The sequence below is a fragment of the Anabrus simplex genome, chromosome 2 (genome assembly GCF_040414725.1).
Source record: "Anabrus simplex isolate iqAnaSimp1 chromosome 2, ASM4041472v1, whole genome shotgun sequence".
Classification (NCBI taxonomy): Eukaryota; Metazoa; Arthropoda; class Insecta; order Orthoptera; family Tettigoniidae; genus Anabrus; species Anabrus simplex.
The window spans coordinates 406,781,913-406,926,091 of NC_090266.1; the positions used below are offsets into that span (position 1 = coordinate 406,781,913).

The following is a 144,179-nucleotide window of genomic DNA, read 5'->3' on the forward strand; positions in this document are numbered from 1 at the left end:
CCGTATATGAAGATATTTTTTCTTACGTTGTCTTGTAAACTCTTCTCGACTGCTCTCTTCGTTTCTCTCAGGTCCCACTCCAGGCTTCTTACCTTCTGCTTCAATAGGTCTAATTCATCTTTATTACACCCTTCCTCATCCAAAAACTTCTTTACATCTTCTTTGACACTCAATTTTAGGCCCATAAATTCCCTGGATAACTCTCGGAACATTTCTTTTATTTGCTCCGTCTGACAAGCCTCTCTTATCATCTCTCTAATCGCCTCGTACTCTTCCGATCCAATGGAACCTACTGGACTTGGGCCGGGATTAATCTCTACTCCTCCTATTATCAGCAACACCATCACCACCGCCGCCACCAGTAACGTAGCCACCATCTTCCTTTTTTCACCCTTTAACTCCATTCTTGTTTCCATTCTGCTTCCCTTTTTACAGTTCCATCTGCCGATCGCTATCCTATATTGTGTCAACGTGATACCCATTGCTCCGCGCTCCACTCAGCACATCCGCTCAGCTCACTGTCTCACAGACGACTGGACTTAATTAAAGGGATCGGTTAAAGACTTTGACGGCTCATTTATTACAAGTGAAGGTCTCTGGAGGAGCCCACTTAATAGTCGCTAAAATACACGGAGGAAACTCAAGGGAGGTCATCATTTAAAGGCTCAGTGTATCCTACCACAGAGTGGAGCAGGGATAAGAACTGTACGAGATTGGACCGGATAGCTGGGAAGAAGTAACCACGGAACGGCAGATTCCAGAATATCCTGTGAGGTCAGCACCAACGGATTCACAAAGACAGTAGCACATAGAAGTAACAGAACTGCATCTCTTGGGTACTAGTGAAGGGAACCAGTGAACCAGCGTGTGTTAACTTGTGAAAGTGAAATTAAGCTTCAAGAAAGAAGACGTCGTGGAAGACTTCCTCCTCTCGGAAGATAAGTGTTATCTAGTAATAACAGAACTAACTAGGGAACCAAAGACTCATTAGCTAGACAAGAGATTGTGTAGAGTAGGAAGTTCCCTAAACTCAGGATCAATTCAACATTCAAGAGCTGTAAATAATTGTATATTCTTGTACAGTGCACATTTTTGGGTAATTTAATATAGTGATTTCTTTGGCAATAAGCCACCTTAACTTGGTGTTCTTTTTATAGAGTTAAGTGCATCCTAGAACACTTTCCAGTTCCCAGCTTGCCATATCCTTAGGATATGACAAGTGGACTTAAAAATTATGGTGTCAGCTTGGTGGGGTAATGCACTAATTCAATTGTGCTAATTATTAATTTAAAGGAAAATTCTGTAACTACAAAAGTGATTGCCAATAGGTTACAAAATACTATGCTGAAAATTGATTCCTGTATTAACTGTTTCAGAGGTCCTACAAATTGTTCGAGTAACAAGTTCCATAGCTGAAAGGGAGAGGAAGAACATTGTACTCGCACTGAGAGGCAGCTGGTGTATACATAAGGAAAGGAAAGCCCAGTTCCAGAAGTCAACAATCAACAAGTAGGGTGAGTTGAAGCCACATTTTGTAAAATGGAAGGGTCCGTTAGATCAGCCAGTCCGGCTCCTAGCTAAATTAGTGATCATGATGAAATAGTGCATGTTGAGCAATATATGTCAGTGACTGAAGCCTTACGTATAATAAACAGAGAATTTGATGCTTCACAACCACATCGATTAGGGAATTTTGTGAAACAGTAAAAACAGCATTAGAGGTTCTAAGGCCAGATAAACGAGATTTGTTCTATAAATTAATTTTAACAAAAATTACCAAAGTGGCCCGACGTAAACTGTTGTACGGTTAGACGTACGAACGTGGCCAGAAATAAAAGCAGCGTTAGAAGAGTAATATTGTGAACGTAGAACGGTAGATTTTATGCAAGTCAACTATTCGCGGCCAGACAGCAGCCCGGGGAATCCATATCATAATGGGCGCATAGAGTAGACCAGATCGGGACAAATCTCGGTTACACTGCGATAAAAGAGGAGTCCCCAACCGTAGGAGAAAATCAAGCCAGGTTCATTAGGCGATTAATCAAAGCCAGTTTTGTACAAGGGCTGCGGGATGAGAGAATTCAGAATCTAATAAAAAGTAGGGATGCCCAGACCGTGGAACAGGCTATCGATATAGCTAGGGAAGAAGAGACCACTATAGTCTCTCAGAAAGCTAAATAGCAGATAATAGGGTTGAAAGGCTCCACAAGCGGGTATAAGCCACCCTCAGGAAATAGAAACCCAACTACTGTTAATGCAAGGTCCTCAGGGAATAGGTCTTATAACAAAGCTAATCTGAGAGTGGTATGCTTTAATTGTAATCGTGAGGGTCACATAGCCCGGGAATGTGAAGCTACCAAACCGAAGGAAAAGAGCCCGCAAGTTTGTAAACACTCTAAGAAGCCGGGTCATGCGTCGGAAAAATGTAGGTCTAGGCGTGCAGAAAGTACGAGCAGCGCGCATGAAATAAAAGTGTGCAGAATAGTTAGATGCTATAATTGTAATAAAATGGGGCACGTGCAGTCCGAATGCTGGGAAGAGTTCCGCCAGCTGGACGCGCGTGAATGTTTTATATGTGGGCGAAAAGGACATAGACAGCGTACCTGTTGGTTTCGTGACAAAGGTGAAGGGCCTCCTACGAAGCAACGTACGCAGATCCGATCGCAAGGTAAATGGAAGCCACCGGCTCAAGTGGGAAATGGCTCCCAGTGGAGAGAAAGAAATCAGTCTTCTAGGATTTTAAACGGGTTCGGGACCGTGACTCAGGGCAAGATCACGGGGCCCGCAAAATGTCCAGCCCACGAAATGTAAGGGAAGTAAGTAGAAACAATAGAAGGCCTGATCGAACACAGCACTGTCAGGGACAGAGGCGTGTAGAACATGATCGTTTGGGTTCGATCCTGGTCTATGCCAAGGAAAGGAAAAGGCCCTTTCAATTTTTGATCGATACTGGAGCAGATGTAAGCCTACTGAAGGAGCATACCATACCGAAAAGAGAAATTTATCATAGGAAGCCAGAATTGGAACTGACCGAGATCACAGGGCGAAGTTCGCGTACAAGAGGGTGCGCTACCATGCAGATAGGGCAATATTACCCCGAATTCCACATTGTGAGAGATGATTTCAGATTATCTGTTGATGGGTTAATAGGTAGAGACCTACTAAAGGGTAGTATTATAAATTTCAAAGATGGGTATGTTGAAATGTTCGAACAGAAATATCCTATGGAACTAAGCGTCCAGGAAGTCTGTCAAATTCGTGTAGTAAGTGAAAACTAACTGAATGAAACCGAAGGCACTGTAGAAATCAGACTGAGAGACTCCAAAAGTCTACTACAATGCCTATTAGACACCGGAAGTCCAATTTCTCTTTTAAAGGATCAGTTCGTGCCACCTAAAACAGAAGTGCGAAGAGTAGGCACAAAAGTAAGGGACATAAGTGCCCGAGAATTCAGAACCAAGGGCACAGTTGACCTTCTGATAGGGGAAAACCTACATGAATTTCATGTGGCTCACAAAGGAGTACCACTCCAGTATGATGGAATTATAGGGCGGAATGTACTCCATAACAGTATATTAAATTATAAAAAGGGCTGTGCTGAAATAAATGGAGTGCAATACTATATAACTAAGAGAACCCCTCAGGGTCAAGTTATCAGCCTCCAACCGAGGACAGAAACAATAGTATCGGTAAATACTGATAAGGCGCTGGCAGAAGGAATAATAGATAAGGACGAAATACTGCCAGGGGTGTATCTCGCTAGTTGTGTGACACGAGCACCCATTCGCCAAGCGATAGTAAATATCTTTAATAATAATAATAATAATAATAATAATAATAATAATAATAATAATAATGTTATTTGTTTTACGTCCCACTAACTACTCTTTTACGGTTTTCGGAGACGCCGAGGTGCCGGAATTTAGTCCCGCAGGAGTTCTTTTACGTGCCAGTAAATCCACCGACACGAGGCTGACGTATTTGAGCACCTTCAAATACCACCGGACTGAGCCAGGATCGAACCTGCCAAGTTGGGGTCAGAAGGCCAGCGCCTTAACCGTCTGAGACACTCAGCCCGGCATCTTAAGTACTCGAGCCACCGAAGTAACATTTGATAGCCCACTCATAAAAATCCACAAAATACAGTGGAATGACGTCTCTAGTCAAGCAGAAGTGCGCACGGTACAACAAGTATCACAGCAAACTCAGCAACCTGAAAATAAGTCTCGTGAACAAAGGCTCATGGAGCAATTAAGGGTAGACCACTTAACTCCTAGAGATAGAGAAAAGCTATATGCGATTTGTGCAGAATATAATGACATATTTCATCTCGAAGGAGATAAATTAACGTACACGACTTACAGCATAGAATAGATATAAAAGAGAACCAACCCCCTATAAATGTGAGGCCTTATAGAATTCCCGAAGCATTAAAGGACGAAGTACAGAGGCAAGTGGATAAAATGCTAGAGGATGGAATAATCACCCCTAGCACCAGTGCTTGGAATGCCCCTTTTTTAATTATTCCGAAGAAAATGGACGCCTCAGGGAAGCAGAAGTATCGAATTTGCTTAGACTACAGGGGTATCAATAGTGTAACGATAGGGTCAGCCTACCCCATCCCCTTCATAACTGAACTATTAGACGCACTAGGAAAGGCACGCTATTTTTCCACCATGGATCTGACGTCGCCCACTTAACAGTCGCTAAAATACACGGAGGAAACTCAAGGGAGGGCATCATTTAAAGGCTCAGAGTATCCTACCACAGAGTGGAGTAGGGATAAGAACTGTATCAGATTGGACCGGATAGTTGGGAAGAAGTAACCACGGAACGGCAGATTCCAGTGTATCCTGTGAGGTCAGCACCAACGGATTCACAAAGACAGTAGCACATAGAAGTAACAGAACTGCATCTCGTGGGTACTAGTGAAGGGAACCAGTGAACCAGCGTGTGTTAACTTGTGAAAGTGAAATTAAGCTTCAAGAAAGAAGACGTCGTGGAAGACTTCCTCCTCTCGGAAGATAAGCATTATCTAGTAATAACGGAACAAAGTAGGGAACCAAAGACTCATTAGCTAGACAAGAGATTGTGTAGAGTAGGACGTTCCCTAAACTCAAGATCAATTCAACATTCAAGAGCTGTAAATAATTGTATATTCTTGTACAGTGCACATTTTTGGGTGATTGAATATAGTGATTTCTTTGGCATTAAGCCACCTTAGTTTGGTGTTCTTTTTATAGAGTTAAGTGCATCTTAGAACCCTTTCCAGTCCCCAGCTTGCCATATCCTTAGGATATGATAAAATAACGCTCCCCTGCTCACAGTATCGAAGGCCTTCTCAAAATCCACTGCTGCTGTATACACTTTCCCTCCTTTCCTATTAAAATACTTATCTATTACTGTCTTCACTATCATTATATTACCCATGGTTCACTTCCCTTTCCTTAAACCAATTTGGTATAATGAGAGAATTTCATACACCTCTGCCCAGTCTCTTAGCCTACTTCCTAGAATTCCAGTATCTACCATGCGTAACCAGTCTAACAATGTTATGACCCCATAATTACTGGGATTGTTTTTGTCTCCTTTATTTTTGTAAATGGGAAACATTATTCCTTTTTGAGATTCCTTCGGAAATTTACCCAACTGAAAAACCTTATTGATAGACTTCGTCAAACATTCCCATTTGCTTATTTTTCACCATCTCTTTCCAGAAAACATGGTATCCCAATTACCCCCTCCCCACAGCTTTCGCTGATTTGGCTTTCCCTAGCACTGCTACTATCTCGTATTCCATAATCTATGTTAGCTTTGATTATAAATATCTACCTCCCTCCACAAATCCCCCCTTCCCCTAATTCCCCTCCCATTAGCAGTCCTTTAAAATATTCCACCCATCTGCTATGCTTTATTCTTGAATTTTGTCCCCCTCTTCTCTCTGCACTCTATTTATCGCTTCCGTCTGTTCCTTTTGCCATCTTTTCTTCCTAGCTCCTAATGTGTTTTCTTAGCTTGTAAAAACTCTTCTATTTTATCCTCTCGCCCTAGTTTCCTCTATATTTTTAGGACTCTTTCCATTTCGTTTCTCCTCACTTCGCATCCTTTATTTTACCGTCACTCCCCGTGTCCCTTTCCACTTCTTTTTCCTCACATGCTATAGTTTTGATAAGTTTTCTATTAGTTCTATAGCCAAGTACCAATTGTTCCCCACTATAGCGACATCGATACCTCTCATAAGGATTCGAAATTCCTCTCTCTTATCCAAAAAGTATTCACCTTCTCCTTGAGCTCTTCACAAATATCGTACAAATCTCTCATTCTCCCCCAGCACCTGTCTCCTCCTCATTCTCATCCCTATATACAATAATATATGCCGGGGAGTGGGAAGATTTTGCCCAGTCCACTACTCCGGATTGGATCATTTCCTCCAGTGTGTCTTCCGAACAGATCGCCAGAACAATTACACTCCTTCCTTGCTCAGTGATGTATGTTAACGTACCCATCTCACCACCTCTCCACCACCCATTTAAAATATACAAGTTTTCTGCCGCACATAACTCCAGCAATTTAATCCCATATGAATTCTGTTCTTTATCTTCACTTCTTATACCTCTCATTACTTGCATCCCCTCTTTATTGTACACTGACATTGAACCTCCGATCCTAGCAATCCAGTCTTCCACCAGAATGAAACTGTCTTCCACATACTTCTCCTTTAACGCATTTATTTCCATCATTAAATCTTCAAAGAAATCTCTTAATATACCATGACCTTTTCGGATGGTTATACTAGAAAGCCATATGTATACATTTGTTTCCTCCCCCCTTCTTCTGAGTCTAAACTACATCACATCCTCCATCGCATTCGGTATACCATAGGCAGCGCGTGACTTCCGTAACTGGGGGGGGGTTCATCAGAAGGAAGAATTTTTCCCCCTCCCGTCGTGGGCCGTAACCTACTAAATTAAGATAACGGAAGTTTTAAAAATGTGATCGAATACGAGAAAAGCTGACAATACATGCCGAAATTTATCACTTGCAAAATAAGAAATGTTTCATCGTCAACTTACCCTATACAGAGCTCATACAAAAAACCATCCTGCACTCCTTGAAGGACGCAAACTTATCTATAACGGCTTCGTTGAAGTACACGCAGTCTCGAACCAAGTCCATTTCAATTGACAACATAGCAAGAGCACAAGTCTATCCTCGGTCAGTGTGCTGCGCAAAACGTCTTAATTCTCTTCAGGGTTGAAAAGCACCTTTCTGCTTCTGATGTCGTCATGGGAATGGCATTAACTATAAAAGTTTCATGCTTTCGCCAAAGGTACTCTGCAACTTATATTCTAAAAGAAACCACAACAAAGTCATAGCCCAAGAGACAGTCCGAAAATCATTTCTCATGTAAGATATTTCAAGTTCGGTACTCAGTTTCGGTCTGTTGAGAAATGGGTAGGCTTCACACGCTTTGTGCAAAAGTGAGTGGGGAAACTGCTTCCCGAAGTTGCCGAAATTCTCTGCTTGAAACAGGTTTGTGAAGTTAAACCATTCGTCTCACAAATTTCGTTTGCCGTAACTCGTTTCGAGGTACGCAGCGGCCCTCGTGATGCCTTCACTGGCGTGGGAAGTGTGTCATGTTCATCAGCGACGGGGTCAATTTTATTTTCCCTAACCATTTTTATAGCAGCCTCAAAACCTGGAAGTGCGCCTTTGACTTCCAACGGATCAGAATTTCGCTGTTGCAGCTGACTTTATAAGATGTTCACACGAGGCATTATCTCATGAAAAACGACCAACCAGAATTGAAATAACGGGTGCTCCAATTTTAAACGCAAATCTCTTGCTTGCGACATGGTGTTAGACTGTCGAGAAGTAGTTTCCAGTTGATCCAGACATTAGATGAAGGCATCTCTGTTCTCGTAAACTACTTCAGGTGTCCTTGATTTAAAATTCCACCTTGTGTTTGAAGCATGAGGTACTCTTCTACCAACAACTTCGTTCAATACACCTGATCGCTGTGGGGAGTTATGAAAGAAGCTGAGGATTTTACTTAAATCTGCAAAAAATACGCGGACCATCCGTATTCTGGCTTGTCGCTTATGCCATAACTAAGTTCGAAGAATGAGCAAAACGGTGAAAATAATATGGAAGCTTAAAATCTTCCCTGATGAGAGCTCGCACTCCTGAATGGCGACAAATCATTACATTTGCCCCATCGTAACTTGTGAAATTAACTTATCTGGGTTATCCACAACTTCGCTCAAAGAAGATCTTAAACACTCTGCTATTGTCTTAGCATCATGACTAACGGGTGAGAGGAAACCCCAAAATCTTTCAATTGGCTTACCGTTGGGAGGAACGTAGCGCAGTACTACAATAACTAATTGTGCTGTAGTTGATATATCGGTGGCCTCGTCTGTGATTACTGAAATGAAGTGCACTGTAGTGCTTTCCTTCTTTAATTTCTCACGACAGATTTCAAACATGCACAGAAGCAAATCACTCTGAAGTTCTTTCGAGGTGCCTTTGAAAACAGTAGCTTTGGACATATGGTCCCTTAATACAACGTCAATTTTGGAACTAAAATTAACGAGGCCTCGAAATATGCCAGGATTCCACGATTCACTTGTTTCGTCATGCCCGCGCATTGCCAACTCAAACGCGCCACAGAACTTTACACAGTCGATAATTTTTGACAGCATATAACGATTTTTCCGTACTTGATTGTTGTCTCTTTCCACAGACTGCCTCCCAGAAGATCGAATTCTAACCCGGCAAGCATGTGAGATTTAGAACTGACGTGTTTCTTTATTTTTTGGGCAAATGGTCTAATTGTATTACTCCTACTTTGGTCCAAGTCCCTTTGATTAAATCACTCACGAAACAAGGAAAACCGAGCTCGATAGCTGCAGTCGCTTAAGTGCGGCCAGTATCCAGTAATCGGGAGATAGTGGGTTCGAGTCCCACTCTCGGCAGCCTTGAAGATTGTTTTCCGTGGTTTCCCGTTTTCACACCAGGCAAATGCCGGGGCTGTAACATAATTAAGGCCACGGCCGCTTCCTTCCAACTCCTAGGCCTTTCCTATTCCATCGTCACCTTAAGCCCTATCTGTGTCAGTGCGACGTAAAGCAAATAGCAAAAAAAAAAAAAAAAAAGAAGGAAAACAAAACAACCTGTTAGAATTTCCGCATCCACAGATCCACTCGGTTCTTTTGTACATATCCATTATGAATTTACGCACGATTTATTTACTTTTAGTCTGCCTCGTTATATCAAGATCAGGCATTGGGCGCCCAGCATTCTTAATCTCAAGTCTGCGCTCAAGAGAAAGAAGAAAAGTTTGTCTTATTAAGTATCAGGATACTGTTCAGACTCATTTTGTACCTCCTCACCTTTCTCGGGCACAAATATTGTGGACGTAACTACAATTCGTAAAAATTCTGAACGGCACAACAGTGCAGGAAAACACACACACACTTGCACAGCGTACAATAATATTACGTATTACGATAATTACTTCAAACTTTCGTAAACACTAGTATCAAACTTAAAAAACACGAGGAAACTTTAGAGATTTGGTATGTTAGTAACTTCATTTTAAGAACTCGTGTGGGCTGGGCATTTGGCGTTTTCATTGGTATTACCATCCCGCTACACTTTACCTCAAAGATTTTTAAGTTAAGTTTCTCTCCAAAGAGTAACTATTCCAAAGAAGGCAAGCGAATACATGTTTAGTAAGTACTGATATATTTGGGGCATGATATCAATCGGAATTTCGCAGTTTAATGTGACTTTTGGTAGTAATAATGTTTTTCAACGCTAGAACTATGTGCACTATTCTCTGTTGCCCAGTTAAATTCCTGTATGGGCAACAGATGGCAGGCACATACTAGTTTTCTAACCCCAACCACACGACTTGCGAGAGATTAGAGCGAGTGGCATATTGCGCATGCGTAAGCACAGATGTCCGTTCTTGCAATATCCTGGTCTCGTCTTCGTGCTGGCCAACGACCCCTGCGCCTCACTGCTTCCTTCGCCTAGGTACGGACGGAGAGATGGTCTTACATGGAGGTGCATTTCAGATGAGTTTCCACCCACACACTTCGCGCAGCTCACATGAATTTAAAGTCGGTATACTACGGATAGATGGGCTTAACTTCGAGTACGAAAAGGGAGTTGTGAAAATTATCCCTTTAACCGCCAACATCCGATTGATCGGCCGTTCGAGGTTGTCTAAAAACGCCAACGTCCGATTGATCGGACGTCCCGGAAAACAATATCTTCCAAGTTATTTATTCGTTTTAATAATGTATAATACACGTTTCGGACTAGTATTGGATTATATACGACTATATACAAGTTTAGTTGAAGAACTTGCTGCCGAGTGGCTCGGTGACCAAGCGGAAATTCAGCTCCTGCGCGCGGGCAACGAACCCTTACTCTTTTACCCCCCCCCCCGCCCCCCCCCCAAAAAAAAGAACGCAACTATTCCGTATGCAGAAAATTAGTACTAATCGAGGAGGTAAATGGAAAAAGACCAGATACATTTGTAAACAGTGTAAGAAGGGTGCACACCCTTTGTGTCTCCTAAGCACATTTGCTAGAACACGTCATAAACACGTGTAAATATTAGTAAATAGTTTCTTGTATCATAATTTTAAGACAAAAAGTGAATTTTTGAGTGTTAAGTTTGTGTGAAATAGACATTAGTGCCGGTAATCATTTTTTACTTAAAACGAATCAGGAACTGCAGCATTTGCATATAATGTAAGATTAGAAAAATTCACGTTAATGTAATAATAACATTTTAACTGTAATATTGTACATAAAGCTCTATTTTTTATATGTAGCATAGGAAACACCACGTCTATAGAATAATGCCGTTTTTGATACTAAAGATGTTTTTCTTAACTTTTTGATCATGAAATACTTGTTTTTTCAAAGAAAGAAAATATTTATTTGAATCATCACTTCATAAAATAAACATTTATAAAATAAAGGTGCATTAAATTACATCAATAAAATGCCCGAAGCATTCGCTTCAAAACAAAAAATGCCCATCATGTTTACATAAATTGAACAGAAGTCATTACGAATAATTTACTGCAAGGTAAAAAGTGCTCATTAGGCTTGGGTGGTATAGGACATGGACACCGCGTATGAGGCTGGCGGTTAAAGGGGTAAGTAGTTGAGTACACATCGATATAAACTGGAGGTTCATTGCTCCGTTGCGCTATACCACAAACCGCCACTGCGGGATACCTTCAATTAGCTCGTTTACCTCTCCACGTATTAACTGTGGAAACACCCCTGCATTCCTGCCCTTTTATCCCCGTTCTAATTTCACTTTGTCTTTTATCTCAAATCCATGTCTCTAATAAAGATACAATATCATAATTGTTAACTACCTCTTATACTTTACCATGACCTAATTTGATTAAAACCCCTTCAATATTCACAAAACCCACCTTCCATGCTAATTATCTGCCCCCGCCCCCTTGGCTCCTCTCTCATCTTATTCTTATTGCCTTCTGAAGGGTTAGTTGTCTTGCTCTTAATCAACCTTAGCCCCTTTGTATCCTCCTCCTTCCCAATAATTTGAACACTCTTTTCACCCCCACATCTCCGGTGACTTGTTTTTCTTAGACCACACCTCTTTTAGACTCGCACTACTTCACTGATCCAAATAAACTCGTCTTCTTAGTTCCATTTCCTCCCCTCTTCTTGCGCGCGTCACGCTCTTGTTCCCCTCCTCACTTGCCACCACGTATTCTACGCACTCTCGTAACTTAGAACTTCCACTCCATGACGTTGGTCTACACTGGACTTCACTCACTTCCGTTATCTCATCCTGTGCAATGTCATCACTTTCTTCTCTTGCCATGGCCCTCTTCTCCTGCCACCCTGCCAGCTGGACCACACACTGTTGATGTTGACGCAAACCCTCCATTTCCCTCAGCCTGAGCATGTCCCATGCACGCGACTAACTGTCGTCTTCAACTACCAGTTTCCGTTCACGTACGTACGCTTTGACCCCCTGATGACTTACCTTCGCAAGATGCCTACTTAAAGTTCATTGTTTATTCATGTCTTCTATGCTCACATCTCTTAACTACACTTTCTTACCTTTCAAGTTACTCGTGTTCCTTAATAAAATGTCTGCTATAATAGTAGATATTAGTCTTTCAGTAGGCCTTCTTCCTCTCCCTTTTCCCACCCTATAAACATCAATGTCCACTCCGCTGAAATTTAACTTCATCTTATTTTGCACTAGGTCAACCACTTTATAGACCAGTAACACTTCACCTTCTTTCTCTCCTTCCTCCACACCATAAATGAAGATACTTTTCTTCCTTAGTTCTTGGTCCCCGCTCGCTCCACCCCTCTTCGACTTGCTTACTTCCTCCTCCAGATTCTTCACTTTGGACCTCAACTTTGTGATAGTACATATATCACACCCCCGAATTATATGTAGAAGTTAGAGATATTATTGTCAATATTCGATTTATTATTATTATTATTATTATTATTATTAGTATTTCATTTATATATTTTGCCATTTATATTGGTAAGCTGGAAGATATCCACATATGTAGGTATGAGTAATTTGTTTTGCACGAGTGGGAAAACATTGCTTTAATAACTCTGGTAATTTGAATGAGTCATCTGGCTACCCCAGTGTTTGTTGATGTACTTGTGTCAGGAAATTCCATTAGTCATGTATATATCCCAGCCTGATGAGATGAGCTTGTTGTACCAGGGAAGTTTGGTGATTCATGTAAAACTCCCCAGAGTTTGTTATTGTCTTGGGAGGAAGAAGTAGTTCAGGGCTTGGTCTTGACAAGAGGTTCACTCATGATTGGTGGGCAAGCACCAATCAAGACGTCTCATCTGAGAGGAGGGGGATGTTGATGTCTATAAAGGTTGATCATACGGCGGCAACCAGGACATTATGTAAGACATTGTAAGGGTGATTGTAGAGGTGATTGTAAAGGAACGAGAAGGAAGATAACTACAACTACAACTGAGGCACTGTACGGGAAGGAAGTGGTGCTGATACACGGTACTGGAGTGACACGGCTGCAATGGACTGGACTTCAAACGTTCGTGGAGCGTAGTCTTGTTATGTTCGTGGAAAGTGACTGATTGTGGAGAGTGCTTGCGCATTAAGTATTGTAGCACTTGTGGTGGCCTAGCATTATATGTTGGTGAAAGCTATCTCAGACTTTCCATAAATTTATGTTGAGGATCGACAGACGTGTGTATATATCTTTACAACAAGTGTTAAAATATGTGAACACAGTAGTACAAGGTACAGTATCTGTGTGATGTGATAACTGCCGATTATGAGAATCGGTAAGTCGAATTGATATAGAGACAGTGAAGGGTATTTATCTTCATACATGTACATTGTTCATCCGACTATTTACAAATGGTAACTTAGTTCTCGCTTTCGTTTTCCCACGATTTTCATTATTGTTGTTGTAAATATGGAGTCTTCGAGCAATATTTTATATGTGTATTATATGTATAATGTTGTATGTTGATGAGGTGCTCATGCACGGAATTTGTTCAGAATATAGTTAGCTATTTTAGAATCAGTGTTATTGATGAACCTAGGTGCAGTTCCTACCTAATTAGTCGTTTTCAGGAGGTTAGGTAAGGCCTGCAGCAGATGTACCAGTACGCAGCATTATGTACACGCCCTGGGATATAAAGTTTATCATGCTCTTATCTAGATTCGAGGGATCCATTCTGGTGAACTCTGGCGCCCATACTACGGACATTTCGGTTAATTATGCTTATTAATTTTATTAAGTTTTTGAGTAATTTTATTTATATATTTTTATTCATGATTTTATTTATTATTATCATCGAAAAAAGTTACAACTTTTCCCACTCGTCTGAACTGCTCCCTACCCTGTCATTTATTTCCCTCATCTCTTCCTTAACATACTGTTTCAGGTCCTGTATTTCTTTGGACTGTTCACGAATAGCGTCCCTTATATCCTTCGCCTGACATGCCTCCTTCACTACCTTTTTAATTACTTCCAATTCTTCCCATCGTATAGCAACCCGCTGGTCCAAGTCCCAGGTTCAACTCCAATCCACCTATTATTAACTGTACCGCCACAACTGTTGCCACCAGTAGGTCTCAAAGCATCTCCATTTTCTCTCCATTTATCTTCTTTCCCCTCCTTATACTTTTCACTCTAGAATTCCAACGTCCTATCGCCGCTCGAAAGTGCTGGAGTGTGTTCCCCATGCTTCAGCACAACTTCTCTCCTTGCTGACTTGAACAAGACTGTCATGTCGCAATCCAAATTGGCTACGTAACATCTGGTGAAAACGGCCCTTTTCAGGACCAAACAAAAATTTACTGGGAAAAAGTAGGTATGTGATCATATCATATCATATCATATCATATCATATCATATCATATCATATCATATCATATCATATCCACTGTAAACGAAGAAAAGTCTACCAGCCTGTGAAATGAATCTGTTTCATAACAGCTTGGCTCTTCAACAGCAGAGATGCGTAATTTATCCACCTTAGCAACTGAGAGCTGTGGCGGATGACTGGCATATATGGAATCTGTTTCTAGTCTTAATAGACACTTCCTGTCCCACCATAAGGTAGCGTCAATGAAACTTCAAAGTTTTTCAACATGTCGAACACTAATTAACACTTAACACTATAACAAACCTGTAAAATCACAAGTTTGGTTCTACAACAAGATTCTCAGTTTCTATCAAATCATTTTAAACGGTGCACATACATGTACAGCATTGTTTACGTAGGATAAACTTGTCAAGCATTGTGATTTGGTAGTTATGAACAAGTGTGTGGTACTAATAATGTTATTTGTTCTTACGCCCTACTAACTACTTTGACGGTTTTCTGAGACGCCGAAGTGCCGGATTTTAGTCCCGCAGGAGTTCTTTTACATGCCAGTAAATCTACCGATATGAGACTGACGTATTTGAGCACCTTCAAATAACACCGGACTGAGCCACGATCGAAACCGCCAAGTTGGGATTAGAAGGTCAGCGCCTCAACCATCTCAGCCACTCAGCCCGACAGTGTGTGGTAGTAAGGCAGAACCCGATATGTCAATGAACTTTGTTTTTCAGGAGATGCTTTTAAACATTTGAGAGATGGCTGAAATTCAGATTGTATTTCAATGTCCTGTAAATTGAAGTAGCATGCATTTTTAATGTAATAAGAAACGTGCAAGTTTTATCCTTATTTATTCACCAAGTTCAGGGAACAAATCACTTTGTTGCCTCAATATCATTATAAGATCCCTCCGGTACTCTGCCGCTCGTTTGCAGATTTATGTAAAATTTGTGATACTCCCTGTGAATGGGAGGAAGACTTAGATCTTTCTACTTCAGAGGATTAATGGGCAAAGGACCGTTGTAGTATTTCGTCAGCACGGGGACCGGACGTTTTCACCGCAAGTTAGGTACTTGGAAGTTTCCACCTAATCAATAGTTTTATAGTTACAATTGTATGTATTTACATTAAAATAATTTATATCGCAGTACTAGTTTTGATCTCATAAGAGATCAGCTGCTGAGGATTTCATGAACATAGATTTAAAAACATCAAATACGTCGATTTTAAAACGTTACCTACATTTACGTACAGTCTTAACTACTAATAATAAAATGTGACAGCAACAGATTAAAAACAGTGTATTTCATGTCAAGAGTTTCATACTTCTAGTTCACTCGCACAGTCTTATATTCTAGTGATTAAGTTGCACTAAATATTCTTCCACTTTAAGTTTACGTGCGTAGTCTTATATTGTAATGTTAATACTTAAAAACTTCATCTATATGGCTTTTTATTCATGCCGGTAAGATGGGCATACATTAGTCAAATATTTACATCAGAATCTACAGTAAAATATATGTGGTTAACATTGGTGAATGAACAATGTTGTCGTGGTGTTTAAGTAAAATGTGTTAAAATTTACTCAATTTCAAAACAGATGCTTATTGGTATAAAATCGAGTCTGGCGTCTTGTTGTTATATTATCTCTTATCGACTATTGTTATGTGACTGGATTAGCTGTTAACATCCCTCGATAGATGTGCTTTAATTGTGAGCTGTTGATGACGGGCTGCGTGCTCAGTACACAGCATGCCTTCAACAGAATCACAAGCAACCAACCCGGGAAACAAGAGAACATCCCATACTACCACACAGTTCTTGTTCCATTAACCGCCCCCTTCACACACAGAACTGCTAGAGCAAACCCAGATCATCTCTCAGCCGCTAAAATCTTGAAGGAAACTGCGAAACAATTTCCAAGAACACTTAACGTTTGTCACTGTTATGTGCAATCTTTGCTATCCCAAACGTGCATGGATGAAATGCATACCCTATTTTCTTCGCGCCAGTTTCTTTCAATACTCATGTCAGAAACGTGGTTACAACTTTTATTATAATTTGGGTCCACCTTATTCAATACATAAAAAATGTTGCGTAGATTTAATTACACCATATATTTCAATCAGTACTAGTTTCGACGCCCCTCTGCGTCATCGTCAGCTGATAGAAGTTTGTAGAAAAATTGACAATCATAAGTTTATCAACGTCAAATTGATCACAATTGAAAACCATATTAACAACATGAAACTGTGTTAAAAATATACTGTCTCTAATTTCATATTTTCTACAAGTCCAAGACTTGCGAGTCTTATGCCATAAACTGATAAAAACATATGCAAACCGGTTTGCTCACTTATGATATAAAGTGGATTTAAAAGTACAACAAATTAAAATAGAATAGTCTTGAAACACTATGTGCTTAATTTATCACACTTCTTAAAACTTGACGTAGTATCGTAGTAGAAATAATTCAATAAAAACGACAGTGTCCTTTTAATGGAGCAATCCTAATGAGGTGGAAACGAGCAATAAGTCCTTTGAGATGTTATCAAGAACAACGTTCCCAGTTCAATGCGGACCTGTAATAATAAGAATGTAATAAACTATCACTTCACCGAAGTCCGACTCGTTGGCTGAACGGTTAGCGTACTGGCCTTCGGTTCAGAGGGTCCCGGGTTCGATTCCTTTTAACCTTAATTGGTTGATTCCAATGGCTGGGTGTATGTGTTGTCTTCATCATTTCATCCTCATCACGACGCGCAGGTCGCCTACAGGAGTCAAATAGAAAGACCTGCACCTGGCGAGCCGAACCCGTCCTGGGATATCCCGGCACTAAAAGCCATACGACATTTCATTTCACTTCACCGAAGAGGCAAGATATAAAATTGCATCTTATAACGTAATTGCTTTAACGTGACTCAACTCACAAAAGATCGCTGTCCATGCGAAGCGCAAGGAAGCACAGCAAGCAGTGTTGTGATAAAAATCAAGTGTCCAAGGTTGGTTGGGATTGAAGAGGGGAAGAAGGGGAAAGTGTGAGGAGCAACTGAGGAACGGCAATTTGCTGGAGCTCTGGAGGGCGTGTTCGTAAGAAGCAACTAGCAAAGCTATTACGCATAACATGGAACACCGAATTATTGACCGGGATATGCACTTTTTAAAACGCAATAAGAAAATCAAATAGAATATTAGATTTTTCAGAAATCTCATTTAAATTAAGGTTTGGATTAAAATACTGTTCCAGGTGTATATAGCAACACTCCGTAACATCCAGCAAACTTCCTTTTCCTAAGTTCTCCAAGACCTCAATATCCTGTTCTATAGATGTGAATTTATGCTTTAGATCGTGCATACGCTGGCCTACCGCGGAAAACCTGTTATTTTATGGCATTAGTATGTTCTGTAATCTAATTTTAAAGTTTCGTCCTGTTTGACCGAGATATGTGCACACACGGTCGTTACATTTAAATCTATACACACCCGATTTGGAATATGGGTTCGATCTATTGACTGAGGCTGAATTATGCAATACAACTGTATTATTATTATTATTATTATTATTATTATTATTATTATTATCTGTACGAAGCGAAACCCTGACATTATGCTTCTTGAAAATATTAGTCAACTTATATATATATCCTTATTATAAGTAAATATTGCGAACTCCTTTGGTTAGGTTTGTCTTTGAGCAAAGTTGTTTGTAAACGGTACCTAAATTTGTTGATACGTTCAATAAAGCATTCACTAAAACCAACAGCCTTAGCCATTACAACTACGTTATAAGACGCAATTTTATATCTTGCCTCTTCGGTGAAGTGATAGTTTACTACCTTCTTATTATTACAGGTCCGCATTGAACTGGGAACGTTATTTTTTATAACATCTCAAAGGACTTATTGCTTGTTTCCACCTCATTAGGATGGCTCCATTAAAAGGCCACTGCAGTTTTATTGAATTATTTCTACTACGATACTACGTCAAGTTTTAAGAAGTGCGATAAATTAAGCACATAGTGTTTCAACGCTATTCTAGTTTATATCATAAGTGGGCAAACCGGTTTGCATATGTTTTTATCAGTTTATGGCATAAGACTCGCATATCTTGGACTTGTAGAAAATATGAAATTAGAGACAGTATATTTTAACTCAGTTTCATGTTGTTAATATGCCTTTAAATTGTGATCAATTTGACGTTGATAAACTTGATGTTGATGCTTGTTGTTTTAAGGGGCCTAACATCGAAGGTCATCGGCCCCGACGTTGATAAACTTATATTATTGTCAATGTTTCTACAAACTTCTATCAGCTGATGATGACGCAGACGGGCGTCGAAACTAGTACTGATTGGAATATATGTTGTAATTAAATCTACGCAATAGTTTTTATGTATTGAATAAGATGCACCCAAATTATAATAAAAGTTGTAATCTTGGTTCAATACGGAAAAACAATTAAGTTTATTAATTTAACAGAAACGTGGTTGAGCAGCAAATGTCCCAACTCAGCTGTTCATGGACGCGCACGTCCTTCTACGAAATGACTGCGAGGGTAAAGGCGGTGTGGGGGGGGGGGGGGTGATCCGCTTATGTTGCCAGAGAACTCAACCCTCAAGTAATTAGCCATTCACCTCCACAGTATGAACTTAAGACGGAGTTTTTGTTTGTAGAGATAACACTGTTTAGAGCGAAATACTTGCTAGGAGTGGTTTACAAGCCTCCGGAAGAAGGGTGTTTGACCGACGTTGAGACTGAAAAACCAAACCTTCTGCGAGACTATGAACACGTTATAATAAGAAACTTCAACACAAATTTGTTAGACCGTACTGCAGCTTCTACTCGACAGTTTCGTAATAATTTCGAACCATGTAACATGACAATTTTACACGTTGGACCAACCCACCGCACTAATTGCAGTCACACTCTTCTTGATCTAATAACAAACAATTCAGAGAAAATTCTGCAACATGGACAAACATCAGCCCCGGGAAATGACTATTTGGACATGACATTCTACCTGTCCAACCAATTACAAAGCCCGAAACCATGGACGACAATATTATCACTCACGGGCCTCAGACGAATTGACGCAGACAAATTAGAAAATGCTCTTTCCCTTTCGTGGATAGAGATAGATCGCGCCAATAATGCAGAGGAAATGGTTTCAACATTTAATGCCCTAGTAACGCAACTCTACGATCGGCACGCCCCAGTGTGTACGGAAAAGGGTTCCAGAGGTCCTAAACTGCGGATAATGACTCCACACTGGGATGAATACTTCAGTCACGTCACACCGCAAAAAGTGATTGACTCAATAAAACTCATCAAGACCAAGGCTAGGGGTGTAGATAATACAGGCCACGAAATGCTCCTGAAAATCCTCCATCACATCATTTATCCATTGGTGAATACTTTTAATTATTCACTGCAACAGGGGACTTACCCTGAAATATGGAATATGACCATAGTTCGTCTGCTTCCGAAAATAAAACTGGCAAATGACGTCAGTGAATATCGGCCGATTAGCATCTTATGTATGTTGTCAAAAACTTTCGAATTCAAAGTTCACAAGCAGATTTCCAACTATCTCACTCAACACAATCTCCTCAATACCCACCAATCCGCCTCTAGACCAAGACACAGCACTTGCAGTGCATAAACACATGTGACTGATGACATAAGGCAAGCTACGGACAACAAACAATTGACAGTTCTAGCATTATTGGACTTTAGTAAAGCTTTGGACACTGCTGACAGACACATATCCAAATTAAATTGTTTAAATGTCTCCGCGAGTGCACTCCAAAGGACCAGTTCCTATCTCACCGGCCGCCGGCAGTGTGTACTTAATATCAACAATGAATATTCAAATTGGCGTAATGTTGATGTGGGAATACAACAAGGACCTGTACTGGGCCCCCCTACTTTTTCTTTGTATATAAATGGCACAGTTTCTGGATTAAAACAATGTAAATACCACTTATACGCAGATGACTTACAGATATATATACACACAGTAAACCCGAAAACCTACTCAGAAACACTTCACCTGAATGCAGACTCGATGACGATAGATATATGGGCCAAAAATCACGGATTAAAATTAAACCCAACAAAATCCCAGGCAATAATTATTGGGTACCCTAAATTACTTTGCAAACTCAATCGGACACGTTACCACAGCTGTCCATAAGTGGTACTCCCATACAGTATAGCCCAACCGTAAGAAATCTAGGTGTTATATTTGACGAACATTTGTCCTGGTCTGCCCAAAGTATATAGGTGTGTAGAAAAAAATACGGAACACTACACTGTCGCAATAAATTCAAATTCACTGTTCTTTTAAACTAAAGAAAATTCTTGTTGAATCACTCACATCACCTCGTTTTGATTATTGCGATATAGTTTGATGGTGATGCTGCTGCTTGTTGTTTTCAGGGGCCTAACATCGAAGGTCATCGGCCCCTAATGGAACGAGATGGACATGATACATGATATTTAAAATTTTAAAAGGTATCCACTGACAAGAGTTAAAAAAATGGTGATGAGAAAATGAGTATGAGATTAAAACAGCAGTGGATCTGATTTGCAATGCCTTATTTTCTAATAAAATAAGAGAAAATACAGAGAGAAAAGGAATAAGGCATTGCCTGGTAGTGCAGATATATATACATAATTTACATTAGACGTTAAAATAACACATTAAAATACGCAACACAAACTAAAATGAAGTCAATGGGATAAAAGCGCAATTGACACAAATACACGAGGACAAAGGACATCATTATACACGATAAAACAGACCACTATCCCTCATAAAGCGGATGACGAGGTCTGCTGACTGCTCATCATCTCGCAAGATAAGGGAGATGGTACCCGGGAGGTTAAGACTACGGCGAAGATCGACCAGGTCCATACACTCCGTAAGGATGTGCACCACGGTAAGATGGTCGCCGCAGGTACACACCGGAGGGGGTTCTCCTTTCAAAAGATGCGAGTGAGTCACGATACCGTGGCCGATCCGAAGACGACATAATACCACGGCTTCCCTCCGCGAAGCCCGAAGTTAAGTCCTCCATACCCTCGTTGTTCCTTTTATCGCTCTCAGCTTATTGGGAAGTGGAATGGCCTGCCACTCCATCTCCCAATGGGACATAACCAGATGTCTCAGCTGAGAGCGAATATCACTTGCTGGAACCTTGAAAGGCAGGGGCAGTGTAACTGCCTCCTTGGCAGCCTGATCTGCTAACTCGTTTCCCTCTATGCCCATGTGGCTTGGGAGCCACAGAAACGTGATTCTGGTGCCGGCATCCGAACACCCGACCAGCAGGTCGTGGATCCGCTGCACCAGAGGGTGCTGAGGGAAACAGGTATCAATAGACTGGAGAGAACTCAAGGAGTCAGTACACACAAGAAAGTGTCGGCGCTCATTGTACAGTGCGTACCGCAGAGCTCCACAGATAGCATAAGGCTCTGCTGTGTACACACTACAGGTTTCCGGGAGAGCATAAAGAAACCTATCATTGTCGACAAAGAACGCACAGCCCACCTTCGTATCTGTCCTTGAACCATCCGTGTAGACGACTGAACCTGGATAGCGGCCAACAACGGACAGGAAGAGCCTCCGATAAATCGAAGGGTCCGTGTTTTCCTTCGGGCCAGTGTGCAGATCCAGGATTATTTCAGGTCGTCGAACGACCCACGGAGGTACCCCACTTGGTTGTCTGATAAGGCAAGGAACCGAAGGTACGTCAAACAATCTGTAACTGCTATCCAAGCGTATTACAACCGGCCGCGTTTCTCGAGGACAAGCAGCGTACAGCAAACGGTTGACAGTGTTGCACACGCAAGGATAGCCTGGATGAAGTGACATCTGTCGCAAATTAGCAGCATAGGTAAGAAGCATTTGCTGGCGCCTCAGATGTAAAGGCAGCACACCAGACTCAGCGAGCAGGCTAGCTATGGGGCTTGTTCGAAAGGCTCCCGTCGCCAACCGAACCCCGCTGTGGTGTATGCTGTTCAGCTTGGAAAGGACACTTGGTCTTGCTGAGCCATATGTTGCACTGCAGTAGTCAAACTGGGATAAAATATGTGCCCTATAGAATCGTAGGAGCACCGGGCGATCCGCTCCCCAATTAGTGCTGCTAAGAAACTTCAAGAGATTAAGCCTCTTGGTGCATTGCACTTTTAGCTGCCGCACGTGTGGCTCCCACGATAATTTACTGTCGAAAAGGAGTCCAAGAAATCGGTGTCAACAACTGGAAGAACGACATTTTCTAAATAAGGGTCAGGATGGGGTTGAAGAGTACGATGACGACAAAAGTGGACAACACAGGTCTTTGCGGCAGAAAGCCGAAAGCCATGTTCTAAGGTCCACTGCTCCACCCTCCTAATAGCTTGCTGTAACTGTCGCTCTGCGACTGCCATACTGCACGAGCTATAGTGCAGAGCAAAATCGTCCACATATAGCGACGGTATTACTGTTGGACCAGCAGCAGCGACAATACCGTTTATGGCAATCGCGAACAGAGTGACACTAAGGACCGATCCCTGTGGGACTCCATTTTCCTGAATGTGGTATTGCGAATATGTTCTCCCTACTCGGACACGGAATAGACGGAGGGACAAAAATTCGCAATAAATACCGGCAAGTTACCTCGGAATCTCAATTGATGCAGGACTGAAAGGATACCATATCGCCATGTGGTGCCGTAAGCCTTCTCTAAGTCGAAGAAAACAGCAACCAAGTGCCGTTTGCAGAGAAACACACCCTGGATAGAGCTTTCCAGGCGTACCAAGTGGTCAGTGGTGGATCGAGCGGCTCGAAAACCACATTGGTACTCGGAAAAGAGTCCTTGTCTCTCCAGACACCACACGAGTCGGCGATTTAACATCCTCTCAAATAGCTTACACAGGCAGTTTGTAAGACAAATTGGTCTGTAACTTCCTGCATACTTAGGATATTTGTCAGGCTTGAGGACAGGAATGACTATGCCCTCTCACCACTGAGACGGAAAATCACCCTTTATCCAGATTCGTTTGAACACACGAAGGAGATATAGTAGACTATCATCACTAAGGTGTTTCAACATCTGGTTACGGATGTTGTCCGGTCCAGGAGACGTGTCCTTGCAAAGCGCTAAGGTGCTGCGGAGTTCCCACTCCGTAAAGGGCACGTTGTAGTCCTCTGAAGCTTGGGTGGCAAAACTAAGGTGATGACGTTCTGCCTCCCGCTTCAGAACGAGGAATTCAGGATGGTAATTCCCGGAGCCAGACACATCCGCGAAATGACTAGCTAGATGGTTAGCAATCGCGAGAGGGTCATTGGCGATACAGCCTGCAATGGAAATTCCCGGTACAGGAGATGATCCTTGGATACCCGAAATCCGTCGAAGCTTAGTCGACACTTGAGATGATGGAGTATGTGACGTCATATACGACACACGTCTCTCCCATGAAGCCTTCTTACTTTGTCGAATAAGAACTCGCGCCTTGGCGCGGAGTTTCTTAAATGATACCAAGTTGGCCACAGTAGGCTGTCTACGGTAACGCTTATGAGCGCGACGGCGTTCTTTGATGGCTGCTGCTATTTCATCGTGCCACCAAGGAACGAGGTTTCGGCGAGGAGTCCCCGAGCAGAACGGAATGGACTCAGCAGCCACAAGAATAACTTGGGTGACGTAAGTTATTTCCTCGCCGACGGTCCGCCTGATATCATCATTAAAGACGGCTAGTGATGTGTACTTTGGCCAATCAGCATGTTTCAGAATCCAACGTTCGGCTGCAGACTTACGTCTATGCGAGAATATGTGCCGTATCGTACACTAAAGTGAGTTGGTTCCCCTGTTTTCAAAATACATAAATCCAGCTCTGTTACTAATGTTTCTAGCTCTCTTCCCCGGGGGCAAGGCGTCTCAGAGCCCCATATGGGGTGATGGGCTTTCAAATCGGCCAATAAGAGGAAGGGAGATGGAAGCTGATCTATAAGATCAGCGACATCATTTATGTTAAGATGCTGGCCTGGTGGAAAATAAACATTACACACTGTTGCTATGACAGGCAGCGGAACACGAACAGCCACAGCCTAAAGCGGGGTTCTTAATGGAACCTCTTCGCTGTAGGTATCAGAACGTACAAAAATGCCAACGCCGCCGGAAGCCCGGTGAGCATAGTATCGTTCTGTCGAGTATAGTCTGAAATTTCTCAAGACCGTATGATGACCAGGTCTGAAGTTGGTCTCCTGAATACAGACTATACTCGCTGCGTACTCACTAATGAGCTGACGTAACTCAGCAAGATGCCTGTCATAACCGTTACAATTCCACTGTAACAGTGCCATAGTGTGGACTATAAAAAGAGTGTTAGGTTATGAGCGACAAAATGCTCACAAGCCTAAACACTATCAACATCTACATCCGTAGATGTAGAGGACAGCGCGACATCCATCCCGTCATCAACAGACGGTGGGGATGCCGCCCAGAACTTCGACGCCTTTCGGGGCCGAGCAGGTCCCCTACGAGGAGAGCGCGTAGGTTTGGGAGCAGCAGTACCTCCTGGCGCAGACTCATACCCCCCTAGAGCGCTCTTCTTCGCCGCCTTCTTCTTTTCTGGTTTAGACGGGCTGAGAGATGGTTTCCCAGCCCTGGTCGACGATGCCACCTCCGCCGGCTGGGGCACGGCTTTCGCCGACCTCTTAGGGAGGGGAGACTCAGCCTTCCCCTCTTGCTGTGCGGGCTGGGAATCCCAGTCGGCACAGACTTCTGGTTGGTTGAAGGTGGAGTGGTCCCCACCTTCGAGCTTTTACTCTTTGCGACGTTCCTGGGAGCAGCAACAGTCGCCTTGGGCGCAGCGATCAGCACAGGTGACGATGTTGTAAATGACGAACCTGGAAGACTCTGAGCTATCATGCTATAGTCGAGTGTATAGGCAGGTGTATTCTTAGAATTAAACTTGCGGCGCGCTTCCTGGTAGGAAAGAACATCCAGGGTCTCGATCTCCTGGATCTTCTTCTCACTCAGATATGTCGGACAGTTCCGATCCCGAGGAGAATGAAAACCGGAGCAGTTAGTGCACTTGTAGAGGGTTGTCCACTCCTCCGCGCCGTGAGCTACTCGTCCACATGTACCACATACAGACTGATTCGAACAGCGAGATACCATATGTCCGAATCGCTGGCATTGATAGCATCGCATAGGAGGCGGGATGTACGGCCTCACATCGCAACGATAAGTTGTTACCTTGACTTTCTCTGGTAACACTGACAACTTGAAAGAGACAATGAAGGCACCTGTGGCAACGTCTTCACCGTTGACCTACAGCATAATCCGCCGGACGTGTGTCACGCCACGGTCCTTCACGTCTTCCATCAACTCGTCGCCAAGTGTTCAAAATAAGGTCGCGGTGAAAGATGACACCGCGAACCTGATTCAAGGACTTATGCTCCTCCACTTTGATGAGGATTTCGCCAAAGTGGTCGCACTTAAGCAACTGATCAGCTTGCAGTGCTGTACGAGTCTTCATAAGCAAACTACCGTTGCGCATTTTCTTGAGGTCCTCAAGTTCGCCGTAGACGCCTTCAATGTGTCTACTAAACATAATCGACTTTACCAGCTTAAAATCATGCCCATCGGTTCTGGTAGCGACCAGAAACCTAGGGAAGCTGGATCCCATTCCCTCACGCTGCGCATGTTCCCAGGGAGTTGAACCTCTCAAGGAAGCAAAAGTTAAAGACTTATGTGGGGGACCACCTTGAGAGAGCCGACTTCGTTTGGAAGCCATGCCCGAAAACTTCCTCCCCGAATGCCACCCACTCCGATCAGGGGTCTCTGTAGCCGAACCAAGCAGCCAAGGCAATACCCACCTGGTCATAGCAGGTACTGCCCGGGGTCCGATGTTGGACGATGCCTAATACGGGATGACTGAGGCAATGAGCACTAGGACTCCCTTCCTCCAGTCACCCGCAATAGCATGTACCCCATAGCGTGTACAGAGCACTAAATATAGAGAAAAAATTAAAAATAATTAATAATAATATGTCCTTCTGGCATTCGGCTGTGCGGGGACCTGTGTTGTCAGGCGGATACTACTGCCGAGGTACATGGCGCTCCCACCCGCAAGAGTCCTGGGTGGTTAATTGCGGGCTTTTGGGTGTAATCGCACACGTAAGAGGCCCATCTCGGGCAGCACGCACATAAAAATTTTGAAATGGTCTACATCTGACCCTCGGAAAAATAATAAAAAATAAAGAGGGGACCATGGCCACATGACCCTTTACGTCGCCTTCTACGACAGGCAGGGATTACCTGTAAATGTATTCAACCCCTCCCATCCAAAGGAGGTCCGACACATTATACCAAACCGCAATCCATATCCGCGCCTAGGTCACCCCTTTTAGTCGACTTATACGACAGGCAGGGGATACCGCGGGTGTATTCTACATGTGCGTCCCCCACCTGCAGGGGGTAGTGTGTTTGGTCTGCGAGAGGTATTTTACTTCCCTCAAGTCCGCCGGCAAGCTGGTTAGGACCCCCTATCCGCCACCTGGGATGCGCCACGTGGGAGTCTCACCTCTCCCCCTGCTACGCCAGCATAGTAGGTTCGTGGTGCGATATAGTTTACAACAACCTAGGAGTAGAATGGGGAATGAAATTACAGTGTGCTCAGAATGGTGTAAGATTTATATGTAGACTTCGTTACGCTGACCATGTCACAGTCATACACACTGCTCGGGTGGCTTCGCCTGCAAGAACGACGCACACTTCATACTCCTTGCATATTATTCTTAAAACTTCTCAACCAGCCTATCTCCGTGATCAAATGAATCTCCTCTCCACAGACCATAACAAAAATACCTCATCCTGCAGCACCATATGTTTATCCCTTCCTGTTCACAGAACAACCTCCATGAAATCATTCGCCGTTACCGCAGCCCGCCAATGGAATATCTTACCGGAAGAAGTCAGAAGCACAACCAGCAATTCAGCTTTTAAACATGCCTGTGTCGAAATACTAGGTCAACATGCGTGAATCATCAAGTTTAGACCTGAAAACACCCCCTCCTACCTCCTCTTCTTCATTATTTCCCCTCTTCCTTTCATAGATCTTCTTCTTCTTCTTCTTCTTCTTCTTACTAATCCATCTCTTCACCTCTCAATTGAAGGCAATATCTTGGTATATTGTAGAAATGTATATATTCTTGAAACTTTCTCTTAGTATTATTAAAAGTGCGGGGATGACTGACTAAAAAGTAGCTACAAAATGGTAAGTTTTTTGATGCTCTCTTAGTGAATTTCGACTGAGAGGTAAAGGCTGACAGTTTACCAACTTAAGTGCACTAATAGATTTTGCTAAGACAAAAGGACTTGTACAAATGGCCTTTTTTAATAATTCCTAGTTTCAGCCAGCTAAAATGGAATAAAATATACTCATTATTCATTTACTTTTAATGTACTCTACATACGATGTGTATTACGCAGATGGTATTTTTTTTAGTGTGATTACTTTTATTAATACTATTATTGCTAATATTGTTTTCACATTATTGTCATCAATAGTTATTATTAAGTGTTCTAGGTGACAACTAGTTAAGTGTACAAAAGGGAGTACATACCTAACTTTGCCAGAATAAAACATAATGAAATCTTCAGCAGCTGAAGATGCTCTCTCATGAGATCGAAACTAGTACTGTGATATAATGTATTTTTAATGTAAATACATACACTTGTAACTATAAAAGTATTGATTAGGTAGAAACTCCCAACCATATAATAGTGACTGTTGTACTATCAATATGGGCATGAAAATAACAACATACAATACCTGGAAGTTATCAAGTGAATTTTTGAAGTTGGAAGTTTCTCATACCTAATTCATTTAATCTGTAGCCAGTTCACTTTCTTCCCCCCTGTCTGTAGTCCTTAGTATCAGTTGTTCTTGAACAAGATTTGAAAACATTTGAATCTTCTTGACTTGAAATGGCCATTGGCCCTCACAGTTCGGATGAATTTGAACAAGTCTCAGGGTACCATGATTAGGATTTCAGCTATAATTTTTTGCCCTTCCAACGCGAGCATGAACTGCAATGTGGTGGCTCTTGCTGACAAATAATGAGAAAATTCAGGCCATGTTAATACTTCTATTCCATTCCCCATATGTATCAGAGTATGTTTCGACACGAGTCAATCACTGGTAGGCTTGCAATTTTTTTGTATTTTTTAACACAAGAGGCAATTTCCTGTATATCCAATTGCCTCATGGCACATGTAATGGAGAGTTGTGCCTCCGTCTAGGGTACATTCCTGGATAGTGAGGTTGTATGCTGAAAAGTGTCCTTTGTACAAAGACATGTTGGCCATCAGTAACGGGGTGTGCAAGACTTGCTGCATGTGAAAGATTAAGACCCTCATGGCTGGGTTTTCTTTTGTCTTCCTTTTACAATTATCTTTTAATTTGTAGGCTAAACCTGCCTTTTCCTTTTCTTGATTATGTTCTATGGTCAACAGGATTTTTCCATTCGGATCACTACTTTGCTTGATTTTCACTCAGTAAGGCTGCATGTTTTGCATCTATCAACATGCGCTTGCTTAAACGAGTAACCTGTTGACTTGAATACCTTTCAAATTAAGTCATATGAGCCAGCATTTTGATTTTCCAATTTGTATTCATTACACAGCATTCTTATGTTTAGATGGCTCCTTAGGTACTTATACGGAGTCCCTTCGTGAACAGTGACTTTCATACTTGGGGTACTTCTGTATGTGCTCCAACAGAGCCTTTTTATCCTTTTTACAGGCTCATGTTGACCTATTTTACCTTTATGAGAAGCAACCGACACAGAAGGTTTCAACTTTTCCACTAAATAACCTACTCTGAATTCGTTACTCCATAACCTGACTGAAACACTAGACAATCTTGATAATCCCATCTGATTTCAAAGAATATTCAGCAGTGATTTGCTTGTGGTGAGTGATCTCTGTTTCGTCATGGCTTTCTTTGTCACTTTTTTTTAGATTGTTACACCTCAGGCCAAAATTTAATTGTTCCACTTTTGAGCATTTATAAATAATTTCATGAAAAGTCCTTCAATGTTGTTCATTCAGTTCTTCAAAGCAAGCATTACATCAACAGCTACCAGCCATCTGGAATACTTTCTCTGGAACAACTTTGCCCTCTGCAGCGTAGAATACGCTAGTTGGGAATCTTTCATTACCTGTTAAGTCAGAGATATCGGAATTCTCCATTGTTAGGCTGCTGTGAAAAGATGCCAAAGCCCAATATGTACAACTTACAGGTTCTGCCACTAATCAATTTCAAAGTAATGAAAGTAATGAACCTGTTGGAATCTTTATATTGGGAAGGGCATATTCTAGGCATACCAGAATCATATTGAATTTTGCCATCATAATTTTCTTCCCAAAATCTACCATGCTGGCATTAAAACTGAAAATTATATGAGGATTGGGGCAAAGGTCATGGCAACTATATTTTTCTTGTAGATATGTGAACAGATCACAAATGTATATACGTCGTGTGGAAGTTCTGCAGGCATAGTGTGTATGCAGAACAACAGATGGCTCTGTGATAGCTGGTAGTAGCGCAGCGAGGGCTGTGAAATCAGTCAGTTGGTGAGTGTCGTGCGAGATGGATGTAACCCGTGTTGAGCAGCACGCTTACATCAAAATAGCCGTTCTCCGAGGGAGAAATGCGATGGAATGTCACAGTGAATTAGTGGAAGCCCTTGGGAATAATGCCCTACCATACCGTACAGTAGCATGGTGGGTAGGAAAGTTTCAGCAAGGACGTGTGTCAACCAGTGATGAGCAACGTTCGGGACGATGTGTCAGTGTGCGGACCGACGTGGCACGTGCCGTCATCGAGCAGCTCCTGGATGAAGACAAACGATGGACGCTACTGGAGTTACAAAGGGCAAATGGCATCAAGAAATGCACCGTCCACAGGATATTTCGTAATGAGTTGCAAATGCGCAAAATTGCATCGCGGTGGGTACCGCATGCACTGACGGAAGTTCAAAGGTGGGTGCGCTATGCAATATGCTCCGACCACCTTGCACGCTAGCAACAGGACGGCAATCAATCTTGTCACAAATAATCGCCATTGATGAATTTTGGGCCAGGGCATATGAACCAGAACTGAAACAGTCCGTGGAGTGGCGACATGCTGGATCACCAAGGAGGCAGAATGTCCGTCAGAATCCTTTCTCAGTCAAATTGATGGCGATTGTCGTGTATGATGTCAGGGGTGTCATTGTTTGCCACTTTGTTCCATATGGCAGAACAGTGACCGCACAGTACTACAGGGACTTCCTTGTGACAGGTACGACATGGCGTTCGGGAGAAACGTCCGGATCTTGTGGATAGTGCAATAATCCTGCACGACAATGCAAAATCTCATAAAGCAGAGTGTGTACGGCAGCTACTGCGACGTTGGGGATGGGAAGAATGGGAGCACCCACCGTACTCTCCCGACATTTCTCGCCCTGTGACTTTGATCTCATTCGAAAGATTAAGGAACCACTTCGTGGTAGGCGGTTTGCAACACAAGAGGACATTGCTAATGCTGTGCGCCAACAGGTGAGCTGATTCACACATGGTGCGGCAAATGCTGAGGCAGATGGTATTCAGCGCCTCCCACATCATTGGCAGCGTGTGGTGTCAGTAGCGGGGGACTACTTTGAGGGTCTCCACACGTGTGAATCAAGTCATTCCATTACGTAGCAAAAGCATAGATTAATATATTGTATCAAGCGCCCGTGCGATTATGCAAAGCGCAATGCTATTTGTATCAAATAACTAGCTGATGTAGCCGTGGTTCGCTACGGAATTCTCAGAAAGACTGTCCTTACAGTTTTCCCAATTGAAGTCAACAGCTGAAATAGGTCATTACGACGACGTCAGTATGAATGTTGTGATTAAAGCAATGCTGTCGTTTGAAATATTCAATAAAATGAAAAACAGCACATTTTCTCACTTTTAACGAAAAGTACTACGGAATCGATCTAAGAGTTCGAAGATCCAGAGCTAGAATGACCAGGCCACAAACAATCGCGAACACTCCTGTATAAGTTAAGTGTGCACACTGCTCATTCCAATCACTGCCTCAGAGTAGGGATCGAATAGCTGGAATACTATGATGATCCAGTGTGTTACGTACCAGTAGTATCAGAGAATTCATGAACCAGAGGAATGGAATACTAAAGAATAGAGATCTCTAACTCCCCAGCTACATCCCGCTAATATTCAGGCAAGCTGTTATACTCGATATGCACTTACGCAGCAGTAATCCCAACTATCGGAGATAAATGGCAGCAGAATACACAAAGCACATCACAACAAACAATGGTCAATGTAATGTTATTGTTGATCAATTTTATGAGCATGCAAGACTTCGCATTTAGTTTTCTTCCGACTTTGTGATATTAGAGCATCTAATGTAAAGTGAGTCGTCCTTTCTTTCATGACTTCCTCTTGTATTATTATTCAAGTGATCATTCCTTCATGACTTTTTTCTCATTCTTCACAATTTAATCACCATCACCACCAATATTATTATAGTCAGCACAGTAAAACTGAATAAGATATAAATAATCGGAAATTGTATTCTCTCTAACATTTGTTATGTAGTACTTTTTGATATGACCAATAAGACAGGTAATTAAAAATTAAATTTTTGACACCTTCCCCGAAACTACCATTTCGAACAGGGTGAATAAAATTCCTTATTCCCCGACTTTACATACCAATTTTCATTAAATTCCGTTAACCCATTTTCTCGTACCTCGGTGGTGATATGGACATGGCAACAAAAATCCAATTTTTTTTTTTTTTCCTTACAAGTTGCTTTACGTTGCACCGACAGAGATAGGTTTTATGGTGACAATGGAACAGGAAAAGTCTAGGAGTGGGAAGAAAGGGGCCGTGGCCTTAATTAAGTTTCAGCCCCAGCATTTGCCTGGTGTGAAAATGGTAAACCACGGAAAACCATCTTCAGGGCTGCCGACAGTGGGGTTCGAACCCACTATCTCCCGAATACTGTATACTGTCCGCACTTAAGCGACTGCAGCTATCAAGCTCTGTTAAAAATACAAATTCACGAATGTCTGTTATCATAGCCGGTACGGTAAAAATGTATAAGACATAAATGATAAGAAATTTAATAATATATAACTTTAGTTATGAAGTATTTATTGATAGGGCCAATTCTTCTTTTGCTACTGCTTTTTCCCCACACCTGTGGGGTCACGAGTGCGAACTGAGTCGCACATGAAGATTTGGTCCTGTTTTACGGCCGGATGCCCTTCCTGACGCCAACCCTATACAGAGGGTAGAATGGTATGATGAGAAGTGTGTTGGGACGGACAAATACACCCAGTCCCCGAGCCAGAATAATTAATCAGAAGTGATTACAATCTCCGACCGGCCGGGAATCGAACCCGGGACCCTCTGAACCGAAGGCCAGTACGCTGACCATTCAGCCAACGAGTCGGACTTATCGATAGGGCCAATAATAACAAATATTTGAGAATTAAATTTTAGGTCTTCCCCTAAACTACCATTTCACTCAGCGTCAATAAAATTATTTATGACCTAGATGTAGCAACTCATTCCCCGACTTCGTATACCCTTTGTCATTAATTTCTCTGCAGCCGTTTTCTCGTGATGAGCGTACATACATACAGACAGAAATTCCGGAAAATTAAAACGTGCATTTCCCCTTGTTACTGTGGTCACGACCGGTAGAGAAATATCATTCTTTTTAAATTCTGAACAATGTACAGACAAAACTTTTATTTATATTGAGATGAAATAAAATTAGTCAGAATTGTCTCCAAATGGCTCCTAAAATCTCCAGAAAAGCTACTAGTCATTATCATTGAAATGTCACTAGCGACTAGTCTCTAGAATAGAGTAGACTGATGTGAACTGTGAACGAACACGAGCATAGCACACGAGAACAAGATCTTGACAATTGATATTCGCGTCGCGATATACAGGTTTCAATAAACATCGCACATTCGCGCACATTTCACGCATCAATAAACGTCAATATTTCGTTTGAAAGCGGCCAATGAGCGAAGGACTTCCGGCCACTGCCATAAAAAAAAAAAAGCTGAAATGGCGGGATTTGAAAACAAATGTTTGAAGTTCACCAAAAAGTAAGCTAAAATCGGGAGAAATCATTGAATAATCGGGAGGCGGGAAAAACTGTCGAAAATCGGGAGTCTCCCGCCTAAATCGGGAAAGTTGGCAGGTATGCACATGTCTAAGAACTGCCTGCGTGATGTTGAGATACTCATGTGGCCAGCAAGATTACCAGATCTGTCCCCCAACAGAACGTGTGGGACCAGCTCGGATGACAACTCTATCCGAACCAGTATCCAGGATATCAAGGACCAGTTACAACAGCTGTGGACTAGCTTGCCTTAGGAGAGGACACAATGGCTTTATGACACATTTCTCAACCAAAGGGAGTGCAGTATCAAGTGGGATCTCACTGCCAAGTTCTTTGTAAATTGAGCTTGATTTTGTAATCACTGAAATAACATCACATACCCTCTGAACACGTGAAGTTTCATTTAGTATCGTTTTTTTTTTTTTTTTTTTCCTAGTTGCTTTATGTCGCACCAAAACAGATAAGTCTTATTGTGACGATCATTTAGCTTCCCCCTCCCCTTTTTGGGTGCTTCAATTATTTTGTCAGGAAGTGTATAAATATAAGACAACGTTTGTAAAAACAACATGGAGACTACAATTTGATAGTCACATAAATAACTAGGCATACATTATGACAATATAACCAATTCTTTCCCCCTTGAGAACAGATTTAATCTGGGTACTATTAAGGACGTAATAATCCAGAGATTATTTCTTTATATATATATTCAATGAGTACAATAGCTGTACTTTGACATTTTTGTGAGCTTGATTACAAAAACAGACCTGTAAATTCTGAGTAACTTAATTCAAAATAATCAGCATACACAAATAATTTACTTATCTTTGCTTTGTATCTGTTCGGTATTTGACTGTCACTTCTCTTTGCTTATCATGCATCACAAATAATCTTATACATACAGCAGCTCACTGTGTTTAGGAGAGGGTATGTTAGAACACTTCAATCTTGCAGAATCACAACACACAACAATTTCAGTATATCGTACATTAAAAAATCAGCAGTTCGATGTGAAGTCATTTATCAATAGCAAAATTTCATGCTATTATGCCATCAATCTGCTTTGGGCTTGTACTTTGCACGAAGGCCACTATTAAGCCCTTCTTTATTGCGAGCAACTTCAATGGCATAAAACTGTATTCTTGTCACCAATATACTATTGGATGCAGAATATTCTCCACTATGGTCTAATCGTAGTAGTGTACCAAAGTTATAATCTTCTATAACACCATTGAACTTTTCACAGAAATGCCTCCATTTCTGAAACAAAGAGAAGATAATATTAACAATAAAAATAGTAAAACTAATCATTCAGCAGACAAGTTTAATACAAATGTTCATGAGCTTTCAACAGTCATTTCTCATAAAATATCACAGAATCCAATTTTCCTACCTTCACTATTTTAGCATATCTGTATTTTTTTTTAAACTATCCTTTATTATTTATTAGAACTGTCACCACCACAAAACAGTGATACTAAGAACAAGCAATGTTGCTTCATAAACTGATATGTAGTACTAGTATCTTTCTTTGTAGTGTTTCACTACATACAATGTGTACATATAATCGCAAGAAAGCCAGTGTCGTAAGCCAGGCAAAATAAGTTTTAGATACAGTCCAAAAACAACAACACTGTTCATAGAATTTTACTTTTCATAAATAATACACCCAAACCTTCCAACTGCGTTCATACAATAAATTCTGGATGAAAAAAACAAAAACCACACCAACGAGCCATTGCATTATGACCACCTCGACCCAGATACAATTAGTGCGCCTGGAGTGGGGAGAGTAACACATGATATGCTGGTAACATGGTATATAGGGGTATTCAGCTAAGTTGTCTACCTCAAATAACTCGTGAACTCCTGAAGATATCGAAATTCTGTTTTAACTTTCGGTAACGGTACCAAGGGGGTCATAATCATACTTGCATTACATTTTTCATGGCATTGATATCTTCCGAGATAATGGTACTTTGTTTTTTTTTATGGAACTACACTTTTTTTCTACACATAGCCTTAAATCTACACGTTACAAATTCAGCATCGTGATTATTTTGAAAACTGGACAAGTACTTCTTGAGAAACTGCAATGTGTAAAAACGTGCTTCATTTGTCAGCTGAGGACTACCCCGTTCGATTTGCGCTACGTATGAAACATGAGCTAGCTGTTGACGTACAGAGCTGCTTCATCTTCATCTAACAGATAGGTTTTCTCTCTAATGTGCTTATAGATCCACTGATAAAATATATGATTTAACTCCTTCAGTATTGGCGTAGGTTACAGGCAATATGTAATGGACTTCATTTTTTTCCTTACTGACAATGAGCAGTGACAAACAGAGGAAGGGAGGTCCACCTATTCAATACCATTCAATTAAACACCAAATATCTTTATTAGATATAAGGGATTAGTTTGGACGCTGTAAACTGGGTCATCTTAAGCTTTAATTACCACTTAGAAAAACATATAGAATCTTATACAACACAATCACCAATATTCCACTCAAATATACAATATGAAACTTACTGACAAATAGTGTTCATTAGCACTTATGTGTTATGGTTAAAATATAGTTATTTATACTTATGTCCTTAGTTGTACGAATAACTTGTCTTCTTTGGAAATGTAATCTTAAGGTAAAACTATATGAATACATAATCACAATTAATAGAGATAAATAAGTTAACATAACACATTAAAATCTTCTTCCAGTAATGTATTGCAATGTCTGTTGATATGGTAATATTTTCATCATGGTGTTGATATATGCTATATAACCTCTAAGTGGTGGGCATGTATCTGCAATAATTATATTAACCCTCTTAGTGCCAGGCCTGAAGAACATACTCATGTAAAAAATGCCAAGCATATTTAATCCCATTTACTTACTTATTCTAAAATATTCGTAGGAATTGAACTGTTGGTCAGCATACTGAAATTTGCTCTGATTCTAACCAATGTATTGGTACACGTCCTACTAGGGATGGGAACAATATATCGGTTTTTACAAAATACTAATATTTTCCTTTCGATTTATCGATATATTAACACCGAAATTTTGATTTAATTTATCGCTTAATAAATCAGTTTTTCCACAAATGTATTGTTTTTCTTTGAATTATTATTATCGTTAAGAACATCCGCACTGGAGAACTCCGATAATTCTGTAAGAGATGGTGCTAGTGAAGGTGGAATTGCAACCTGGAAATATCCAATCCAATCAATACCGTGCTCTGAGCCTCTGATAAGCTGGGCTAGAATTCGAACAGTGGAATATGCTGCCCCTAGGGACGTTCCGATATACTAAAATATTGATATTTCATTCAAAATCAATACTTAATTAAAGTAGAGACATGCCGATATCATAACAAAATACTGATATCTCTCGATATCAAATTATATTTTTTCCAAAATACAAGGATTTGAAATTATATTGAAGTTCTATAAAACTATGATCATGGCAGTTCCAAGAAGAGCAAGATAATTAAGAGAATAAAATATGATAAAAATATTTTGTATAAAATCACGATAAAAAATTTGTTGTTTCTTCAATGAATGTGACATGTTCAGAGCATTGTTACACTCTGACTGTGCTGCCTCCGTTGATCAGTGGTAGAGTGTCCGATGTCTGCAGGGCGTAAAAAAAGTCCATGCGACACCCACTCCATGTCGTATGATATCTGCATGTAAGAAATCTCTAGTGACATATTTAATGTTTTCCGACAAAATTAATTAAAAGTCAGCTATAGACGCCCAAGAGCAATTCGGTTTACTCTGCCATCTAGAAGGCTAGAGTAAAACGGAATGTTGAAATTAACAAGCAGACAGCCAGATGGCTTCAAATAAAAATGTCTGCACGCGGTAGCTGAGGCAATACAATAATTATTATTATTACTATATCACCAACACATAAGCAATACAGTACTAGATAACCAATAAAAGAACAATGAAACACTATGTTTTTATTTGAACTTCCTACAATAATAGGCTGCCTAAATCTGACAAAGTATATCATAACACTTAATTTTTTTTTTTTTAGAAGTTGCTTTACATTACAAGTAATGAAAATCCTTGCGAATCCATATTGAAAGTAATCTTATGATGAATGTAAGAAATTTATCTCTCTTCCACCTATTCAACACAACACCACAGACTCAAAGTTTATGCGTAGATCCTCCTTTCTTTCTCTTTCATTTTTTCAACCTAATTAATTATGGATTTCTCCTTCCTTTCAGAGCTTGTATACATTGGACAGCTTAACATTAAAAAACTTACAGAAGAGTTTGACAGCCCCTTTCAACTAGTAAACTAACATCTGAACACTCTAACAGAAGCACACCATCAACATAGAATACTGTTCAACCAAAGAAGATAATCAATGACATTTCAACAGCCTCATTAAGTTGTTCTCTAATAAACTGTTCAACATAGGTGCTCAAGTAGAACTACGACATAAATATAACGTCTTTCTGGGCTAGTTACAAACTTTAAAAAAAATCAGAACTTATTCGCTACTTTTGAATAAGACTATATCAAGTACACATGCCAAGGTCTAATATTACAAAAAATGGCACGGTGTTGGAATGCATTTCCTTATTATTTTGTATATAATCATTTGTATTGTTCTATACTCACTTGCATCATTTTGTAATAATATTTTTAAACTTTCATTCATATTCAACATTGACCATGGCTCAAAGCCATCAATATTGTTAATTTTCACTTGTACCTACAGTAAATCAAGTTACTCATATGAGGACAGCTTTTTTAAGTGAAGTATTTTAATGTATTCAATTTTGTAGTAGATTTTAGATCAATCTGGTACCTGATATGGCTTGGAAGTTTTTTAACCCTCTTAGAGCCAGGAGCCGATCTGATCGGCCGCTCACTAGCAGCTGGAAGAGGCCAGAGCTCCGCCTGCACTCTACTACTGTAAAGTGCCAGGCCGTTTTTAGTAGAATTACGTGCATTTTAACATTCGTGTATGTCTACCGCTGTATGTCAAATACCGGAAAGAAATTTTCTACACGTCGACTACATAAAATAAACTGATTTAGAGTGATATAAAGAATTAAAAAGTATTATTGTTGATATTATGATTGTCGATAACGTTTACTTTTAGGAAGAGAAAAACATTTTCGCACTTTCTCTCTCAATATCTACTTCGAAAATATCATCTACGATACAAAAGAATATACGTGATAATGTAGAATTTATTTCTAAATATAATTCTATAAAATAATTCTTTGAACGGGAAAAATAAAAAAATAAAAAATTAAAATCCAAACGTAAGTCACTAATGAAAATAAGACAATTTTACTCACCGATAAAATTCATGTATATATCGATGTATGGCAAACACTTAAGATAAATTTTATATGTGTGGACTAGATTGTATAAAATAGTTCCGAGTTATTAAAAAGTAAAAAATAATATTTGAGATTATATTTTTTATTTTATCGGAAATCCCTTTTTCTAGTTTTCTGTTCCAGTATCTATTTTAAAAAAACATTTTACAATACAATACAATATGCATAATTAAAACATCTATGGCACTAAAGCCCTGATGGGCCTTGGTCTACTAAGCGACCGCTGCTCACTCCGAGGACCTGCAGTTTACGAGGTGACGCATGGTCAGCGAGACAAATTCTCTCGTTCATTATTCATGGTTTTCTAGACCAATGACTTAGGGTCACTTAGTTTGACTGGACCTCGAACCAAAACTCAGTCCCAGGTAAAAATCTTTCACCTGTCCGGGAATCGAACCCATGACCTCTGAGTGAGAGGCAGGCACACTACATCTGACCCGCGGGGACCGGCATTTACGTAATGATAGAGAATTAATTTATGAACAGAATAATTGTTCTGAATGAGAAAAAGAAAAAGAAAAATATGCAAATACAAATTTATTATGTCACTAGTAAAAAGAAAGAAAATGACAAAATTAATTTACTCACCAAAAATTTTTGAGAAGAAGACTCGTCACCGCTATATAACGTTGTTCAAAGTTTGAGACCACAGTTGAAGCACTTAGAATTAAACAAACGCCTCTTCTTTAGCTGTGGTGATCCCGGGGGCGTGTCTGGTATAATTTCATCACTACTCTCTGAACTAAATTCACTATCGCTATCCGATAAATCATCCGCATTCACTTCGCATTGTTCCAAATATTCCATTAATTTATCGTCATCAATACCTGCTGAAAATATATCACGTGAACCACTTGTCATTCTGCTGTCAAGAATCCACTCACTGCAAGGAGCAATCTTGTATTAACCGGTTAGCGGTATTTCTAAACACAGGAAACAACTCTTATGAAAGCTAGAACACCCTCTTAGAAATTCCAAACCACGGTCAAGCACACAATAACTTGTAGCCCCTTTACTACAGGTTGTCACAAAAGTATGCACGTCACTACAGGCGATGACAACATTATGTATATCATAGCATTTCCAGCCGGCCGATGTAATCGGCTCTAGCAACTTCCGACCGGATATTTAAAGGCCGATCTCATTGGCTCTGGCAATTTAAAGAGCGAGTGCTCGCAGTAACGCCTGGCTCCAAGAGAGTTAATGTATTTAATTTTGTAGTAGATTTTAGATCAATTTTAACCAGGTACCTGATATGGTTTGAGGTAATGATACAGCTGATAATGCCCCATAGGAAAGGGCGAAACATGTACTAATTCTTATTTTAATGAGGATTTAACTCTAACTTTAACATACTGAATTGTACTGAATAGGTGGAAGAGAAATAAATTTCTTACATTTATCATAAGTTGCTTTATGTCGCACTGACACAGATAGGTCTTATGGCGACGATGGGATAGGTAAGGGCTAGGAGTTGGAAGGAAGCGTCCATGGCCTTAAGGTACGGCCCCAGCATTTGCCTTGAGTAAAAATGGGAAACCACGGAAAACCATATTCAGGGCTGCCGACAATGGGGTTCGAACCCACTATCTCCCAAATACTGTACTACATGTTTAACCATGGCGAGCTTCTGTGTGCAGTACAATGAAGATGATTTCTAACAATTTGGATGGAGCTTTTAATAGCCAAGAATGCCCAAACTTTTGAAAAACTCAGAATGCATATACAAATATTCTATGGATGATTAAACCGTGAATTCCAGTAGCAAGATAAACTCAACCAAACAGACGTGTGCGCAGGCAGAATAAAACAAACTCAATGTAAACATGGCCAGTCGCCCAATATGGTGGCCATTTTGTCACATATCGATATATGCATTCAGGTCTGATGATATTGTCGTCCTGGCTTATCTTTATCATTACCGATATATCAATATCGTTTGAATATACCAATATATTATGTGCAATATATATCGATTATCAAAAATAGGGTTTCAATATATAGCAATATCAATATATCGGTATTTAAAAGATTTCCTTCATCCCAACGTCGTACAGTTAATATAAAAATCCTAAACTTAAAAATGAATATGTAAATATGCATTTTTATAGGCTGCTACAATCAAGAAAATAATAAAATCCTAATTCTGCAAGCATTTTCTGAAAAGTATTTTTGAAATTTGAATAAAAGTTATACGACATTACACACAACACCTAATATTCACTACAAAGACAGAAAACAACAAACAAATCAATTAGCTTCTAAAAAATATATTTTTTGGCACATGTGCATTTCTTTGATTTTCTCATGAAAAGAGTGAATTTTTCTTCTTGTTAATAATCAAATTTATTTTGAAATCTCACTTATATCTAAATCACAATATATGAAACTACAAAATATTACTCTCCTACTCTACTGTTTCAGAACTGTGCATAAATTAAATACAATGTATAAAATAATTTGAATAACAAAAACTGTCATAGTTTGATTCCCAGATATGGTAATTAATTTTTACAAAACATTATACATTTGATCACATACTGAAAATTATAACATTCTTGGAAACACAACTCTTTGTCAATATTTCAATGTATATAACCCCTTAACCCCATGTTTATCTCAAACAGATGTGCTTCGGAAAACATGGACCATGCAGACCTTTTTCACATTTTGTGCAAATGGTGCGGGATCGCTTTCATATTCAAGGCCTTTGCTGGCCTTGCTACATACACAGCATTCTCTTTCCTTGTTATCTTACAATAATTTTAAGCCCCCTAATTCCGCCCCCCCCCCCCAATCGGACAACACTGATATTGCTTTCTTTAAAAATAATTCACTTATTCCCTATTGTCTTATCAACTATATCTGCTGTAAAATCAAACCTCGTCAGTATCTTCCCATCTGTTTTCATTTTATACTGTACACAACTATTCTGTAACATCTGCCCAAACACATTGAAACACACCTCCTTCCAGTCCTTCAAGGTTCTTTGCTCATCCAAGTATGTATAGAGCAGGGTCAGCCAACTGCGAGTACGTGTGACATCAGGTAACACGTCACACACTCTGCTCGGGCAGCGAAACGAAGTACTTCGTACTGTAACTGAGAAGTGAAGACTAGAGGGGTGAGGGGAAATGCAACTTCATTCGTAGAGGGAGGCCCAATGGCTGCAGGTAGTACAATGCGGTATGTGTAGTACATATTTCTCTCCACCTAATGTATTGTAACGTAACTTTGTTATGAATTAATATAAAAGTTATAAAGCAACTTTATTTCTACATATACAAACTAAACTAACTTTTTCCGGTGAATCTTCGGAACTGATATTGAACACAAAATTGCTGTGTTTTACAATATCACCCACTGTAAAAAATAGTGCTAATAGTAACAAACAGCACAGTTTTACAACAAAAATAGAACAGAGAGTAATCTGTAAACTCGAAACATACGTTTTATCTCATGTTATCGATACTCAGTTGCCACTCGTGGGTTTCTTTCATTTTTGTAGTCTTGTTTCGTTTATTAGTTTTGCAATATTTGGAGTTAATGTTTGAGGAAACACTAAGTTTAAGAGCACTCTTCAAATCGTGATCTGACAACTGGCTTCAATATTTTGGTTTTGTTGATTTAAAATAGAAAAGATTCATTCACAGGCATATGCGGAATCTAATATACTCAACATTCCCGCTGCAAACCTATGCAATCGGGGAAACCTTTCTTTTTAATATTATGAGCCCAACTACTCCAGAATTGCGCCCTACCATAGAAGGTGCACCATCTGTTGCTATTGAAACTAGTTTGTTCCATGGCAAAGAAGCATTTTCAACAACACTTACAATGCAGTTGAGAATGTCGATGCTTTTCGTGGTATTCTTCATAGGCACTAAATCCAGTATTTCCTCCCAAATTGTTAAGTTTTTGTCAACCCCTCGTATGAAAACGGCTAGCTGGGCTGTGTCAGAAATATCTGCCATCATCATCATAATCATCATCTGTTTACCCTCCAGGTTCGGTTTTTCCCTCGGACTTAGCGAGGGATCCCACCTCTACCGCCTCAAGGGCGGTGTCCTGGAGCTTCAGACTCTTGGTCGGGGGATACAACTGGGGAGTATGACCAGTACCTCGCCCAGGCGGCCTCACCTGCTATACTGAACAGGGGCCTTGGTGGGGGATGGGAAGATTGGAAGGGATAGGCAAGGAAGAGGGAAGGAAGCGGCCGTGGCCTTAAGTTAAGTACCATCCCGGCATTCGCCTGGAGGAGAAGTGGGAAACCACTTCCAGGATGGCTGAGGTGGGAATCGACACCACCTCTACTCAGTTGACCTCCCGAGGCTGAGTGGACCCCGTTCCAGCCCTCGTACCACTTTTCAAATTTCGTGGCAGAGCCGGGAATCGAACCCGGGCCTCCGGGGGTGGCAGCTAATCATGCTAACCACTACACCACAGAGGAGGACAGAAATATCTGTGCCCTTGTCAATTGCTAAGGAGTATGCCCGGAAGCTTTTTGTCAGTTCTGATAATTGTAGGTGGACATCATCAGATAGGTCTTGAATTTTTGTCGACACTGTGTGCACGGACAAGCTGGTAGCTTCGAACTCTTGAATGATATTTAGACAAAACTCCTCATCTGCTAGAATTAAACATTCCTTTACGAATTCACCACCACTGAACGGTTTAAGTTTCTTTGTAATTAAATATGAAATTTTATAACTCATTCGAACAGCTGACTCACTGATCGAATGTTCGACATGGTTATTTATTTTACCTTTTAGTTCTGTAATTACACATACCCTTTCCTCGCCTTGATACTGATCATAATCTGCTGCATGATACAAACTTTTAACAACGCCATTTTCAGTTGTAGATAACGTTGATCTAGACCTACAGTTAGAGTTATTAGATTTACAGTGTGATAGAGAACTAAGAGATAAATTTTTAAATAAGAAGGATTTGTGTGGCTTTTTGTGAAAAGTGTCTATAAAAGCCGTAGCCACCAGCATGTATGGCACTTCATGTGTTTACTACAAAGCGAGGCTGTCTCTTCGTCTCCAGTCTACGACAGCGGCTCCCCACCTTCTGCGCTCTTACGTCACATGGTCTCTCCAAAGTCACACTGTCTCTCTTACATCACATGCCAGCCAGTTGGCCGAGCCTGGTATAGAGCATCATGTCACTGCTGTCAATACCCCCCCCCCCAACATAACTATTGTATTGAAGAATCATATCAGGTTTTATCACTTTTTTCTTCTTCCCTTTTCCACATATTTACTATCTTTAGCTTCTGAATTAGTTGACAAAAGGAGTATAGGTTTACTTTGTGACTTCTCTTCCCTGAATGTCAGCAAACGCAATTCATTACATCTAAAATGTTTGGCCTCACCCACACCATATTTCTTGTGTATATCTTTAGGCATATACTTCCTATTCCTTCTCACAGTCCTTGTAATGAAGGTCCCAACTTTATACAAATCTATGGCAAGCAGTATACTGGTAAAAAATATTATCAACGAATACATGGTACCCCCTGTTCAGTAATTTCACTTTGGCTAACAATGTTTTCACTACAAGATACCCAAATCCATGCTGCTTCATGACAGCTCTGTCTGAAGTGTCTTTGACCCCTCTATAAACATAAAATGCAAGACAATAGTTGACTACACTACCACAGAGCATACATAACTTGATACCCCAATGAAGATGGTGTTTATTTGGCAGGTGCTGCATTAGTGATGTGTGGCTCTTCGTTCCGACAAGACTTTAATTGATGTTGATGTTCAGGTGAGGAATGAAATGATACTGGACACCCAGTTGGCACGATCAACTACACGATCAAACTTGGCAGATGGGCTATAATCAGGCTGACCAGGTGTTGGATGAATAGTATTGTCAGAGGTGAACGAACTTCAAATTTGAAATCAGTTTTGGGAAAACATTGTTCTGAACCAGGGTACGGTGTGGTACAAACACTGTGACCAATATGACGCTATTGTTGGTCATTTTAACATTCCCATATTCAAAATACAAACAATAAAAGCCCTCATTTCTGGCAATGTCACATTTTTCCAAGTCTCTTTTACCAGTAATTGTAAGAAAGTTACGGCAAACATTATGTTGAAATACTCTATATGTTTGGAATTTCGTGACGGCAAATGTTTCAGTCCTGGCATTTCTAATATATCACTGGGGACGGAGGTTGAACATCTCCCTCTGACACACTATTCCATAATAATCTGTTCATAATCTGATTTGAATCATCATTCACTACATGATTCGTATTATCAGTGTTATCACTAGGAGGCGGATTTCTATGACAAGTCATATTTTTTTCCTTAACATTATATCTTTAGTCTTGTATTTTCAACACGTTTCCAAGCATGATAAACAAAATTAAACAGGTTTTATTGGGCATATAAATGCATATTTAGACTTTCTTAAATTTTATGGCATATTTTTAACAAAATATCACTGTAACAGCATATTTTGGTAATTTTCATTTGAATTTCGTTTTATAAAAATCAGAATAAGCTCTAGAAATTATGTTTCAGGATAGACTGGAATATACTACTGAAGAACCATTCTAAAGTTGTTTATGGAATGTTTCTAACAGGTAGGAGCTATTGTTTGCTAGCTGGGTCAATTCCTGGAAACCGGGCTATTGTTTACACGGAAGAAGAGGTAATTCTGCAGTTATTTGTCATTGTTCTTATCTCTCTCTATTTCTAGTTGCTTTAAGTCGCACCGACACAGATAGGTCTTATGGCGACGATGGGACAGGAAAGAGCTAGGAGTGGGAAGGAAGCGGCCGTGGCCTTAATTAAGGTACAGCCCCAGCATTTGCCTGGTGTGAAAACGGGAAACCACGGAAAACCATTTTCAGGGCTGCCGACAGTGGGGTTCGAACCTACTATCTCCCGAATACTGGATACTGGCTGCACTTAAGCGACTGCAGCTATCGAGCTCGGTCTCTCTGTATTTCGCCCTTCCGTCTTCCACCTTCAACACACTGGATGACCTTGGTCATTAGGGAGCTTCACTCATTCAGATCCTTTCAATATGCCTAAAATGAAAGTCTCAATTTGTGGGAAGTTGCAAAGTTTTGTTTGCGAGTTCAGTGAAAACATATTCAGTACGTATGGAGTGATATTCTGTAAACTGTGTGAGGTAAAAGTTACTGCCGAAAAACGCTTCTCTGTGCAACAACACTGTAATACTGTAAAACGTAAGAATTGTGTAACTAGATATTCTCCACTCGAAAATAGGCAAAGTCTGCTATTCGAAATCCCGACATCAAGTTCACACTGTTCACAATTTTCACAAGATCTCTGCAAGATGATGGTTTCGTCTAATTTCCCTTTAAAGAAACTTAACAGCTGAAGCTTCAGAAAGTTTCTTGAAAAATATACAAAGCATCCTGTTCCCAACGAATCTACTCTCAGGAAGGCCTATCTGACCCCTTGTTATGAAGAGATGATGGATATAATAAGGCGTGGCATGGGAGACAGTAAGATATGGGTATCAATAGACGAGACCACGGATGTGGATGGAAGATATGTAGCAAATGTGATCGTTGGCACGCTGACGGAAGACCAGCCTGGAGATACGTTCCTCCTGACATGTGAAGTACTAGAGAAGACAAACCATTCCACCATTGCAGTTCTCTTCGACAATTCAATGAATCTGTTGTGGCCAAACGGGGCAAAGAGAGAGCACATTTTTCTATTTGTAACTGACGCTGCTCCGTATATGATGAAGGCAGCCAAGGGATTTAAAATGATATACCCGAAAATGATACATGTGACATGACTTGCACATGCCTTGCATAGGGCAGCTGAAGAAATCTATATATATAAAATAAGAGTTTTGTCTGTACATTGCTCAGAATTTGAAAAGAATGGTATTTCTGTATCAATCATGTCCACAGTAACAAGAAAATGCAGTTTTTACTTTTCCGTAATTTCTGTCTGTCTGTCTGTCTGTATGTATGTATGTATGTACACGCATCACGAGGAAACAGCTGAAGAGAATTTAATAAAAATCGGTATGTAAAGTCGGGGGGCAAGCCGCTACAATCTAGGCTATAAATCATTTTATTCACGCTGAGTGAAATGGTAGTTTAGGGGAAGGCCTAAACTTCAATTCTCAAATATTTATATTATTAGTGATCATATCGATAAATACTACATAACTAAAGTTATATATAATTAAATTTCTGATCATTTACGTCTTAAGCATTTTTACCGTACCGGCTATGATAACACAGATATTCATGAATTTGGATTTGTGTTGCTAAGTCCATATCAATGCCGAGCCCCGACAAAATGGGTAAACATAATTTAATGAAAATCGGTACATAGAGTCGGGGAATAAGAAACTACAGTTTAAGCTATAAACAATGTTATTCACCCTGGGTGAAATGGTAGTTTAGGGGAAGGCACCTAAAACTTAATTTTTAAATACCTGTGTTCTTTGTTCTATGGAAAAGTACTACATAACAAAAGTTATAGAGAATACAATTTCTGATCATTTATGTTTTATTCAGATTTACCGTACCGACTATGATAAGAGCGGTATTTCAGAACTGGAAGACAATTAATAATGTGAAGGCCTACAATATCGAAAGCGTGTAACATTGATCAACAATAACATTACACTGACCGTTGTTTGTTGTAATGTTCTTTGCCTCTTATGCTGACATTCAACTCCGATAGATGGGATTACTGCTGCGTACCGAGTATAACACCCTAACTGAATATTGGCGGGAAATAGCTGAGGAGTTAGGTAAATTTCTTTTTTAGCATGCCATTCTTCTGGTTCATACATTTTCTGATACTGCTGGTACGTAACACACTGGTTCATCATAGTATGCCAGCTATTCGATACCTACTCTGACGCGCTGTTCTGAATGAGCAGTGTGCGCACTTAAGTCAGAGGCTCAGTTAGTAGTAGTAGGAACTGGTCTAGAATTATAATTTAGGCCTATTCCAAATTATGGTACCACAATTCACTAAATAACTCGAAATTCAACCCTGAAATGAGCCGTTTCTTAAGAAAAGCTTCTTCCTCTTCACTTTTATTAAATCTACATTAATTTTATTCCAAATTAGCAGCAAAGATGTGGTTTCTTCTCTGGCTTGGAGGAAAAATTGCCTCACGTCAGATAGTTCCTTCCCTCGCCAGTGTAGTGAATTGAGATTTTACGACTCATTGGGTACTCCCAGGAAACTGATAAGTAAACGGGCATAGTTTTTGCCCCGGGACTATCCACTATTCGAATCCCCCCGCCGAAAAAAAGACGCAGATTGTTCACGGATCACGGATGTCTGCGTTTTGGTCATTCCAGCTCTGTAGTTTTGGACTGTCAGTTCGGCAGCATAGTACTGTTCGTTAAAAGTGAGAAAATGTGTGGTTTTTCATTTGATCGAGTATTTCATATGAAAGCATTGCTTTGAATCGAGCCATTCCTACTGACGTCGTTGTAATGACCGATGTTCATTTCAGTTGGGAAAACCACTGAGTCTTTCTGAGAATCTATAAAGGCAGGCAAAGAGTGAGTGTCTGCCATTATAATGAAAACTCCCCAACCTGATTGTGACTGACGGTAGGCAAGCTGGCCTACCATTACAATGAAAATTCCCTAACCCAGTCTTCATATGAGAAAAGACGTTGGTGACTTCCCCGTCGTGCTTCTAGGGCAACGTTAAGAGCTATGCAACTTAATACAATCTTGCTCACAACGTTTACACTACCTAATCTAGAATTCTGTATAAAATTTAGAATTCCGTAGCGAAGCACGGGTACATGAGCTAGTTAGTTGATAAATTAATATTGAACTGTAGGAAAGTGTTTGTCAAAGCTCCATTTCGCGTTCAGAAATTTGAAGAAGCACCCTCACTACCCCTACGTCCCCAGCCAGTTCTAATCGACTTGATGCCGCAGTGTACTATTGCAACGACTTAAGATGTCGTGGAGAAGATCGTGAAGTCTTTTGATCCTACAGAATCGTCCTCCATAAAAACCACTCAAGATTTATTTTCAAGCACTACATTAAAAGCGGACCTGGCTTACATAACATACAATTTTAATTCTTTATCTGGAGCAATCACGCAACTGGAAGTTTCAGGTGCAGAACTAAGCAATGCACTGAATGTTGTAAAGTGCATTGAACAGGAATTAAAGCATGCGAAAGGAACAATAGCATCTAGGCTGTAGAAAATTAGAAAATGTACTGGAAAAAATTAGCGGACTTGTGTACCTGCGTGGAATAAGTGACATTCTTTGTGGAAACTCTTCATCTGCAGATTTCCTGGAATTTTCTCCAAGTGATTTAACTCTATTTAAATACGCTCCCGATACATCGTGTTATGTCGAAAGAAGTTTTTCTCGCTACAAGACGATACTCAGAGACAACAGGAGGGGATTCTCACTCAACAATCTTAAGATGCATGTGGTCATAAATTGCAACAATTCTGATAATGGAGACTAGATCATGTATGAAAGTTTCATTCAAATAACATGTTTTGTGAACAAATTAAAACTGATTGAATATTGAACAGTGGAAATAACTGTAGTATTTATGTCTTCCACAGAGTCCGTCCTTGCCTAGGAGTATGCAGTGTAACCTTAACGAGTTCATGAAATATTCATCATTTTAGTTGATTTTGGGTTAAAGATTTCGAAGAATTAAAACTTTTTAAACTCTAAATTAATTGTAGCCTGTAACAATCATAATAAAAGTGTTTCTATGTAACGTAGATGCTATTCATTAAGTAATATTTTGAATTTTATAGGTCATATTCTTATGTTTTTAGGTCATAAATGCATACATATTTCACACATCCTCCCCTGCGAACCATGTGACCTTGCCGCGGAGGGGAGGCTTGCGTGTCCCAATGAAGCAGGTGCAACCATATCGGATAGGTATCTGTTGAGAGACCAGACTAAGGAATGGTTCATCGAAAGGGGGGTAGCAGCCTTTCGGTAGTTGCAAGGGCAGCAGTCTAGATGATTGACTGATATGGCCTTGTAATAATACTCAACATGGCTTAGCTGTGTTTACACTGCTACACGGCTGAAAGCAACAGGAAACTACAGCCGTAACTAACTCCCAAGGACATGCAGCTCTCTCTGTATGAATGATGTACTGATGATGGAAAACATAAAAATGGTTACAAGAAAATGTACCTAATCATTCTCATTTATGACACTTAAGCGAATAATAATATTTATGTCACACCGACACACGCAACAAAATGCATACCGTAATACCGTATTTTCTCGCGTAATTAACACACTTTTTGACGAAAAATACAGGCGAAAACTTTGGATGCTTAAATTATTCAAGGAATTCAGATATTTACAATCCATTTACGGTACATTTAAAAGATACATCAAATATAATATAAAAACAATTGGTTCAACTCGTTTGCGGTTATAGTCATTTGGCGTAAAATTCCGGCGTGAGATTTTCCTGGTAAGTCAAATAGGTAAGTTAGACAAGTGGGATCGAAGTACCGACACTGGAAAATCTTCTTCCCATTACAAGCTGACAATACGACCTGAAATAAACATGAACTAATAGAAGTACAATTCATGTAATGTCATAACGACATACCGACAAAAAAAAAAAAACCTGTCCAACACGAGAAGGGCCGGGCATCGGAGGAGGAACCCTGCTACATTACCCCAAACCGTTCGTATCCAATCTTGTACGAGTGACGTGTCCATCCACCCTTCTTCTTGAATACGAACGTGGATCACTCGCGGAAATTTTGCTTTAGGCATTGTTTTTTTGTTTCAGAACAGTGTAAGGTGCAAGCTTTCTGCCATCAACTGTTACAGCAAGCATTGCAGTACATCGTTGTTTTTTGTTTCCGGTAGCGTGTACGATAACACTGTATGTTCCTTTCTTATAGACTGACTTTGTGGCATATGGAAACTGATTGGCGTCTGAACTGCGGTTCCCATACGGGAGATCAAATATTCCTTCACTTTGCGCTTCTCAATCATAAAGCAATTAAAATCATTCGTCATTTTTTTGCATAATGATGATCTCTGTCGAAGAGGAAGTCCATTTCTCTTCATAAAATTAATCAAGCCTAGGCTAACCATCAAATCTAAGACACTGATTCCATGTGCAGCGGCTATTTCTCATTCTTTAAAATACTGCATTTTGTGAGAAATGGCTTATCCAACGTTGCGTAAGAATCATATATTTAAGCAGATCCTCCTCTACTTGCGGAAAATTGCCGCTTTTTGGTCCGTGAAATGCTTTGCTAGACTTGTTGGCCGCTTGAAGACCACTTCTGTCGCCGCGGTAGCACAAGTTTCATTTGGGCATTGAATACTTGCTGCCCGCTGCCCTATTCCCGTATGTTTCGGCGTAACTGATCACCGCGAGTTTGTATGATGAAGTATTACTCGAATACTGTGGACTGACAAACAATTTTGAGATCACCGAATGTCCCGTACCGGTACCCGAAACACTCGTAAAACTATTGCAGTGGGATTTCCTGCCGGCTAAAAACAGCATGTTGTCCTGTATTTAGAATGCCCGCTTTCGCAATAGGAAGCCTGCTACTTGAGTAGTTGACATTTTTATTTCGAAACGCATCCGGAGCTCCGTGATGGATGTTCGAAGTTGTGGGTACGTCAAATACGTGAACATTTCTTTTTCTCCACTATGGACCTACAAATATTGGGGATGTGTAAGATACGCGAGAAAATCGCTAGTTTCTTTATCAGACGTTACAATGAACGAACATTTATAGGTACCTATCTCTGAACACTTGGAGATAACGTTTGTTATATTTGTTGACCATAACAAGAAAATAAAGTATCCAAAACTGTCACTGACACAGCGCCTTAGAAACATTCAACTCATTAAAATTGTGCACTTAAATACGCAAAACTACCGGACGAAACACTCACAAAATAAAAGCATAAAATAAATACGCTTGAAAACGAGGTTTCGTAAATTACACAAGCACATAAGAATGTATCCTAGGGGAAAAGTATTGGCCGAACTAGAAGTTATATTGGTCAAAAAATAGGAAGAAGTAAAAATAAATCGGAAAATCGGAAGAAGAGTTAAAAACCGGAAAGTTTCCGGGTAAATCAGAAGGGTTGGCAGGTATGATTCTGTTTGTATTGTAAAATGTAGGTTGTGCCTCGAGACGCCTGAAAGTGTAAATTTTAGTGAGCAAATATGCTCTGGTTGTTGAAGGTTGCCATGAGAAGGCAGTAAAGGTATGAGCTTTGGAGTGTAGTCTCCTAGATATCCATAGAGCATAGACGCTCTTTCTATTTTTTGTAGAAGTGTTATTAAAACTCTGTAAAGGGATGTGGGAGACCTGTTTCCTTGACTCTTGAGTGTACGGAGCAATGGTGCTCAAGTAACATTTGTAAAATCGGGAGCTTCAAGCTCACAGATTAATTGACAAATTTAGCTGATTTTCTGATTTCTTCTACTTTGTATTTAAACTACTGTATCTGAAATCTTACAATCTTACAAACCCAAAAAGATCTGTTGGTAATTTAAATGACCAATAAATTGGCTTAACAATAAACATTATGAGTATGTATGCCCAACCCTTGTCCTGTTTATCTACGGGGTCGGGTATGAAGTGAGATGAATCCTTGTATGAGTTTTTACGACTGGATGCCACTCCTGAAGTAGTAGGCACATAGCCTACTCCTGTCGAGTAACATCAAGCGGTATGCTCAAGGCTTTAATGTCCCCATCCGATAGATGAATCACCATCAAAAGCGCCACATGCCCTCACTCCATAAAAACACTGCAGAGAAGTTCGGAATTGCTTTTGGCATGCTATCTAGTGATTATAAATTGCATGCCACCACCTCTTCTACCCTACTAGCCAACATTCCGATGGTGAAATCTTTTCTCTACCAACGGGACCCGAATTGGCTAACCACAGTGTCAGACCGTATAGGCTTGATGAATTAACAATCATGGCAACCAGGTGGGCAACAATAAACATTATGAGTGTAGAAGAATTATTCAAATTTCAAATGTTGTAGACATTTATAAAGTGTAGAGAGGTGCCTAGCCAAGGTAGGGAAGGGCTCAGTTCACTCCAAAGAAAATGTGTGTCATTCCCTACTAGGAAGTTGAGAAATTTAGGAACGGGGTTTCCACTTCTGGAGATGTGCATGGCACTGGGGTTTACTCAGCCCACACCAGAAATGAATACCAGGCTAATTCCTGGAGGCAAAGGTTGTTGGGCAAAGAAGTAACAAAGTCACAAATAGTTCCTCTCCTCCAGGAGCCTTCATAGTTTGTATGAAGATAACTCTGGCTTTCAATTGAAATGGGCCAAAACAATACTTATTCTATACTGACAATATCTCATATCCTTAATACATATCTAATATATTTCTAAATTACTTTACCTACACCCTGTAAACTGTCATACATCTGGATCTGGCCTTGCGTTATGGCAGGATGTACTTCCTTACGTGGAGAGATCCATTCACTATTATGTGTTTTTATGGTGACTAGTAGTATGGTGCATTGTGTATATATGAAGAGTTGTGTACTGAATTGAAAAACAAAACTTGTATAGCTTATTCCTATTTTACAAATGCTAAATGTAAAGAGCTCCCGGTACTTGACAATGTGAAAAGGGCTGAAGCTGCAAGTTGATTACAAGACGTCTTTGCTGATAAATTTATGATTTAGGTCCTCTCTATACATCATTTGTACTATAACAATTAATATAAACTACAGTCTGCACATTAAGAAACTAGATGACCATTATTGGTTTTGTTCATCTAACACCGGCATTAAAACCATCTACAAATGATCATCTTTATTATTCTTTAAAGTAAGTTTATGAACCTTGATACTTGCTGTTTAAAAGGGCCTAACTTCTCGGTCATCGGCCCTGATGGCACGAGATGAAACTAAATTAAACTAACTAAACTAAATTAAACTGTATTTACTCGCGTATTTGACCCCTTTTTTTCCACATTTACAGCCAAGAAAAGAAAGGGGGGTCCAATATGCGATAACCTCAAATTTTGTGCAGTGAACACACGACTTCTAGACTATAGAGAGCGATAAATTGTACATGTTAACATTCAACACTATTCTTTAACAAACTTACGAATGTATTTAAGTATTACTGGCTATTTTTGTTGGAAGGCAGTATTTCTAAATTTAAAAAGAATAAATGATGAACACATGACTTTTAGGCCTACATATAAAATAAATATAGTCAGTTTTAGTTTCTCTTATATTACATCATTCATTTCATCTCATTGACTCCTCTGATCAGGCTGACGTCAGGAAGGGCACGGTCGTAAAAACTCGCTACAAAAATTCGTCTCACTTTATACTCGACCCATAGAGAAAAGGGATAAGGGTATCGTATTATGCAGTATTAATACAAAAGAACGTAATGGCAGTCATTTGTGTCTGTCAGTTAAGCAGTAGGCCTACCAACCAGTAAACTTGATCATTGCTTTCATTTGAATTATTGTAGTCTTGCGCCGCGAACTTCCCTTCTACCGATGTGTCGTCATTCCAAATGACGTCATCTTCACGGCAATCGCGAGTATTCAAGATCTCGTCTTTCTGCAACTTAAAAAATAGTTTTGTTCCCCACTTTAGAGTCCAAACAGTGAGAGTCTATTCGCAAATGGTTTCTGGAGATGGTCTCTTATTCCCAGTTGGTGTATGTGTAGCAGAAGCCACCCCTTCTGAAGAAAGCCATGCTGTAAAAAGCATGCCAACGCACCAGCTGATATCTAGCACATGTTACAAGTTGTACTTCCGAATATAATACATTGTGACTGGAAGCATTCTTTGGATAACTGCGGCTATTGAAAGCCAGACCTTTATTTCTAAGTATATTTCATGCTTGTTCTCTACATTTATCACATCAAAATTTACCTAAACAGCTGTAAGTGAGATAAGAGAGACCGCATTGTTTGGGTTATGTACGCTACTAAGTGCCCGGCTTAGTGTTAAAGTTCCACGGCAGAAAGAATAAAGATTAATAACAGGAAAGCTAGTCGCATTTATGGATATCTACAGGTGTGGCGGTAAAGCATTTTATTATCATAACGTTTAATTTTGCACGGTTTTTGCCTCCATGTTTTTTTTTAATTATTGCATAATATGTTCTGTTTGGCGTCTCCGAAAATCGTAAAAGTAGTTAGTGGGGACAAAATCAATACAATTTTTTTTTTTTTTTGCTAGTTGCTTTACGTCGCACCGACCATTATTACTGTATTATTATTATTATTATTATTTAGGTACGTTGGCGAGTAAAACAATCTTTATGATTGGATTGTTTTTTATCATGTTTTAAACCTACTTCTCTCCAAAGATTACGCAGGCTATATTGACCCAAGTTACGAGAAGGAAACTTACTGTTCACATGAATGGTTTACCGATGAAAGGGATGAAATATTAGGGATAAAATTAGTTTGCGATAATATGAAGGAGGTGGGAATTATAGGAACATACAGGCCTGGAAGAGAGGAAAGAGACATGGAAATCTTTGAAAAAATAATAGATTATACTCATAAAAACAATAATAATGATATGGTAATAATTGGGGGAGATCTAAATTTGCCTGAAGTTGAATGGAAAGGAGCTGCAAGTGAAGCCCATGAACAGAAACTGGCAAATAAGTTAATTTGGGAGGGAGGATTTACACAAGTAGTACAAGAACCGACTCGTCTCAATAACTTACTAGATGTATTCTTGGTTAAACCATGGGAAATTGTTGATAAAACTGAGGTAATTGAAGGAATAGGAGACCATAAGGCTGTAATAATGGATGTAGGACTCGTACCAAAAAGGCTTAATAAGAGGGTTACACAAGACAAGAAATTGTACAGAAAAACTAAAGTTGATGAATTTGGGACTTACCTTAAATCACAATTCAGTTGTTGGATAAGTGAAGGGAGTAACGTGGATACACTTTGGGCTAAATTTAAAGGAATTATTGGGGAAGGAGAGAAGAGATTTGTACCTGTTAAGAAGGGTAAAATGACCTCAGACCCTGTTTATTATACAAGGGAAATAAGAAAATTAAAAAGAAAATGTAGAATAGTAAACAGGAAAATCAAAGAGGGTAGGGAGAGTAGAGAAACTAGAAAACAGCTAATGAGGGAACTGAATAGAGTGAAAAAGGAAGCAAAAGAGAATTATATGAATGGCATACTTCAAGAGGGTAATGACCACAAAGGGAAATGGAAAAAGCTGTATTCATATATCAGGAATCAAAAAAGAAAAGGAGTCCAAATTCCTACAATGGTGGGAGAAGGGGGTGAACACTATTTAACAGATACTGAGAAAGCAAACCTATTTAGTAGGGAATTTAGAGATTCAGTAGATGATTGTCAAGAGTTGGAAACCGAAACAGAAGATAGAGAGGGAGAGAGACAGAGGGAAACAAGAAGCTTCTCATTCACAAACGAAGATATTTTCAGAGAAATCCAACTGCTTCAGCAAGGAAAAGCTGCAGGAAATGATCAAATTACTGGGGAGGTATTAAAGACAATGGGGTGGTACATAGTGCCTTATTTAAAATTTCTCTTTTACTATGTCATAAATAATAGTGTAATACCAAAAGAATGGAAGGCATCTATAATAATACCAATTTATAAAGGAAAGGGTGATAAAAGGAAACCAGAGAACTACAGACCAATCAGCCTGACCAGTATAGTTTGTAAAATTCTGGAGAGTTTAATATCGAAGTACATCAGAGGGATATGTGATGATAAAAATTGGTTCATGAGGAGCCAGTATGGATTTAGAAAGAAATTTTCTTGTGAGGCACAACTGGTGGGATTTCAGCAGGACATATCAGATCAGTTGGATTCAGGAGGTCAGTTAGATTGCATAGCCATAGATCTTTCCAAAGCCTTTGATAGAGTGGAACATGGAATATTATTAAAGAAATTGGAGGGAATAGGATTGGACGTAAGGGTTACACGTTGGATAAAAGCATTTCTAAATTCAAGGGTTCAGAAAGTCAAAGTAGGAAATAATGTATCTCAGGAAGAGAAAGTTTGGAAGGGAATTGCACAGGGTAGAATAATCGGTCCGTTACTTTTCTTAATATACGCAAATGATTTAGGGAACAATATAACATCAAAAATAAGATTGTATGCAGATGACATAATTGTTTATAGAGAAACAAACAACATTGAGGATTGTTCAGAATTACAAAGGGACCTTGAAAGTATCCAACAATGGGTTGAAGAAAATAATATGAAGGTTAATGGAGGCAAATCAACTGTTACAACTTTTACAAACAGGAGCTTTAAAACTGAATTTGAATATACTTTGGATGAGGTAGTTATCCCAAAAGATGGCAAGTGCAAATACTTAGGTGTGAGATTTGAAAGTAATTTGCACTGGAAGGGTCATATTGATGACATTGTTGGGAAAGCATACAGATCATTACATGTCATAATGAGGCTACTTAAAGGATGCAACAAAGAATTAAAAGAAAAAAGTTACTTGAGTATGGTTCGTCCATTATTGGAATATGCAAACAGTGTTTGGGATCCTCACCAAGAATACCTAATAAAAGAAATAGATAGTGTGCAGAGGAAAGCAGCAAGATTTGTAACAGGGGATTTCAGGAGAAAGAGTAGTGTATCAGAAATGTTAAAGGAACTTGGGTGGGAAACTTTAAGTAAGAGAAGGGAGAAAACCAGACTTACAGGATTATATAGAGCCTATACAGGAGAAGAAGCATGGGGAGATATCCGTGAGAGGCTTCAGTTGGAAAATAGTTATATCGGCAGGACTGACCACAAATATAAAATTAGAAGGAATTTTAGCAGAAGCGATTGGGGTAAATTTTCATTCATTGGGAAGGGTGTGAAGGAGTGGAACAGTTTACCAGGGGTAGTGTTTGATCCTTTTCCAAAATCTGTACAGATATTCAAGAAGAGAATAAACAGCAACAGAGAAAATAAATGAAGTGTTAGAGGGCATTCGACCGGTGCAGGTTATTGTAAATAAAAAAAATGTGTGTGAATAAATTAATTCCATCCCCTGGTCTAAGGAGTTTGGACAGCCAAAGTAGGGGACTGCCTGTAGGGGTGAAGTACAGTGGGGACTTCGAGGGCCCTGGGACCGCTACGGTAGCTGTGAAGGCCCTTCAGGAACTCTGAAAAGTGGTGGCAAAAGGGGCTCTGGTTAAGACGCAGCAGGTCGTTATGCTACTTAGGATCCAGAACGGGTAAAAAAAAAATAGTAAATAAATAAATGCAATGTAAATATTAATGTTATACCAGTTTTATAGTATCATTTGAAGCAATTCCACATACTGTATATCAGTTGACTATATTTGTAAGTAGTACAGGAGATATTATAATTAGAATTTTGTAATAATTAGAATTTTGTTAGCGTAAATTGTATAATATTGTATTATAGGAAAAATTTTCTTCTCATGTTAATTTAATATTTAGTGCTTGACAATAATGTATTTTAGTGTACCATTTGCCACCGAGGTAGACACCTCATTTGCAAATAAAGAGATTTTGATTTTGATATTAACAATCACTGGATGAAATTATTCACATATTGGTGTGATGTCATCGGAGCTGCAATAAGGCTTCTACCCGCTTCGAAGCGGAATCGATGATGTTCTCTGACGAATTACATTGGGGGGGGTCTTGTATGTGAGATTTATTTTTTTAATTTTCTTTGTCCCAAAAAGCTAGGGGGGGGGGGGGGTCTAATACGCAAGGGGTCTAATACACGAGTAAATACGGTAAGAAGTTAAAATTTTCGCACTGACTAGAATTCTAAAAAATAATGAAAATTATTATAAATTTAACCCTTTGGCACTCAGCCTATATGCAGGGGTTTGCTCGAAGACACTCAGGCTAATTTCTGTTATTTTCCAAACCAAATTACAAAAAATCAAAAATCAACACGTAAACAGTTTAACACACATTAAAATAAAATAAATCACACTCATACAGGAAACTACGAGCATTTCAGAAATGAATATACCTAGGACGTTTTGTTATTGGTAAAGCCAAAAAAAATTATTAAATTTTGAAAATAAATTTTAAAAAATAATTTTTGGTTTTCAATGACTTAAAAATCAGACATTATTGCGTCTTCCTTATTTACTCTTAGATGTGAAAGAAAGAACATTTAATTCTGAATAATTTGATATCAATACGATGTGTGTGCTGAAAATCATTCATGAAGCATGGCACAAAGTTATTCACTGTACATGTAACGGTCATCGATGTCAGGTCCTCGCGGTCCGATGCACGGCGAGCAGCTGTGACTGTATCATTTCCCACATAATGCGAATCACTTTCGGCAAAACGAGGTCATTATTACAGTCTAAATCATCTGAAAATTCAAAGATATTGGCCTCATTCGGCCTTGAATATGGTCTAGCCATTACGATACAAAGATGACGCAATCATGTGCAAGAACGGAGTAATGAAAAGGAGTTAAATTATAGTTTGCGAAGTACAGCGAACACACGATATACAAAAGAAACAAAATTTACTCTAAACTAAACTCATATCAAGATCACATTATTGTATTCATAAGCAAACCAAAACAGATCCACGCAATAACAACTTCAAATATCCACAACATAAACATTCACGGTCAAGAGATTTCATTTGTCGAAAATAAAAATATTTTGTAAGGCTGGTGGATATATCTGTAGAGTAAAACGCAAATTCAATGCTTTAAGGTACCGCCCAAACCAACTGTTACGATTCAACAGCCACGCAAATGACCAAAATCTATAAATAGGACAGAGCCGATGTATCGGCGCCGTGAGCTTTCTCGCCATAACCTCTCGCGCCGATCTATCGGCGCGTTGAGTGCGAAAGGGTTAAAATTATCAGTGGATTCAGTTTTCAAAGCCTTATTTTATTATAGAATGATTAAAAATAGAGTAAAATGTAACAAAATTGAATAAGGCACTGACTAAGAAGTAAAATCATATATATGTCATTCAAATTAATAGTTAAACATATTAAAAATACACAAAGATAGATAACAGAATAAAAACACGGAACAATCAAATAAATGACAAACAGGAACTTCACTTTTGAACACAATAAAACAGGCCACTATCCCTCATAAAATGGATGAAGAGGTCTACTGACTGCTCGTCATCTCATACAATGAGGGAGATGGTACTCTGCAGTTTTAGACTACGGCGAAGATTGGCCACGTCCGCGCACTCCGTAAATTACCACCACAAATATTGCACCCGTCCACCTCCCGAGTCCCAGACTAGCATTTATCTCAGGGGTGTCGGTTCATTATTTAAGTCATCAAATATAAATATAACGGCATAATAGAACACGGGGATGAACGGAGCAATTTAAAATTAAAATGGGGAAGGCTCGATTGTAACTTGAATTTAAGGACTCCATGATAGGACTAGGAAGTGACTGTTAACTTTAAAAAGGGCATCATCTAACTACAATAAAAAGATTATGAGAGTGGTTTCCTTTGAAATAATTGCCAGAAGGAGCGGTTTATTACGCCATCTGACGTATGAAACTTTGATACATTTAGCAACGACATTTAAATTTCCACACATGTTACATACACAAATCACTTGCCATACCGCAAGTGGTATCAATATCTTGATGGGTTGCTTCTGAAATAAAATGACATTTTGGAGGTATAATTTACGGATCGATTCCATTTGAATCGAACCGTTGTTCAAAGATATAGCTTCCTTCTATCGGGAGCCCGAGCATAACCCATGTTACGGTCGGCTTCCCGATTTAACTAAGATGACGTACTCCGGCTATATACATTTTTCCGAGACCGGTGCTCGGACTGGGTAATGTTTCTCGTGAAATGCGAAAACTGGATTCCACGGACAGTTCCTATCTTACGATATCCAGCTGATGCCATACCACTGAATCAGCATTTATATTTTATTTACATGTGATTTGAAATGTTGCAAAGTAGCCTCAACAGACTACTGACACAGATGAGATAACGAGAAGCAGTTGGGAAATACCGTGGCAATGGCCCCCCTCGCATCGCGAGCGAAGTAAACAAACACGCAAGTATGACTGTAACATCGTCCCATACGGAAACCGTACAATAACGAGGTAAACAAAATGATTCTAAATTCTCATTCTCATTATTCCACATACGAATAGAGGGATGTTGTCACCAAACAATTTAATCCACGATCGTCACAATATTCATGAAATTATCATCCTCGAAATTATTATTATTATTATTATTATTATTATTATTTAACGGTTCCTGGCACTGTCACGTTTGATTAATATCGTCATTATTATGCGGGATGCAAACACAAATGGTTATTACTGTTATTATTAGTATATCCCTCTCGTGGTTATTATTATTATTAATGAATAGGTGTCTCAAGATTTTATTATTATTATTCCCGTCACTTAAGAGGTTATTATTATTAATGAACCGGTCAATTCCACCAAAATATATACAGATATCGGTCGCAATTACAAATATTTCACTGATCAACCGACGACATCATTACTGTTATTATTATGACAATTATTATTAATCTGACCGCGATGATTTAACATCGTCCTTACATTATTATTATTATTATTATTATTATTATTATTATTATCGGTTGCATATTATCATTTAGATTCCCGTTTAACATCTTTATCAACGCTCATTTAATTAAGGCGGTCCAATCCTTTATCTGCAATCTTTATTATTATTATTACTACGACATCATGATTGTCATCGCTCGTCATTACAATGATTACAACATACGATCATTTATGTGGACTCTGAACTCTCATTATCCTTAGATCCGTAGTATCTCGACGAATGGTTGTGCAGTCTATTTATTTCGTACATGCTGTCACGGGTCCGAATTCTACCCGCTATGTAACTCAGTATTTCTCTGTGACACTGCCCGTACATTTTACACTCATTTCAATATCCTAAGTGTCTCTCGTACGGAATTTATTTTCCTTTCTATCTCAATATTCCTTTATTCATTTATTTCTCACAGAATTATCAACTGACTTATTTATTCACTTCTGACATCGTACGACCTTTTATTATCTGACTGCAGATTCTTTAACATTTTCTATCTCATTTTGATCTACGCCTTAGTTCATTCTCCACAAATAATCGTAACATCTTGAAATTATATTTACCAAAATTTGACAATCATGGTTTCGTAATATTAGTCCTACGTTTTCCGGCTAATGAATTGCAACTTTAAGACACGACATTTATTCGTAAAGAAAAATATTGGACCGCAATTTAAACCACACGTTCATTAACATGTACGGATTATTAGCACCGATCTACATTTCAATATTATTAATTGATCAAATTAAATTACCATACACTTTAATTCCGAATTTTAAAAAAAAAGACATCCCGTCATTAAATGATTCCCGATAAACTCAACACCTGATCACATAAATTTATTATTACGCACTGCTCACTAAATATTCCAATACCACATGAATTATTATTATATCCAAATTATATTTTAAAAAAATATCTTCTTCAAAAAAAAGTAGTTATATTATTTATTTATTATTATTATTAATAAATAAAAAAATTCGTCTGTTACACGGTAGTTCACTCTTAATATGTTTAACGCATAACCCCTTTCACAAATTCGATTTATTCTGGCACTAATCAATCTCAGATATGATTTACTTTGAATATTATATTAATCGCATCTCACAAATTTAACAACTTCAATTTGAAAATATGACCATATTAATTACAACAAAACACAACTGGTATGGCGAAGCTGGATTTTCCTTCCATGTCATTACATAGCTCGTTAAAATGATAAAACAGAAAACACATATCGGGTCTTATTTAACTACCATAACCAAAATCAGACGTAAAGAAAATTATTGACTACAAAGAAATAAGAATGCATGCATGACTTAACGTACTACACTATATATACAAATTTACATCTCCAACAAACTGAATACATAAAAGACCTGATTATTTACATTATTATTATTTACTACTGTCCGTGCTACAAATTTAGGATGGGGTCGTTAAGCGACCCATCTTGTTACAGAAGGTAACCAAGTATAATCAAATTATTCCCATTTTTCCCATCACGATAACATTTCCCAAATATTATTTACAATTTAGTACTCATCTTAGTTATCGGTATTCCATTACAGCTTTGCAGATGAGAGGCTCCTCCGGCCCCTCTCTGCGTTTTACTCCTCCATTCTTGATGGCGTAGTTACACAAAAGATTTCCTGGCACATTACCATTTTACACTGATATCTCGATTACCACAAACCTTCACCATTTACAACGTTAACACTGAATACTTTAACTTGGATACAACAAATTACTATCCTAGACCCAAGAATTTAATACTTACACTATTTAATCTTCGTCCAACTACCGCACAATGGACCTGGACACGTACGACGAGGTGTCAACTTTTACGCCCGTCGCGATACGCTTGTTTCGTAAGGCACTCTTGACATGTTCATGACATCGGTTCGATATAGCAAAGTACAGGCTACTACTTCCTTAAAGTACTGTTCGTCACACAGTCTATTATGTACGTACTTATTTGATATAATTTATACTACTCCCTTGCAGTGCAATTACTTTACATCACTGATATTCATAAATGACAAACACTGTCCTACGTTAACTATTTCTAGTTCATGTTGCTTGAGCGCGATCACATTTTACAAACACTGGCGGATGCTCGCGCCATTAAATGACTGTACGTCCCTAGAATTTTAAGTTAGCGGCGACCAACAGTTCAGCTCCCGATATTCAATTCAAGTGTACTGCGACCGTCAATTCAGATCCCGAGATTCGCTTCAAGTGTGTTGGCGAGGATCCCTTGCCCCGTATATATGGATGAAGCCTTTTTCCCGCGGATTCATTGACGTCATACCCCTGAGGGAGGGGGTGGATTTTTAATATCGGTGCTTGCACTCCGAATTGGAAGTTAAAATTTACATCAAATTAATCCACTCCGCTAGCATATCTGCTGGATTAAATATGAACTCCTGGTGATCACAGATTTAGGAGATACGGGTGGATTTAGCTCCTCACATTTCGCGCCTTCGGTAGCGTCCCTTACAACGTGGTCTTCTTTCAGCCAATGAGATTCAAGCTGTCTGGTTTCCAAGAAATCCAGCCTTCAATTTATTTAATTTGCCAATAATTATTGATTATTTTTCCATGCGTGACCTCTAATAAATTCATTACATCCATCCGTGTACTCACAATAATTTATTACTGATTACTTTTGTAGTTACGAAAATATCTCGTCCATCATTCCTTAAGATGGTATCCCTGAGCCTTCCATTAAATTTTTACGATTGGCCGGCAAGCGGTCACGTGATTTAACTCTCCACCTGCTCGAACTTAGGCCAGCGAACGTACACGCAGCCGCTGTAATTTTCCACGAGCTCCCGGAATTTCCGTCCTGCCAAAAATATCCCAAGGTATTACTCATGTGGTGAGTTTCCTTTGTATGACTCTCCCCCTTCCTCTTTCTGACCAAGACTTATTTGTGGACTCTGTATTTCCTTGTTCGCCAACTAATGATATTCCCTGCTGTGAAGTAGCTAAAAGTTGTCGTGTTGAGCTAATCCGTCAGGCTCCAGTCTGTCGTCCTTCCTTCGCTCCGATTTCGACATTACATAAACGAAATATTTTCAACTACACTTCTGTATTTCAATAAATGTACCATATATCATTTTATCAATCAAATCATGACTGACTATGGGCCTAAGTCACTCGGGTTCAGTATACACCGAAGGGACTTTTCCCTTCAGTAAGCAGAAAAGCATTGCTATACCTTGGCGGATCCGAAGATGACATAATACCACTGCTTATCTCCATGAAACCCGAAGGAAAATCTTCCATACCTTCGTAATTCCTTTAATCGTTCTCAGCTTATTTGGAAGAGGAGTGGCTCGGCACTCTAGCCCCCAATGGGACATTACCAAATGTCTCAGCTGAGAATGAATATCACTGGCTGGAACCTTGTAAGGCAACACAGGCAATATGACCAGCACCTCAGCAGCCCTATCAGCTAAATTGTTTCCCACTAGCTTGGGGGCCGGGAAACTTAATTCTAGTGCCTAACCCTCCACAACCAAGCCAGCAGGTCCTGGATGCATGGCACCATACAATACCGCAGGAAAGATATACTGATACTCTAACCAACTCAAGGAGTTAGTACACATGAGAAAGTGCCAATGATCGCTAGACAGCCGACACCACAGAGCTTCAAAGATATTGTAAAGCTCTGCTGTGTATATGCTACCGGTTTCAGGTAGAAGAAAAAGAAACCTTTTATCATCAACTACTTTCGCTTCTGGTCTTAAACCACCCGTGTATATAACTACTGACACTGGATACCAGATAACAACTGACACGAACAGCCCCATTTATGGAGGGGGTCCATGTTTACTTTTGGACTGGTGTGCAGATCCAGGTCATCGCATTAACCACAGAGATACCTTACTTGGTCGTCTAAGACAAGAAATTGAAGGTACTTAAAACAATCTGTAAATGCTATCAAAGTGTATAACAACTGGCTGTGTTGCTCGTGGATAAACAGCACATAAGCCAACTGTTTTCATTGTACAATACGCAGGGATAGCTTGTGTGAAGTGGTATCTGCCGCAAAATGTAGCATAGCACAACAGGTGTTTGCTGGCACCTCCGATGTAAAGGCAACACACCACAATCAGCGAGCAGGCTAGCAATAGGACTTGCACGGATAGCTTCCATTGCCAAACTAACTCTGCAGTGGTGGATGCTATTCAGTTAAACAAAAATGCTTTTCCTTGCTGGTCCATATACTGCAATGTGGTAGTCTAATCTAGATCAAATATGTACCCTATAAAACGAAGGAACACCGTGCGGTCAACTCCCCACGTAGCGCCATTACGAAACTATATGAACCTAAAAAGAACTCGTGCAATAAATACAAAATTAGTCAATTTTATGATCAAGATAATTAACACCATTTTGAATTATTCAAAATTAGGGGGACCTGCATACAAACCTACGAGGGCTGTTTTTTAATTAAGGGCCATTTTTTAAAAAATAACCAAACATTTTATTTTCGAACCACATTTATTTTTAAGTTTTACATACATTTCTTTATTTTTATACATAGTTAGTTGCCTTATTTACACACTTGCCATATCTTAAAATGAAGTTGTGAAATCCCTCTTCAAAGAAGTCTGCCGCCTGCTCTGACCGCTAAGAGTTCACGGCCGTTTTCAATTCTTCATCGTCGTTGAAGTGCTGCCCGCCAAGATGAGATTTCAGCTGCCAAAAAATTAAGAAATCCCTCGGAGCATGGTCAGGGCTATAGAGTGGGTGATCCAAAACTTCCCATCTGAATGAGTCAATCAGTTCCAGAGTTTGAACAGCAATGTGAGGCCTTACATTATTGTGAAGGAGTAAACTTCCCTCTGCCAGCATGCCGCATCTTTTGTTCTGAACCACACGGAGTATGGTCAAGATTTCTTCATTGATCATCATTCCTCGTGGCAAAAAACTTTGCCTGTCCCAGAACACAGTTGCCACGATCCTGCGCTGTGACTGAGTTAGTTTGGGTTTGACCTTGGCACGAGAGGTTCAGCGTCATCATTCCATTGACTGATGCTTGGATTTATAGGTGAAATGGGATACCCATGTTACATCTCCTGTGATGATTCGACTCAACATGTCATCTCCTTCTTGGGCATAAAGAGTCAGAAAACTGAGGGAACTGGCCAATCTCTTTCGTTGTGGTCTTCTGTGGGGAGTTTGGGTACCCGTCAAGAGCACAATTTCCTGAAGTTTAGGTTTTTAGACACAATTTTATACAGTGCAGACCTAGACAATCAAGGAAAATCCACTGAGTGAGTGGTCATCGTGAATCTTCTGCCCTCATGAATTTCTGTGTCAACTGCAGTCACCAAGTCTTCCGTGATCACAGATGGTCGACCAGAACGTTCTTTATCAAGAACATTTTCGCGGCCACTTTTGAACACTCTTACCCGTTTTCGCACTTGACATTCGCTCATTGCATTATTACAATACACCTCACAAGATGAATGTCTGCAGCCAAGATGTTTCTTGCACTCAAAAATAGTATTACAGACTGTATCTCATATGCGGTGGATGATTCAACAATCTTGAAAATTCTAAAGATTCATAGCTCAGCGTACAGGTTAACTACACAGCTGCAACTGATGCCTGTTTGTTCACACAAGATGCTGGAATGTAGTGTGCACTCTAGCTACTTAACACATTGTTGTCCGGGCGCGCTCTACTCCATTCTTTCCTGTGGACCGGCAACAGAGGCACACCTAGCATGAGAAGTAGGATGAAATATAAATACATGTCACTTTTAAATGATATGAAAATGACCTGTAAATGGTTCTAGGACTCTGTTATCTTTATTTATCCATCCATCAACCTCATTGTCACTACTATCACTGGCATCTTCACTCGTATTATTGTCGCCATCAACAGACTTGTCTGAACTGAATGTCGCACTTTCACTTCCGTGCGCATATTTTGAATTTGACGGACACACATCTTTAAAATCATTAATACTTACACATTGACAATAACTGGGGACATCAGATAAACTATCAGCATGCAATTCTCGAAATATTTCATCATCGTTCGAGCAGTCTTTGCTGCGGCGCGCCATGCTGACACCTCACAATACACTCGGTTACGTGGTACTGAGTGTTATGAAACCACACTTCCTTTGCCGCAAGCATTGTCAAGGAAAGAATATATCTAAATTCCGATCAACAAAGACTTTAGTTTGTAAACAACACGAAATACTTCGATTAATAAAACCGCGGATAGGATGAAATCACACAAGAATGAAGCAATGTGAGAAAACGTTAATTTACGTAGCCGGTCGCCTGCGCACCAATGTGAAACTACGTTAATTAACGTAGCCCGTCATTAATGTGTTAAGAAACATGCTTTGTAATTTAGACAACACAATGAGTTCGGTTATATACTCCTATATCACTTCCACTCCAACTATCCCTACTGACAAAACTGGCAATGACAATCATGATTAAACTATTTCAGTGAATAAATATAACACTATCCACTCTCTATGATGATTTACAGGTATATATGTATCAACAGAATATCTCTATATAATTTCCAGTAAAAGCTTAGGGTTACCTTCTTCGCCTCCTCACTTTTGAAGTCTTCTTCATTCAGAATATCAATTTTCAAGTCTGGAAAAGTTTCTCGGAAAGTCTTGTAAATAGTATCATCGTGTGGAGATAATCGCAGGAGTTTTGGGTCAACAGAACACAATATCTGAAATTAAAGAAAGAAAAAAGTGCTATAAAAAATTTATATAAATTTTTAAAATTAATTAAGGCATTAAGGCATTAAATGATAAATGAGAGCTTCAGCATTTAAAAATATTTTTATGTAAAAGATTAGAAAGCAATAGAATACAAAATCTTCCACAATTTGATGGTAACATAAAAAGTGGGATAGAAGACAGAACATTTCAGGCACAGATATGGCTTAAAATAGGCTTTACTGAGCTCGAAAGCTGCAGTCGCTTAAGTGCGGCCGGTATCCAGTATTCAGGAGATAGTGGGTTTGAACCCCACTGTCGGCAGCCCTGAAGATGGTTTCCGTGGTTTCCCATTTTCACACCAGGAAAATGCTGGGACTGTACCTTAATTAAGGCCACGGCTGGTTCCTTCCTACTCCTAGCCCTTTGGTGTCCCATAGTCGCCATAAGACCTATCTGTGTCGGAGCGACGTAAAGCAACCTGTAAAAAAAAGGCTTAATAACGAAATATTTTTCGGGTAGGTTGTCTGTAGATTTAACCTCAATTTCTCTTTGATATTGCACCTTATCAAAAAACAAATATTACTAAAGGCATGGAAAAATGTACTGCAAATAGTCGCTACAAACAGACAGTCAAGAAAAGAAATATTGTTGGCCAAATTAACAGTAAGAAAAACTGTAACAGAATTTTCAGGAGTTCAGTTGAAATTAGGAAAAGAGGAGTTGTAGGTTAAGCACAGTGATAACTAATATTTCAGTACTAAAATGTCAGCATCAAATGATGTACGAAACAATATTTCAAATCAAGAATAGCAATTTCGTGATACCAATGACTCAGTGAAAGACCTGTAGATGAAAGGTGTCTTCCTCAAGATTACCATCTTCTTTTCTTTCTTTTTAAAATTTTTCTCTTGTGGTTTAACATCGTACTAACACACCGGACGTTTTCAGCAAAGCAAGGATGGGAAAGGGCTAGGATTGGGAAGGAAGTGGCTGTGGCCTTAAGGTACAGGCGCAGCATTTGTGAAAATGAGAAACCACAGTAAACCATCTTCAGGGCTGCGATGGTGGGATTTGAACCCACCAGCTTTGGAATGCAAGCTCACAGCTACGCGACCAAGTGCAAGGCCAACTCTCCCAGTGGTTCAATCTTCAGTCATATACATACATACATACATACATACATACATACATACATACATACATAAGTCTTCAAGACACTGTACAAAGCCTGTGTTCACTGGCCATGTTTAAACACTGCTGAGGGCACTGTTTAATCTCAAACTTTAGGAGTGAATCACAATCAGAGGTTATGTACCATGAAACATATAATTTGACATATGTTGAGACGATTCCAGGAGGAAAGGTTAGTCCGACAGTCTCCTCAATCAATCATTCAATCATCAATGATCTGCATTTTCAGCTGTCGCCCAGGTGGCAGATTCCCTATCAATTGTTTGATTAGCTCTTTCTTAAATATTTGCAAAGAACTTGGAAATTTATCAAATATTTCCCTTGATAATTTATTCCAATTGCTTACTCCTCATCCTATAAATTAATATTTGCCCCAATTCGTCCTCTTGAATTACAACTTCATCTCCATATTATGATCTTCACTATTTTTAAAAGCTCCACCCAAGTTTTTTCGTCTAGTACACTAATGTCATTCCATGCCATTTCCCACCGACAGCTCTAAACATACCACACGATTGAGCATCTCGTCTTCTTACACCCAAGTCTTACCAGCCCAAACTTCGTAACACTATTCATTTGTCAGAAATCTCCCAGAATAAATTGTGCTGCTTTCCTTTCGATCTTTTCAACTTCAATCAATCACTACTGATCTGCATTTAGGGCAGTCACCCAGGTGGCAGATTTCCCACCTCTTGTTTACATAGTCTTTTCATAAATAACTGCAAAGAATTTGAAAATTTATTGAACATCTCCCTTGGTACATTATTCCAATTCCTAACTCTTCTTCCTATAAATGATTATTTGCCCAAATTTGTCCTCTTGAATTCCAACTTCATACTGTGATCTTTCTTGACTTTAAAAACAAATGGATTAATTTGATATAAGAAACCATATTCTGGAAAAGATAGACTCAAAAGTTACGCAAAATTCTACTCATTTAAGTCCGTTTACCTCCACAAGTTTCACGAGCTGTTCCATTTACAACAAATGTTCGAAATGGCGCCCCCCTCCCCCTTGTGTCAATGCAGGCATGGCATCATCGTGAAAAGTACTGTCGTACCCGTTCCAATATCCCCGGTACGTATGAACAGCATCGCAGGCAGCGAGAATTCTTGCTAAGAGGTTGGTGGCTTTTAAGGACATTTAAAGGTGACAACCCCATGTCGTTGGCTTACAGCACGTTAAAGAAAGACTGCGGGATGAAATTCCGGCGTCTGTTAAGAACGGATGGATGTTAACCAACTTTAATTAATAACTTGACTCGAACATTTCAGGACTATGATTCCTGATTTCAAATTGATACATTTGCCTGTATAAGAAAACAAAATGGTCCCGTAATAGTGACCTGCGGGAACCCCCCCTCTTAATCACTACAGGACTAGATAACACTTCACCTACTCTAATTCCCTCAGGTCTATTTTCTAGAAATTCAGCAGCCCATTCAACCATTCTTTTGTCTTTTGTCTAGTAAAATAGGCCTTATTTCCATCGGTAATCTCCCGTGATCTAATCAATCAAAAGCCTTGGATAAGTCAACAGCGATACAGTCCATTTGACCTCCTGAACCTAAAATATCCGCTATATCTTGCTGGAATCCTACAAGTTGAGATTCAATGAAATAAACTTTCCTAAACCTGAACTGCCTTCTATCGAACCAGTTAGTAATTTTGCAAAATGTGTTTAATATAATCAGAAAGAATGCTTTTCCACAGCTAACCAACAACACATGTCAAGCTGACCTATGATTATCCGCTTTATGTTTGTCACCCTTTCCCTTGTACACTGGGAACACTATTGCAACTCTCCATTCACTTGTTATTGTTCCTTCATGCAAACAGTATAATAATAATAATAATAATAATAATAATAATAATAATAATAATAATAATAATACCGGGCGAGTTGGCCGTGCGCTTAGAGGCGTGCGGCTGTGAGCTTGCATCCGGGAGATAGTAGGTTCGAATCCCACTATCGGCAGCCCTGAAGATGGTTTTCCGTGGTTTCCCATTTTCACACCAGGCAAATGCTGGGGCTGTACCTTAATTAAGGCCACAGCCGCTTCCTTCCAACTCCCAGGCCTTTCCTATCCCATCGTCGCCATAAGACCTATCTGTGTCGGTGCGACGTAAAGCCCCTAGCAAAAAAAAAAAATAATAATAATAATAATAATAAAACCAACCCCATGGCACTACAGCCCTTGAAGGGCCTTGGCCTACCAAGCGACCGCTGCTTAGCCCGAAGGCCTGCAGATTACGAGGTGTCGTATGGCCAGCATGACGAATCCCCTCGGTCGTTAATCTTGGCTTTCGAGACCGGGGCCGCTATCTCACCGGCAGATAGCTCCTCAATTCTAATCACGTAGGCTGAGTGGACCTCGAACCAGCCCTCAGGTCCAGGTAAAAATCCCTGACCTTGCCAGGAATCGAACCCGGGGCCTCCGGGTAAGAGGCAGGCACGCTACCCCTACACCACGGGGCCGGCAATAAATAATAATAATAATAATAATAATAATAATAACAACAACAATGTTATTCGCTTTACGTTTTTACGGTTTTCAGAGACGCCGAGGTGCCAGAATTTTGTCCCTCAGGAGTTCCTTTACGTGCCAGTAAATCTACCAGTAAATCGCAACACACAACAAGTACGCTGAACAAGGTGAGTCCCATATTCCGTCATATGCGGGCACGAATTTGCTTCACCTCTATTTCAAGCAATCTGCTTTACTAAGTTTTTCTTTCTTTTTAGGCTTCACTATCTATGTTGAGCTGAGACAACTTTCATTTAAATTCATCCTCATTCAACCACTCAAATTAAGGTGTACCGACTAAAAACAAACATCAGATGGCCTTGCCAATTATACATTATACTGGACCTTGACTTATATCTTCATTGATATTAATATAAGTGTGGACATTAATTTTATTTCATCATCATATACATCAAGATTTTTACTCTCACTCACCAAATATTATACAACACCAATGTACATACTAGACTATAATGCCTGGCAATGCGTTACATCAATCCATCATACTTTATCCATTGTTTATTTAGTCCTAAATGTAAAATGGTAACCATTTGTACTTCGCAATGCATGTATACAGGGTGAAGCGAAATTCGCGCACTCGGGCGTCCCAGTGCGACTCCTCACATACCAACAATAAAGAAATGTCTCTCACAAAAGTTGGTCCTGCGAGTATATCAGGCAGAAAAAGGACGCTGAAGAGTGGCAATTTGGCAACACTGTAACCACATGTACGGTAAGTATCTCTGTCAGCAAATATTATCCGTGCTGTACAGTTGGTGCAGTGGGTAGAGTTTTCGGTTAGCATGCAGGAGGTCGAGGGTTCGATCCTGGGTTGAGGCGCATCTTTTATTTGCTAATTTCCATCAGACATTACATACTGTAACACAGTAAGACACCGTACCTTAGGTCACATGTATCCTACATTTACAACATTTTGTAACGCTGAACACAACAAATACTTTGCTAGGCCTACTGGTAACGTAAGGCCCTAACGAAATGTAATGGACATGAACGAGGCAGCACGTTTTGTATTGAAAAGGTTGAACCTTCCTTAATTCTAATTGTGAATCTCAGTTCAATACAGGAAAATGAAATTTTTTAACTTATAGCAAGAATAATAGTTGGTACCAATCTATGAGACCATTGGAGGAGGGTACAAAGAAAACAGGTTTCGTATCTAGTATATGAAGTGGTGCGAATGAATTCACGCCCGCGACGTGGAAAGGGCGTCTTTCAAACCTGACCAATGAAAACGATTGTTCCTCCATTTCTAGGATCGTAGTATGTAAGTGCAAATGGTGTCTAGAGGACCCGCTGCAATCGCTGTTGACAATTAAGATGCCAGATACCATACAACCTGGACAACTTTTATGTAAAAAACTATACGCTTCAACCCAGGATCGACCCCTTGACCTCCTGCATGCTAATCCAAAACTCTATCCACTGCACCAACTGTACAGCACGAATAATGTGTGCTGACAGAGGTAGTTACCCTACATGTGGTTACAGTGTTGCCAAACTGCCACTCTTCAACATCCTTTTTCTGCCTGATATACTTGTAGGACCAACTTTTGTGAGAGACATTTTTTTATTGCTGGCATGTGAAGAGTCGCACTGCGACGCCCGAGTGCGCGAATTTCGCTTCACTCTGTATTGTACACAGTAATATGTTATGTATCGTGCCCATCTTGTAACTTCAAGCTGAAGATGATGCTACTAAGCGTCAAAACCAGTACTTTAAACTAATAAATAACATGTTGTAAACATCTTAATCGACACACTTTGTATTGAATAGGTTGAATTTTTCCTGAATTCCAATTGTGAATCTTAGTTCAATACGGAAAAACGAAGTTTTTAACTTATAAAGTAAATCTACCGACATGAGGCTGACGTATCTGAGCACTTTCAAATACTACTGGACTGAGCCAGGGTCAAACCTGCCAAGTTGGGGTCAGAAGGCCAGTGCTTCAACCGTCTGAGCCACTCAACCCGGCCATGCCAAACAGTAATCAAATAAATATTTCCGATATCGGACTATATTCCAACCCTTAGCCTTTAATATATCCCCAGAAATCTTGTCAATCCCAGTTGCCTTTCTAGGTTTCAACATTTATATCTTTCCGCATGTGACTTCATTATCATAGGTAAATTTCAGTAATTCGCCAGTATTAGGTAGTCGCCTCCTATATCTGGACATCTTTATATCCAACTACATTTATACACTGCTGACTGAATACTTCTTCATTCTGTAAGTCCTCACATAGACGCTTCCCTTGTTCATTAATGAACCCTAGAATGCCCCGTTTCTGGCTAAAAGTATCTGTACATATCCTTCCATTGACCCCTGAAATTCATATTATTGCCAATTATGTTTGCCGTCATGTTATACTATGGTGATTTTTTTCACTAAATTCAATTTCCCAGTAAGCTCCACCAATCTCTCCTTACACCTGCAACCATCCGTTACTCTCTTTCTAATCTATACATCCTTCGTAATCTCTTTATCTCCCTGGTATAATATAATGGGTTCTTACCATTTCTTACCACTTTTAAAGGTAAATATCTGTTTTCACATTCCTCAACAATTGCTTAAAGCCCATTTCATAGATTGTTTACATTTTCCATTCAACATAATGGCTTTTTTAAATTTCCCCATGCCTTTCTTATCAATCACATGCTATTACTTAATAGTTCTATTTTTACGAGATTCCTTTGAAACACATTTATCTTTAACTACGACAAAAACTGCTTCATGATCACTTACATCATCTATCACTTCAGTTTCTATATACAACTCCTCTGGTTTTATCAGCACCACGTCTAGAATATTTTTCCCTCTAGTTAGTTCCATCAATTTCTAATTCATCTGTCCTTCCCATATTAACTCATTCACAATGTGTTGGTCATGCTTTCTGTCGTTCACATTCCCTTCCCAGTTAACATTTGATTAGCTCGGATCACCCGCTACAACAACGTTCCTTTGTGTGTCGTTTCCCACATAGCTGATTACCTTATCAGATAATTCTGTATCAGCATCAGTGCCAGCCTTACCAGGTCTATACACCCCAAAAATACTGTACATCAAGCTCCCTATTATCTTTACAGGTAAGTCTTACACCCAGAATTTAATGTTCCTCATCCTTAACTTTTTCACAGCTAACAAATTCTTCTTTCACCAGTTTGAATACTCCCCCCTCTCACCATTCCTAACATATCTCTATGATAAACACTCCAGTTCCATGAGAAAATTTCTGCATCCATAACATCACTCCTCAGCCAATATTCAATGCCTATTAGAATATCTGGTAAATATCTATCAAATCACTTAATTCTATTCCTTTCTTTACAACACTTCTATAGTTTAACAGTAACAATTTTATGTCATCCTACTTGACTTCACGATTCGTGTACTGTCATCACTGCTCCCTAGTCCATCCCATTTCCCTGAATGAACTTCCCTATAACTTATATGTACCACTGCAGTTCAAGTGAAGGCCCTTTGAGTGTAGGTTCATATCTCCTACCCACCCATTAGGATCTACAAATCTTACTCCCAATTTTATTCCATAGTCTGATTTAAATCCCCAATTACCCTCCAGTCAGTATCCCTCTTACAGAGTATCCCACTGATAATCTCTGCTTCCTTAAAACTTCCTCCATGCTACCTTAACTAGATCCCATACACCCCTAACTATTTTAGTACCTATATTCCTGTTTGCCTTATGGCACCAACGTGGAAAATTATCACCTTCTCTTTACCCTACTCTGTCGCTTCTATTTCCCTCAACATATGCCTTAACCTAATTCCTGGATAACACTCTACACTGGCTCCCTTTCCTCCACACACTTTCCCCACAAACCTGACAACTGAGTAAGACATGACCAGGGCCTCAACCCCACTCAAGCCCCATTCGATTCCCTCCTCTCCTGGTCTCCCTGACACCTGCAGAACCCACTTTCTCCTGCCTTTACTCCATCTTCCTATCTTGCGAGTCCTATCCTCCTATGGGTCGTTTGCTGCAAAATTGCAGCAAGTCATTTGAAATGTATGGGGAGGTATAGTTTTGCTTTTACAGAGATAATATAAGGGACTTGTTTCTTGATCCTGACACAAGGGACAGTCTGTTAACTGTCAACTTGATTACAATTAATATCAACTGATATATTTTATTATATTCGGGATAATTTCCCTAGCATTAGAGGTCACATCGACTACATCCATATCAGAATAACTTGCCCCAATCATCAGAGGGCTATCAAATATATCAACTGGGAAGAATTCTCATCATCATCATCATCATCATTAGGGAAAGGATTTTAAGGTGGTAAGTATGGTCAGAAAAAGGGGCAAAAAGTTCTGAAAATACTGTAACGTATTGGCGGGGTAAATAAGTAAATAAATGAGTACAGCACCTGGTAGCAACCTATTTCTAAGATTTATTAACTAAGCACTACAACTACAGATTTACACACATACAGATGATAGCCGAGCCACAAGTTACACACGTACACGATCACACACTTACAGACGGTCGCTCTCTCTCTCTCTCTTAGTTTCTCTTAGGTTCCATCTACAATGACACACACACACACATACACACAGAGTCATCGATTATTTGCAGTAAACTCTCTCAGCCACTCAGTCACACTCGTTAGCGCTGTCACGGTTCACAGCCTACACGTCAGCCTCGCAGGTCGGGACAGTATCCGCTGTTCACTCAACCCGTCGAACTCCGCAGTCTTCCACGTCGGCACCCAGTGCTCTCTTCGCGCTACTCCAGAACACCCAAGTTTCTTCTCCCGTAGCCGGTCCCAAGAGATACACACGCACGACGTCAACGAGACAGGAACGAGTCCTTGGCTCCCACAGGCAGATACTCCATTTAGGCTGACACCTCAGCCTGACTGCGCTCACTCCTCACACACTCACTAACTAACCCTCACACTCTGAACAATTCTTACTGACTAGCTCTCACTGACTTACTCTGTAGGCAACTAACTGCTCTTTTATACCTGCGCCAGCTCTTCTGGAATAGTCCAGATGTCGATGGATCGAGGGACCTCGCGAAATAGAAGACTCCAGATTAGTCTTCCAGTCGTTTCCGTAGTTCGCTGCGGCGCGACCGCAGATAGAAGTGAGAAGGGCCGGCCCAGCGCTTGAGTGTTGCTCGCGGATTGGCACGCTCGAGCGTAAGGGGGGTGGGGCGATGGGTGATGGCCCCGGCGCGTAGCGAGTTAGCATGGCGGACTCGACAACCATTACAATACATACAAAAAGGTGCAGAAAAGGTGTTGATGAAATCCTGTTATTCAGGTTTAAACCAGAAACATGAACTTTCCATATCCCATTTACTGGGTTTTAATAATTAATAAACTCGTATTAGATTACATACAACATTTCAATGTTTTTGACAAAGTCGCTGGCACTTTGAGCTCAGTAGATTCGTATATATAGAGGGAAACTCAGTCATGTACAGAAACCAATGGAGCATATCTTATCAGCATTCGTAAAGGGAGTTTCTTCAAATTTAATTTGAATTTGTCTTTAGCATATCCATCAACGTTCTCCTGATCATCTAATGGAAATAAGAGAGGTCCACCTATTCAATACCATATAATGTTATAAGAAAAATTATAACATTTTATTATATTCGGTACCGGTTTCGATGCTGGTGTGCATCACCATCAGCCAAAAATAAGAAAAATATACATAGACAAAGTTACAATAAACAATGCATAAAGTACATACAAATTTTACAGAACTGGCAAGACCTAATTAAAAACGGGATCCATAAACATTAACCTATGACTTAAACTTAAAAAATAGCACCAACTGTCTAAAAACTATGAATATACGTCCTCTTGATAAAAGTCCTCTGAATCTAAAAACATTAAACCATGTGCGAACAAAAACCAATGTTTCACTATCATAAAAGTCCAAGAGCATAATTTTTAATTTTGTAAGAACATATGTGAAAAAGGTTTACTTGCTAAACATTCACTGAGTATTAGAGTAACCAGTGCAAGAATTAAGAGACAATTTTTCTATTGGTTAAAAATGGTTGTTATTAAAATAACACAACCAGTCAAAAGACGTAAATTCCTATTTTACGTGATAAAACATATGTCTTCTCTAACATAGCCGCTTTCTTTAAGTATTAGATAACAAGATCTTTTTGATGAAAAATATTGGCGGACGCCGTGTTTCCAGGGTACTGTTCTCGGTTCAAACTAGGACCTGAAGCAAGTAAAAAGGAAAATAATATCAAGAAAGGCTTTTTAAAAGAATCTTGTCGTAAAAATTTACGTGAATAAGAGACTCACCTCTGGGAGCGTAATTATTATGTGTTATTAGACGTTAGGGAAGACACTGAGAGCCGCAAGATGATCTGATGGCCAAGCAGGCATCAATTTTTGGTGGTGAGACGGAGTGTCTCATAGTGCATTGGCACTGCCGGTGGCTACAATTGGCCTACGCAGTGGCCTCCACGGTATGCACTAGCCATGCGTCTTGGTAGGTGCGCTAGGTACCAACTGATGAGCCCAGCCTACCACACGAGGGCGAAACGCTGGCAACCAGGAATGAGTTAGCTGGAAAATTTATAATGTCCAATAACGGACCATTTATATTGGTATTATAAATTTACTCATTCGGAACAAATATTACAGATTCCCCATGGGAATCAACATCTGTATTAAAGGTGAATATTGTGCAATTATCCGCTACAATTTTGCTTGTGGATTAACTGTTGACCAGTGCCTGGAGGAAATTACTCCTGTGCTGAGGAAAGACTGTCCACATCGGACAACAATTTTCCGCTGGTACAAAGAGTTCCAGAGGGGAAATTTTGGGGTTGAAGACGATCCTCGTTCTGGGCGACTGTCTGAATCAGTGACTGAGAAAAACATTGAAGCTGTGAGGAAAATGTTGCAGCAAGAGAGGCGGTTGACACATCGGCAGGTAGAAGAGACCCTCCACATCCCTGCACCAGCTATTCATTCAATTCTACACGACCATCTCCATGTTAGAAGGGTTTGTTCCCTTTGGGTACCCCCTTTCACTTTCAGAGGAACAAAGGGCACATCGAGAGAAATGGTGCCGAGAAATGCTAAAACAGTTTGAAAATGGGACTTTGTGTATTGTCAATAGCATCATGACAGGTGATGAAACTTGGCTTTATTATTACGATGTCCCAACAAAATCCCAGAACAAGGTGTGGCTGTTTGAAAATGAGGGTACTCCTGTGACTGTGCAAAAGTCAAGAAAATGATGATTTCAGTATTCTTCACTAAATGGGGCATCCTGACTCGGGTTGTGCTAGAAACACAAAGGACAGTTACTGCGAAGTGGTACAGTGAGACTTGTCTGCCTCAGGTCATCCAAGCTCTCAAGCAGCTCCGTTCAAGGTCACGGCTCAACACTTGGCTCTTGCATCACGACAATGCTCCAGCACATCGTGCTAATGTAACAATGGATTTTCTTGCCAGATCAAGGTTGACTGCGCTTGATCACCCTCCATACAGTCCTGATCTTGCCCCATGTGACTTCGCACTCTTCCCAGAAGTGAAGCTGAAGTTGAAAGGGCAGCGTTTTGCATCAGGCGAGGAGTTTCTGGCAGCATGGGATCAAGACTGTGAAAATGTAACCGAAGAAAATTGGCAGAGTTGGTTCAGTGACTGGTTTCAATGTATGGAGAAGTGTATTGAGTGTGATGGAAATTATTTTGAAAAAGTCTAAAGCGTTCACTCATATTGCAAAACATTCTAGTGCCCTTTGTAGCACGCGAGAACAAGATTGACAATAGATATACGCATCGCGATATACAGGTTTCAATAAACATCGCACATTCATGCGCATTTCTCATATTAATAAACAACGATATTTCATTTGAAAGCGGCCAATGAGCGAAGGATTTCTGGCTACTGTCGTACAAAGCTGAAATGGCAGGATCTGAAAACAAATGTTTGAAGTACACAAAAAAATAAGCTAAAATCAGGAGAAATAATAGAACAATCGGGAGGTGGGAAAATCTGTCGAAAATCAGGAGTCTCCTGCCTAAATTGGGAAAGTCGGCAGGTATGTCTGAGGAATGGAAGAAGGGAAAGTCCTCATCCAGATACGGAGGAAGGGCAATCTCTTGGAGTGGAATAACTGGAGGGGACTAACGTTACTCTTATATGGGGAAAAGTGATGTCAAGAGTCGTACCGAACACAATATGCAGTGCCGTTGACAGGAGACTTCACCAAGACCAAGCAGGTTTCAGAGAAGGTTGGTCTATTGTAGATCAGATGACGCACGTTAGCCTCATGTCTGTAGATTTACTGGCACATAAAAGAACTCCTGCGAGACTCAATTCCAGCACTTCAACGTCTCCAAAAACCTTAGAAGTAGTTAGCGGAACTTACTAGTACAGATATCTACAGTTAATACAGGGAAACTAATTGTAGGTGGCATTTTTTTCTTGGTATTTTAATGTCCAAGCAATACTGTCTCTATACACTTGCCATCACATCCACATGCAACATGTTTGAAACTGATTTGTTTCAGCAAATTATGAAACACTGTTCTCTGAAAAGCCTAACATACGAGGGCTGGTTTTTTTTTTTTTTTTTCAAGTTCCAATAGACCATAAATTGAAGAACAGTTCAGTAAAACTAAATCAAGGGACTACTACAAAACCTTCAGAAAGCAGCTCCAAAAATATGAACCCCCGACCCTACTGATGAAGGATGAAGATGGTAAGCTGGCCCATAACAATAAAGACAATACAGAAATTCTGGCTAAACATTTCAACAAGCTTTTAAATTGTGAGGAACCTACAGAACTCCTTCATTTGGACACCAACACCCCGATAAAAACATCACCAGAAAACATCAATCCCCCCACAATAAAGGAAGTCTACCAAGCTCTGAGTAAATTAAAAAACTACAAAGCGCCAGGAGAAGATCAGACCTTTGCGGAAATCTGGAAATATGCAGGAACCTCAGCAAAAGTTGCCCTCCATCAACAACTTGTCTCTATCTGGATTAAAGAAGAACTACCAGAACACTGGACAACAGCCCTCATTCATCCTCTGCACAAAAAAGGGGACAAAACCGACCCTAATAACTACAGGGGAATCTCTCTCCTAGACATAACATACAAAATATTTTCAATAATCATCCTTAACAGGATAAGTTTACAACTTGAGAAAGAACTAGGAGAATATCAAGGAGGTTTCAGACCCTGGAGGAGCTGTCCTGATCAGATCATGAGTCTTAAGTTGATAATGGACTATAACAGGAGAAGAAACAGAGATATGGTGATAACATTTGTAGATTTCAAGAAAGCTTATGATTGCATCCATAGAGAATCTCTGTTTAAAATTTTAAGACACCTTGGACTACACCCCAAATTAATAAACATGATAAAATTGACTCTCACCAATACCAAGTCAAAAGTGAAGTTTAGGGGTGAAACATCAGAGACATTTGAAATTAAAACTGGACTACGGCAGGGAGATGGGCTCTCACCACTATTATTTAACTGTGCTCTAGAAATGGTAATGAGGGAATGGTTTAGAAAATGTCCCCCCAAAATAAAGATTGGCCGAAAAATCAAAACAAATTGCCTGGGTTTTGCTGACGATTTAGCATTACTAGCAGTGGACATAAAAGAAGCAAAAACCCAGATATCAGAACTTCAAAACTTTGCAAATAAAATTGGCCTCAAAATATCATTTGAAAAAACAGAAATTATGCCCCAAAAACCAACACAGCTAAAAGAAGTCACCATAAATGGTAATAAAATCAAAATAGTAACTCAGTTTAAATATCTTGGAGAAGTAATAACACATAACTTAAATGAAAAAATCTCAATCCAAGTAAGAACAAATAGATTAGCTAAAGCACAAAAATTAACATGGGATATCTACAAAAAGAAATGTCTATCAATAAATTCAAAAATAAAACACTACAACACAGTTATAAAACCGGAAGCTACATACGCAGCAGAAACACTCTTTTACCTGAATAAACAATCAAAGACTGACAGACTTCAGAAAATTGAAAGGAGGATTGGAAGAACCTGTATCAACAAAAAATATCAGAAAGATGGACAGTGGCGGTTAATACCTAACAAAGTCGTGTACAAAGAGCTAGAACCCATTACAGATACTATGCGTAAGAGGAGACTGGGATTCTTTGGACATATCATGAGGATGCAGGACTCAAGACTTCTGAAACAACTAGTACAACACAATCTCGTCTCAAAAAATACCACAACAGGATGTAAATGGATCAGAGAAGTAAGAGAGGATCTGAAGGAAATAGGCCTTACAACAGAAGACACCAAAAATAAGATAAAATTGAATACAAAACTCAAGAATACAAACCTCCGCTTTACCCTTACACAAAACAAACCAACAACACGCACATTTTCAACTGAGGAAAGGGCACGAAGATCGGAGCGTCTGAAGAAGTACTGGGAGGACCGCAAAGCCCGAACAATCCCTTCAAAGAGACCTGAACGACGGACTGACTAAAGTGATCCTATGTGGTCATAAAAGAAGAAGAAGAAGAAGAAGACCATAAATAATAGACGTATTGAGATAAGATGACTTTTTTACCAAAAGATTTGTACATTCTTACTTATTTTTCTGCATAGTCACCATGAAGGTTGAGGCATTTGTATTAACGGGAGACCAGCGTTCCTACATCCTCTGCAAAGAAGTATGCCGCCTGTCTATGCCAGATGAGGAAGTCTACTGTGAGACCCTACGTCCCCTCCGGAGAGCGATACAAAACAAACAAAGAGGCATGCTCTCATCTGGCATGCTTCTGATCCATGACAATGCACAACCACATAGTGCCAATGTGACAAAAGAACTTCTCCAAAAGTTCAAGTGGGGAGTCTTTGACCACCCACGTTACAGTCCTGACCTAGCACTCACTATCACCCCTTTCGAGAAATTAAGGCGTGGTTCGGTGGACAACGATTCGCTATCAACGAAGAGCTTCAAGACGCTGTAACGAATTACCTGTTTTTTTTTTTTTTTTTTTTTACAAGCTGTTTTACGTCGCACCGACACAGATAGGTCTTATGACGATGATGGAATAGGAAAGGGCTAGGAGTGGGGAGGAAGCGGCCGTGGCCTTAGTTAAGGTACAGCCCCAGCATTTGCCTGGTGTGAAAATGGAAAATCACGGAAAACCATATTCAGGGTTGCCGAAAGTGGGGTTCAAACCCACTATCTCCCGAATACTGGTCGCACTTAAGCGACTGCAGCTATCGAGGTCGGTGAGCTGGGATTTTAGTTAGAGTGTGTTTTAAATTTGTAAAGATCGATTTAAGTCAATATTGTTTGGAATTAGAGGGAGAATTTAGTTGTGTGAAGCTGGTTGATCAGAATTTGATAATTGTTAGTTTGTATAAATCTCCAAATGCCGATGCTTATGTATTTTTTTATGAATTTTGAATCAGTAATGGAAAATATTTTAAACTTTAAGGCAAAAGTTGCTGTTTGTGGGGATTTTTACATAGAGATGGCATATTCAAATGGGCAGATTTCTAGAAATTTTCTGAATTTACTAAGAACTCTAAATTTAACTTGCACAAACAAGCTGGCTACACATAATAATGCATGCTTGGATATTATTGTAAATTTTTTGAGAGATTTGTATAAACTTAGACTTGTTGGTGGAGGTTTTGCAGATCACCACCCCTTGTTTATGTCATTATATCTTAACCAGCCTGACATAATTTACAACGAACAACCTGTTTTGATGTAGGTAAAAAGTCAGGATGATGACTATATTAACATATTTATTCAAAATCTGAAACAAATTAACCGGGGCTTTGTATTTGAATTTCAAATGGGAGAAAATGATACTGAAACTCTACTTGGAAACATTTTAGATAAACTGGTTGAATTGTGGCATTTATGTTCACCACTGGTAAAAATTAGTTGTAATAGTAAACTTAAAAGCAAGAAGTTGAACTGGTATACTGATGAATTGACTCAGTATAGAGAAAGAATGCTTTTGCTGTATAGAATTTATAAAAATTCTCGTCAAGGAGGAACCAAGCAGAGTGGCGTGTATAAAGCTTATCTTAATTGTAAAAAGTTATATAAAAGAAAACTTATCCATGCTAAAACTTTAGCTTGTGCAAAATATATTGAGAATGCACCCAACAAATGCAAGGCAGCATGGGGTGTTATAGTATAAGAAAACATCCCTACTCGTGCTCAAGACACATTCCTCGACCCTGAAGAATTGAATAATTATATCTTAAACCCTGTAAAAGAAATTGGAGACAAATTAAGGTAACAGGTACATCTGCGAGTGACATTCTTAATAATCAACCCCCCTGCCGAAACACTTTCCATTGGGTTCAAATCACACCTGGTGAAATAATTTAAGTTAGCTAAAAATTATCCAACTCTAAGAGTATGGATTGTTACTGCCTATCTAATTACATCATCAAAAGAATAATACATTTGATTTCTGAACTTCTAGCTTTTATTTTTAACACCGAGCTCAATAGCTGCAGTCGCTTAAGTGCGGCCAGCATCCAGTATTCGGGAGATAGTAGGTTCGAACCCCACTGTCGGCAGCCCTGAAAATGGTTTTCCGTGGTTTCCCATTTTCACACCAGGCAAATGCTGGGGCTGTACCTTAATTAAGGTCACGACAGCTTCCTTCCCACTCCTAGCCCTTCCCTGTCCCATCGTCGCCATAAGACCTATCTGTGTCGGTGCAATGTAAAGCAACTAGCAAAAAAAAATATATATATATATATTTAACAAGAGTTTAGAGTTTGGAGATTTTTCTGGTTTACTTAACATTACTAAAGTTATTCCAGTATTTAAATTTGGGGACAAACAATTTTCTCAGAACCATCGTGCAGTCTCAATTGTGCCAATAATTTCTAAAATATTTGAATCACTTTTGTACAATCAACTTAGCAACTATTTTGAAACTCACATTCTTCAATCCGACAGTCAGTTTGGGTTTTGACAAGGTAAATGTACTACTACTGCAGTTCTTGAAATTGGTAATCAGCTATTAACAGTTTTTGAAAATAAGCAGGCCATCTCTTTGGTTTTATGTGATCTAAGTAAAGCTTTGGATTGTATTAATCATGAAATTTTACATGAAAAGCTTGAGATGTATGGTGTCCAGTTTCTCTCACTGCACATAAATTAAGTCATACTTAAATAACAGATATCAGTTTGACTCTATTAAATATAGGTATTCCACTTTGAGAAAGTTATAAATGGTGTGTCACAGGGCTCTGGCCTTGGTCCATTCTTGTTCAATCTGGCAATCAATGATTTATGCAGATGATATAACGTTAATTACAAAACACCAGAGCATCTCATGTTTGCATCAGATGTCGCGGGAAGCTCTTGCAACTGCAATACATTGGTTTTCATCCAATAGGCCGTTGTGCAATCAGGATAAAACTCAATTTCTCAGACTAGGTTTATCCAAAGATATTGAAAGCCAGCCAGTCAAACATTTGGGTTTTCATATTGATGCCAAACTGAACTGGGAAACACACATTGATCATGTGTGTAAAAAAATATCATGTGTGGCCAATTTGATATGGAAATTGAGGGATTTAGTTAGCAGTAACTACCTAAGGATGGGATATTTTGGTCTCTTCCAGTCACACATTACTTATGGACTGTTATTATTGAGGCATTCTTCTTACGTATATACAGGTAATATTCTTCTAATACAGGAAAAGGTTGTCCGCACAAAGTGTAGGGCTGGTGCAATTGACCATTTTCGACCTCTCTTCATTAAGCTTAAAATACTGACTATTATATATTTGTATATTTATATATCTTTGACATATGTTAAAAACAACATAAATGAATTCAGTACTAGAAAAAACATTCAATTTCATGATACTCAGGGCAAAGCAGACATTGACATAACAAATTTAGAGGCTGTCAAAAACTGCACTCACATAAAATCAGTTGTTTAAAATTATTAATAAATTACCACATTCTGCACGGTCCACTCCTTTACGTAATTTCAAACAGAAAATGTATGATTGGTTAATAGAAACTCCATTTTATAATACCTCTGAATTCTTAGAAATGCATAATGTTAATATGAAGTTTTAATAACAGGTGTATGTTCATTTAGCCTTAGTAATATTAAGTACTAAATTATTATCAGTTGACGAAGCCTATTTCATTGTATATGGTCAATGACAAAGATTCTTGATACTATTAGGGATATGTGGGCCCAACAGTCTCCCAATTTATCTGCCTGCGATTATCTCTGGGATAAAAGAAAAATGTTGCGTACAAGACAAACCCGCACACCATACAAGAACTAAAACATAATATTCATCAGGAAAATGCCAAAATTCCTCAATGTGAAATGCAGTGATGAATAATTTCCTAATGAGGTGTCAAAAATGTGTGGAGAACCAAGAGTGACAATTTCAACATCTCCTTCTACAAGTTGGTAAGTAATGAACTTAACATTGTTTGCGTTACTGTTGTATGGTTTACCTTCTTGCAACTGACCTTGATCTGAATATGGCAAAAATGAGCGTGTGGTGCCCCATAGTAAAAGGACCGTGCGCTGAAGTAAAGCATATCTCATCACCCTGTATTATGTTATGAAATATTTTGAATGGCCCATACTGAACACTAAAAATTAGTTTGAACTCTCCATTTTAAACAAAAAAGGGAAAGAATGGAGGCGCGCCCAAAAGAGCGGGGCCCCTTTTGGATACTGGGTTTACCGTAACATTAAAACGGCCCTGTGTACCTTATGCAGTTTGGTCAATGCATCTTGAGTTTAATTTTTTTTTTTTGCTCGGGGGTTTAATGTCGCACTAACACATCAAATGTTTCTGGCACTGGCAGGATGGGAAAGGGCTTACAACAGGCAGTAGTCCTTATCCCAATTTTCTGGGCAGTGATTTAAATCTTATATCCCTTGAGTTGACAAGAGAAGTATTACCTGTTCCTCCCATAGTAAATTTGTTTCAGGACATAAGTTCTGTGCATCTAACGATATTGATATAACAACATGTAATGTAGTTCAGCATCTGCTCCAGTTCTAAGATTCATAGTTTTTTTTTTTCAATTTGCATTACGTCGCACTGACACAGATATGTCTTATGGCAACGATGGGATAAGAAAGTCCAAAGAGTGGGAAGGAAGCAACCGTGGCCTTAATCAAGGTACAGCCCCAGCATTTGCCCGATGTGAAAATGGGAAACCACAGAAAACCATCTTCAAAGCTGCCGAAAGTGGAGGCTCGAATTCATTACTGTATATTGTGGATACAAGCTCACAGCTGCGCACCCCTAACCACACGGCCAACTCGCCCGGTAGTAATTTACTTACACTGCTTAACTATATCGTTTAATTGTTCCCTTGCTGTCCTGCTCCTTGACTTGGTTAGTATATTGGCATTTGGTTCAGATGGCCCTGGGTTCAATTCCTAGTCAGCTCAATGATTTTAACTTCACATGGATAACTCCTCTAGCTAGCGGACTGACTGTGTTTGTCTCAATACACTTCTTTTCATCTACACACAACACATCACACTACTAACCACCACACAGACACGCAATAGTGAATACATCCCTTCACGAAATGTTGGCATCAAGTAGGGCACCCAACCGTAAAGCTGGACCAAAATCCGCACCAAGTGCTGGCCCCAATAATACTAGGAAAAGGCCAGGAAGAAGAAGAAGAGCCCCTCATTAATTATTACACAGGGCACCTAACATTAATAATGGCAAAATCAGGCAGGCAAATATGCCCTTAATATTCATGAAAGAAGACAGTAAACTAATGAAAATAGCGCATAGGCCTAACAATAAAGTTGGCATAAATATAATAAAAATGGTTTAATATAGACAACTTGATGCATATCTGCATCATATTTCAGCACTTCATGATAATTATTTTGTTACGTACCACAAGATTTTTTTTTTCTCAAGTTCTCAACAATCACAACCAGTCTTTTATCATGGGAAATGATCATTCTACTTCCAATGAAGTGATTGGAGCATACCCAAAACCAGCTATTCTGGATGAACTCGTAACAGCAGCAACAGAACTTGCATCATTCAGGACATCACAAATGCATTTAAGTCTTTCAAGATCCCCATTAGCACTCAGCACACATTTACACTTTTCACTAACAGCCCATCCTACAGCTCCCAGTGCTTCCAGCAAATGACATACAGTATCTTCGACAATCACTACGGAAGACACCACTGTCTAGCCTCTTTTCTCCGAATTGGTAACTTCTTCCAGTAAAACACCAAATGGCAAGATTGTCTGCAGATTTCTTGTTGGAATAGGAGTTTCTCCACCTTGCGACTTGAAGTGACAGATGGAATATAACATAGTCACAGATGGGGCAGCATATATGAAGAAAGCAAAGCTTTTAAAGTTCTCTCCCAAATATACTCCATATTACAAGTCTAGTTCAAAGTAGTAATAAAGGTTTTTTTCTCTGTTAGTAGTTAACGTCGCACTAACACATCAGAGTTTTCTGCCTACACAAGGATGGGAAAGGGCTAGGATTGGGAAGGTACCAGCCATGGCACATGGTGCATTTACCTAGTTTGAAAACAGGGAAACCACAGAAATCCATCTTTACCAATGATGGGATTCGAACCCACCACCTCCCGAATGCAAATTACAGCTATGCGACCGTAACCGGGCGGCCACTTGCTCGGTCAACAAAGAATTAGTAAATAACTCTGCCACGGTACAACAATTTCCTTTTATCTGTTCTGTTGTTAAAATATTTCTGATGTAGCATCTCATTGCATTTGGTGTTATCAATGGTGATCCCAATTTCCTTACCTACAACTCGGGTACGAATACTTGGCAGAACTTCTACACAAGAGACAGTGAAATATATATTCCTTATTATGAACACTGGCAGAACCTCTTCCTTGGTGTCCAGTTTCTGACGACTGGATAATTAGTACAGTTTTATGGTCCCCTAGATCAGCTGCCGTAACTTAAAGTGATTATTATCTATTTTTAAATTTTTTTTTTACCATTTTCCTCATATCGCACTGACACAGATAGGTCGCATGGCGATGATATTATCTTCGGGGAACCTTATTTTACTGAAATAATCCCAGTACTATAGAATAACTGAAGGCCAAAATAACACTACAATACAGTCTATTACCTAAGCAGAATTACAAAAAGTGGCAAATAATTTGTTTAAACGATAAATACTGACCAAACTTATGTAGTATAAGAGCACACTTACATTAAAATACACTTCAGCATGTTCATAGGCCTTCATAGCCCACATTGCTTCCAAGTTCGGCTGGAAAAGTAAACAGAAAGTTACTGTTACACCACCATAATATTAAATATAAATGAAATAGTTATTTTAAAATGTTTAAAACACTTAAAACTCAAAAAAAGATAGGAACATGATTAAGAGCACATTAGGATAAAGATAATGACAGGTCAGTATCAGAGGAGGAAGCAATAGAAAAGGATACAAAGAGAAACAAGCAAGCACAAAAGGACAATGACAATCCCCACATTTTCAAATAGAAAGGCTCTCTTCTCATCAGTCCCAATTCTTATGAAGCACTGAATGATGTAATAGTCACGGTCAACAGCAAAGACTGTACTGTACATGTTAACGAGTGATTCAATCTAAGAACGTGAAATAGAACAGAAGGCTAAGAAAAGGTAACGGGAAAATGTGGGGAAAATTATGTAGTGAGAATATTTAAACTAAAAGGGTGTGGGGTAATAAGCTTACTTGTGACATACCATATAAGTTCCAGGAAAAGGAGATTGGCATTCGGTTTCCCCATTAAATTTGAGGTTATCTAATTCTGTCATTGGAATAATACGATGAATTCATTTGATAGAACAAAATATATTCTTTAAATAATTTCAATAAAACAGTGAGAACTGCTGCGATTAAAACAGATGAGAATATGAAATTATGACATTGCAACTGAAAGAAACTAGGCATGAATTTGAATTCTCTTGACCGGACATTTAACAATTATACACGAAATATATCCCTCATTGGTTCACTTGATTGTACCTTCAACACTGAGTGTAATTACGTATTCCTTTGATCTGGTGTTTACTGTAGATGTATCAAGCCTGAATTGGTGATGTATCTTTTATTTCACTGACGACTAGGTATCCATGTGACTGCTTCTTCTCCATATCATATGACTTCTTGGTAAGTCTGTACTGTATGACTTTGTGGCAAGCCTATTTTTCCAACTGTGACCTCTCCTTCCTTTCGACTCCATCACTGTTCACCATCCACTTTACTAATAACTAATGACCGACTGAGGCCTCTCCATCTCGTTCACTCCTCCGACCAACTGTGGCCTCTCCTTCCAATTGAATAATGACTGACGCTACAATATACACCCAGCTTTTATAGACATTGGTTGACACACCTACGCAATCTCCAGAAATAACAATGATCTACCCTCACCTCGCGACAAATGTTTCACACTATGGTGAAACCGCCCCCCGCACCCAGTAAGTATCCCCAAGAACTTGAGCTCACCCGCTAAATAAGCACGATGATGTAGCGATGACTTGGCAGTAACACCAGCGGTATTGCACAATGTAGCAATGGCATATCCCCATCTGGTATACAGCAATTCTTACTGTACATGTTTTTAGTGTTAAATCTCCACACATGTATATATGCATACATTTAAGTACAATCACGCGACAAGCATTGCAGAATTGAATTGAGCAATAAAAATAATACAATAATAGTAATCTCACAGATAAAATAATAATACTACGGACATAATAATAATAATGATACAATAATAGTAATAATAATATCACAGATGAAATAATAATAATAATAATAATAATAATAAAAATACAGATATCATCTTGTAACGGGATTTGAACCGTTACAGCAGTAGTCAGGGTCAACAGCTAAGACTGTGTATAGTGCTAATGAATGATCTTAACAGATCTTCACTCGATGTGGGAAGTGCAGGATAAGATGAAAGCTGGATAAACACAGGAACAGAAGAGACAAAAGGATAAAAATGAATACAGGTGGTATTTCTATCACCTATATACGACTTAATATGTCACTTGTTTGTTCCTTTCCATTGCCTAAAACTCAGAAGAACATTGTAAGTTCATCAAGTAATTTGTAAAAGTTTAAACTACAACAGACCATAAAAGTGTTACGAATCAGCCAACATGACAATATAAATTGTCCATTTAACTGGATTTTGAAGTTCCTCGCACCCGATGACAACTCTTTCAACATAACATAGAAAAGATTCATAGAAGAATGTTACAATTGTGCCAATAAAATGCACACACATTTCAAGCAAAGAAAAAACTGTGTTAACATAATGAAGCTGAATTAACACAAACAGAAAATTATGAGAAACTAGTCATCTTTGACTTTTCCAGTTTTCCACTTACAACAGGTGGTCAAAATGTCCACCATCAGCGTCGACACACTTCTAAGTGCGCGTAACTACTGATCGAGTAACGTTTACTAAAGCATCCTCAGTGATTGCAGCACATGCCGTTTCAATTTCTTCCCGACGTACTGCCAGTGTAACTGGTTTCCTGCGGTATACACCATCCTTAAGAGTTCCCCGTAGATAGAAGTCCAACAGAGTTACATCCGGAGAACGCGGTGGAAACTCAATTGGACCTCTTCGTCTTATCCAGTGTCCTGGAAGATTGTCATGAAGGTACGCACGGACATCTTGGTGGTAATGCGGGGGTGCACCATCCTATTGGAAGTAAAATTCCTCATTTCCACAGAGTCTGCGAATGGCGGGTAAGACAGATATACATATCATATTCAGGTACACTTGGTCAGTTACTGTTCCTTCAAAAAAAAAAGGTCCAATTGGACTTTACTCGATTAGTAGTTACACGCACTTAGAAGTGTGTCAACGCTGATGGCGGACATTTTGACCAACTTTTGTAAATTGGGTAAATTAACAGCCTTTTCCACAAAAACATGTGGATTGTTTGCACACCAGTAGATGCAGTATGCTGGTTAACAGTTCCGTTCAACTTAAATTGTGCCTCATCGGAGCAAACAACTTTCCCTACAAAGGCCTCATCCTCTTGCACAATGTTCCGAAACCACTCACAGTACTGCATTCTCCAATCAGGGTCATCTTCATTTAATGCATGCAAAAGTCTTCAGACGAAAACTTTCAACTTTGCTATTTTAATAACATCTAAATCTAAGAATTTCATTTTTTGTCCGTATTGAACTGAGAACGTAAGATAGGAAACTTAAAAGGGTCCACCTTTTCAATACCCTTTTAAGTTTCCTATCTTATATTTTAATAACATGGCGTACGCTAGTTTTGCTAATCCCAGTCTCATGTGCACATTGCTTTGTAGATGTCTGCAGTGAGTGCTCAAAGCACTCGAAGACCATAGCAGAGGACACAGGGCTTGTTGCTGTGCGAGATCTGCCAGATCTGCCCTTGTGAACATCGCGTATGGTACCATGAGTCTCAAATTTGTCTAAAAGGCATGCAATTGTTATTCGCTTTGGCAGTTCTGTTCTGTACACACGTCTCCATTGCCGATGAACTTCAACAACATCCTCGGTTTTCCAATACCACTTCAAAATTACTTTCTGCTGTTCAAACGATAATCTCGGCCCCATTTCGTTGCAGCAATGTGTCGCATATGTTTACAGAACATCATACAATAATCTTGGCTTTATTTGTTCATTGTAGCCTCTCGCGTAGCAACACTAGCGTAACGTACCCGCACATTTTGCTCAATCTTCTACCACTGACTCACCTCGCAGCTACTACTGTAGATTAACTACACAACAGCTAAAACACAATCTTCTGTTTGAATGCAAAAGCAATGCAATACAATACAATGTAATAGTGTGAGCTGGCGCAGTGCACAGCACACAGCAGAGGAAATACCCATGTGCGAGTTGGATTTCACATTAATTTACATGACATGTAGTAAATGCCTAATTTTATACATATACCTACCAAAAAATACAGTAAATCTGTTTACAGGACATCATACTACACTTTACTATTGTTTTTCGGTCCAGCTTTGTAATATATTAAATAGATATCTCCTGTCAAAGTGTGTACACATTTTACTGGCACAGTCTGTATATTTTTTTCTAGTTGCTTTACGTCGCACCTACTAAGATGGGTCTTATGGCAATGATGGGATCGGTAAGGCCTAGTAGTGAGAAGAATGCAGCCATGGCCTTAATTACTGTACAGCCCCAAATTTGCCTGGTGTGGAAATGGAAAACCAAGAAAAGCCACCTTCAGTGCTGCCAACAGTGGCATTCGAACCTGCTATCTCCCGAATGCAAGCTCACAGCTGCGCACTCCTCACCGCACGGCCAACTCGCTCGGTACAATTATATATATATGTTTCACAACATTACAGATAATAACACCTCACTCTATTTCTCTTGAAAACATACAGTATTTAATGTATTACATGATAAGAACAAAAATGGTAACTACTGTAATGTGAAACTTCCATACGATAATCCCCTCTGTAACAAAAAAATACTCCGGTTCTAGCATTAATTCCATTCATTCAATTAAAAAATTCCTCGTTGTAGCTCTCTCAATTTCCTCATTAATAAAAAGTGACTTGAACGTTAAGTAATACATCCCCCCCGCCAACAGTTAACCAGATTTATGTCTGTCTATCAGAGTGCTGCAAGGGAGCAATGCATCACGATACTGGAGATCGGTTTTACCGAACTCTATTCCCGTGTAATTGCTCGCATTCGGATTTGGCTCACTTGGCATCGCCCGGTCGATCGCTCCCCAACAAAAAGGAGCGCTCGCTTTCAAACTCTAATACATATAGCTGTACCGAAAAAACAGTCTCATCTGAAAGAGTGGTGTGACCCTTGCAGTACAAGCTAACAGTAGCATCAGAGCGTAAAATATATAATTCTATTTATTTCTTTATTCATTCAATTAATTATCTTCAGTTTTAATTGCCATTATTATATGTTATATCAATATGAATGTTGTAATATCAATATTTGTTGTTATTCTTTGCTAAGCATCTTTTCGCTTCCCAGATGATTAATTCAATCGCTATAGCTTTCCACGTATTTTTATTAATGCCATCTCATGGATACAGCAGAAAATATACCTCTATCAGAAAATTATTAACATACTTCAGTCGGACTGAAAAACTCTTAAGATAATTTAGTGTACAAATACTTCAAGTTCTACTCAGCGTAATATTTATCTTGACAAAATACATTTACTTCAAAAACTAATGAAAACGCAATTTGAACATGATGTTGAAAAAGTAAATACTTTTCTCTTTTTACAATTTGCTTTACGTCGCACAGACACAGATAGGTCTTATGGCGACAATGGGATAGGAAAGGGCTAGGAGTGGAAAGGAAGAGGCTGTGGCCTTAAATAAGGTGGAGCCCCAGCATCTGCTTGGTGCGAAAACGGGAAACCATGGAAAACCATCTTCAGGGCTGCCCACAGTGGGGTTTGAAGAACCCACTACCTCCTGAATGCAAGCTCACACCTGCGCGCCCCTAAGCGCACAGCTAACTCACTCAGTAAAGTAAGTACAATTTTAGGAAATATATATATTCAGAAAATTTGTGTAATGCATGAAATTAATTTAACATGTGACAAAAAAAGGACTAATTGTCATTTAAAACTATTTCCTAGAAAATATTCTTTGTTTCAGAAGTGAAAACAGGACTAATTTTGTTATCGTTGATTAAGAGTTAGTTATGAAATAACTGAATGAGTGGAAGTAGTAGTTTTAATGAGAAAAAACACCCTACAGCGATAACTAGGGCTCGGATCGATATGCTCGATAAAATCTCCAGATATGCTCGAAAACCATGTGTTATATGCTCGATAGATATGCTCAAAAACCCATTATATGCTCCATAGATATGCTCGAAAAAACATATGCAGTTAAATATGCAGAATATGCTCGAAAAACACCGTTAAAAACTATAGAAAGGAAAGTGAAACTAAACAACCAATAACATATCTTTATATACGAGCTTTATTTTCTAATTGTATGTATGATACACTGCGATATACTCGCATTCAAGTTTCACGTATATATATGAGAAGTTTTCTGATAAAAGTTACAGTTTAAAAGTTCATTTACAAGATGTTCAGAATTAGGCGATTCATAAAGTAGATCTGCATTGCTCTGTACAACAAGAATTTTTTCTGTTTTCAGTTTTGAATGATTTTCTCAAATCAGTCAATAAAAGTTTCAATGATGAGAACGATCTTTCGACGTCAACTGACACGAGAGGTAAATACTTGAATGATGCTGCTTCTTGTGCAGAGTAGTTCGGAAAATCCTGACGGTGCAGACTCGCCACGCAGCACCCTCTCCAAGTCCAACGCTGCACTCCAACCGGGATTTTGAGCCAGCACGAACTGCAATTTTTGTTTCACGGTTTTCCCAGTCTCTCCAGGCCACGAGTCGGCTTCTTGGATGACTCCTTGTATTGTAGCGACCACTTCAACCAACTCCATCCCTCGCGATTCCAACTTTAGGATGGCCGCAGGAATGACACTCATGTAGGCTTTTATGAAAGTCAAGGATGGCATCACGCTCTTCATTTAAAAAGCAGCCTTAGCTTTCGCGATGTACTTGCTGTCCGCCTCATCAAACGTATTGATCACCTGGAAAAAATATAAATGAAAAACATTAGCCAAGGAGAATAACTGAGAAAATTACAAAATTAGGCGCCGTATGATGGAGTAAAGATAAAAGATATGAAAAGAATGATAGAGAAAACCTCGAAAATGAGAAGATTTTAAACATTTCAACTAGTCTTAGCTCTTCAATTGCCCTATGATTTTCAGCGTAATACAAGGCAGCCAATATCCAAGTTCCCCATCGCCTCAATATGGGCTCGGGAGGTAAAGGGAGCTCTGGATGCATCGTCTTGAAGGCACAGATGCGAGAAGGAGCCTTGACGAAAATTTTCTTCAGTGAGGAAATTACGCTTTTCACGCTGGGCGATTTTTCGCCCAGCTCCTCAGCAACTCTGTGCACTGCATGGGTAGAGAAGCTTGAAGCTCTTCCCAGGCTTAATCATGTAGGGAGCAGCATCAGTCTCCAATGCGAGTACTTTTGTTTACCTCCTCATCTGAAAAGGTTGGCCACAGCAAGCCTGAAACAGGAATGCATAAAATGAAGGATAAACCGTTCAGTTAATGGGATTTTGACATGTCATATGGCTGTAAGAGATATTTAACTATCAGAGTCTTCACTGAGCATACGTAGAATGCATTGAAATTATAGCCAGACTGTACTTATTATTCTTTGGCAAAACACTCAAAAAATAAATTAACAAAAATATACTTACGCAGAGCTGCTTGCGCAGTTCGCACAATGGTACCATGGTTTGTCACATCTAGCTCGCTGCACAGAATTAAGTGGCCCTTCCCCGGTTCACTGGGACTGAGTTTTCCAACAATAACGTTGGCCATGTATCTTCTACAACAGTCTGTGGTCTCGTCGATAGATAACCAAATTGGGTGGCTCCCGATGTCGTCCCTGATTGCGTGTAGAACCTGGTGAAGAAAGTACCTGAATGAATATTCTTCGTGGAATGAAGATATTATCAAGAGATTACCTTCATTACGACAGAGCCAGATCCATGTTAAAATTACTTCTAAATTGTTTAAATGAGAATGCGGAATATGGCAATCGTGCATGAATTCCTACCTTTTCATACTCTGAAGAAACGTAATTTTTACGTAGGGTCGACTCATGAGGCAACTCTCTTCCTGCAAAGTCCTTGAAGAGAGCTCTAACCTCAGCATGTTCGACCTTGTAGAGGGGTATGTTGGCACTTAAAAACGCCCTATAAACTTTGGAAGAGAACTCGTCCGAGTGCTGTTGCTGATTGAACAAAGGTTGTATCAGCACTTGTTTCTTCAATTTCCTTTTTTTTAAATTCTTCAACTTTTGCTGAGTGCTCACTTGTGGCTTTATGTTGAGAAAATTGGAAACCCTTCGAAAACTTGATCTGAAAATAAATAGGTAGGTACGCATAAGTGAGAAAAATTACATTGAATGAACAAAAATAAAGCATTGTGGACTATGAAATTAATTTCAAATATTGCAGTAGAAATACGAGCACCCTCTTAACGATCCCATGAAAAACCAGCAAATCCAAACATCAATTTCCATCTTGGAAATGTAAAATCTGAGGATCTAACGGGTCTACACTTCTCTCTACTTACCTAGTAGGTAGGCACCGTATGCTGCACATACGGCTTACTTGAAATTTCAACCGTTTGACCAGTAATATCTTTAAGAACGTAGATGTGAAAAAGTCAATAAGAACTTACCTCTTTTTCGCATTTTGCAGAAAAGAATTTTTCCCTCAGTAGAAAACGAGTCAGGGTCTTCCTTTGCACATCGTCGGAGTAAAACACTCAGAGATTCCTTAACTTTAGGCATCGCATACTTGGAAATCACAAGAACTCGATAGGTACGTACGGATACGATTACGAACTGAGAGTAGAATGCAGAAATTTCACTTGACAGGGTCGGATCTTCCACCACTTCATGGGAAAAGCCACCTAAACAATACTGGTTCCCAAAATAGGCACACCACTAAAATACCTCACATTTCAAAGTGAAAGGATGCTTGGGGCTTCCAGAGATTATCTGACGAATCGCACTCTAATCCGGCAGAGGCCAATTAGGGCGTGTGAATGACCTCACTAAAGGTTAAAAACCTGCGGTTCTATTATTCGTACCAGATAGGCTTTTCAATAATTATTTCTGTTTTAGAACCTTAAGGATGGTCAGGGCCCGAATTCGGGGGGGAATTCGAAGAAAAACAAACTATTTAAACGAAAACCACAAGAATATGCATTTATATGCTTCTATTCTGAAAACCGCTGTTTTATGCATTTATATGCTCGATAAATTTAAATTCCGTTGGTCCCAGAGAGATGAAAATACTACCGAAAGGCTTCTTTCAATGTGTACTATTCAGGAAAAAAATATGCTAATATGCTCGAATCTGAGCCCTAGTGATAACTGAAAACTCCTGGAAAAAGTATCAAATGGTAGACTTCTAGGTTTTCCCGCAACTCCGAACCGGGTGGGGTATTAAATTATTTAAATAAATTATATAATAGTGACTAAGTTTGAGAAGGCCTAGCACTCCTGCAGAAGCATCTATGCATCAAAGTACAGCAGATTGTCTGCTACAGCGAGTAGGCACGGCTAATGGCGAGAACTCTGTTTTAAAGACAGCTTTTTTCCTGTCCCTTGCAAATCCCTACATAAACTGTGTACTATCCTTCAGTTATTGCGAGAATCCAATCACTTACGCATCCGTTATTACGAGCGATTAAGTGTGCGTTATATTTCCGTTATCGATATTTATGCACTGCATTATTATTTATAAATTTCATTTTCCGTATTGGCAGATTCAAAGTATACATAAGAAAAGTGTTTTTCCACCAATCAATACACAATTTATTTTAAATAGATTAAACTAGTACCGGTTTCGGCTCTTTAACGGCCATCATCAGCTAGTACATGATTTGTTTCAACCATTAGACAATTCACAAGTTGTTATTGTATTAGACATCCGGATGTCTAATGGGGGATGGAAATGTATACAATAGCATGTAATTAAAATATCAGTAGTCAAGGTAAAAAGTTGCAATAAGTTAGAACATGAGTATGTAGGACATATTAAAACATATGGGTCATAATATAAAACGCTTAAAAAGTTTTAACACATTAAAATTTGGTAAGTATAGGTAGACACTTGTTAAAAAATTTTAGTTCATGTTACATAGGTTCCATTCTTCTATCTTCTGTGGAGTTCCATTGCTTTTATGTTGTGTTGATTTTAGCTGTGTATGGTAATCTTCGAGAAATTTCTGAAGCTGGTATGCGTCATACTGATAAGGACCTTATTCCAATTTGTGATGTACTCTGGCAAGTTTTAATATAGTAAACAGCAGGTCTTGAGTTTGAATCAGAAGTAGTTGGTGGCAACACCTCTCTTGTCTATGTTTGTGGTTGTAGTTTTAGTTGTTGCGGAAGTCTTGTGCCGGTGTGTTTGAAGGCTTGTGACAACAGCTTTTTCCCTATAAACTCTGTATGTTTTTATCCCAGGTTAATGATTCATCCATCCACAAGCCAAGAAACTTTGTTGATGATGAGTACTCAATTATGGTCTCTCCAAATGATATTGGACTAATTTCCATATTTAAATTAAACTTATGGTGAAATCTAATCACAGAAGTTTTCTGTTTACATAAAATTAATTTATTATCTTCAAGCCAGCTCATATTGCCTGCCTTCAATTCAAACCCTTCAGAATTTTCATCAGCTACAAAAACAGTAATATCATCTGCAAACAAAGTTAATCGCACTCCTTGAATATCATCGACAATTTGGACGATATCATTAATAAATACTAAAAATAATAATGGTCCTAAAACTGACCCCCGTGGAACACCATGATCTATGTATCTGGCACAGGAATACACATTCTTAATTACATTTTTGCTCAAATCAGTACTGGTATATGATTTCAACACTGTCTTATATCCCCTAAAAATGATTTGAACCAGTCATAGGCCATTCCCCGAACTCCATAGATGTATAACTGTTCTAAAAGCAAGCTGTGGTCAATTATATCAAAAGCTTTTGTTAAGTCCAAGAAAATACCTAAACATGCACCCTTCCCATCTAGTGTGTCATATATCCGTTCAATAAAGTTAATGAATGCTGTGGTAGTTGATCTATTTTTACGAAAGCCATTCTGGCAACCAGCTAATATATTATGCTTCTCTAAGAATGATAACAGTCTATGGTCTATCGTACATAATTCTTTCCAGTATTTTGAAGAATACAGAGGGGAGGCAGACCGGCCTATAGTTACCAGCATCTTCTTCACTACCCTTTTTATGTATCGGAACAACTTTGGTTACCTTGAATTTGTCTGGAAATTTACCAGTGGTTAGTGACAAATTTATCAAATAACAGAGAGGCTTGATTATGTATTGGTAACAGCATTAAATAAGGTAGTTTGAATAACCATCTAAACCAGAAAACTTCTTTTTACCCATCTGTTTTATTATCTTATCTATCTCTTGCTCAGTCACAGGAGTAAGAAACATGGATGATACATTCCTGTGAACTGTATTCAAGTTTGTTCTTGTCACTGATGTTTGAAAATTTTCCGTTAACCTCAAAACTGCTTCTAGAAAATAGTTACTAAATATTTCTGCAACTTCTTTTGGATCGCTGATTTCTTTCCCTGCATTTGTAAGAGTAATATTATTTTTTAATGGAGCTGGAGTACCTTTCTCCCTTTTTATAATGTTCCACATACATTTAGACCTGTTTTTCGATTTTTTTTTTAGCTCTTTCTCATTATGTAATCTTTTGGCAGCCTTCAAAACTTCTTGATATATGTTCTTATATTTCTTATAATAATCCTTCAATTCAGATGAGGTGTTACTCCCTTTCACACATTTGCTTAAAAACCTTAATCGTCTACTTGAATTTCTAATTCCTGTTGTAATCCACGCATTCCTATAATTCTTTACAATTACCCTTTTGACTGGTATTGCCACTTGATAATAATAATCAAACAAACCCAAAAACTCACTGAAGGCCTCATTAGTTGAGTTATTTCTATATACACTCTCCCAAGTTTCCTTGGCCAATAACTGGTTAAAATATGAAATATTTTCCTTGTTACACATTCTAGTTTCCCTGTAAATTACATTGTTATTTTTTAAATTATGGTTTCCTATTACCCTAGAATTTAGATGCACAATTTGAGCAAAATGATCTGAAAAACCTGTATCATAAACTTCTATTTCATAGTTCCACATTTCCTCATTCAATACAACTTGATCTACTGCTGACATTGTATCCCCAGATATTCTAGTTGGTTGATTTACAACTGCCTTTAGACCATACAAGGAAAACAACATTTCTAGCCTTTGCTTATCTCGCCAACCATTATTCCCTAAAAAATCTACATTGAAGTCGCCCATGATTATTACATTTTTGTTCTTATTCTGTAGGTCATCTAAAATAATTTCAATATTATTATAAAAAGTTTCAACATTACTAGAAGGATTTCTATACATGCATATAAGTATTAACTTATAATCCACTAGTTCAACAAAGCTAGCCTCGAAATGCTCCTCTACATTCAGATATTCAAATTTATCCAACTGCTTACATTTGATATTATTATTCACATATATATACGAACCTCCACACTTCATTTTCTTTCTACAAAACTTACTTGCAAGAGCATAACCTTCTAATACAAAGTTTGAAATCTCATCCTCTATCAACCAATGTTCAGTTAAGCATAAAACATCATACCCTTGTAGGTTATCTGCCAACAGAACCTCCATACTTAGAATTTTATTTCTTAAAGATTGAACATTCTGGTGGAACAAATTTAGCTCTCCCTTTAGATTATAACTATTGCTACCTTTTCCCTTAAAAAATCCTGCTCTAGGAATAGTGGTCGTTTCCTTGTCCTACTTGACGTTCTTATTTCTGGTTGTTTAGCTTGCCCTCCTTCAGTTCGTCCTGATGGTGCTCCAACATCCAACTTCTCCAGTAACTCCTCTCCTCGTTCATCCAACTGACTGCTACTGACGATCTCAATGGTTTCCTCACAAGTTTTCCCTGTGTACTCGGTGCTTTCTGGTATTGCTGTATCTGATGATTGTGGTAGAATCACATTAATCCCTTTCAGCTGATTTTCTTCTCCTAGGCATCCTTCTTTAGTGGTAGCACTCAGCTCAACTCTTCTTACTTTCATTACTTGCAAATGTTCTGCAACTTCCTCATCTTTATCGAACAGCAGTGGTATGGCATTATTCATGATAAGTTTTTCCTGGAGTCTGTTGTATTTTCTTTCTTATCATATTACATAGCTGCTTTTTCCCTCTTCTGCTAAGATGCATGCCATGATTTGTGAAATATCCTCGATCCATATTGCTCATATCAATTATTTCTGTATTTTGAAAGCATTTGACAATTTTCTGTAGCCGCCTGTTTGTATCATCAACTAACTTATTTACACAAGACCATTCAATTAAATCATGTCGATGTGGAACATTACATAATATTACATTGGTGGTCTTTAATTTGCAAAGTGCTTTCCTCACCCCAGAAATCACGTTTGATGCTTCATTTCTAGCAATATCATTCGTCCCTGCCATAATAACCACGTAGTCATTCTCATTAAGTGTTCCCATCTCTTCCATATCTGACTGAAGAACCTCTTTGAACAGAGCACCTGGCTTGACAAAACCTACAACTTCAGTCTCCGGTAGCATATCACCAAGTTCGACAGCAATACCCCGACCATGGCTATCCCCGTACACAACTGCCTTACATTCTTCTTCAACCCCAGTGCAGGCTTCCTTGTAATGGCTGGAACATTATTAATCTTTACACATTCTTCTTCACTAGAAGTAATTGATTCAAGGACCTGGAACTTATTCCTTAATTCAATACCTAGGCCTACGCCCCGATCATGATTAGTTTTAGGCCTACTGTTGCAACTCCTCGTACTTACTTCCAACCATGTCTCAGTTTGCACTTCAGTCACACCATTTAAACTAAGTCTATTACGTTTAATACTTTCAATGTCTTCTCTTAACATTCAAATAATTTCATCCCTTGAGGCCAATTCGGATAATAAATTAACACAGTCAACACACTTTCCCGCTTCAGCATGCACGATGCGTGCGTCACATACATAAACATTTCGCGAATTAGTTTCCTTTTGGCCTATGACCTGATCCACACTTCCACTGGTATTTGACACCTTCTTCTTCCCGTCGTTAAATTCTATGCACTCACTACTTTCCATTAAACTATTACATTTCTGAAAATTCTCAACAGCTTGAGGAGCAACACGACCGGCCGGCGCCATGTGGAGAGAGCAAAAAAAAAAAAAAAAAAAAAAAAAACAGCGCATTATTGCAGATCACACTCTTTCTAAAGCAAATGTCAGCTGAAGCTTAATATTTCGGACCAGTAGGTTATTAAACATATTTTCTGGCCATGAATCATTTTGAGGTTAAACTCTGCCATGTACCAGAGAATGACTTTGACCTAGACCAACTTTGACCGTCAACTTCAATGCGACAACACTTCGATCGACTAGAGTCGAAACTCGAAGGTGCGAGTTACAACATGCACGCAACCGTTGAAAGATGCTGATGCCTGTCCACTTACAAGATTTTAATTTCGTATTCAATAGTCAGAGATTTCTCGACTTTTTCAGTATCCATACCACAAGACAAATATGCACCACGCTTGTCAACTTAACACGATTATGTTCCTAATCAGTACGTATGCTATCACGCGACAAATATTCGCTACCCTTCACTGTATCACTCAACATAGAACACATTTCTAACTTCTAAATAGAATGCGAAATACAAGCACAAACATGCTTACCGGGCGAGTTGGCCGTGCGCGTAGAGGCGCGCGGCTGTGAGCTTGCATCCGGGAGATAGTAGGTTCGAATCCCACTATCGGCAGCCCTGAAAATGGTTTTCCGTGGTTTCCCATTTTCACACCAGGCAAATGCTGGGGTTGTACCTTAATTAAGGCCACGGCCGCTTCCTTCCAACTCCTAGGCCTTTCCTATCCCATCGTCGCCATAAGACCTACCTGTGTCGGTGCGACGTAAAGCCCCTAGCAAAAAAAAAAAAAAAAAGGCTTACTGTGTTATTCAGCAATATCAATGAAAACCAGTAAACAAAACTGAACTTTCCTGAGGCTAACAGCTTGCTTCCCGAAGGGGAAATTTACCCCGTACAGTTCAGGAATGCAAGGCCATTTTCCGTTTTCGCGCAATTTTCCCCGACCTGTCTCCTGTGGCGAGGGTTCTAATCTGCGTTGGAAATCACGTTCCTTTCACAAGGGATGACAAAGAACATTTTCACGGTTAGGGAAAATGCGATCATTTTAAACGGAAACAGTGAAAATTTGTGACGCGATAAGTGACGTATTTTTATATAGATTTAATATGGGACTTTGAATTAACAAGGTGCGGTGCTAGGGAGAAATCTTCGTAATGAGGAACACATTAACGAGGTTTCACTATTTTCTCACGCCTGGTTAAATTCCGGAATGGCTATTCCCATGTAAAGTTATAGCAAAGAAGTTATCATTACTCTACTGGTGCCTGAAATATGTTTTCATGATTCATATGAGGTTAAGTTAGGTGACGCTGTATGAATAAGAAAATTGAAATGATTGCCACAGAAGCCACTTGAGGAATACTACTCCAATTTTTCAGAATGAAATTGAACATACGCTTTTACGTCTCAGAATTTTAAAATAACTAACGAGTAAACCGTACATGAAAATATGTGAAAACGCAAGTGTTGAACAAGCAGATTTCCAGTGCATACCGATTTTGATCTGTGTGAGCTTTGTATCAGAATTTTACCTAAGTCGGATATAACAACAATCCGCTATAGCGAGCAAATTTGTCGCCGTTGTGAATTTTCGCTATAACGGACATCTACTGTACCTCTCCACGAACCGCAAACTCAGCCACTATAATACAGTAGTAAATCATCTGTTTCACACGCCTCTGAGTGTCTCGTGATGACCAGGAAAGGCCGTCTCAAGAAACTGGAACTCGGGGAAAGGAGGATCCCGAGGAGAATACTGGAACCCATAAGATAAGAGGGAGGCACCTACAGAATTCGGCACAACAATGAGCTACCAACAGGATCTTCGCTGTGGCAGGTAGAGAGAAGGCATCCAGGAACAAGTGGATCTCTTCTGTCAAGTCGGACCTGGAACAACTGGTGATCCCACAAGAGTCCATACATGAACGTCCACAGTTTCGGCAAGCCATCCAGCGGGGAATTTTTCCAACGTCACTTGCTAGTAGGAAGAACACAGGGAACAGCAGATATATGTGGATGGAAGAAAGAAAGCTAGTTCAAAGCCAGAAAATGGAGTACTGCAAGAGGAGAAACCAGAAGGCCCAAGTGACGTAGAAGATATGAGCCCCTGTGGTCCTCAGTAGTCCCAAATGACAAAGAAAGAAAGTGACTTTAAATAACAAAATATTTACAATAAATAACCCAGTACACAAAGAAACTGTAATATATTTAGTCCTTTGCTTATTTTTAGTAAAAAATAACTCACTTTATTTTACGACTGAAAAGTTTAATTATTACAAGATATTAGAATCATTCCGTATTGACGGTTTTCACTTTACAATGGCGAAAAATGAGAGTATCCTCGTATTCAATACATCATATATTCCGTCATTAGACGGAGCAAACAAATTCAAACATGTTTCGGCTCGCTTGAGCCATCTTCAGTGAAAAAATTAGGGGGTTGGAACAATTTACATAATATAAGTTGAAAAAATGCTAAAAAAACATAATGAAAGAGCAAATGAAAAAACAAACAAAAGAGAGCCTAGACGGAAACAAAATTAGCACAAATATACAATATTTACATCAATATGCAGAGCAAAAAACAACTTATTGCGACAAAATTCAGTGAAACAGGTGTTAATTTAAAATAATAATTGAAACTAAAAACTGCGTTAACCTAAGAGACACGGGAATGAGAAAACAAATGATGCAGATGGAAATGAATAATAGTAGCACATGGTGAGGTTGTGGACCTCATAGTTTACAAATTATTGGTTTAGTAAAAATGACAAAACAGTTTGAAATTGCTGTCAAAATCATTCTAGTAGAAACCCATGACATCAAATTGGTCAGGAGGAGAGCGGGAGCAAACATTTTTGTGTTTTTTTTCTAAATGATGTTCATTTATTTTTGGGTTGGCAATATTTAACTTTTCTTTCCGCCAGCTTTGAATCCAGCCAATCCCTAATTTTTGTAATTAATTTCCAACCAATCCTGGATTTCTTCTTCGACTTTGAGTGTAAATTTTGAATCTTCCAATAAAATTGAGAGGGTGTGGCTTGATTATTCATGAAAGGTCTCGAACTTTCTCTGAGGGTTTATAAACTGCGGATTTTCACGCGTCTCTTGGCCATCTGATCGTCATCTAACTTACTGTGTGTGTCAAGCAGGAGGCGGGAAGGTGCCTTTTCCATCAGGCAGCAGTTCTTCACTAAGGTAATGGCCGTTTAACATCCTTATTTCTTGCTAGCTCCGCAGTTTAACCCGAGAGATAGGTCCGAAACCTTAACTATGTAACCAACTTCTCTAAAATGTAAGTTCTGCCAGCTAATGTAAAAAATTTCAGAAAATCTCTAACTGTAATTCGGGGATAGAGAGTGATTTACCCTCTCGAGCTCCCCTTCATATTGGTTTGAAGCGACTACGTTTTGTAACTGATTTTCTTCCTTTCCGTAATGTCTTAACATTTCCTTATACGAGTCACCTCCATAGTTTGGGAATAGCCCCTGTTTTCATCAGCCTAGTGCCCTTTATGTTTTAAGTGTTCATATCAAGGAGCACAAGCATTTGCCTCCTTTCATTTTTTGTTCGGGCCATTTAGTTAACTGTTATTGCTTTCACACGAAGGCCCTATAGGTTGGGTATGATATACCCCTGTTTCAATTTGTAAGTTGGGCCATGAAAGGCCAAAAGGTGTAAGATATTTTTGGTGTCGCCTTGTATATGCGTGGAAAACTGAGAGCACGTCAGCTCTTTTCTAGTGTTGTAAAAGTGCCTCTGGGAGGCTCGATATTGTGAGTACGGAGCTAGTGCTCCATTTGTATTGAGGGATTTCTGCCCTTGTCTAAATTTGTGCCTTTGTAAATTTTGAGCTGAGTGCTCACGAATTTTGAAACGAGGGGCTGGAAGCCCAGATTGCTAAACAGTCACTAAATTTTGGATGTTCTTGCTATGTATAAACTTTGTCATGTTACCTGGTATGTCATTGTTATCTCACTAAGTGAAAAGTTGTTAAAGTTTTGTTGTTGATTTTTGAAATTAGAAAGAAATATAACCTTTGTTAAAGTTTTAAATCACTTCATGAATTTGCAGTTAGACCCATTCAACCCGGCACCTTCTTTCACCTCTGCTGGTCCACGGGTAGCCCCGCAACACAGACCAACGGTCTTTTCGCTGGCCTGGTCTTGTAAAGATAGTCTTGGCAACCTTGTAAAACACGCTGTGGCATCGTCCTAGTCGGGCTACATTGGATCTGCAACATGTGTTTCGCGAAAGCGGAAGTGTAATAGAATTCACGATTTTTTTAAAGAGAGTTTTAAAACTTTCATTTTAGGTGTAAATCTCTACTTTCACACGAAATAATTCACAGTTCAAAATACCGATTTAATTATCATCCTTTCTGTGACAGGAGACCATCGGAGTTCTAACTCCTGGTCCAGTAACTGAATGACTATTTACATTTTAGCAATATAAATTATTGAAAGTTCACGAATAATACAGCACTGCAACAAAAATATGCTACAATGAAAATGCGATCATTGTTCTCAATCACAAAAAAGATAAAAGGAACAAACGAACTTACCTCCTTACAGCAAGCTTGACAGATTACGCTTCCATTCGTTGTGAAACTGGGATCCCCTGTGATCCACTGCTTCAGCCAGTAAGACTTCGACGATTTTTCTTTGGGCATTGCAGCAAACATACTTCTTATTCTTCCACTTCACAATAAATCACAACACGTTCTGAACATAAAGTGTACGCGTACAACAGTTCGCATCGAAACGGAGGTACAGGGTATATGGGTTGTGCAACATTGTTCGACGTTGACTGGTTCTCGCACATGTCTTAGCAGGTTGGAGGGGTTGAAGGCTTCAAGGTCAAATTGTTCCTTGTTTCTCCTGATGGAAATTTTCCTAGAACTATTTCTGGCGACTTCTGAGAATTCCCATTTTTGTCGTGGGGTAAACAGATATTGAGAAAAGAGAAGAATTCTGTCAAGCACACTAGCTACAATATAATGCACTGGAAGAAAATTGGCTTTTTAAAATACAGTGAAAAGGCATCAAATAGGCAATTATACTCCAAATAGGCACAAACCCCTGAAATAGGCATTTATAGACACAATAAAACCAGCAAAATATAGCTAAAAATACCCTAAAACGGATTTATATCTCAAAAGCCTACATTTCTGAGTACAGGAATAAAATAGGCAAATTCCTGTCTCTAGTTATGATGATGTTTTCTGCTACATGTACAGTTGATTAGTTAGTTTTTTCAGTTTTTGCCTCTTATGACAGTGAAGATGTAATTAGAGTAATACTGCTGCTATCTGTGCTACTGTATATCTGCTTTGTGTGAATGTTAACGTGCTATTTGTACTTACACTGTAAGGATAGACATTCTGTTTAAACAAAATATTTAATGAAAACATTAATCGCTTTGCATGCAGTCATTACATTGAAACGCTTTTACCCACAATAAAACTTTTGTGAAACATATAAATCTGAAGCATTCAGGTTCGAATACACAGTTTATCTGCAATTTATGCGATTTTAGAACCGACTCAAAATTTTCCTTGACGTGTAACGAGACTCATGCTACAAAACATGATATTATACAGCACTATATATCAGAGCACGAGGTATCTGTTGTGAATAAGGCAATCGAGATTTCTAGTGAAGAGGAGTTCTATAATTAGAAAAGTGAAACTGAAAAAGAAGAAGCCTGTGAGTCTGTTGTATGGCGGTCAAAATGTGTATGTATGTTTAGTCCTCAGCCCAAAGGCTGGTTGGATCCTCAACAGCTCCGCCATCAGCTGTCGTAAATGGCCTAGGCATCACTGAAGAGGCGTACTAGGGAAATGAGGAGTGAGGTAGTTTCCCATTGCTTTCCTCACCGAGCTAGAAGTAGCTATTACATATCAGTCTGCCAAGCCCACTGAAATGCATGCACCAACTGACCCTATGAGCAACATTTTCACACCATTCATAGCAGGGACTGGCTGCACAAGGAATGGCATTACTAGCATCACTCATACCTCGGTCACTTTCATCTTGTCAAAGCCAAGGATAAAGCTGAGACAGATCAATGAAAGTAACAATATTGCTCTAGCCCATACCAGAAGACATAGTGCACTGTAAAGACTACATCCTTCCAGCAAAGGCATGGCGGTCAAAATATGGGTGTGCAAAAATGTCATCGCGATGGTGACTTTAAGACTGAAAGCAAAAATATATGCTACTGTAAAATGTTATTATTATTATTTATTTTCCACTAACTGTAGGTACAATTTATGGATGGTGAATGGAGAAAGGGCATAGCCCCACATACACGAAAGTGCCTCCATCACCACTTAAAATTACAATATTCAAATATACAAATACAGTCTACATAGTGTGCTTATATACAGTTACCATATTCACAAGGCATATTTACATAATACTCACAAGACATGTTCAACATTCAAGTAATTCAACACACACACACACACACACAGTCTCTCTCTCTCACAATCCCACAAACATTCATCCGTTCTCTCACTCATACTGAAAATTCACACAGTAGAAAAATATTATGTACAGAAGGTTTCAATATATATACATCCTTTTTACCTCTTTACAAAATTTCTCTGGAGGTAGTTCTTTTATCTGTGGTGGGAGTTCATTCCACAGCCGAGCAGAACGATTAAAGAAGCCACTTTGATATGATACTGTTCTTGCAAATGGAGGGAAAAGGGACATACCTCGACCTCTTTAAGTGGAACGATAGTTCAGCTGTAAGCGGTTGAAAGGGTTTATATGAATGTTACCTGCGAGGGATTTTCTCAGGAAAGCAATATCTATTTGTTTACATAGGGTAGTTATGGGGGGCAGTGACCTGGCTGTATTTAAATGACCGTGTTGAGTAATTAGTCGTTCTGCTCGGCGTTGAATTCTCTCTAGTTTCGTCATGTTCTCCACTGTAGTAGGTGCCAGGAAGGAAGCCCGTACAACAGTACTGACCGTACTAATGACAAATAGGCTGTCTGAACTGCTTAGGGAGCAACAAGATTAATGGACATTGTCCTGCAAAAATTTATGCCAACTTTGATTTGTCAGGCAAAGTAACAGTCTTGCACTGTCAAAATCGCATAGGTCAACCAGAAGTCGTCTAAGACAATCACCAGCCGAAAAACTGACATTGCAGCCAAGTTTGCAATGAAAGTTCCATTCAATAAAATGCTAGATTACATTAGAGATTCCTTGGGTAGCTCAGGGCTAGAAAGTATCCACCTACTCATTAGAAAGAATCTATCTCGTGTAGAGCAGCAGTACAGTTTAAAATCAGCCACAGTTTGACACAAAAATGACTGCACGTCTGTCAAATCCAGGATTAATGAGATGGGGATTGCTGGTGATGGCATTAAGGTTTAGAAACTACACAGCATTCTTCTAGAAACACATCCTCAACTGCAAGCTGATGACATCATTCTTATTAGGATGAATGAAGCACAAAGGGGAATGCTTCGACAGTATGGCAACAATTCTGAATTTTTTGATGGTACTCATGGCCTCAGCAATTACAGATTTGAACTTACAACTCTTCTCGTTCTAGATGATCTTTCTCAGGGATTTCCATGTGCTTTTATGTTCTCAAGTAGAAGTGACATGTGTTATGACACTGTTCTTTCATGTTATAAGAAATGCATTGTCAGAAGCCCTTCGACTGAGAGTATATGTCAGATATGGCAGAAATGTATTATAATGCTTGGTCTATGGTAATGCTACCTCCCAAATTTTGCCTATTTTGTGCATGGCATGTTTATCATGCCTGGCAAAAATAAAATCTTTCAAAAGTGAACAGTTAAGAGAAGCAGTTTGAAGTGTACGAACTGCTGCTGACTTTATTAAAAGAAAGGGATGAGACAGAATTTTCTAAAATGATAGAACAAGTTTTAATCATATTGAAGAGTGACCCAAGCACCAGGGCTTTTGGTTTGCAATTCAAAAGTGAGTACGAACCGTGTGTTTCCAATTGGGCCTACTGTTACCGCCTGCATTTAAGAGTGAACACAAATATGCATCTTGAATGAATGTATGGTGTATTGAAACACATTTACATGGGTGAGATAGAACCCCAGAAGTTGGATGTAGCCATTAATATGCTTATGACTTTTGTGAGAGATAAACTCTATGATAGACTAATTTACATCCACAGACGTAAAGTTACCAGCACATTGTCAGTGATTTGACAACGGCACCAAAGTTCACTGCTGCTGTCTGAGGAAAGTGTTGTCTGCGAGAGAGAAATATGGAAGTTTTCCTCACGAAACAGGAACAAAATTTACGAAGTGTGGAAGACAGACAAACCGAGCTGAAGCTGTAGTCTACAATGCAATGAATGCAAGGCATGTATTCATCAATTCATCTGTGGCTGTCTGGATTCATCTATTAAATTCAATATGTGTACACATATTCTGCCGAATGATACCAATAACTACAGCGGGAGGAGATGAGTCTTCAGAAAGCAGCCTAATTATTCAAGAACATCCACACATTGAGGAGCAAGATATTATTCTTAGACAGTTACACACTACATGAGAAAATGTGCAAACATAGAGCAAAGTAAAGCAAAACTTGCCAGGGGCTTTACGTCGCACCGACACAGATAGGTCTTATGGCGACGATGGGATAGGAAAGGCCTAGGAGTTGGAAGGAAGCGGCCGTGGCCTTAATTAAGGTACAACCCCAGCATTTGCCTGGTGTGAAAATGGGAAACCACGGAAAACCATTTTCAGGGCTGCCGATAGTGGGATTCGAACCTACTATCTCCCGGATGCAAGCTCACAGCCGCGCGCCTCTACGCGCACGGCCAACTCGCCCGGTAATAGTGTTCAATTAATTCTCCTAGCTTGGGGACGGGGTGTTTGTGTTGTTGCAACACTTCCCCCTGCATATTCAGACAACACGCTACACTACCAACCTCCACATAAACAAGCAATAATGATTACCTCCTTCACTGTAAGGCTGGCATCAGGAAGGGCATCCAGCCGTAAAACAGGGCCAAATCCCTCGACACAGTTCGCACCCGCGACCCCACAGTTGTGGGAAAAGCGTAAGAAAAATAATTCTTACATGTACTGCTTTATTTCTGAAGTAGAACTGTTTTTTTAATATTAGGTTTAATTTAGTGCGTTACAAGACTAGTCTCTTTCCTTGAGTACCTGAAAGTTGGTGTACTCTACCATGAGAATGAAGTGACTAAAAACAGCCTGCTCCTGTTGAATAACACCATGGGTCTGCTCAAAGCTTTACAACTCCATGCAACGGACGAACGACCAACAGTGTCCTCACTCCACATGAACACTGCGGAGAAGTTTGGAATTGAATCCAGGATTTTGGCACGGAATCTAGTGAATAGAAATTGTACACCACCGACTTTTCAACACTGCTGGCCAACATTCTTACAGTGAAATTCCTTTTCTTGACCAACGGGACTCGGACCAGCTAAGCACGGTGTCAGACCATATAGACTTGACGCTTTAATGATCTTGGCCACCAGGTGGGCAACGGAGGAGTGTTTTGCTTTAGAAGATTTCAAACAAGTTCCTGTATACTAAAAAAATTACACATGCTATGTACGGTACTGAAGATATACTCCCTGCCATGTAAGCTTGTATACTAAGGATACAACCTTACTCTTTCTCCCCTGTTAATACTGAAGGTAGTGATTTGTAGTTATTTTCTAAGAGTTGGGTTCGATTCAGTGTCGCTAACCATGTAGTTTGTGGACCCTACTTGCCGATGTGAGGTCTTTTAGAGATTTTGCTTTACGTCACACCCATACAGATAGGTCTTATTGTGACGATGGGATAGGAAAGACCTAGGAATTAGAAGGAAGCGGCTGTGGCCTTAATTAAGGTACAGCCCCAGCATTTGCCTGGTGTGAAAATTGTAAACCATGGAAACCGACAGTGGGATTCGAACCCACTACCTCCTGGATGCAAACTCATAGCTGCGCGCTCCTAACCGCATGGCCAACTCGCCCGGTAAACTTATCATTCCGAGGTTGTGCAGCTCTTTTCAGGTACACCCCTACTGGAGGGGAGCTGCACTATCTTAGCCACATACCAGCCCTCCTGCCATTCTTAAATTTCTAGCAGTACCGGGAATTGAACCCGGGCCCCTAAGGACGGCAGCTAATAACACCAACCGTTACACCAAGGAGGCAGACTAGTGAGGTCTTCTCTTTTTGTAATGCTATTTGTTCGGGGTGTTGAGCTAGAAAGATCTTTTGCCCCTACTTGCACCATATGTTATGAACCTGCGTGTATTTGGAAATTGCGGAAGTGTAAAGTGTTGAATGTGAGGAAAGGAATGTTAAGGACGACACAAACACCCAGTCCCCAGGCCAGGGATATTAATCATTTACAATTAAAACCCCCGGGGCCGCCGGATGACAGGCGGACGCGTTGCCTCTACACCGCGGGGCCGAACATGTGAGGTCTTGCAGTTACTGTTAATCTTGCAGGCTGGCATTATGTTATGATTTTTTTTGTGACTTGAGAGATTACACGCATCAATACATAGGCTACTGTTCATTAGATTTAACCCTAAAACTTTCAATCTATATCAGAGGTGCTCAGCTGGGCTCCCGGTCAGGCTAGCCCAGTGCGGCCAGGCTGGCGTGACGTAAATGTGGGCAGCTTACGTAGCAAGCATTCGCCACAGTGAAGCGAGAGAGCGAACACACTTTGCAGGGAAGCGAGGGAGCATTGACGTTTGATTGTGATTACGAAGCTCTCCTCCACTACTCAACGAAGTGCTGACTGGGATACATTATTTAAAGTAAAACTCTATAATCGCAACAAAAAACTGACCATTTTTTAAGATATTCCAGTTTGATTTATACTGCACTCGATATAAACAGTCAGTTTTATTTTCTTATTTATACTGTAAATTCAAAGAAAACTGACACGTTAAAATTTTTGTGTTACAATCTACAAAGCTACAAGTTTTTAAGCATACAAGCTATGATTTACAATTCCTTGGAAGGGAATGACAGTATTTCCATTTTTTTTAAAGTGAAATTCTTGTTATTCATTAAGCAAAAAGTAATATAATTTCATAATGTAACAATGATTTTGCACAGTGTTGTAGTGTTGTGTGACTTTCCCTGTTCACTGAATTTCTGAAAACAGTATTGAAAATTTAACCAGTGTCCAGTGATAAATTTAGAAAAGCATTTCAAGTTACACATCAGTGATTACTTTGATTGTCTCCAAGAATTCCTCTATATTTTCCTCACTGTAACTTGGATGAAATCTTCCACTCCTTCTGCCCTCAGTTGTACTCTGGTTAGTCTATCATTAACACAGTTACCCTATCCACATTTTAATCCAGGATCACTCCTACACCATTCTTTGCCAAACCTCCTCCACTCCAGTGTAGCGTGTACCCTTTCCTCATGCTCTTCACTCCCTTTGCCCTCAACTTGACCTCACTCAGTTTTACAAGGTGAACCCACTTATCGAGTGGAACTGGGTGCTTTAAAACGTGTTAGCAAAAAAAAATTGTACAGCTGAAAATATTGTTCCACAAGACATTTGCATGGGCATCAAAGTTCATCCAGCAAAAAATAAAAGATGTGGAATCTTCTGAAAGAACACCTTGGGACTGCATGGAGGGATCGTGCAGAGCTTTGTTGGTATAAAGAAGTATTAGGAACACAATCCATGGTTGAAAATTACAATCCAGATGAAGATGAGCCAATAATTGACGTTTCTCTATTTGTCTAAACTTTTCTTTAAATATTATAGCTCATAATATGTCATTTTTCAATTCTGTTGCCCACATTTCATTAGTTAGAGTTTTGAATAAACATCTTTTTAAATATCATATCCGAGTTTACATACCAATGTCATTCCCCACAATCTGCCCCTCCATTTCCAAAGCGAGTCTTGTACAAGTTCGGTTGTTCCAAATGGAGGTCTTGTCCTTATGGCTATTCCAAAGTTAGTCTTGTTGAACTTAATTTTGTTAATTACTAATTATTTATGATACATAGAGCAAAAACAGTTTTTAAAAGTGAATCTATTACGAGACTACATCATAATAAAACCAGGCACAATGATACTTTCCAAGGAATGTGAGCTTAAAACGTTTTTCATGATTCCCAAAAGTTTTCGAAATTGGACAAGACTCTTATCTGGAACTGACCGACTCATATAGAGTGTGACGCATAACACACAAGCACACTGTTTTTTTGTTTTTTTACAATTTTGCTTCACGTCGCACCAACACAGATAGATCTTATGGCAACGATGGGATAGAACAGGCCTAGGAGTGGGAAGGAACCGACTGTGGCCTTAATTAACCATGGAAAACCATCTTCAGGACTGCCGATAATGAGGTTCGAACCCACAGTCTCCCGGATGCAAGCTCACAGCTGCGCGCCCCCAACCGTAAACTCGCCCGGTCAAACACACTTTAATGTTAATAATGTTATTTGCTTTACGTCCCACTAATTACAGGGTCTTTATTTGTGCTTGGCAAGGACTTTCTCGCTCGACACTGGCCGCCGATGACAGGCCGCTACTGGGCGCTGGCGCGCGTGGTTTCCGGCACTTCCTGCAGTTGCTGAGAGCTGAGCTCCGAGATAGCAGGGTGTTCAATTAAGCTACTGCGTACTGTATGTCGTATAGTGTTTTATTGTGATTGTGTACAGTGCTGTAATGTATGTGAAATATTCGTTACACGTGAACGTGTATATGTGCACAACACTTACATTAAGTGCAGAAAATCATGCGCTAGAACAAGACAAAGTTTCGAGCGAAATTTCCAGAGAGACCCATTCCTATCAATCGGACAATAAAACTACTGGTCAAGAGATTCAAACGTATAGGTTCAGTAAAGATTAAAAATAGACATAAAGGCCGTTATCCCCTTACTGAAGCGCGTTTGGTACGAGGATCATAAGTAAAAATCTGTTGCCCCCTCGTAGCCCAGATTTAATGGCGTGTGATTTTTATTTGTGGGAAAAGTTAAAAAATGTAATTTATGGGAACAACCCTCACATACGAAACTTACAGACAATATAAGAGCTGCAATTGCATCCATCAGTGCTGAAGAAATTGGTAGAGTAACCGAAAACTTCATTAGGAAATACCGATTATGTTTGGCAACGCATGGGGAACATTTTCAGCATAAACTGTAAAAATTGTGAGTAAAATGCATGATAATGATTTTGAGCACCGTATTCTGCCGTACATACGCACGCGCGGTAGCCGGCAACTGAACCGTCGCTGGCGGCCAAGGTCGCGCGAGAAAGTTCTTACCAAGCATAAATAAAGACCCTGCACTTCTATGATTTTCGGAGACGCCGAGGTCCCGAAATTTTGCCCTGCAGGAGTTCTTTTACGTGCCAGTAAATGTACCGACACGAGGCTGACTTATCTGAGCACCTTCAAAAAACACCAAACTGAGCCAGAATCGAATCTCCCTAGTTGGGGTCAGAAGGCCAGCCACTCAGCCCGGCAAAAAAAAAAAAAAAAAAAAAAAAAACCAACATACTTTGAAGGAGAATGTTATTTTACGAGAAAGTACAAGTGGGCAACCATATTCTCTTAACAACACTTATCAGAGGGAAAATGCTATTTTGCTTTACGTCGCACCGACACAGATTTGTCTTACGGCGACGATGGGATAGGAAAGACCTAGGAATTGGAAGGAAGTGGCCGTGGCCTTAAGGTACACCCCGGCATTTGGCTGGTGTGAAAATGGGAAACCACGGAAAACCATCTTCAGGGCTGCCGACAGTGGGGCTCGAACCCACTATCTCCCGATTACTTGATACTGGCCGCACTTAAGCGACTGCAGCTATCGAGCTCGGTCGGGGGAAAATGAAGAGAATACATGTCGGCATTCCTAACAACTCTCGAACTACCATAGGACAACCACTTAGTCAAAGCACATTTTTGCCGGCTCAGATACCACTAATCAGGATTTATTTTAAATTTAACAATATGAATTAAGAAGTTAAAACTGGCGATTGAGTAATGTGAAAACATTGTTACAAACAAAGATAAGAAGATACTATATCAACGAAAATGTCTTAACTAATAACCATGAAAAGAAATACAGCTACTTACATCATTCCCGAATTCTTCAGCCGGGCGTGACAACAAACTAGCTCCTGCGAGAAGTTCTTGCGCTCCCTGAAATAACATTAAATATACTTTAAGACCAGCAATAATGACAAACATCACCAATTATGCAAAGAATTACAAGGTTTCTAACCAATTCCTCTGTCATGCTGCTAGAACAAATTCCACCATGCGGATCGAGCAATCTTCTGTCATTCTTATTCTTATTCTTCATTAATGATTGCTTTCAGCCGAAGCTCTCTGACCTGTCACCAATATCTTTGATAACACTGCCTACTCGATCTGCAACCGATCAAGACCAACTACAATACCTCAGACCAAGACCAACTACAATATCTCAGACCTTAACCGACCCATCGAAACTGCCCATAATGGCGGCAGCTGGAATGCTAAAATGCGTTTGTTTTGATTTGTGTAAGTCGTATTGTTACCAAATATTTACGGAAATTTTAATATTATTAATCGTATATTATATTTATTTATAGTCTTAAGAAGGTTACAGATCATCTTTCAGTGCCGTAAGAAGCTATTTGTTCTCAAAGAGCTTATTTATTCCAACAATATTGGTGGTGATAAGGTTAATGTTGATTCTCATGTTCTTCTCTGAAAGTTTTTTCCTTCATTTTTAGTTACCTATGCAATATTTTTATAGTTTAATGTGCTGTGTGCCTGGATGTAAGTAAGAGCTTCAGTGTTCCCGTTTCCAAAAGACCTAGTATTAAGGCAAACTTGGGTTAAGAGCATTCGTAAGGAAAACTTCGAACCGAATCATACGACTAATAATGTTGTGTGGATTAATCATTTTATCATTTTTGAAATCAAATGTATTGTCAGGGAAGACATTATATACCCATAGAAGATGATAATCAAATTCGAGTGTCGCGCAAACTTAATGATGCCTATCCAAGCATTCGCCTTATCAGCCAACGTACCTTACTACAAAGAACATTATATCAGTCCCAGAAATCATGATTAAATTTATGATTTAGAGACTAATTTATTCTTAAACGGTGGTGCAAGAATGATGTAATAAATTTTCAACGTTTTACAATGAACATGCGTAAACTAAACCTAACCCCATTTCCCGTCAGTGAACATAAGGTTTATGTTTTTTATATATAAATTACAATTATGCCATGAATTCTGGTGAGTTTTAAGCTGACGAGTGCTTTAGATGGTCAAGTGTATCATACAAATATCGCTTGTACCTACTCAACAATACAGGTGGATTTTGGAGGGTTGAAATTTTGTTGGAGAAATTTGTTTGCGTGTTTTCCATAATAATGGGCTGAGGTTAATGGTGGTGTTACATAGTATTTGATGTAAGATTAATTATGTTCTTTGTTGACATCTATATATCGCATTTGCTGACCGGAGATCCATATTGCACCCGCTCACCTCCTGAGTCCAAGACTAGCCTTAATCTCAGGGGTGATCAGTTCGTATAAGACGTTAAAAATTTATAATCAAAAATAAAAATATATATAGGCGCACCAAATGAACACAGGGATGAACGGGGCATGCAAATTAAGTTAACGGGGGACGGCTCGTTCATGGATACGAATTATAGACTCCACAATACGACTGGGAAGTGACAACTTAAATTTCATGGGCATACTGGACTAACTACAATAAAAAGATATGGAAACTGTTTCCTATTGAAATTGCAATGAGGAGCAATTTATTCACTTATTTTGCAAACTGCACATGATGACAATTATTACATTGGGAAAATTCCATCCTAAAAAGGAAATGACATAATACTTGGATTCACCTCACTACTCTGGTAGTGCAAAGTATTAGGTGAATTCGCCTCATTGGTTACTGGGGATCGAATCCACATCCGTATGAGTGGACGTTTCACCACTGGAAATCATCCTTCGGAGACGAAGGCATGAGAGTAACTATTTACTGTAATCTCCCAGTTCCGTTGGACATGAGTCACTTCCGGTATGTACATTCCGGTGAGCCAGACCCCCACCGTGGAAATGTTATCGTATTTAAAACTGGAATTTATAATACGGACAAACTCTAGCCTGTATTTCCAGATTCACAAACGTGCCAGGTGTAGCTCATTAACTCAAAGCTTATCTCAATATTTACTTTTGTCAATACGACAAAACGTACGGAAAGGTTCGTTACTATGCTCTGACAATGAAGACATGTACCGTCCGTGGGTTATTTCGCATCTACCGCTAAGAATCTCCCACGTGGAAACCCAACATCTGGTTCCGACCAGTTCGACACATGACGACTGTCCCTATCATATCTTCCTATGATTATTAAATAATTATCATTCTTTATCTGATCATTATCATATTCTTTGATTAGCAACAATAATATTATTATTATCATTAATTTCAATTATAATCCTGTATTAGATTATTATCATTTGTCATCCGGGATGATTATATGCTAACCCTTGCCGACGTTTCAAACGAAGGGTCATTCTTCCTCGTGATTTATCCGCACAAATTAATGATCAGTTTCATAATAAATTATTGTTATTATTATTATTATTATTACTATTATTATAATATTCGTAACACTGAATCATCGTCCATTAAATACCTTAATTGCCTTTCATCATAATTCTTATTCTCAAAATACTATTGCAAGTTCTTCTTCTTCTTCAAATTTATTATTATTATTATTATTATTATTATTATTATTATTATTATTATTATTATTATTATTATTATTATATTCGAAACACTGAATCATCGTCCAGTAAATATCTTAATTTCCTTTCATCATATTTTTTATTCTCAAAATACTATTGCAATTTCTTTATCTTCTTCTTCAACTTTTATTATTATTATTATTATTATTATTATTATTATTATTATTATTATTATTATTATTATTATTATTATTATTATTATTTATTTTTATCAGTGGAGAGTATCATTATCGCATCACTTATTCATCATGGCTTTAATATTTTACATTGATCTCACCAGAATTATTCTCAAATTAATCTAAAAAATTCTTCCTATTATTCCTCTTCATATTGTTATTACTATTATTATTGTAACTTAATTCCACGTGTTACACTACCGTTAGCGATATTTGTGGTTAATGCATAAGCTTTTACAATTTCGGTCTACTTTGGCACAAAGCAATTGATTTAAGACAAGATTCACTTGGATTATTATTATTATTATTATTATTATTATTATTATTATTATTATTATTATTATTATTTGATTCGTTGTGCCCAGCTGTGGAGCGCGTTTGAACTTATTTTGCACAATGTTTCTTCTTCTTTTCTTCCCAATATCTCTTCATTTTTTCACTGTGTTTCATTCTGCGTGTTTCTGTCCAGCCTGTATTTTTTCTTGTTGGTTTCTCCGCAAATTTATGTTTGTTTACTAAGCTTCTAAATTTCACTCGATCTTGAATGGTTTCGTCCTCAATACCCATTTCTTGTAGATCTTCATGAATTTCTGCTAACCAATTGTTGCGGATTTTCAGGGTTAGAGCTAGATTTAGAATTTTCTTTGTCAGCCTGTTGTTATCCATTCTGTGTAGGTGTCCGTAGAATTTTAGTCGTCTCTTTCTGATGGTATCTGTGATTTTTTTCTGTGAATTGAAAAATTTCGTGTGGTTTCTTTTTCATCCAAATTCCATTTTCGAACTTTGGTCCTAGGATTTTTCTGAGAATTTTCCTCTCTTGTTTCTCAATGCTTTTCATTTGTGACCTGCCGCCAATAATCTGTGTTTCAGATGCATAAAGTGCCTCTGGTTTGATGACTGTATTGTAGTGTCGTAATTTTGCATTTTTTGATATACATCTTTTGTTGTATCTGTTCCATGTGATTTTGTAAGCCCTTTGCAGTTTAGCAGTTCTTTCTTTGTTAGCTTCCTGATTTAACCCTGCTGGCTGAATAATTTCACCTAGATATTTGAATTTGTCTACTTGGGAAATTATTCCACAATTGGTGATTAATGGTTGATTGTCGAATCTTGATTTAGTTCCTTCCATAAACTGCGTCTTTTCAAATGAAATTTGAAGTCCGGTTTTTGCGGCTATTTCATTCAATTTTTCTATGGATTGGATTGCTTCTTGTCTGTTGTTCGAAAGGATCGCAAGGTCATCTGCGAAAGCTAAGCAGTCAAGGTGAATTTTGTCTTTAAGAAGTCTGCCAATGTTTATACCTTTAGTTTCTTTTCTCCATTCACGAATCACTTTTTCCAAAACTAAATTGAATAGTGGTGGGGATAGTCCATCTCCCTGTCGGACGCCAGTTCTGATTTCGAACGGTTCATAAATTTCTCCCAAGAACTTAACTTTTGATGTTGTGTTGGTCAGAGTTTGTTTAATCAATTCCCTCGTTTTCCTGTCGACTTGAAATTCCTCTAGTATGTTGAACAGGGTCTGTCGATCTATGGAATCATACGCTTTTTTGAAGTCAACAAAGGTGATTACTGTTTGTTTGGTTTTGCGAATCTGTAGTATGGTTTTTAGGTTTAGGATTTGTTCTGCGCAGGATCTCCCTTTTCGGAATCTAGCCTGATAATCTCCGATCAAGTGGTCTGTTTGTTTCTCTAATCTATTAAGTAGAGCTTTAGAGAAGATTTTATATACGAGTGAGAGAAGAGAAATTCCTCTGTAGTTGTTAATATCTGATTTGCCTCCTTTCTTGTGAAGTGGGTGAATCAATGCACATTTCCAATCCTCCGGAATTTCTTCAGAAAACCAAATGTCCTGTAAGATTTTTTTAATACTCTGGGCCAGTTTGTCACCACCAATTTTCAACATTTCAGCGATTATTCCATCTTCTCCTGGTGCTTTGTTGTCTTTTAAATCTCTGATTATTTGTTTGAATTCTTGTAATGTGGGGGGTTCTGAATCTGGATTAGGTGTTGGTTTTTCATAGGTGAATTGTTCCTTTGGAGATTCACAGTTTAAAAGGTCCATGAAATGGTTTGCTAGGACTTCACAATTTCCCTTATTACTTGTTTCCAAAGTCCCATCTGTACGTTTGAAACAGAGACTAGGTGCCTGGTAATTGGATACTTCTTCTCTGAATGTTCTGTAGAAGTTCTGTGTATTGTTTTTCTTGAAATCTTCTTCTATTTCTACCAGTCTGTTTTGATCATATTTTCGTTTTTCAGATCTGATGATTTTTGAGGTTTGTTTCTCTGTTTTGAAGAATTCATCACGATTTTGATCAGTTTTATGGGAACTCCAGTTTAGCCAGGACCTAATTCTGACTTCTATGGCCTTGTCACAGGTGTCATCCCACCACCTACGTTTGCGTTTCCTTGGGGGATTGCTGATGTTTTGTGAAGCTTTCAAGAGTGTGTCCTTGAGTTCTAGCCAGTTTGAAGGAGCATCGTTGGAGATATTCGCAAGGAAATTGTCTGAGTTCTGTCTCAGAAATTCAGGGTCGATTCTTGGGTTTCTGATTGTTTTGGTTTTCTTCCTGTTGGGTTGAAACTTTACTTTAACAAGAGATAGGTGGTGGTCGGAGTCAATAATTCCCTTTTTGACTTTAACGTTCATAATTTCTTTTTGGTTTTTCTTGGAAATAGCCACATCGTCTAGTTGAAATTCTCCTAAATGCATGTTCGGGGATCTCCATGTCATTTTCTTTTGTGGAAGAGCCAGGAAATGGGTTGACATCAATTTTAGATCGAAATTCTCGCAGAAGCCAATTAAACGTTCTCCATTTTTATTGGTTCTTTTGTGAGCAGGGTAAAGTCCTACAGTGGCACTAAATTTCTTCTCTTTGCCAATTTGTGCATTGAAGTCCCCCAGCAGAATTTTGACATGATGTTTTGGAACTTTGGCTGTAGTTTCTTCTAGTAATTCCCAGAAGTCATCTACCTTCTGTGGGTCTTTTTGATTGTAATTGTTTGTAGGTGCATGTGCATTGATTAGTGTATAAGCTTTGTTTCCTGATTTGATTGTCATTAGCGAAATTCTTTCAGAAGGAGATGTAAAGTATAATACCGAATTTGTGATATTTTTTCTCACTGCAAAACCAGTGCCAAATTGTAATATTTTGTTAGGGAGGAGGGTAGCTGGTTTACCTTTATAAATTCTATAGTTTCCTGATTCAAAATGATTTTCGTCACTGTACCTAGTTTCTTGGAGTGCCAGAATTTGGATGTTGAGTTGGTCTAATGTGTCTGTTAAGTGCTTCAACTTTCCAATTTTGCGAAGCGTGTTGATGTTTAAAGTGCCAATAAAATGTTTTTCCTTTGGGCGAAGAGATTTGGGAAGCTCCGATACATTCCCGCATGATGTTCTCGGTCCCCCAGAATCCGATGACCGAGAAAACCTAGTATGAATACTAGGGCCTGGGGTAGTAGTATCATTAACTGACGTTGCCATCATGCTATTATTATTATTATTATTATTATTATTATTATTATTAAAAACGGATAGTTTTATATTTTTATCTCCACTCTCTAGAATTCAGTCACATATGTTAAATCCCGTTATGAACCACAAAACTGGTTTATATCGGTCGGGACAACATGGTATTCCGGACCGCACCTTCAGTTTCGTACTGCAGTTAATTTTATGGGGAAACATGCCCTCCCAAGACACATCTCACAACCTATGACACATCGCGGCTGGGCAAATACCTCCAATGCCGGCGATTGCTAAACTATTCCTTCCAATTCATTTGAAGTCCATTTTTCATTGGAACTCTTCAAACATTTAATTCATAAATTAATCCTCGCTGCGTGGATTCTGCCACTCATAACACCGGAATCGGCATTTTATATCATCTTAGGCCTTGAGATTCACCTATTTCATCATTACAAACAGTACGGCTCAATATTACTTCATGCCAGATTTTCGTCACTCATGACTTCCAACTCTAAATATGGGCTCAAACCACTCTGGGCTTTCAACATAACGTGACCATCCTATACACGTGCCTCTATCACTTTTAAACAACTTTTAATGGTTAAGATAAAGTCCAAAAACGTAAAATCAACAACTTGCGTAAAAAAATAAAACTTACTGCCCGAATTAAAGTCTTTAACGCTACATGTTATCTCCACATTGATTATTATTTCCGCTAGCAAACTCACAAACATTATTATTATCTCTCACTCGCAAACACACCAAGCAGTATTATTATTATTATTATTATTATTATTATTATTATTATTATTATTATTATTATTATTATTATTATTATTATTATTATTATTATTATTATTATTATTATTATTATGACCTTCAGTACGCAACACAAATTTTACACTCTGGCACTTTCATAATCTGGCTGTCTGGTAACAAATATTTTGTTAAAAATGAAGCCATGTTTTCCAGTGTTGACTTAGTTAAATGTAACAAAGGCTTTTCAGTCTGTCAAACACATAGCAAATACAATGTAAATTAAAACACTATAAACATATCTGAAAAAAAACATACAAAGAATGACATGTTTCGTTCTACAAGAACATCCTCAGATTCTATCAAATCACTTGAAAATAAGCTTATATATGTACAGTATTGTTTACGTAGCGTAAACTTGTCAATGATAGATAACTGATAACATGAAACAGTAATGACAAAAAATAAAATATATACAATCATTAATATAATGTCACCAAACACTATTTCAGGACTGTAACAAATATTCATACTAAAATACAAATAATCACCGCAGTGATTGAAAATCAAATACATGGGTTAGCACAAAAAGAAATCTAACACATGAAGTGAACTTAATCAAATTATTCACAAACAGCATGCATTAATTGAAAGAAATATCCCACATTTACATTATGTACAACAAACAAATACTCAATTACTAATCTAACCCATAATTGCGTTAATATAAATCAGTTCGTCCGTCTATCACAAAAATCATGGATTCGGGAGGCGATCCATGTTAAGTAACCATGATTAATCTACACTGTATCCCGTTTTGTCGCGATAACACACCCAAATATTAAATTCGTGTACTCATTCCTATGTAGAATTCCATTGTCTCGTAGCGGATGAGCAGCCTCATGGCCCCATTGTAATTTACTCGTACATCATATCGCACTTAAAAAAATTAACACAACAAAACACTTCTGGGCGATTACCCATGATTAACACCTTACTAGAAAATTTACAATAATTTATACAAGAATAAAAAAACACTTATAGGTGCCTCTAGACCCAATACACTTGCACAATATATCGTTCCTTGAGCCCGAATCACACGTCGTGACACATTACGACGAAGAGTCGTTTCATCAAACCGGCGCGTATCGCGTTCCTTTTCTAACCGGCACTTCCTGAAGTATACGAGGCCGTCTTGTGATCGCCTTGCTCCTACAGTTCCCTGCTACAGTAATTGTTACACCGTCTATCATGAAATATTTATTTCAGGCTCTGAACACTGCCTTCAAAAAGTACTATCGGCATTCCGTCGATCCCTTAAATTCCAACACAGGAAATGTTGAGACATATATTATTTTCACATACAGTGATACTGATAATTTACACTCGATATTCTGAATAATTATCACCGTTCGTCTTCACCTTCAAGACTACTAACGTACTTTCAATTCTAACAGAATCTATAATGCGTTTTCTGGTACAAAGTCACAGAGTCACCGTGTCAGCATATCAAACTATTTCAAACGAGTGGTTGATGTGAAGCTCGATTCCCTAGTATATATGGTCGACCTGGTTTCGCTCGTGGGATATTTGCGTTCACTCCAGAGGGAGGGGGTTGGTTATTCTAAATCGGCATTTGCAGGTGGATTTCGCTCTCTGAATTTATCCCACTTAATAAACTCGCGATACACATTCACGTGTCGTATTCTGAACTCATATCGTTCGGCGATTACGGAGATATTACTTGATTTCTGTCCTCCACCTTTCGCGCGCTAAGTCGGCGTCCCTGATGGCGTGATCGTCTTGACCAATAGCGAGATAGCGTGGGTCATTTCCTAGAATTCTTTACTTTAATTTATTACAATTACAATTAATCAACATGGGAATATCACAAAAATCCCCTCTATTCAATTTTGGGGTTGAAATAATTTAATTAGTGTTATCGGAGAAGCTAACTGGAGTTCACCTTGTTTTCTCTTATGTTGGCGCATCTGCGAGTCTCTGACGAATTTTGTCATTGGCTACCACTGCAGCAGTTAGTTTAAATACCTCTTCCAGTCAACCTGACAACAAAATGCCTCGAGGCGTTGGAAACACTATTTCGTCTTATTCTCCGTACTGGTGATGCACTTGGCCTCGCCTTATTCAGATATAAAAGCTCCTTCACTTCCTTGTAGTAATTATTTCTGTTGTTGTGAGCGCTTGCTTTTAATCCCCTTAGCTTCTGACCAGGAAATATTCTACCCATTAGGACAGGCTGAACTTTGGCGACAGATTGTCGCGATATGTCTGAAACTCTTCCATCCTCACGAAACTGACACAGTACATAATTTAATATTCCCACATGTCTGCATTTATAATATAATACCAATTCATGATAACTAGGGCCCATCTCATCCGCGTACAATATGTGAAATAATTTTATTCTCTGTGTCTGTTTTAACCTGACGTTGATACAATAATTCTCCCTTCGTTATTTTCCCCTCTGAAATTTCATTTACACTTACAATACGCTATAACGCTACTTTAGGTGTTTAATTATTCATATTTTGAGTTAGTGAGTTGCATTTCGTGACGTCCGACTTGTGATATTTTCTTTAGGTGACTCGAAATAAACATGCATAACCTTTCCCTCAACCTCTCATATCGCACACCGATGTCTGCCATGTTTATTCTGGATTACGGTCTGATGTAATTGTAGTTGGTCTTGCTCAGAGCTTACCGACCTATCGAAACTGTCCATAATGGTGGCAGATGGAGAGCTAGCATGAATTTGTTTGGATTTGTGAGCAGTATAATTGTATGGTTCGGCGGCCGCCACCGCCACCGGCTCCCAGAGGCCTCCTCCGCCACCACCACAGCCAGAGGCCTCCCAGAGGCCTCCTCCGCCACCGCCACAGCCAGAGGCCTCCTCCGCCGCCGCCACACGGGAGGCCTTCCTAGAGGCCCGCTCCACCACCCCCGGGAAGTTTGAATTGGTAAACAAAGCCACGTGCTTTTTTGACAGCTATCATCGACAACAACGCATCGCTAACCTCAGTACTGCCATCTTGACGGGCCTAAACCTCAGTAGTACCAACTTAACCTAACTAGTGCGAGATTTGAATAGGTAAACAAATCCACGTGTTTTTTGACAGCCACGTGCTTTTTGACAGACAACAACGCATCGCCAACCTCAGTACTGCCATCTTGACGGATCTAAACCTCAGTAGTAGAAACTTAACCTAACTAGCGCGAGATTTGAATTTGTAAACAAATCCACGTGCTTTTTGACAGCTGTCATCCGCCATCTTTAAACTACAGAGCACCGTGCGGCCCCCTTTATCGCAGTAGCTGCAAATTCGTCACCTGTCATCCGCAGTGCTGCTATCTTAACGGGCTTAAACCTTAGTGCTACCAACTTAACCTCACTAGCGCCAGGTTTGAATCGGTAAACAAATCCACGTGCTTTTTGACAGCTTTCATCCGTCATCTTTAATCTATAGAACACCGTGCTGCCATCTTTAGCTACTTACCTTTGAAATGTGGTGGCGGATAGTTTGAAAAATGCTTTTTGACAGCAGCCATCTTTAATCCAGAGAGCACCGTGCTGCCCTCTTCAGCTAGATACCTGTGGTGGCAGGCAATTCTACGTGACAGCAGCCATCTTTGAGCACCATGCTGCCCTCTTTGTGGTGGCGGTAAATTCCACGTGCTCTTGTTTGGAAACAAACTCACGTGCTTTTTTCTGGCAGCTGTCATCCGCCATCTTGCATCACAAACCTCAGTGCTGCACTCTTTAGCTAGATACCTTTGAAATGTGGTGGCGGCAAATTCTATGTGCTGTTGTTTGGAAACAAAGCCACGTGCTTTTTTCTGACAGCTGTCATCCGCCATCTTGCATCACAAACCTCAGTGCTGCACTCTTTAGCTACTTAACTTTGAAATGTGTTGCCGGCAAATTCCACGTGCTCTTGTTTGGAAACAAATTCTACGTGCTCTTCACCTGTCATCCACCATCTTCAATCAAGAGAGAACCGTGCTGCCCTCTTTGTGGTGGCGGATAATTTGAAAAATTATTTTTGACCAGCAGCCATCTTTAATCCAGAGAGAACCGTGCTGCCCTCTTTAGCTACTTACCTTTGAGGCGGTTAATTTGAAAAATTCTATTTGACAAGCAGCCATCTTTAATGAAAAGAGCATCGTGCTGCTATCTTGCGGGTAATTTTTACGTCAAAGCTGTCATCCACCATCTTGCATTGCTAACCTTAGTGCTGCCCTCCTTAGCTACTTACCTTTGAGATGGACTATTTGAAGAAATCTTTTTGACACGCTGTCACCCACCATCTTGCATTGCAAACCTCAGTGCTGCACTCTTTAGTTGAAATGGGGTAGCGGATAACTTGAAAAAAGTCTTTTTTGGAAAAGCAGCCATCTTTAAACTACAGAAAACCGTGCTGCTATCTTTATCGTAGTAGCGAGCAATTTAAAATCTAGATGCTTTTTTCTAACAGCTGTCATCCGCCATCTTTATTCTAGTGAGCCCCGTGCTGCCCTCTTTGTAGTGGTAATAAATTCCACGTGCTTTACAAACCTACGTGCGTTTTTGACAGCTGTCATCCACCATCTTTAATCAAGAGAGCGCAGTGCCGCACTCTATGTGGTGGCGGATAATTTGAAAAATTCTTTTTGACAAACAGCCATCTATATTCAACGCAGTTACCGCTATCTTACATCGCTTACCTCGGTGCTGCACTCTTTAGTTGAAATGTGGTGGCGATAAATTCGAACAAGTTTAATCATACATCGGGGGGGGGGAGCTAGAGTAAGCACGTGCTGCAGTGATGACGTCATCATACATGTTTAGAATTGTCCGTTTTCTTAAGAGTAAGTCGGTGTAAAAGAATGCAATAAGTATGCATCATAAAAACAAGACTTTGCATGTGCTGCAGCGATGATGTTATTGTAGGTGCGCATGTTTAAACCCGTTCGTTGACTAAAAGCTTTAGTCTTCGAGAAACAGTGATAGAGAGTAGAGTGCAAACATGACGAAAACATTAATAGTTGATGTGCAAGGCTTTAAAGTAAACGGAAACAAATTTGTGTTTAAAGAGGTGGCTGTGTTAGATTGCAGTGTGTTGTGGGCACCAAAACTTGTTAGTTTAGTATTTAGCCCACCGTTCCCTTACTGTTTGCAAACAGATGAATATAAAAAGCAGACTCACTGGATTGAAAACAATTTAGGTTTGAAGTGGGAAGAAAAAGGAATACCTTATCGTTTTCTACCTTTAATGATGAATGCACATTTGTCAAGAGCAGATCTTGTTCTTTTAAAGGGTTGTGAAAAGAAAGAATGGTTGCGTGATTTTCTACCATCATCGTGTGAAATTATCGACATGCATGAATTGGGGTGCCCATCATTTAAAACTCTTCCGAAAGAGCAGTGTAGAGAAACAAACAGTCTTTACAACATGTATGCATGCTCTTTGATTGGTTGTGTTGCAGTGCATGCCGGGAAGTGAACAACATATGTAAACGGCAGTGTCGAAATAACTTTAGTGTAAAAGAAACATTTGTAGAGTAAAGACATCATGTCATTTCTAACCGATACTAAGTGTAACGCAGTTGAAAAGGCGATCGTAAAGTTTTATGCATGCAAAAAGAAACTAAACACTTTTACTGAAGAAGAGTTAAATGCATTACCAAAGGCATTTATGGTTAATGTAGCTGCGAATGCTGTAAAGAAGATTTGGAATAAGGTGCCTCGTGAGTGGACGCAAGATCCTGTTTTGTCAGAGCTTCAAACGTGTAGTTTACATCATGAACACGTGAGTTTAGGTAGAAGACCTTGTGTGAGACAGTGCCGTACATGTCAACTAATTAAACTGTATCACGGACCTAAAACTAACGAGTTGTCTTCGCTTATAAACACTTATCATGGCTGTGGAGAGAGTAAACAAGGAAAAGGTGAAGAAACGTGCTGGGAAAAAGATGAGGAAGCATGTTGGGCGTGGACTCATCAATAGAGTGATTGATCTTCTTTTCTTCGTGCTTCATCTCCCCTGCGGCCCTAGAACACGTTCGCCTGACACGTAGTTACATGCTGCCTGCATAGAGTATGTCGTGTAGCTGTTAAAATCTGCTTCGTAAAGTTATGCTGCGTGTGTGTGTGTGTGTGTGTGTGTGTGTGTGTGTGTGTGTGTGTGTGTGTGTGTTTGTGTGTGTGTGTGTGTGTGTGTGTGTTATTACTAGAGACGAGAATCATAGGCACTAAAAACAGTTAAAATAGGCAGGCATATAGGCTCCTAAATTAGTCAAAGTAGGCATGCAAATAGGCACTAACGTGTAAAATAAGCAACAATATAGGCATGAAAAATACTTGTATAATTTAATAACACGTTCAATTACTGTACTATAAAAGGAATTTACAACAAGCAAAGTTTCAGTGTTTTCCGGTAACAATCTTGTTCTCCTATCGGGCAGAATGTTTCCTACTGAGAGTCTGTGGTGTAGTGGTTAGTATGATTAGCTGCCACCCCCGGAGGCCTGGGTTCGATTCCCGGCTCTGCCACGAAATTTGAAAAGTGGTACGAGGGCTGGAACGGGGTCCACTCAGCCTTGGGAGGTCAACTGAGTAGAGGTGGTTTCGATTCCCACCTCAGTCGTCCTGGAAGTGGTTATCCGTGGTTTCCCATTTCTCCTCCAGGTAAATGCCGGGTTGGTACCCAACTTAAGGCCACGGCCGCTTCCTTTTCTTTTCCTTGCCTGTCCCCTCCAATCTTCCCATTCCTCCATAAGGCCCGTCTTCAGCACAGCAGGTGAGGTCGCCTGGGCGAAGTACTGGTCATTCTACCAAGTTGTATCCCTCTACCCAGAGTCTGAAGATCCAGGACACTGCCCTTGAGGCGGTAGAGGTGGGATCCCTCGCTGAGTCCGAGGGAAAAACCAACCCTGGAGGGTAAGCAGATTAAGAAGAAGAAGAAGAAGGAGGAAAATAAGAAGAAGAAGAGAAATCTCTCAACATCACAGGAAGTGATTGGACAAAACTTCAATGAAGCCACCTCACTGCTTCTTCTACCTCACCTCGTAGCACCCTGGCTACTTTTACCGTCGTTTTCCATCATGGAATGGTGGTGGTGATTATTGTTTTAAGAGGAAGTACAACTAGGCAACCATCCTCTATATAACACTAATCAGAGGGAAAATATGGAAGGGGTCCGACACTTCGAAAAGTGAAGATATCGGCCAAAGGAAGACAAGGGCCACGAAGGGCGTGAAAATGAAAGACTCCCTAGCCCTCGCAAACGTAATAGCGTCGGGGTCGGAAAAGAACAAAAGTTGACCAAGAGAGGTCGGGTAGGATAGATGAAAGTGAGGAGCCTGGAAAAGTAAGTTGAAGCAATGCCAGGACTCAGCTAAGGACCTCGTGGTCGCTAACCCACGCTCCAAAGTTCAGAGTCCGTGGGGCTTTTTCATCATGGATTCTTTTGCAGGACTCTTATGGAACTTTTTGCTGACAGCGGCTACCTTCCCAGAGGTTCGGTCAAAACTTCTCCTGACTTCTTCCACAAACCTAAATGACTCCACCGGGGGAAAGCCACTCGTCTCCAACTCGGTGATTGCTCCCGGCAGCTTTTTGAAGTTTGAAGATGCACCAGTTTATGCAGGGGGATTTTAGCTCCCACCATTGTAGTGCGCAGGTCTATAGAAAATTGTTGTTGATCGCTGTTCACAGTGGACTGGTAGGAAAGCTGCGATGACAATGCTTTCTGTACTCGTGTCAAATGCATCGCAGTATTTCTATGTTGATCTATATAGTATCTTTTCACATTTGATCTGAAAAAATATAAAATTGACTTAAATTACAATGGTCTTATATTTCTACAGCTAGGCTAATTGGCAATAATAGTTAGTATAAAAATAATGCCGTTGGTGCGGGTCTTTTTCTCGTAGACGGCCTATTAGGCGACCGGCACGTCTGTGAAGATGAGGACCCTACCCAGGATGATTTCTAATGCTGAAAACGCCACATACACCCAACCACAGAGCCATTGGAATTAACCAATTAAGGTTAAAATCCCTGACACGACCGGGAATTGAACCCGGGACCTGTGAACCGAAGGCCAGTATGCTGACCATTTAGCCAACGAGTCGGACAGTATAAATATGTGTTTGTTTCATAAAAAAGAGAAAGGCTATTAGAGGTGATGTTTCTAGAAGTACAAAACTTTAAAGTAGGAACAAGGGAATTTAGAGGTGATCTTTCTAGAAGTACAAAACTTTGAAGTAGGAACAAGAAAATTCGTAATTTACATGGAAATATGTCCTCAAAAATGTTCAGTTATAATTTGGCAGTTTCCTATCAGGTGAAAAAATAATAAAAATGACGTGAAACGATACCTGAGTAGCGTAGAGAAGAGATCCTTCCTATTTGCTTCCCAGAGACTCACCAAGCTGCCCCTAGCAGTAGTCTTACTTATATAGACGAAATAAAACGGAGGCACTATAAATCTCAGATTTGTGAACATTTCATATGTTGCTATTGGCCGGCTTTGATCAGCCGGGTCAGCTGACATGAAGAATATTCTCTGTTGCCTACAATACATCCTGCATCATATGTGCCCACAAGGCTGCCACCCTCGTTGAAAATGAGAAAACCGCGTGATTTGAAATTGTCGTGACATGCGCCCATAAACTTACTTTTTGTCGCAATTTAGCAAAACTCTAGATGGGATGTTAGAGCTTACGCACCTCCCCCCTCCCCAGCCACCAGCCACCAGCACAACACTTACTAAACGGACCTCACCAATCCAGACGAACAGTCTTTTCACTGACCTGGTCTTGTAGAGATAGTCTTTGTAGCCTTGTTAAACACGCTGTGATATCGTCCAAGCCGTGCCATCTTGTACTGTATGTCCAGCTTCTGTGACATCGTCCTAGCTGCACCACATTCGATCTTCAACCCATGCTTCCTTTTTTTCTTTTGTTAGTTGCTTTACGTCGCACCGACGCAGATAGGTTTTATGGCGACGATGGGATAGGAAACGCCTAGGAATTGGAAGGAAGCGGCCGTGGCCTTAATTAAGGTACAGCCCGAGCATTTGTCTGGTGTGAAAATGGGAAATCATGGATAACCATCTTAAGGGCTGCCGACGGTGGGATTCGAATCTACTATCTCCCTTATGCAAGCTCACAGCCGCGCGCTCCTAACCGCACGGCCAACTCCCCCTACGTTTCGCGAAGGCTTAGCGGAAGCGTAATAGAGTTCACTAGAGCCTACACATAGCGCTGGCGAAAGTTACTCACGATTTTTAAAAATTACATTTCAGTTGTAGTCCGCTACTGTGATGTAGTAGTGAGCGTGATTAGCCGCCACACACGGAGGCCCGGGTTCTATTCCCCGCTCTGCCACGAAATTTGAAAAGTGGCACGAGGGCTGGAACGGGGTCCACTAAGCTTTGGGAGGTCAACTGAGTAGAGGTGAGTTCGATTCCCACCTCAGCCATCCTCGAGGTGGTTTTCTGTAGTTCCCCACTTCTCCTTCAGGAAAATGCCTGGATGGTACCTAACTTAAAAACGCGGCCACTTCCTTCCCTCTTTTTTGCCTGTCCCTTCCAATCTTCCCATGCCTTCACAGGGCCCCTTTTTAGCATAGAAGATGAGCCCGTCTGGGCAAGGAACTAGTCCTCCTCCCAGTTGTATTCCCCGACACAAAGTCTCACGCTCCAGGACACTGCCCTTGAGACGGTAGAGGCGAGATCCTTCGCTGAGTGCGAGGGAAAAACCTACCCTGGAGGGTAAACAGATTAAGAAAGAGAGAAAATATTTCAGTTGTAAATGTCTATTTTCACGGGAATTGAATCGGAGTTCAAAACACCGATTTTTAATTTTTATCCACTCTGTCACAAGAGACCACCAGCGTTCTAACTCCTCATTCAGTAGTTAAATGATTATTTACATTTTATCAGTATGAATTATTGAAAATTTACGACTACAGCATTGCAACAAAACAACTTTCTACAATACGTAAATTAGTAGGCCTATAAATGCTACAATGAAATGCAATCGTAGTTCAGTCACCAGAAAAGATACAAGGAACAAACGAACTTACCTCGTTACAACAAGCTTGGCTGAAGACTACCTTTCCATCCGTAGTGAAATTAGGATCCTCTGTGATCCATCAATTCAGCCAGTGCAATTACAATTTTTTTACGTCACGCCGACGCAGATAGGTTTTATGGCGACGATGGGATAGGAAACGCCTAGGAATGGGAAGGAAGCGACCGTGGCCTTAATTAAGGTACAGCCCCAGCATTTTCCTGGTGTAAAATGGCAAATCATCTTCAAGGCTGCCGGCAGATGGGCTCAAACCCACTATCTCCCGGATGCAAGTTCACAGCTGCGCGCCCCTAAGCGCACAGTCAACTCGTCCGGTGATTTTTCTTTGGGCGTTGCCACAGACACACTTCTTCTTCACAATAAATCACAACACGTTCTGAAGATAAAGCGTACGCGTACAACAGTTCATATCGAGAAGGAGGTATAAGGGTTCGACGTTGATTGGTTCTCGCATATGTCTTAGAAGGGTGGAGGGGTTGAAGGCTTCGAGGTCAAATTGTTCCTTGTTTCTCCTGACCGAAATTTCCCAGGAACTAATTCTGGTGACTTACAAGAATTCCCGTTTTTGTTCGTGGAGTAAACAGACCTTGAGAAATGAGAAGATAATTCTGTCGAGAACATCAAATACAATGTAATGAACCGGAAGAAAATCGGCTTCTTTAAAATAGATTAAAAAGGCATCAAATAGGTAATTATACTCCAAATAGGCACAAACCCCTGAAATAGGCATTTATAGGCACAATAAAACCAACGAAATCTGGCTTAAAGAACCCTAAAACGGATTTATATATCAAAAGCCTACGTCTCTGAACACAGGAATAAAATAGGCAAATAGGCAAATTCCCGTCCCTAGTTATTACCTAGTGCTTTAGCTGCTCAGAAGATAGCAGCACTTGTCGTTGTTGGTGCAATAAAACGAATACTGAGTGACAAAGACCGTAAAATAGACAAAGGATATATATATATATATATATATATATATATATATTCTAAAATAAATATGAATTGTCAAAACATATTACAGGTGTTGTTTAATCCTACAGCATGTCCTAGTGACTTAGAAGAAAGGAAACGTAGAGGATTAAAATAAAACACACATAAGATTTAAAGTACATCCTCTTTATTAATCCATGAATTAAAGCTGTTATTAAAACCAAGCCATTTAACATACAGTTTATTGCCACGACGTCGAATAACACGTTCAACTAAATAGTGATCAGGATATTTTGTTTTCTGCAGTTCTTCGATGTAGAATCCTCCTTCAATAGGCTGTCCTCTGAGATCGCGAAGTAAACACGTAACTGGATTAGTAAGCTTAACACTTCTGATTTGAAAAATTTCATTTCTCCAGTTAGGTGTGTATCCTTTTGCAAAGATAGACTTGTGTTTGCTGATGCGAACAAAATCACCTTCTTTAAAGCGATAGCGACGTGGATCAGCTGTTTTAATTACAAGATGAATAGCATATATACGCGGTGTATTCTTTGTAACAAGACGTGGCTTTGTTCCGATAGTGCGATGACGTGTATCGTTGTAGGTAGATAAAAATCTAGGTAGCAGATCAATCCAACGATATGAACCTTGCGCTGTAAATTCTCGCCACATCATTGTTTTGAGTGTACGATTAAAGTGTTCTACAACACTTGCTTTGAGATTGCTGAACGTAGATTAGTGTTGGATGTCAAGTAACTTGAGGTAAGAAGAAAAATCCTTGTTGTAAAACTCTTTACCTTGATCAGTTTGAAGAAGCCTTGGGCAGCGTTTCGATTCTTCAACAATATTTTAAATGCTTCTTTAACTTGAGCTGCTGTTTTAGAACGCACGGGTTGTGCAAAAGCAAACTTCGAGTACACATCGATAACAGTAAGTAGATACTTATACCCCTTATTACTAGAGGCATATCGAAACATTTCTACTAAGTCTGCTTGCCAGAGATCCTCTTTCCTCGTGTAATAACGCGTCTGCGACAGTAGGTGCGACGTGCTGGTTTATGTAACTCATGTGCGATGTTTACCTTTACAGGTGAGATCTTCTCTTGACGAGCCATTACAAAATAATACCAGCATAACGTAGTTCTCTTTCTATTTCTAGAATTTCTGATCCGTGACCAGTGTGACCAGCCTCTTGCGATGCTTTTAAAAGTTGTAATCGTTCAACGAGTAAGTTTGGGTCATTCCAGTATCTTACATCCACATTCAGCAACAAAGGCTTGTAGATAACATCAAGACTACGTGCAGTCGGAAACAGCTTAGAAATAAACTCACGATACTTGTAACTCTTATTCGCATTTACAGCTTCTGTTCTCTTGTAATTACGTCGTGTTGCGTCAGTAGCAAAAAGTATTGCTTTATATTTTTTAAGATCATCTTGTAAAATTATATCCTTGTCGGGTATTCGTGAGAAAAGAAGTTCTAAGAGTCCTTTCGTAGGTTTATAGGTAACAATTTTTACAATGAGTTTGTTGTTATTAATCTTAACATTTGAATTTCCTATCCAGAAACAGTCATCTTCGTAGCGAATACCGTTGGTAGTGTCAGTTTGTTCTGTAAAAAGTTTTTCTATATAAGGTGCAAAGAGAGATCCATAGGTATCTTGAATAAAAGTTCTAAACTGATTGCGATACTCTGGTGTAATCATAACCTCAGACAAAGATGGTAGATTTTGCGTCGATGTAGTAGGTGTTTCAGCAATAACATCTGTAGTTAAAAACTCAACACGCTTAGATGGTGATGTATCATTAAGTTCTTCTTCTTCTTCTTCTTCTTCTTCCTTATCTTCTTCTTCTTCCTCTTCTTCTTCCTCTTCTTGATCTGCATCCTGCTTCTTCTCTTCCTTATCTTGTTCATGCTTTTCTTCTTCATGCTTCTCTTTATGATATGATGTTTGCATAGAAGCAAAACTTGAAGTAGACTGCGGTAATGAAGTAGAATTAAAAACTTCTTTGAGTGGTGTACTTAGTTGTGTTTTTTAAAATAAATCCGTGTCTGCTTGAATACGTTTAAGCTCTTTAAATTTCGTCGAATATTGTTTCGAGCTTGGATGATATGTTTTGTGATCTCCTTGCTAGATGTTAACATGATGGTTTTTAATCAAGTAGTTACTGTAATTCTGTGTTAATGCATATAAAATGATCGAAACCCATGCGATATCGTCCATGCTGTATATCACCTTCTTTATCAATAACTAAAAAGCTGTAACGGTGTAATGACCAACATTTAGCACACATACGTTTAAAGTCATCGAATGTCATATCAGTCTTAACATGATCGTTATACACATGTCGCATGTTGCGCTCATCTTGCCGAAAAAGCACAATAACATTTGCGTTGTCGCGTATCAACTGCTTAGGCACACGAGAATAAGTTTGGCACAAATAGATGCAATCAACATATTTTTGCCGACCCATACTAAAGAATGCACGAATAACGTTTTGCTGTTCTGTTGCGACATCATCAAAGATCATAAGAGAATTAGGAAGCACATCGTCTGGTGATGGTACTTGCTCATGCGAATTAAATTCAAAATATCTTATTCCATCCTTAACTAGATCGTGTATTACAGTTTGTAGAATAGTATATAGCGGCTGATAGAGTGACTTTGCGAAAACGTAAATATTCTCGAAGCGTACACCATTTACAGAAGTAATAAGTGTGAGTAAAAGATTTGTTTTCCCGCATCCCGACGGACCTGATATAATACATCGAACAGTAAAAGGAAACAGCGTTCCATGACGTTTTCTTGTAGTTGTACTAGAACTAGGTAAGAGATGTGGTACAATGTCGGTAAGAGGTAGTGTGCCTTGCTGCTTTATAATCTTCATGATAACTGAATCATAAAGTACGTAATAGTAATATATATATATTAAACGAAACAAGAGGCAACGGTTGGTTTATGATTTGCTCTTGTAACGATCACTCACCTATTTTCGGCTACCGTCATCTGGAACTCCATCTATGTTCATATACTCGCCGATACTTCATTCATCTAACCGGCCTTGGACTTTCTCTGCTGCCTCGCCATGCATCCGTCCTGGTGAACTGCTGACTACACACTGAGTCTCCTCTGGGTTACGTCATCCGCTACGTCAGTGTCCGATATTTCTCGACGTTTTGTGTACTTTTTTCCGGAAATTTCTGCAGCGGTATAAAGGCTTCCCCCACATACTCGGTCTTCAGTCCAGCACTGATTCCGAGTGTGGTTGGAGGGTCGTCTGAGGACTTCCCAGTATTTGCTGGGAAGCTCCACTTCTTTTATTTGCTGTATTGGGTGAGCAACAGAGTATTTTATTTTATAATTACCACTATTATTCTTCTCCTATGGATTTTGGAGTTATCTTCATTTCTGTGGCCGGTTTTCTTTTAAGCCTGATATGAGTGATATTGTTCCTTAACAAATGAACATCGAGTAATATGCAATTTCAAGAGTTGGTGAGTGATTGAACTTGTGGCCTGGACGGTACAACTTATCACATAAAACTGTTCCTGCATTTGGCAATGTTTATACTCAGGCGACTCCCATTATTGTGATTCCCGTCCTTGGTCCTTCCCGTGCCTTTCTTCTCCCTTTGTTTACTTTTTTGGAAATCTGTGTCCATATTCTCCGAGGCTTATAGGATACCATGTTCATTTGATTAGTCACATATTATAACTTGTAAATGGTCTAGGGATTCTATTCTAATGTACGTCATTCACGATGAGTGTTTTCTTTTGTGTGTCAGGTTACAAAATTTTGAGTTGTAAAATTTAAAATTAATTCCCTTTGTAGAAACAATATACTGTTTTGATTAACCTTTTTCTTCTTATTATTACATCCACTAACCTCCCATTGGTCCCAGCTCTTTTCTCCTTGAACGTCTTGTCAAAGAATCTTAATCAACCAATACGTTGTTGCTATAAATCGTCACACTCTTGACAAGTAAAGTCGTATACAGCATGGTGAAACAACGATATCCAAACGACATGAAGAAGAAGAAAGTAAAAACTGTTGGATGGAAAGGTGTTATAAAGGCTGCGCAAAAAGCTATTCGAGGGGAATACAATCCTCGTGTAGCTATTACTAAGGCGTTACGCGCAGCAAGAGCGAGAATTTCTCCAAAGTGCAGAGCAATATTTAGTAAACGTGCAAGAATTATTCCTGTACCAAAACGAGGAGGATTTCTTCCTGCGCTGTTAGCTGGCTTAGCAGCTTTAGGGTCATTGCTAGGTGGTGCTAGTGCTGTGGCGAGAACTGTCAAAGCTGTAGAAGAAGCGAAACAACAGTTGAAAGAGAGTGAACGTCATAACAAGACGATGGAGGCAATTGCGTTACGAGGCAAAGGTGTGAACATGAAGCTAGCGCCATACAAGAAAGGGCTTGGTATCTACATTTCTCCAAAAAACCTCTACTGAATGCACTGCCACATCGAGCTCTAACGCATGATGAAGTCTTTACGTTTGCTAAACAACTAGGAATTCATTATTTTCGAGGAGTGTATATGCGCGATCAACTACCAGCGCGCCCACCATGAACGTGAAAGTGCCGTAATTAACTTGGACGACAGTCGTGGACCTGGAACTCATTACGTTGCTTATGTAAAACGTAAATCTAAAGTATGGTATTTTGATAGCTATGGAGACTTACCTCCTCCTTTTGAGCTCATACGTTATTTCGGAAGCAGTGCAGACATTGTTTACAATAAAAACCGTGTGCAAAACTTTAATACACGCATGTGCGGACGATTATGTCTTATGTTCTTATATCAAACCCAGACAGTAGAGAAAGTGCATTAGTGTCTACGTGATGAGGAACAGTGAAAGAACGTTTGCTGTACGTGGAGAAGGACCTGAAACAACCGTCTATTTTATTCCACCAATCGAACTTGGTTATCAGCCGCATAGTCTTGGACTAGTATCGTTTGAAAGCTACAATAAAATCTATAATGTGCGTGATGGTGTAAACAAGTTCTATTACGATGAGTAAGTGCTAACACTACCCTCAGGTAGTTATACAGTAGGCAATATTCACGACTATATTGAAAGTACGTTAATTGATCAGTTTGGGGAAGATAAATTTAGTAATCATAATTACAAGTTCTCAATCACTGTAAGCAACATTACACATAAATGTGTTATTGAATCATCATCTAAGATTGACTTCAAATCACAACCTGATTCGATTGGATCACTGCTTGCATTTTCATCGAGGGAACTCCTACCGAACGTACTTTACGAGTCTGATCAACCTATAAAACTCTTCGATGATTATAATGTGAACATTACTTGTAATATTATTACAGACTTGAATAGTAATCTACAAACTTCGCACGTCCTGCACGACTTTATTGTTACAGAGGAACGTGGATATACTATTTATGAGAAACCAGCAGTAGTTCTTCATCATCCTGTGTCTGTAAAACACATTAACAACATTACTCTTAGACTTGTAAATAAGCATAATCAGCTTATTCATTTAGATCAGCACGCGTACGTAGCTTACAAACTACATCTTTAACCAGTATGAAAACATCTATAAAACACGGTGTACATTCCGAAGACATACTACATGTGTGCAGAGACTCATCGAGTTAACAGATACCCATAAGCAGATACTCCAAGCTTTAGGATATACAGTACACTACTACAACAGAATGGAAGAAATGCTAGACATTACGAATACAGTAGAAAGTCGTGAAGGTGTATTACGAAGTGAGCTTCATTCCTACCAACCTTTTACGTTTGGATTAAATAACAATGATGAAATTCATTTTATTATTAATCAGCAAGATGTATACACCTTACCACACGAAAGCTACCTCTATATTGAAGGACGACTAGAAAAGTCGGATGGAAGTGGACCAAGCACTTCACAACTAAACAACCATGCTCTAGCTTTTATCCTTTCTGGAGCGCGATATGAAGTAAATAATGTTGAAATAGATCGAACGAAGAATGTTGGTATTACAAGTGCAATGAAACTCTACCCTTCTTTCTGTGATGAAGAAAGTATCTTTTGCGGATGGCTGGATGGTGTCCAATAGCTACTAACAACTGGATGATTAATGAGGATGGAACTTTTACGAGTATGTTATCACTGAAACATATTTTTGGATTCGCAGTAGACTGTACACGTATTATAATCAACGCAAAACAAGAGCTTATTCTAATCCGTGATCGAAGTGATTACAATTCTCTTAAAGCAGTAGCAACACCAGTAGAATCGAAAATAACACTGCATCGTGTACTGTGGAGGATTCCACATGTAACCTTATCTGATCGTGAAAAACTTCGATTGCTCAAGATCGTAGAAAATGATACACCATTACCTATACGTTTTAGAAGTTGGGAGCTGCATGAATATCCTGTGTTACCACCTACAAACAAGCATAGCTGGGCTGTTAAAACATCACATTTTACTAAGAACCCCTTGTACATTATTTTTGGATTTCAAACTAATCGTAAATTCAATCACGAAAAAGATAGCTCACTGTTTGATCACTGTAAATTAAGACACGTTAGACTATATCTCAACGGAATTACGTATACCTACGAAAACATAGACATTAACTTTGAGAAAAATAAGTTTGGGATGCTCTATGACATGTTTTGTAAATTTCAATCATCGTATTATCAGAAAGAAGATCGTCCGCTATTTACAGCTCAAGAATTTAAAAATAAAGCACCGATTGTAGTTATAGACTTCTCTTATCATGAAGAATCTATAAAAGAATCTCCAGTTGATATTCGTTTAGAATTTGAAACATCAGAAAACATTCCTGCTAACACAGCAGCCTATTGTCTTATTATTCATATGAGTGATGTTACCTACCATCCGCTAACGAATATTGTAACGAGACTATAAATAAGAATAGCTCTTTATCATTTTCATTAGTGTGTGCTTCGACATCGTACGCTATGGAACAAAACTGCAAATGTGCATGCTGTTTGCATGCTCATGCGCAACATCTTATTTATCTTACACGAGTGAGTGAGGCTATTAAGATGTTCTATAAACATAGATAGTCGATGCCGAAACATCTTATTCAATACTTACCACCAGGATTTTTATCTACGTACGCTGTCTCTTACGTACATAATTTTTGGGGCATCCTTCCTCTACACAGTAAGATGTCGATCGAAGTAGCTTTATGCAGAACTTGTCAACGACATTACAAGCATCGAGGAGAAAATAGTGATGATGATTGGGATGGACCAAATCCGAGGATTGAACACTGTACACAGTGTATGAATGAACTTTCTCTAGTACCTCATGATGATCATGATGATTCCGAAAAGGAATAAGAACAAGGTAAGAAGTATATGATCTTCTCTGTAAAGCATAACATACTTAGTATAATATATTTCTAAATGTTTTGTTTAATTTGAATGTTGCAGGAGGCATTTCAGAAGCATACGTTGTTAAGAAGCATACCAACCTTGTCAGCAGCAAAAACGAACACTGTTGTAGTACATTTGTAAATTAATATTTGATCGCATTCAAAAATGTTGTACTTATTGCATTGCTTTACACCGACTTACTCTTAAGAAAACGAACAAGTCTAAACATGCATGATGACGTCATCACTGCAGCACGTGCATACTCTAGCTTTCCCGATGCATGTTTAAACTTGTTCGAATTTACCGCCACCACATTCCTTTACACCGACTTACTCTTAAGAAAACGGACAAGTCTAAACATGTATGATGACGTCATCACTGCAGCACGTGCTTACTCTAGCTCCCCCCGATGTATGATTAAACTTGTTCGAATTTACCGCCACCACATTTCAACTAAAGAGTGCAGCACCGAGGTAAGCGATGTAAGATAGCGGTAACTGCGTTGAATATAGATGGCTGTTTGTCAAAAAGAATTTTTCAAATTATCCGCCACCACATAGAGTGCGGCACTGCGCTCTCTTGATTAAAGATGGTGGATGACAGCTGTCAAAAACGCACGTAGGTTTGTAAAGCACGTGGAATTTATTACCACTACAAAGAGGGCAGCACGGTGCTCACTAGAATAAAGATGGCGGATGACAGCTGTTAGAAAAAAGCATCTAGATTTTAAATTGCTCGCTACTACGATAAAGATAGCAGCACGGTTTTCTGTAGTTTAAAGATGGCTGCTTTTCCAAAAAAGACTTTTTTCAAGTTATCCGCTACCCCATTTCAACTAAAGAGTGCAGCACTGAGGTTTGCAATGCAAGATGGTGGGTGACAGCGTGTCAAAAAGATTTTTTTCAAATAGTCCACCTCAAAGGTAATTAGCTAAAAAGGGCAGCACTGAGGTTAGTGATGCAAGATGGCGGATGACAGCTGTCAGAAAAAAGCACGCGGCTTTGTTTCCAAACAAGAGCACATAGAATTTGCCGCCACCACATATCCAAGGTATCTAGCTAAAGAGTGCAGCACTGAGGTTTGTGATGCAAGATGGCGGATGACAGCTGCCAGAAAAAAAGCACGTGAGTTTGTTTCCAAATAAGAGCACGTGGAATTTACCGCCACCACAAAGAGGGCAGCATGGTGCTCAAAGATGGCTGCTGTCACGTAGAATTGCCTGCCACCACAGGTATCTAGCTGAAGAGGGCAGCACGGTGCTCTCTGGATTAGAGATGGCTGCTGTCAAAAAGCATTCTTCAAACTATCCGCCACCACATTTCAAAGGTAAGTAGCTATAGAGGGCAGCACGGTGTTCTGTAGTTTAAAGATGGCGGATGACAGCTGTCAAAAAAGCACGTGGATTTGTTTACCGATTCAAACCTGGCGCTAGTGAGGTTAAGTTGGTAGCACTAAGGTTTAAGCCCGTTAAGATAGCAGCACTTCGGATGACAGGTGACGAGTTTGCAGCTAATGCGATAAAGAGGGCAGCACGGTGCTCTGTAGTTTAAAGATGACGGATGACAGCTGTCAA

At 39.4% G+C, this 144,179-nt stretch overlaps 2 protein-coding genes across 3 annotated transcripts; both read right to left on the reverse strand.

Moving 5' to 3' along the window:
* Positions 1 to 34,287: 34,287 nt before the first annotated feature.
* LOC136862858 (protein PBDC1) lies at positions 34,288 to 117,362 on the reverse strand. 2 transcript variants are annotated; one of them, XM_067139119.2, is made up of 5 exons: positions 117,243 to 117,349; positions 117,095 to 117,160; positions 89,277 to 89,336; positions 68,163 to 68,303; positions 34,288 to 34,858 (listed from the first exon to the last, which is right to left on the reverse strand). In XM_067139119.2, the coding sequence occupies exons 1-5, from the start codon at positions 117,321 to 117,323 to the stop codon at positions 34,652 to 34,654; spliced, it is 555 nt and encodes a 184-aa protein (XP_066995220.1). In that variant the 5' UTR covers positions 117,324 to 117,349; the 3' UTR covers positions 34,288 to 34,651. The 2 variants fall into 2 exon arrangements, with proteins under 2 accessions (XP_066995220.1, XP_066995222.1); XM_067139121.2 differs by lacking the exon at positions 89,277 to 89,336 and having other exon boundaries at positions 117,243 to 117,362.
* LOC136864858 (uncharacterized) lies at positions 95,714 to 104,907 on the reverse strand. Its single transcript, XM_068226454.1, has 4 exons — positions 104,774 to 104,907; positions 96,755 to 97,058; positions 96,393 to 96,600; positions 95,714 to 96,197 (listed from the first exon to the last, which is right to left on the reverse strand). Exons 1-4 carry the CDS (start codon positions 104,905 to 104,907, stop codon positions 96,136 to 96,138), a joined length of 708 nt encoding a protein of 235 aa, XP_068082555.1. The 3' UTR covers positions 95,714 to 96,135.
* Positions 117,363 to 144,179: the final 26,817 nt, after the last annotated feature.

Excerpts from the sequence above, each read along its gene's own strand:
- LOC136864858 (XM_068226454.1), bottom strand. The coding sequence starts at position 104,907 with ATGTATGGACTCTTGTGGGATCACCAGTTGTTCCAGGTCCGACTTGAC. Across the intron at positions 96,601-96,754 it reads TTTCTTCAGAGTATGAAAAG|GTTCTACACGCAATCAGGGA; the intron begins GTAGGAATTCAT and ends TTTCTTCACCAG. Across the intron at positions 96,198-96,392 it reads AACTGCGCAAGCAGCTCTGC|GCTTGCTGTGGCCAACCTTT; the intron begins GTAAGTATATTT and ends TTCCTGTTTCAG.
- LOC136862858 (XM_067139119.2), bottom strand. The coding sequence starts at position 117,323 with ATGAAGAATAAGAATAAGAATGACAGAAGATTGCTCGATCCGCATGGT. Across the intron at positions 117,161-117,242 it reads GCAGCATGACAGAGGAATTG|GGAGCGCAAGAACTTCTCGC; the intron begins GTTAGAAACCTT and ends ATGTTATTTCAG. Across the intron at positions 89,337-117,094 it reads CTGAAGAATTCGGGAATGAT|CCGAACTTGGAAGCAATGTG; the intron begins GTAAGTAGCTGT and ends TTACTTTTCCAG.